The sequence below is a fragment of the Elgaria multicarinata genome, chromosome 1 (genome assembly GCF_023053635.1).
Source record: "Elgaria multicarinata webbii isolate HBS135686 ecotype San Diego chromosome 1, rElgMul1.1.pri, whole genome shotgun sequence".
NCBI classification, from domain to species: Eukaryota; Metazoa; Chordata; class Lepidosauria; order Squamata; family Anguidae; genus Elgaria; species Elgaria multicarinata.
The window spans coordinates 195,788,983-195,912,168 of record NC_086171.1 but is presented as its reverse complement, the minus strand read 5'-3'; the positions used below and the strand labels follow the sequence as shown (position 1 = coordinate 195,912,168).

General features: G+C 41.0%; 1 protein-coding gene across 2 annotated transcripts; it reads right to left on the bottom strand.

Moving 5' to 3' along the window:
• Positions 1 to 1,631: 1,631 nt before the first annotated feature.
• PTPN1 (protein tyrosine phosphatase non-receptor type 1) lies at positions 1,632 to 85,063 on the bottom strand. Of its 2 annotated transcripts, none has more exons than XM_063146270.1 (9): positions 84,844 to 85,063; positions 28,192 to 28,282; positions 23,609 to 23,709; positions 19,981 to 20,079; positions 13,394 to 13,531; positions 9,897 to 10,106; positions 8,532 to 8,693; positions 7,048 to 7,283; positions 1,632 to 4,617 (listed from the first exon to the last, which is right to left on the bottom strand). In XM_063146270.1, the coding sequence occupies exons 1-9, from the start codon at positions 85,027 to 85,029 to the stop codon at positions 4,428 to 4,430; spliced, it is 1,413 nt and encodes a 470-aa protein (XP_063002340.1). In that variant the 5' UTR covers positions 85,030 to 85,063; the 3' UTR covers positions 1,632 to 4,427. The 2 variants fall into 2 exon arrangements, with proteins under 2 accessions (XP_063002340.1, XP_063002348.1); XM_063146278.1 differs by lacking the exon at positions 84,844 to 85,063 and adding an exon at positions 46,283 to 46,358.
• Between the last annotated feature and the right edge of the window lie 38,123 nt (positions 85,064 to 123,186).

The following is a 123,186-nucleotide window of genomic DNA, read 5'->3' as shown; positions in this document are numbered from 1 at the left end:
AAGTTTTTTTCCCTATTGTGTTTGTTTCAGTTATATTTTGGAATTTTTTTTTTATGTTTATATAGTGTTGAAAATGAATAAAAAATAAAAAATAAAATAAAATAAAAAATAATTAAAAAAAAGAGTCTTATTCATGTAGCACTAAACTATAGTTCAGAATTACATCTGAACCGAGCCAAAGTTCAGCACTAGTTCTACCAGCCCAAGGAGCAAGCTACAAGTGACTTTCATCATGTAGTTCTGCCTTTGAGTACAGGGTTGTTTTTCACAAGCTGCAAGCACGGGCTCTGGATTACGACCCAGCATGGGGTGCAGGAGGGCTTTAACCTTTTGCTCCATGTTACCGTCTTGATTTGGATTGCTCCCTACCACCTTGGCATGCTGGCAATTTCTGGGAAAAACTGCAAGGGTAGAACTACATGATAAAAACCACGCATAGATTGGCCCCAAGCACAGGTTCAATGCAGAGCCTTTGCAGCTGCGTGTAAAAGAAGAAGTGGAGAAAAATCAGACATGTACTTCTTTACAAAAGAATTTTATTGTTGCAGCTAAAATGAGAACTGAAAATCTGTATGGGAAATTGAAAAACTGTACAGTTTTACTGAAACTGTGAGGTCATTGCAGCGCCTTACACAAAAGACAATATACCTGAAAACGTATTATACCAAAACATTTAGCTTGTTTTTTTTTTTATTTTTGTTTTTTTTAAAAAAAGTTTTCTATGGCAATCTGTAAAAAAGAAAGACCTGATGAGTAAATATTTGCTTAAGGCATATAGCAGAGCAGCTCACTAACTTTCTAACAAGTTTAAACATGGATATTTTTTTCTCCATTCCCCCCCACCCCAAGAATAGGTTAACCAATACATCCACTTTGAAACGCTACTGTATATACACACCCAAAACTACTACATACATATACAGGACATCAAAACAAAATGCTTACAGTTCAGCATTATAAGCCTTATACACACCTCACTGGGCTTGATTAGGGCATTCTACTGTATGTTTTCACTACAGTACAAGTCTTCCTTGAGTTCTAATGGGTAAAAGGCAAACAGTGATGCCAGCAGGCCTAAAGGGACATGGTAGCTAGAGCTGATTTCTCTCCCTTTCTCTGGATGGCAAGAAAGATCTTTAGTTCTTCCTGACTAAAGGGATGCAAGTATTATACAATCAAGTCACACTGTGGATTCTAAAGAGAAACATTCTGGATTCAACTATTTCCTCCTGTGAGGAAGAATATTACAATTCATTTATCACCCACTGTTATTTTCAAGAGCTTTGCTGTTTCTTAAAAAAAACAAAACACACCTTGTTCTCTATAAAATAAAAAGCACAGACTTTAAATCTCACTTTGGTTCTGGTGCCTTTTGTGAGAAGCTTCTCCCTTGGAATATCAGAGAAGACCGCTCAGTGTGTATTTGGACACCTTGTGTTTCAGCTATTTGCTGCAGAAAACCAGCGTATGCGCACGAGAGAGGTGTGAATATGGCTTTGTACTCACTCTGGAATGTTCGTACTATACTTACTTGGCTTAAATGAGTGGTATACAACTGGGTTACATGGCATACGTAGAAAACAGAATAGAAGGTCATGCCAAAAGTAGGCAAGACACAGGCTACCTGTTTCGTTTTTGTTTTTAAAGAGAGCACACACACACACCTACCCATCTATTGGCTGAACAAAGAAACTTCAGTGACACCCTTGGGATCCACAGCCATTTAAATGATCGGATCATGCAAGTATAATTTGGGCACATCAGAAAGCAGAAATATAAAAAAATATATTTTCACCTTTCAAGCACATGGATTTTGATCAGGACACTTTTAGGAGACTCTATACATGCATTTGAGTAAAAATGGGATACAAATGCCACTTTTGAACAATATCCCACTGAATGAGATTAATGGGGACAAAGCAATCCACATACTGTATAGTAAAATACACAGATGAGCCATTATATATTATACCATTTTCTATACTCATATCAATATTTCTCATATTTCCAATATTACTATTAAATATTGACCACTTAACAATATTCCTCCTTTCAAATTCTGATCTGAACAACAATCTCACAGGTAACGTCTTTTGTAAGATTCCAGTACTACCTGAGGATTTATTATTGTACTTAAGAAAAGCCCTTGATGCAACCTTAGCTTTTAAACTTTATTTTTTAAAATCAGACCTCTCCTTTCTTCCTTCCTTCCTCAAGACTATTAATTAACGCCTCATTGATTCAAGGGAGAAAAAAGAGCTAAAGTCTGCAAGAGTTGTGGAGAACAAAAATAAATATGGAGTGAAAAGTCTATTATGTTATAGATTTGTTTTAAAGGGGATGGAGCTTAAGTGCTATATAAGTAGAACGCAGAATTTTCAAAGCAGTAATTAGTCGCACTGTAGTTTAGCTGTCATGGTTTTACTCTGAAACAACTACAACACTAATGAATAAATTTGTCTTGTTCTCTGCACCATAGACAAAGGATTCCTCTGTGTTATTACTTCTGGTGCTCACAAAAACAGAAGTTAACAAGTCAGCTTACTAACCCAGTCAACAAAAGTAAAATACATGATTGGCCTAATTTATGCCCTTCTTTTCGCAGCTACGGCCAGTTACCAGAGCTACACTGTATCAAAAAACCCCTCCGCCCCCCATTTTCAAGTGGAACAAAAAGTCCATGGGTTGGATCCTGACCTTGTCATACTCAAGAGTAGACCCATTGAAATCAATGGGACTTAAGTTAGTCAGGAGTAAATCAAATCCCATTTATTGTGTTAGGTTCACTCTAAATCTGGATCTAACCCCATGGATTTGTTCTGAATAAGGATGATTACTTTTCTGCAGAGGCAGAAGATTCAGATGCTTACAGTGCAATCCTACATATGCTGCTTAGAATTAAGTCCTTCTGAGTTCAATCAGGCTCAATTTCAGGTAAGTGTGTATAGAACTGCAGCCTTAAGCCTGGTTACTAAACAGCATGATCTTAAACCAAATAAAAATCAATCTTGAAATGCTTTTCTTAAAAAATAAAAATAAAAGCCAACACAATGAAAGCCTACCAATACAGTGGCTTGCATCTTGCGAAATGACTAGCTGATCTGGAGAGCTAGGTCTGCTCACCTTTTCTCCAAAAGAAAGCTGCCCCCAGCATTAGCTACTCAGGAATTATTAAGAAACATTACCAACGGCTCTCTGTAATACGGAGATTTATTGTTATTATGACTTTTAAACTCTTCTTGTTCTGTTTTAAACACAAAGCACATTCTTCACATGGCAAGTCTAGAGTGAAACTGCATCTTACATTCCAAATAATAAAGCAGCTTTAAAACTGGTCCTTTCTAAAGCAAGTATCTGAAACCATTTTTTTTAATGCTGGTGCACATATCTTGGTTGCATTTTGCCTCCCCTCCTCCAAAAGATAGGTAACTGGAAAGTTTATGGTGCAATGCAATCAGCATGTGCGCACAAATAAGAGTGTAACAGAAGACTTGCAATGGGTGAGGGTGGGTAGGGATAAATGCAGTTCCTTTTTGTCTAAAAGGGAGGAACAAAATAGTAGCATTGACCTGTCAGGATGCCCTGAGCAATAGCAAGTGCCCATTATAATAAATGTGTAATGAAAGCAAAACAAAAAACAACCCTATCTAAATATGATCAAATATATCCGATCTTAACTGCACTGCCAAAAAAATCTCAAGGTACAATCCAACTTCAACGGTGGTGGTGGTGGTGGGACTAAATCATCTCTATTTATTCACCGGAGCTCCTGAGCAACAGCCAATTTAATTCATAGAGGTTATACAGAAGTGGTTCTTTAGAGATTAACCCCTCAGACTTTAAAAGGCAAGCAGTAAAGAGCTCTCCCTTCTCAAAAAAAGTTGTACATTCTTCAGGGGTGTGTATATGTGGGTGTATAGTGGTGTTTTAAGGAACCCAATCGCGTATTTGGTTACAAACACTTGGAGAATACAAGCAGTTTTCACTTGTGGCTAGCTTCTTTTTCTTTTCTTTTTTTGAAAAACAAAACAAAACAAAAAACCCCTCAACAACACCAAAAGAACAAAAACTGGCTTTAAAAGACTAAAAAAACAACAATGTGTTGTAAACTCTTATTATTCCATTTTAAAAAATAAGGAAAAATAATGAAAAACACAAGACTTATTTGGCATATTCTCTGCTTACTCCTGAATATCTTAAGGCCCTGAGATTAGAATATTATGTTCTTGGGACCGTAGGGCTAACATTAAACCCTAGTGCATCAACTTTCTCTTTAAGCCCTAACCAAAGTTCCAGCTTCTCAAACTTAAAATATACTCTTCCACTGGGACAAGGCTTGGTTGCCCCCTTCAGCTTTTTTTTTTTATAGAAACAAGTTAAACACTGGTGACGTTACTGGCGTTTCGGAACGATCGCCGGCATGTCCATCAATGAAAACACACCCTGTAACAGAGGTACGCTCCTGCAGTCAGGACAGTGAACATGCAGATGTTGACCAGAAATGGTTTCCAAGTTGACATCATGTTCTCGTCATCCTCTTCTTCTGGCTTTACCATCTCTTCACTGTGCGGTGAAGCATCAACAGTTCTCTTCCTAAGCTCAGTGTCTTGGATACCTCTGAGGAACAAGGGTAAATATATTCTGATCAGAAGGATTCCTTGTCACCTGAGGAAAGGAACTACAAAGCATACTGGCACATGCTTATTTGGTGAGGTAGATAGTAAGACATAAAAGGAGCAGGCAGCATGGCAAAAGGACAAGGAGCTATGTGTGGAGAAGGAGGACAGAGGGAAAAGAATTCATTTCACGTAAATGACAAACAGCCATTTTTCCCCGACTGCTTAACACTCACGAACATTGATGCAATCTTGCTTTTGGCAGGCTAAATTTTACTCCAGTGTTCTGACCATTATAGTGAAATGATAAAATAGTTAATCTGACTCAAATGGAACGCTACATTTCGGGGCCCATCATTTAACTGCAGAGTTACCAGAAGAGCACTGAAGGTGAAGGGAGAGGCTTGAAGGATAATGACTGAATGAGGACTGCATCTGAAATTTTATCAAAAGGTGAAAAAGTGAAAATCTATATTGGAGTCAAGGAAAGAATGGTGGGGTAAGGAAGACCAAGCCGTCAGGCTTCCTTCACTGTCCATCAGTGTGGTCCTGAGGAAATCATTTCCATATTAGATGTGATCAACATCGAGCGTGCAAGAAACTCAGCCTGTCATAAGGGAGGAGTACAGCAGAGACAGTCAGTTAGACATGTTTGCACTATATTCTTTACTTTGACTGGTTAGTATCTCTTTAACTAACTGGTTCTTGGTCTGTACTACACTGAGAGCCAGTGTGGTGTAGTGGCTAGAGTGTCGGACTGGGAGTCGGGAGATCCGGGTTCTAGCAGGGTTACTTTGGGCCAGTCACAGACTCTCAGCCTAACCCACCTCACAGGGTTGTTGTTGTGAGGATAAAGTGGAGAGGAAGATTATGTATGCCGCCTTGGGTTCCTTGCAGGAAAAAAGGCAGAATAAATAAAAAATAAAATAAAAAATAATGCAATTCCCAGGCTTGTTCCCTCGTTCTAACAGTTCTCTCTGTGACAGTTATGTTTTCTAGTAACAGCTAGTAAGAAGTCTCCAAGAAGTCTTGATACCATGAGTTTATCTCTCGTCTCCTATTCTATCTATCAATGTTTCATTTTTGTTTTAAGAATAAACAATTTTATGTTTTGTTCTTTACTACTAAAGAATTGCCTCTAGCATTGTTCTTCAGGAACAGACAAATTAAGGCTTCCGTCAACATTCCATTCATCTGAACTCCCTTTTGTGTGACAGAAAGAACTACTTTGTCTGGTTTGTGTTGCGAGATGAGAATATGGGCTCTGAAAAGCTGGGTTTTCAGCCCTGTATGTCTTGCCGTAGATAAAAATAGGTCTGCGTTGAATCCTCTGACATTCATTTAGAAATTATACTATCTCTCATGAAGCAGCAGTGACATCTAGTGCTCAGAAGTGCTCCTTGTTTCTATCTCATGCTTTTGATAAGTGTTGTGCTCCGTTTCTGGCGTTTTTAAGTTATGGCTGTTTGGACTGACAGGTAATAAGCTCTCCTCCAATGAAGAGATAAAATTGATGCTGACCTTTTGCTTCTTCTAGCGGAGTGGAAAACCTTTCATCATCTCTAAGCTCTCTTTAGAGACACAAACCACTTCTCTGATATTTTGCAACGTACTTTGAGCAATGGAGGGTGGAACTACTTTTTATAGTTAGTTCCATAATTATTTTTAGAGACTTTTTCTCCTCTAAAAAGGATCGCAGAACTACAACTGATTTATAGTTCCACCCTGACACTGTTTCAGTTCCAGTAAGAGTGTTTCAGTTCCACTGAGAAATGGAGATTGCCAAGTAAGAGACCCCTTTCAGACACATCGAGTGCAAAGCTTACATAGCTACTTTAAAAGAAATACGTTATAATTGCGAGACAAGGCGTCCACCCTTCCACATCTTCTGGGAATGGATCTAGTTTCCTAATTTTAGCATTTTCCATTTTCAGAATAATTTGAAGGCATATAAAAAACAAGCCCGACTGCTTTCAGAACTATTTTTGTCTTCTTTAAAAATTATACTTTTCTAACATGATTGAGCCATATAATGAAGGATATAGCTTTGGTTAAGATGCCCATGGATGATTTTGAAGCTTAAAAGTAACACTATTGATTTACCAATCCCAAATTATTTTATCTGCTTATTTGAAGATAGTGCTCTCCCCTCCTGGCAATTTTTTTCTGCTGGTGGAGAACAAAAAATGCACAGAAAGGGGAACTTTCCCCAAATGTTCTCATCCCTTTCTGCTCAACCTTCACATCTCTACTCTTTCTACACTGACAAATGAAACAGCAGCGCGCCTCGCATAGATTGGTAAAACCACTGGGAAAGGAACGAAAGGCATTTGATTTGGTGCAGGAACTCTATGACCTAGGACCGCTTGCTGGCTGCATGGCTGCTGAAAGTCTGCTGCAAGCGTTCCAAAATAATCCTTGTCAACATTACCTCTCCATATCTAGTTGCTCAGGGCTGCAACCCCTGCCATCAGGAACCTTCGCCTCCAGCATGCCGACTGCAGGTGTGATTTCTTCCTCGGTCACCTGATGTTTTGGAAAAGGTTCCATGAGATCGTATGCCTTTCCATTATTCAATTCTGAGGTTCGTTTGGGTGGCCTGGGTGGTGGTGGAGTATGGTCTGGGGGTGGGTCCAAGTCCTCTTTAGAGAGCTCTTTCCATTGCTCCTTCAACAGAAACAGAGACTTATTGACATCCTCCGAAATGAGAACCCAGCGATTAGGAATTTACTGGACCACTAAAACATTAACATTTTCAAGGAAAAGTTATTAGTTTGTTCTACCTATTGCAAACAAGTTTTAGGTGGCTATGGCAGGGAGTACCTGAAGCAACCACGTGCTACCCAACGAGTCTTCGTTGTGCTACAAGATAAAGGAGGAAGTGGGCAGGTGAGCAGCATCAGGGCAGGAGTTGCTTTTCCACATAACATCTTGCTGCCCCAAGTTGTAAAAGAATTGCTTCTGGATCAGGCAATTGCAACCACACATGTGGCCTCCTATAGCCAGGTTTATGCTTATGTTTCTGTTGCAGGTCAAGTTGTGGATCATAATATTTTAGTGCATCTTATCACCTCCAAATCCCTTTGAGTCCTATCAGGGCCGGCCTGACCATTAGGCAGAGTGAGGCAGTCACCTCAGGCAGCAGATGGCAGCAAGGGGTTGGAGAGAGCTGTGGGCCCCCTAAGCAAGCCTGCTGCCTTCAAGTGGGATGGAGGATGCTGTCCTATTGCCAATGTTGAAGAAAAATTCAACTGCCAACAACCAGTCAGCCTTTGTACAAGGAATGGAATATCGGCACCATCTTGTCCTTTGCCTCAGGCAGCAAAATGTCTTGGGCTGGCCCTAAGTCCTATGGTCCTGCATACTACACTGGCTGCCTGTTAGCTACTGAGCTATGTAGAAGGTCATGCTATTATCTTATAAAGCCCTAACCAATTTGGGACCAGGATACCTGGCAGACTGACTTCCCTTATATACATCCAGGCGACATTTACTATCTTCAGATGAGGCCCTGCTCATCATTCCGAGACAAAGAGAATGTCGTCATGAAGGTCCTTGACAGCAGGCCTTCTCTGTAGCAGCACCCACCCTCTGGAAAATCTTCCCTTGTGTGGTTCGGGAAGCGGAAAATGTAATATCTTTTAAACGTCTCCTAAAAACATATCTTTTTAGACAAGCTTTCCCTGGACTGTAACTTATTCTGGTTTTATGTGATTTTTAAAATTTTAATCTGGATTATTATATTATGGTTTTAGTTGTAAACTGTCCAGAGAGCCTAGGCTGTTGGGCATTATAAACAGGTATAAATATGTAAAAAATATAAATAAATATTGATCTTCCACAAAACATGGGGCAAACATTTTTAAAACTAAGGACAAACTAGAACATATTCAATACATTGCTAGTACTACCCACCTGCACAGATGAGTCTCCCATAATAAATTTTGCTCCCTCTATAACAGCCAAGTAAGAGAAACGAAGTTGGTCTGCGGTCTGTATAAGCCCCATACGGTATTTTCTCATTTCTAAAAGAACCTGCTTAATGTCGACAGAAGAAGGGTCTTTCCTTTTGTCCATCTGAACAGAGAAACGTGACACTCAGTTTATGCTCTAATTTGTTTTATTTTAAACATTGTGGGCATTATCCAAAACTACCCCTATGATAGTGAGAATGGCCACTGGTGGAATTAAAGCTAGAGCTGTAGAAGCTACAGTAGCCAGAAACAACCTCAAACGAGCATTTACAAAACAGGACAGGTCAGCTTGCAGAAAAGAGCTCCGCTGACCTGCCCCATCCCATAAATGATAGGTTTCTAGAGTTGTTCTGGGAAGCGCTAGCGTCCCAAGGTGCCAGTGGTCATTACAGCATGCATGACACATCATATAATATCTTAAGACATATATAACGCAAACTCATAAAAGCAGAAATTGCAAGAAACCAGTATTGGACAGGGGGGGAAAAACTTCTGAGAACAGCAATCATAGAGACACAGCAAGGTTTAATGAACTACAAAGAAACAATATAATTTCTCCACTGCAAAACAACTGAAAGGTGAATGCTGTCGCCTAATGGCCAACACTTCAATGATTTGATATGCAATCCAAAATTTATCACTCGTAGTTTCAATTTTGTGTGTCAGCCATCACTGAAGGCTGCAGTACTAAGCATTCTAGTAAGCTCCAGTGAACACACTGGGACTTACTGACAAATAAATGTGCACAGGATTGCGCTGTAGATCTGTAATCCTTTGCACAGCAGCGGGGTCCCATTTACAATTAAATGTGCTTAGCACTGGAATTTAAGTGGGAGGAGAACAGAATGGGATTCTCTGCCAGGGTTCTAGCTGTGGTAGCGAGAACTTTGGAGAGGGACATGAGCTCTGGATAATGGTCAAAAATTATTGCAATAAGTCTGAAAATTAAGGCGTGTTGTTCCTTTTGGTGTTTCTCCCACTCCTTTTTTTAGGGTGAAGATTCACAAGAACTGGACAGTAATTTATATGGGACTCCATGCGGACTGCCCAGACCACACATTAATTTCAGTGTCTGGTGGAGGTGAGGGTGTGTGTGCCGTGTGCTTCAATGGCACAGAGTCTGTGGCAACCCTGCATGTCTCTAAAATGGGATTATGCTAAAGAAGAATTCAGAGAGATGTCCAAAATGGTCATTATGTAAACGGCTTGCCAAAGTTTCTGAATGATATTCCGCTCTGCTCCAGCTGAGCCAGCGCTGTTATTATGCTGTACGTGCTTGCCAACACCTCCTACAAGCTGTTCTTACCAAGAGGAGACAAGTATCAACCAAACAGAAAGTTCCTGATCTTCCAATCCCCGCACTGCAATGCACAACAATGGGTCCCTGCTCAGGACTCAGCGACCCCGACTCTCTCACTTTGAACAGGAAGTTGAGGAACGAAGCTGGAGACTCGGGGACTCCAAAGTCCGGCCACGTTGTATAGTGAAAGTGCAAGATTTCTCGAGTTTCATGTGTCTGTAAATTACAAAGGAAGAAAAACGGTTCTCACTTGGGGTTTCTTGAGAATGAAAATGCATTTGCAATTATTTTTACTGTCTGCAATAACGCTTCAGTGATTAGGAAACCGACATTCAGCATATTTTTATAATCCTTGTTAAAAACTACACGCCTACACAATATTACATTGATGGATTTTCAAAGAAGTTTATGAGGCTGATTTTGAGGCTTCACACGGTCAGGCGTTTACAGCAGAAAGGGCTACAAGTTTTCTTGCACATGTTCCACAAGCAGAAGTCCCAAATGAGCATGTTAAACTCCATTGTGGCAACTTCCATTGTAATCTACAATGTTCAGAAATTCAGACCCAGATTATAAATCCTGATGGCTACAAGGCCTGACAGCGGCATGCTACCTGTAGGATCAGAGGCAGTACGTCTATGTACACCAGTTTCCGGAGAACATGGGCGGGAGGGTGCTGTGGCATTTATGTCCTACTTGTGGGTTTCCAATAGGCAGCTAGTTGATCACTACTGTGAACAGAATACTGGACTAGATGGACCCTTGGTCTGATCCAGCAAGGTTCTTCATATGTTCTTATCCAGCCCTCCTGGGGTTGTAATCTAGCCTTCCTGGGTTACCCTGGGCTGTCAGGGACAAGATAGTGATCATGGTCAGGGGAAAGGCGGTGTGAAACAAAAGTTTCCCAGATTTTGTGCAGTTTTCCCCTGAACCTAAAAGGTTGAAAACTTCCCTAAGATATAGCTACTAGTGACATAGCTATGCCCCTTTTGCATTTGCCCCCCCCCCCCCCCCGTCCAGTGCTGGAATGCAGCCCATGAGAACTTCTCCAAAATGGAATTTGACCCTTGGGCTGAAAGCAGTTTTTCTAGGGAGTACTTTACTGTGGGACACGTGCAAATGCTCTTCCCAGCATAAACCTACTTAGGAAAAATTGATAGTGGGGAAATATGGACAACCTACTGTTTTCTCCACCACTAAAATAAAGGGACATGGAAATGAAGTGACATATATTACAGGCTCTCTGTACCATTCAAAAAAGTGATCAGGAATAGGTAAGTTTTTACAATACCTATTCCCTTCCCCTGTCCCGAAGGAAAGTAGGTGGGATAAGCATCCCTGCACCTATTCATCTGAAACTTGGCAGGCTTTATCCCCTCAGAAGAGGCTACTATCCCTGCAAATTTCATCCAATTCTGCCAAGAAATAAGGAGGTTATAATATAAAAGTGTATAACACAAAAAACACTGCATCTGTTTTTTCCCCCTGACACTTGGCAGGCATGACCTCCTCCCAAGGGGATACAACACATGTAAATGCCATTCAGTTCTGACAAAGGAGAAAAAGCTATTGCCATTTTTTCATTAAGCATGAGCAAATGGGAAGCATGAAGCCTTGGTTTTCCGAATCTTGACTTGGGTTTGGTACCAATCTGAAGTGGATGGCCTCTGAATCAGTTAGAGCGGAATTGATCCACTTTCTGAATCTCAGAATCATGGGACAACTCAAGTCTTGTGGTTAGGACACACCTCTACTAAGAACCACAACCCTAAAAATGTTTACTTGGAAGAAATTTCCACTGGAAACCAGTGGTACATTCTTTCAAGTAAGTAAAATTCAAATTAAAGTGTTAGTGGAGAGATGTTACTATGAACTGACTTGGAGCTCTCTTGGAACATTGGATGAAATTCCCTAGAGCAGCTGTAAGAAACACTAATTGTACCTTAGGTGACACTGCTGTCCCATTAACTTTAAGGTTGCTCTGTCATCCTATGAACAAGGCATCTTAGCTCAGATTTAGTCCCCGTAATAAAGGTGGATTGTCATGATTAGAAGTACTGTATCTTTAAGTCTGTTTGATCTCTGTAAGGCATTTGCCTTGGGATTGCAGAGCTGAAGGGGAGCATAGCCTGCCATCAGCCAGTGGACCAAGGGAAGAGTCCACTGAAGAGTCCACTGAGAAGAGTCTCTCTTTCTCTCTCTCAGAGGAAGAACACAATGGGAAAGGGAGATCAACTGAGCCTCATCTGTCACCCAGAGAAGCAGAGTTGCAGGAGTTTCCTGCCACTTTCCTGGCAGAAAGAACACTTAATTCCAACTACCAGCCACCCTAGGAACCAAGTCTAACAGACTGTCATATCTGCAGCTACGAAGGACGTATTTAATACGTCATAATCCCAAGGTTTGCCTCCTCATGGAGTCTTATTCCTTAGCTCATTTGCTTGAGTCATCTGGCACTATCTGTTTTGTATGCCTCCAGTCTCTGCTTCTACTAAAAAGTGGTACGGATTACAAGCATTATTCTACTGTATTCTGCAAAGCTAATAGCACTTGTTAGAATACATTCACATCCTATATCTTCCCTTGAACCTTCAAAGGATCAGCACACATTTTCAGGGGCCTAACAAGTCAGTATATGCCGTTCAAAAGTGCTGGGGGTGGGTGGGGTGGCGGCTGTTGTGGTGCATTAGAATATCTTCTTGTAATGGTTGATACAATTTTTTTTTCCTTTAATAGAACCCTGGAGATATGAACTAACCAGTCAACGAAATGATGCATTCATAGAACCATTTGCAACAATCCCAGTTTTGAGGAAGGGGGAGGAAGGTTGTCATGGCAGACCTGAGGGATACTGAAATATTGGAGAGCAAAAATTTAGAGCTATGAATAGAATTTCTTTCCTTAGATGCCCATAATGCATGATTTCCCATTATGCCCATATCATGATCTCACTCCTATAAAGGTTTTTAATTTATGATAAAGCAAAATTATGGGTTGGATCCAGAGTTCTATGAGCAGAGTATAATTGGGTTTCACATCTCCCTTCCCCCTGCAGCCCACCCAATTTGCTCTGGTGAGTTGGGGAACCATCCTGAACCATATGGAAGGCTGCATACAGTTGCAAGCAGAAGGCCATCTATGGATTTAACAGCATTAACTGCATTAATATTAGATACATTATGACTAGAGAATGGTTGCATCTGTGATCCTTTAACCTATGTGACAACTGCTTAAATACTAGAATGCATTGCTCTCCAAAATCAAGGCAACATGAATTCTGTTATGTCAGCATTTGAAAACTATTGAAGCACTGATGGGAGGGTCACCAAACATGTATGGCCTTAATATAGAGCAGCCTTCCCCAACATGGTCCCATCCAGAAGTGTTGGACTACAATTCCCATAATCCCACAGCCAGAAGACAAATATAGCAAAATATAGTTTACAGAACTGCAGTGGGAGGAAAATCACACCACTTGATAGCATATGCTTTTCCATACTTACTGTGAGGTTTTCCAATTCTAACTGTCGTACTGTATAATAGGATTTTATGTCTTCTGATATCAAGGTTAATGTGAAATTTGTATCCTCAAAGAGCATTTCTTTCTCCTCCTTTTGAGGCCAGTACTGTGCACATTTTATCTAATGGTGGAGAGGAAAGCAAGCAAGATTTGTGCACAATTGTTTAACAAAGAGGAACACAGAACTTTAAAATCATACCACATCATTAGCATATATGGTATTTCACAGCAAAAAATTGACAGCCCTCTCCTCTTCTCCTAGTGGGTTAGCATAATTTATAAAACACTTAAAAGCAGACTTACAGAAATGAAAAGAAGGGTTATTGCTTCCCACGGGTTGTTGCTTCTTCTATAAGAAGAAACATGACAAACAAGGAAACAGGAGAGAGGAAGGAAATCACAATGCTGAGCACTGCACAGTCCTGAGCAAACAGACAAGAATCTAAAATGCTTCTTGAAAGTGATGGAGGGAGCATGTCAGATATCAGGGAGATAGTTCATAAAGGGCAGTGACGGTACACACTCTGGCTCTGTCCAGACAACACGCTAAACTATGCTGCTTAATCACAAAATGGTTAACGGAATGCATTAACCTTAATACATTCCATTAACCATTTTCTGGTTAAGCAGCATGGTTTAGCGTATTGTCTGAACGGGGCCACTGTGCGCGCTGTGGGGTGGAAAGTGGCTCAGTGGTAGAGTACAGATTTTGTATGGGGCCCGTTCAGAAGACACCTTAAATCATGGCTTTAACCACGGCAGTTAAGCCAGAAAGCCAGGCTGTGTTCAGAAGACACCTTAAACCATGGCTTTAACCACAGTGAATAAGGCTTTTTGCTTTATTCACCATGGTTAAAGCAGTGGTTTAAGGTGTCTTATGAACACAGCCCAGCTTTCTGGCTTAATCACTGTGGTTAAAGCCATGGTTTAAGGTGTCTTCTGAACAGGGCCAGTGAGTAGTTCTTGGAACCAATATGCAACATCTCTACTTAAAGGATCTCAGGTAGCAGGATTGGGGAGCTTCTACCAACTGCAGAAGATTGTACTTTCAATATATCACAGCTTTGTATCCATATGTGCGTGGCACTGGATGTACTTTCAATGAAATGCAGCTTTGCATACATGTGCGCATGTATGAAGGGACTGTGTCCATGCATAAGAATTGAAGATGTAATTCAATACCATGAACCGGCACTAGGTGCTGGTTGCTGGAACTATTTTGAGAGTACAGAATGCAGCAACTAAGAAAACCTCATTTAGACAAAACTGATAAAGACAAGACAACAATGACTTATGGGACACTATTTGGAGAACAGTTAGAAAGTACATGCACAAAGCTGTAAGGCTTTAATTTCGAATCATGAGGCAGAACTGCAATTGGGCTGCCCATTTCTCCTTTAAAACAATCCCACTCTTATGAGTTCATTTTGATGACATATGGGATAGCTTAAAGGTTACAATGGTTTTTTCTCATTGAAAATGAATTCTGAACATTTCAGTTACCTAAACTTGTGACTAATCATAGTAATTTATCAATAATCTTTTTCCAGGAAATCCAAGTTCAGCATCATTAGAATATTAACATACTACAAACCTGAAGGTGTCCAATGATTAGAAGTGGGAAACTTCCTAAAGAATTCCGGAGCTAATATGCATAATTATTAAATCTACAATTATATTCACCAGGAACATGTGCTTGTTAAGAACATTGTCCTGCAGAATTCAAAACAGTTGGTCTGGCTAGGGTTATATATCAGTGATTCTTGAAAGACTATCATGGATTTTTAGAGTTTCATTTTCAATATAATATCCTCCTCCTCCTTCCCCCCCCTTTTCATTTAACAAAGAAACATTTACACGCTTTAACTACCAAGTTTAAAAAAAATCATGGGACATGAGATGGTAATACTGGAGATCTTTTATTGCACAGAAATTAACAAAGAAAAGCTTCAGGCAACCCACAAAGCATTTTATGGAGAGAAAATGAAGGAATGCCTTGTAGGTTAGTCCACTGTAGGAAGTACCAATGCCTTTCTTCCTCTGACTCCTGTAGCAAGAAATTACAATCTTCTGTACATTTATTTTCAATTACAGCTTGCAAGTGAATTTGCTCCCTGCACAATTTTTGTACCCAATGGTTGGCAAATAACATTTTTGCCAAGTTTCCACTGAGTATCCCCCCACAACAGTTTGTTGAGAAGCATTAGCCGCTTGCCCCCAAGGGATCTCAATAATTCTGTTCTTTGTTCAAGCTTATCGGCAGTGGAGAAAGAGCAAGTGGGGTGGGGTGGGTGGGTGGGAGAGGGAGGATTGGTTGAGTGTGTGGTAAGACACTTTTCCCTTTTTAAGATTTATTTTACTATTCATATTACTGTAAAACTGGAAACCTGCACTCAGCAGGTTACTGCAGAAGACTTCTCCAGGTGGAGACAATTCTTCTCTACAACACAATAGTAGTACAATCCTTCACTTCAAGGGAGACCAGTCACTGAAAGGACCAGTGGCCGGGACTTAAGAACTCCAATGATGTCATTTATTGGAAGTAGTCAACTGAACGTTATTTGGAAGGAGAAACAAGGACAGGCAAACTTGGCAATACAGTTAAGAACAGTGCTTACAGTGCATCACTTAATTGTTGGGTGAGAATGAGTGACATGCATACCAATTAACAATGCAACCTTTTATGTGTTTCCTCAGACATTAAGTCACACTATGCTCAATAGAACTTACTCTCAGGTAATTGTGTATTGGTATTGCAGCTTAACTGTATGCTGGTTTCAGACATCAAACTTACACTGCCCCTCCCATTCGTCTGTCACTGTATTATTATTTTTAATGCAAAATTGCTCTTGGGATTTGATTTTGTTTTTTAATGACACTATGGTAAGTCAGCTGATCAGCTCCATGAATGCTTTCCATATAAATGTTCAGAACTGCTTTTTTTACAGCTTGACTCTGGAGAGGAATAGGTATGTTTGCAGTGAAAGCACTTCCAGATTAATTTTCATAAATTAATGGGGCCATTGTCTGTCTTTTCCCTGAAGTAACTGGGCAAGCATTTTCTAACTATTTAGGAAGTGATATAATCTGAGTTTACAAACTAGTCCCACCCTCCCCGCAACTGCTTTTGATGAGCAAAAATTCATTATGCAAATAAACACTACACAAATAAAATGTTCCTATTTTGTTGAACTATTTCATTGAAAATGTTTTTAAATGAGCAGTATGGTTTAAGGAAGAAGAATATGGGGGGAGTGATGGCCAATAGGGGAGTAAAAGGAGAGGAATACGAAAGGAAATTGTGAGAGAAAGAAATATCATAAGTTGTGCAGGGCAAAGAAACTCCAAACTTCAGAACATGTGACTTTCAAATATTCTACCTTAAGGGAGAATTTTCCACATTGGCTTATCAGCCAAAGATCGCTTGTTCGCCTGCCATAGAAACCCAGTACACTGCAGAGGATTCTGAGGCATGTTTTTGGGTGTATGCTCATATGGGTCATGCTCATGTAGCCAGACCTGTTGGGGCTCACTATTGCACTGCAAACTGAGAGCAACTGCTTATACGTTTCCAAGTAGAATTCAAGATGCTGGTTTTGACCTATAAAGCCTTACACAGCTCCGGACCACAATACCTGATGGAATTCCTCTCCCGACATAAAACGACCCATACACTATGCTCAGCATCTAAGGCCTTCCCTCAGGTGCCTCCTTCGAAGGAAGCTTGGAGGGTGACAAGAGAGACGGCCTTCTCAGTGGTGCCCCCCCCCCCCCGCCCCAGTTATGGAATGATTTCCCTGATGAGGCCCGCTTTGCGCCAACATTGTCATCTTTTTGGCAGCAAGTTAAAACTGCTCTTTTCTCTCAAGCATTTGGCAGCAGACAATGAGTTTTAAATTAGGTCTTGAATTGTCTTTGGCTGATGGTTTACCAAATTTCTTATATGATTTTATGCAAATACCTCTCTTTTTGTACTTTGTATAAAAATGGTTTTTAGTTTTTGTGACCCACCCAGAAAGCTTTGGCTATGGGGTGGTATACCAACATAATAAATGGAAAGAATGAATGAATGAACTAGAACATAGCCAATACATTGTTGTGGCTGCACAGTACAGCAAGAGACTTGAAAATGGAAGAAAAAGTTACCTTATATCATTGGCCCATCCAGCTTGGTATTGTCTACTATACTGATTGACAGCAGCTCTCTAGGATTTCAGGCAGGAGAATTTCCCAGTTCTACCTGGAGACGCCAGGGATTGAACCCAAGTCTTTTTGCATGCAAAGAAAGTGCTGCACCACTATCGCCCCTTTCCACAAAGCTTGTCCATCATTACCGATGTTCTCATAAAATGACTGCTGTAAAGCTTTTGAAGAACTCTAGGGTTCCTTGGAATTAAGTGGAACCTTTTGCATGAAGCAACCAAAGGGCTATACATTTGTTTTTCACAACCATATGTCATTTAGAACTCTCAAGTGAAGTAGAACAGATTATATGACAAATACTGGCTTCCATGCTAAAGCATAGAAAACATATAATCCTGGCTACAAGACTCCTCTTCACCTTGACTGGTGCTTCTGGGCACAACTGCTATAAACATTAAAATCCATGCTTTTCAGAAGCACCTGCAAGGGGTGAATGAAGTCAAATGTATTATCTGTAATCCCTGTAGGATTCCAGTCTTTAGTATATAGACAGTACTCACAACAAAGCATGTCATTGGTTCACTTCCAATTTGTAGCATCCTGTTTACACCACCCAATCGTAAAGGACAGGGGTGGGAAACTTGTGGACCTCTAGTGGTCCAACACATGGACAACTCCCAGCATCTCTCACTATTGCCTGTGCTGGCTTTGGCTGATGCAGTTTGTAGGCCAAAACATCTGAAGGGCCACAAATTTCCCATTTCTGCTGTAGGATCTCAAAGCAAGCGCCAATTTATTTTAAATTCTCAGAACATTTTAAATAATGACTCAATGTGAAAATAAATTGGACCAAACACCTCTTTACTGACTGAAAATAACACTCAGGTCTATTTACATAACATGGCCCGCTCGTGCTCTTCGCTCCTCTGATGCCATGTTTCTCGCCTGCCCAAGGGTCTCTACTTCCCTTGCTCGGCTTCGTCCATTTTCTTCTGCTGCCCCTTATGCCTGGAACGCTCTTCCAGAACATTTGAGAACTACAAGTTCAACCACAGCTTTTAAAGCTCAGCTAAAAACTTTTCTTTTTCCTAAAGCTTTTAAAACTTGATTTTGTTCTGACTTTATACTGTTAGTTTTACCCTACCCAGTGCCTGTTTACCCTACCCTGTGACTGTTTGCTTTCTCTTCCCCTCCTTATTGTTTTATCATGGTTTTATTAGAATGTAAGCCTATGCGGCAGGGTCTTGCTATTTACTTTTTACTCTGTACAGCACCATGTACATTGATGGTGCTATATAAATAAATAAATAAATAAATAAATAAATAATAATAATAATAATGGCACACACATATTACGAAGGCATGCAGGTAACGACACAGTTTTCTCTTCTTTTGCATATAGAGAAAGGGTTAAAAAGGCAACAGGTGAAAGTTTGGTCACTAAAGGTTTCAATTCTAGAGGTTAGGAGTTCAAACACCTATTGTTGCTGTAATGAATGTTCACGATGCTTGATTTTCAAAATGAAAGTGGCCATGTCAACAGGTTCAAACCTGTCTGTATAATCCCGTCTTCCACATTTTTCACATCTGTTTGCAATCATTGCTCTTCAATATGCTGGTGACTCTGAGGCATTCTTTTAAATACTTGAAAGGGCTTCTTTGCTGTGTGATGCGAGCTATACCATGATGCTAAGTGTTTTGAGCTAAACCATGACGGCATAGTGTGTTGTGTGAACCATTCCTAACCACGGTGGTTACATAACCAAGGTTTAAATACACTCACTAACTACTTACAGCAAAAGGGTTAGCGGCCTAACCATGGTTAATATGCTGCCAGAACAGGCCTTATTTTATCGTCACTGGCCCACATATCTAGATCTCACAGGCTACATGATGAGAGCAAACAGAGCTGCTGTATTATTTTGTGTGCTGTTGCACATAAACTGATCATTATATCTTCCGTGAATATTGGCCCAATACAAACCACCAAAACTGGTAGGTGCTTTTTAAAGAGGTGTTGAAATATTTGTGTGGGTTGTGTCCTTCATCTCTGTACTAGCTTTTCTGTCTTACACTGGCTACCTCTCCATGAACTAATGAGAAATCAGGAAGGAGTGGAATAAAATCCAAATAAATAAATATGCTCACTAGACAGCAAAGAAGCTAAGAAAATACTGTCCTTGCACTAGGTTGCAGGGTGGTCATACTGTACTTATATTGCAAACTCATATTCTGAACATGGAAGATTCTATCATATTTTCACTTTGCTCAACCAAGACCTATTTTTCTTCACTCTAGTCATTGGATAATTTTCTATAAATATTATTAATAGAAAAACATTTTTGCCAGATTTTATAAAATTGCATGCATGATACCCATGATCCCAAAACAAAGGTATTTTTTTTAAAAAATGTTTTATTTACTTACTGATCCCTTTTCCATCACTCTGTTAAGCATCACAACACCACGGCTTTTCTGTTCCCAAATCATCTCCCAAAAGTGACCACAAGTATTTGGCAGAGGACCCTGCAAAGATACAGAACTTTCAAGAGTAAGCAATATTCACGTGGTATGAGTTCAAGGTACCGTAGCCAAGCAACAGTTATCTAGCAGTTCTAATCTCACAGTGTGCAGCTTCTGTTTTCAGATATATAAAATGCATCATTATTTTAAGTGATGAAGTTGCCAAATATTAAGATTTAAACATGCAAAAGTTTTCTATGCAAATATACAAGGCAACCAATGACCCTATTCACCAGAAGTGAAATGGGAAAGAACAGTTCTAAGACAGCTTGCCCAGAAAGAAGACAAATATGCCATCTCATATGATGAATGTCTAATCAATGGAACTTATCATTCGCAGAGATGGGGGACAATAAAAGCTAACTGCTAGGAAGTTCAGCTGTCTTTGACATTTCATGGAAAGTCTTGGCATAACACTGACAAAGAAGGTCAGGAAGAGTTTACTATTCCTGCTAGATGTTTACCCTAACCACCCTTCTTTTAGGTCAAAGGTTCTTCCTTTCCCACCAGTGTCTTACAGATCAATGCATACTGTCTTAAGGTATTAAAATATAATTACAAGAGAGCTATTCAGGATTTAGGCTGCAACAAAAAAAGAACAACTAAAAGATGGGACTTGCTCCCACAAGGCTGGCAAGTCCAGTGATGTGACCCTTGAAAATGCAGGATGGCTTGTTAAGTGGCTAAACATCAGTTCCATTGGTTCACAACTGACACTCAATATCAACTAAGCATACATTATATCCTGTTTGAATTAAAGTAAATAATCCAGAATAGATATTGCTAAGATTTGGAGCCAGAGGGATTTTGGAACTGCTAGGTCTATACAAGTTCAGTAGAACAGCAAAAAAGCTTCTTAGTTCCTTAACTCCTGACTGACTGAGCATAGGCCCATGACTTTCAACCTTACAAAGCTTCTGGGGAAATGCTTAAACAGCGAAGGGTTACACCACAAGAAATTCCCAATGTTAGGACACTAGCATTGCCTGCACTTCACTTATATCCCTGACTGCTACCTTACTTACTATCTCACTCTTGATGCACTTTGTGCCTAGACTCCAACCAAAGGCTTTGAACAAATATTCTGCCTTCCAGGTTCTTTGATACAGCATTCACCCATCCTCAGACATTAACAGTGTCTGCAAACATTCATTATAACGAAAAAAACTCAAACTGAATTTTGCTTTTGATGGATAGCCACTTTGGTACAAAATCCTGAGCTGTATGGACCTCATTCACACAGCCATTTTCAACAGGGTCAAAATTCTGCCCTCAAATTTTCTTGCTGAGGAGCTGTATTGTAAAAGCATCCTATGTGGTAGGATCATTATTTTGGAGATATTCATGTGGAGGTTTTCTAAATCATCTGAAAAGGTACTCTTGATGCATAATAAAGACCCCTGAAGATCTGATAACTGTGCAGATCTCCTTTAAAGATGTAAAATTTCTGGAAATTTTGAAGCCGTGGAAAAAAATCCGTTTTTTCCCTGGTTTTTTTTGGGGGGGGGGATTGTAATTTCCAGAAAAATTGAAATAATGCAATATTAGCACTTTTTACAGATTGAAAGTCACTTTGTTACTTTACGAACATAAAATGTAATTATATCCAAGTCGGTTTGGCATAAAATTATTACATTTAGTATATTAAAAGCAGTGTATTCAAATTGAATTTACTTTTTAAAATGTTTACTGTTAGAAACACCTGAACTGTAAGGAACCTCTTTGGTTTTGCCAGTTTATGAGGAGCAGGCAAAAAACAATTAAAAAAAACAACAAGAGAAGAAACGATCAACATTAGTAACAAAGAAAATTATTTATGTCTCCGCTAGTCCTCCATAGTGTCAAGCAGACATAAAGCACCCATTCCCATAAAAAGAACTGAGAAAAAAAAGGGGGGGGGGACCAAGATTCAATGAATATGCATAAAATTCAATCAGACGCATTTTCTGAGCTATAGCTATCTCTATCAGTTTCAGGCTCTGCTTCAATGGCAGTGCCCTCTAGAGGCAGAAATGCATCTTGCTCTTACATTTGAGAATTAGAGTCTGAGTTTCCAACCTAGGACTTGCTTGTCCTTGGTGCACAGAAATAGTAATAATCTGATACTGTACATAGTTTTGGAGAAGTAAATATCTAAACACCTTGTCTTAAACATTTTATTCATTATGCTAAAATAAAACATTCCATAACCCATTTTTCTTCATTTTTTCCATTTTTTTTTTTTGGAACCCCCCCCCAAAAGGCTTCGGAAAAAAAGTGGAAAAAACGTTTCTGAACCCCCCCCCCCCGAATTTTCCTGCTTTTTTCTGGGCCTTCACATCTCTAATCCCCTTTCGGCTCAGAAAGACATCAATACAATCTATACCATGTCTGTCTGCGACCACATACTTTTCTTACTGATGATTCTAGTTTTCTAAGCTACTGCCCTTTGTTAATAAAATTTAAAGCATAAGAATGGCTCCCTCAACCTGTGCATATTGACATTAACATTTCTCAAGACTCCTCATACACAGCGGAGTAAAGCAAAAAAAAAAAAAAGATAAAAGCAATGAATGCTAGCTTAGCAGCTCAGGCCCAAACCAATCAAAGGAAAGGGGTTGGAGCAGGGCCATATGAACAGATGAGTAATTTAAAGTACCTGAGGGAAGAAGATTCTATCAAAGGAAACAGCTTCGGAAAGAGAAAATTACATGATTGATCACATCATCAACTATCAACAGGAAGGGTGGGGTGCAGAGCTTCCTGTATTGTGCTTTTGGGGAGTAGATGATTTGATCCTGTTTTAACAACAAAAAAAAGACATATGCTGGCAGGAGTCACGGAGGTGTTTATATTTCACCTGGAAATTGTTCATGCCTCCCCTAACAAGGTCAGGTTCTGAGAGCCACTGAGGAAAAGATTAAAATCCCCACTGCTTTTGACAGATGACCAATTATTTAGCTAGAAAAGGAAGGAGAAGACTTTGCACTTCTAAGCTACTTAAGACCATAGAAGCATGGAAATATGAAGAAAAAACAGGCCTCTAAGCACTAATGCTCTTGAGTGGACCTGTCTGAGCATAGAGGAAGTTGGAATGCTTAAATCATAACTATAATTTATAATTCCAGGTAGACAGATGACAAAATGAAAATCCTTTCCTGTATAAGGTTGTATATATGTTTTCAGTCTTAAACGACTTAACAAAGCCATATATTAAACTAACAGAAATAGGGTTTGTACGTACACTGTTCCGAAGGGGTTCTAAGTCTTTGGAATTCATATTTCATGTCGGAAGTTATCCAAGCGTCCAGCACCTGCAGGACCTCTTCTCTAGCTACGTCCCCCACTACTCAACTGAATTCTCCTAGTCCCTGTATCTTGTGATTTGCATCTCTACAATAGTGAAATGCGGTGTAATAGGAGAGACTAATGAATTCCACCCACATTACTATACTACACACAAGTTATGGGCTCATGAGCTTCGAAGACTGAGGAACAAGAAAAAAGACTATTAAATGTATTCTGTCTCTCTCTTGCTCATCAAAACACTTACCTGTGTGAGGATATAGCTCCTGTGTGCCTCGTCCATTGTTATCAAACTAGCATTGATATAATCATTATCATCCTGCTGCAGCTTAATTCGACTGTGGTCAACTACAAAATGAAAAGGGGGAAAAACACTGTTGTAATACCTGTGCATTATTCACTTTATGCTAAGCAGCTTATTTAAGGGCAGGGCTGAACATCTTTCATTTCTAGACAGTAAAATGCAAAACAGTCCCATTATATTGGGTTCTCAAGAATTCCTTTGAAAAAGAAATGGGCGGGTGAATAGTAGTTGATGGTTAACATGATGTTATACTAATAGAGATGTAATCATCACAATTTCAATTTCAGTCTAGATAGTAATAGGCACGTCTATACTATACTGAAGTTGCATGACAATTTTATAAGCTTTTTAAAAATCAAGTCATTGCTTATAAGAAATCAGAATCTCAATTGAAAAACTTAATCTTCTCTTCTCCTGCATTATTATATATCTTTTATTCAATTAATGTTTCTCCTAAGCCACCCAGCTATTATCAATATCCAAACCACTTTGACAGTAACTGCACTCCATTTTTAAAGATCTGAAGTCTGCTCTATTTAGCCTACACAGATATAGAAGAATCCCCACATTTTACAGGAAAACCAAACTGACTGGAAGTCATGTCATCATCTAAAACAAACAAAAATCAATGGCGGTTACCACAAAAAGAACTCCTCGAACTGATCAGTAAGCAAAATTACGTGCAACATTATAGCTTCTATTGAGTTTTCCTGGAAGACTCAACAGATTTCAGTCTATTAAGTGATTGTAGAGGTATTCTAGTACATGAACATACAATATCTTCAACTTCAATGTATATTCGTGACTGTAGTTTAAATGACAATAAAACAAACATTTTCATGAGACATAGATGGTCATTACTATGCACTTAAAAGCAAAGCAACTACAAAACTGCATCATGACTTGTTTGAGACTTGGGGCATGTCTACATGAGACTTATCTTGGGGTCATCCCTAGGTCATCCCTCTACATCCACATGACGCACAGGGGATCCCGGGAGCAGCCAGGGACAACCCCTCCCTTTTTACAGGATAACTGGTTGCACACTTATCCTGATTTTGCCCACGGTCTCGGGACCGTCCACAGCAGCTTGAATATTCACAAAGGCACTGGTGATCATGTGAACCATTCCATTGGGTACTTTATTTATCCCTCAAATATTTCATATCAAACTAGCTGATATGCCCAGCATTGCTTGGGTCCATGAATAATGTTTATTACATTTATTTGATAAATAATAAGTTTCTCTGCAACTTATTCATCTTAGGTTGGTTGTTCTTTTTTAGTTTGGTTTAGTTAGTAAATTGTTTTGTTAGAATAAATGGAAAACTGTGTTAATAAGAAGTGTATTTTAAATTAGAGCTTCATGATAAACCACATTTTTTGTTTTACCTGAAATGCCTACACCTCCCATCATGCCTTGGCTGGAGCAGCTGTCTAATCTTCAAAAATAATCAGGACACACACCCTTTCTACCAGCTAAAAAAGATGCAAACTTAAGAATATTTCAAAATACACCCACATTGCCAAGACATCTGAATAACATATAGTAGGGAAGCGGATCTCAGTGGACGCGGGGAACTGTTGTATGCATATGCTCTGAAGCTATTATTATGAAAAAAAGGAAAGCAGCCAGAACACAGAATACTTTATTGGCATAATTTACTATATTTTCAATATCTCCTGCAGAAGAAATTTTATTTATGGAACGTCCTGAAGGAATAATAGCAATTTGTACTGGTCATGACCATGAGTCATAGTTTGGTGACAAGTGAAGACTCTTGGGAGTTCCACCCAAGGCATGCTGAGAGTTGTAGGCATAAACCTCGGACTTTTATTAAATTCTTTAAAAATATTTTAAATACAAAATTTCAGGTTTTTAGATTTTTCAGGTAGATTGTATAGCTAGACCTATCAGCATGCCAAATTTCAAGTTTCTACCCGGCCCCCTAAGATATATGTCTGTGAGGTAATCATCTTAAAGTAGCAGGCGGGGGCTAGGCCTGTGAATTAACCTTTAAACAAATTAAATTCATTTCTCTCCCTCTCTTACCCTCATGACAGCCCTGCAAGGTAGGCCAGTCCTAGGCCTGTGAGGTAACTTTAAAACAAATTAAATTAGTTTCTTTTCTCTCTCCAGGCGCTCTCCCTTCAGGCCCAGGATGGCAAGCCACTTCCAGGTGATGGCTGCCAAAGCCTCATAAATCTTCCCTCCCACCCAAGACACGCTGGGAGTTGTAGGCATAAGCCTTGGTCCCTGAATAACGTGTTAATCTTTGAACACTGTCTGAGGTGTACTGAAAAAAAACTGGAGAGCAGGCCATCTTGGTTGTGGCACCCTGCTTATGGATTTCTTTTTCCCAGGCAGGCTTGTCTAGTGACTGCATTAATGGCTTTTAAGTGTCAAGTGATTTTTTTATTTTTTTTAAAAAAATTCCAAGGCCTTTTAACTTGAGATTTTTTAATGCTTTTTTCTGTTTTAACTAAAACACAACATTCCAAGACAGATGCAAGAATTACTGAATAAAGTTTATGATTTTTATGTAAAAACCTGACTTTACTATTGAAACAGAAGAGTGAATGGAGGAATGACTGATAGCTGAGGCTACAATAGAATGGTGGGCGGGGTTAGTGGCAGTTGGAGAAAGTCAGTTAGAAGGCAAACTACTACACCTCCCAGCATGCCTTTGGCGGCCCTCAGGTGTCCATGTCCTCTGAGAGGCGCTTTCCTCCTCTCATTGTCAATGCTGCTCCTTGACAGAGTGTCCAGGAGTAGCATCGCCAAGGAGGGGAAGTAAGTGGCTCTCAGTGGATGTGCCCAGCTCTGGCCAATCCTGCTGGGACTGCCTTGGCCTGCGCTTCTCACCCACCAAGTGCCTGTACTGAAGGGCCGAGGGTGGGCTGGGCACTTCTCCCCCTTTGTCAGATCTGTTTCTGGGCATGCGCAGAGTAGCTTCTCTTCCTCCTTCCCTCCCTCTTAAGTGTGAAAGCTGTGCATGTGCTTCCCTCAGTTTCTGAGAAAACAACTATATCAGGACATGTCTAGAGTTTGGCCTCTCAAAGACACACTGTTGTATCTAGTTATGATTTTAAAACCACACATGTAGTCCATTTATGTGGGTTGTTTCCTTTTATGTGGAATTGGGTTGACTGACTTTAGGAATCACAATGGCCACCAAAGGCCAGTAAGGCTGGCCTCCCACCCAAGGCATGCTGGGATTTGTAGGCCTAAACTTAGGTTTTTATTAAATTCTTTAAAGAAAAATACATAAACCCCCAAAATTCATGTTTTTAGATTTTTTCTGATCCATGTACACGAAGACTTGTCGATGAACAGCATTAAAGCAGTACCATATGTAGAAGTGGGTAAACATTTTGGGACGTACGTGACACACATATCGGGTTTATAGGAGGTGCACTTGGACAAAAAAATTAACATAGATTATTTTTTATATATATAGTTTTGCTGTTTACTAAATACAAGTGAAATAAAATGCCCAACTTGATCTCTCTCTAAAGCATAAAAAAAATTCAATGCAAACTGATTTTTTTTCATATGCAAATTTACCGTAATTTGTATAGGGAAATTTTCCTATTTAACATTTCCATAAAACCCACATCACTAGGCCTGATATTAAAAACTCATTCCAAGGCACAAAAGTCTCATCCTTTCCAGAAGCACTTGCATGAAGAGAAAGCTGAATGTTTGGAGAGACTTGAGAAAAGGAGGGGAATGAGTATACTGCAAGTTGTCCATAACTTTGAACAAATTATGGACTTATCTAACTTTGTCTGTGAACAATGCTGTTTACCCCACTTGTGAAATTCTCTGTACAATGGCAAATACTGGCTACCTTACAACCCAGTGGGGATTTTTTGATATGCTATCAAAATATACCAGAAGCACCAATTTTGGAAATGCTATTTAAAGCAGCAGCTTCTTCTTTTTTTAAAAGCTACATATACTGAAAACAACAATAATGTCTTAGCTTGAATAGCTTGCTAGAATAAGTTGAAGAGATCCAGGAAAACAGGCACAAATAAATAGTGAAAGATCGCAAATGACATTGGTCCAGGCTTGCAAACTTTTCTGCTCTGGATAAGCTTAATTCATCTACATCCGATTTTCTCTGTCCTATCCTTCACCTACCTCTAACATAGAACAAAATTATTTTCTGTGTAGTGCACATGCAGAAATGACATCAGCAATTAATGGAAATTTGAGATCAAACCCTGGTTTATACTCTGGGTTTCTAGGGCAAGCACTAACTATAGTTTGCCAGTTTGAACAGGAATAGCCACATGTGGTTTGCCTCAAACCGGGAGAGGAAGCAAGAATTGTTCCTTGTAAGGAAGGGGAGGATTTGAGGCGTTAATCAAAAGGTCCAGCCCAATTCATCCACATAATGGTTTGGTATTATATCTGAACAATCCCATTCATTTTTAAAGACGCCTTTTAGGAAAACATTAACCCTGTAAGAGTTAATCAAAGTACTTAAATGAATCAAGAGGGACACAATACTTACAGGGGCTGACATCTCTGTACCTGTTGCGATTTTTGTTTTTGGAAAGTTTGGCCACTTTGCATGGAAAGTCACTGGCTTCATGTCGTATGTCCTGGAAGGAAACAAATTAAGACATCTGTACATGCTACCAGTTTACAAGGAGGAGTCACAGTTCAGTCTATATTGGGTGTTTTGGGGTGGATTTTTTTTTTTTTTGCTGGTTCAGAAAAACGACTGAAAGGTGTTGACTTAAAGCAGTACTTGATTCTGTTTGAAGAATTTGCATGGCAAATATTTAAAGGTTTCAGATTAAAGGTGGTAAGAATGGGAGGATCCAAACTCGTATTACAGCTCATTGGGAGGATTCAAACTTAAATTACAGGCTGTCAGTATATACATAGTCACCGAAAAAGTCTTTGGACAGTTTGAATGTTAAGGTAGAGACCATGTTTCATATGATATACAGCACTAAGAACCATTTAACTGCGAACACAAAATACATGAGTGGGCCTCATTTAACTGCAAAGGACTCAGTAAAGCAAGCACAGCAGCTAACCAGGGATATCTGCAAGCACACTGTAGTCCTTTGGTATCCTATAAACCACCGTTTCATAAATATATATTAATAACTAAAGGCTGCAAATGTTTGGTTGAGATAAGAACCCAAGTTTTCTTGAGTCATCAGCAAGCTGTGGTAGAGCTGCAGATGTCAAAAGCTCCTTTTGTCCTCGTTGCGTTCTGTGCTTCAAGGCAACAACATAGTTTCAGATACATCATAGAGCCAACAAGCATCTGCAGCAGCCGCTTTTCACTTGTGCATCTCAGAAATAATTCGACACTCCCTGGAAGTAATAAAATGGAAGCTTCTTGTGCCACCTCAATATAAATCAAATCCATGAGACGTATGACAGGAGCTTCATACAGGAAGTACACAGAAAGTACAAATTAAGGGAAAAATACAGAAGACATTGTGCAGACTAAGAAACAGAAAGAGAGAGAGAGAGAAGTTGCAGGATTTTCACTTGAGGCATTAACAAAAAACAAACAGGGATCTTGTATGCACAAAATGAACAGTAAAGCTCAGCTTTAAAAGGCCATCCAAGAAAATTAAACAAAATGCTGGGCCAGACTGCATCGTTTTCACTAGGCTTGGAGTGGAGCCATTTTTGATTTATTTTGTTAAATAAATAAATGTAAGACAATGTACATGAACGCCACCCAAGTTCACTTTGTTTTCCTTTGTCTTTAGACATAATAAAGATTTAGTGCCAGATTTCATTTGTTTTCACCCCTCCAAGAACACCCATACTGTGGCAGACTATAGACAGCTCTGTCAAGTACTGAACTTACAAGTGGTCTAGCATTGGTGTGTGCAGAAGACAGACTCCCAGATGTTTCAGCCTTCACCGCCTAGGCCAAAATGGCCAATGGTCAAGAATGCTGGGAGCTGGAAGTCTAAAACATCTGGAGATCTACTTTCTGCCCACCTTTGGTCTAGCAAACCATTACAGTTGAGTATATTGGGATTGCTATATTTCTCAACAATGGTAAAATTAGTTCTCCAGTGTCAGAAATAGTACTAAAGGAAACTGTGAAACAACCAGTACTGAAAAAAACTTCCCGGAAGATGTGAACTACTATCGGACAGCGGCTAACATTTCTTTCCTAGGCAACGTGCTGAAGCGGGTGATTACTGGAAAACTCCAAGCACTCTTGAATGAGACTCATTTTCCAGATCCATTTCAGTTTCAGGCATGGTTTGGGGATGGAAACTACCTCACCGAGCTTTCATCAGCTCAGCCCCCAGACTTTGACTCACTTACCCATGACATGGACCCACTTGATTGCGGATTTTCATTTTTTCTTTTTCTTACTTTGACATTTACTATTGTAAATCTGCGCAAATCCCAGGCACAATTTGCACAAATTAAGCGTATTACATCTGTAATTTGTGCCAATTACCCAAATTAATTATGTAAATTTGTGTAAATAAGCAAATTATGGGCGATTTAAACAAGAAGAGTTTCTGGATTTCAGGAAAAGGCCCATGGCTTGGCTCGCAAATGCAAGCTGAGCTGGGGCCTCTGGGGAAATCCTCCAAGCCCAAGAAGGACCAGTTTTCCTCTTGATGGCCGTCCTCACTTGAATGTGACCTCCAGGCCCCCATCTAGCTATCCTGGGTCTAGATGATTCTAATAAGCAGATTTTTTTATATATATATACTGGATAGAGTGCAGTGATCACCTTTTATAACTCACTATTCTCTACCCTTCTCCCTAATTAGGCAGCTTCTTCAGCCATTAACATAATATTTATGACAGTCAAAGCACAGAATTATGATATTAAAAGAGATCTGATATATTCAGGACAACTGCCGTTGCATACAGATGAATTACAAGGAGTGAAAATAAGACCTAGTGCTCAATGAAGTGGTAGTTTTGTGCCTTGGAGGTACCAATTCCAAGTCTGCTGCTGCAGCTTACATTAAATGGGAGAAGTTGTGGCTTTGCAGGCAGTATTTTCTAAGTGTGATCCCTGGCATATCCAGGTGGGGCTGGAAAAATTCCTGCCTGAAACCATGGAGAGTAGCTGGCAGCCAGTGTCGACAATACTGGGCTAGATGGGCCAAGTCAGCATCTTAAGAATATAAGAAGACCTGGATCAGACGAAAGGTATATTTAGTCCAGCATTCCATACACTCTGTGGCCGACCACGGGAAATCCACAAGCAGGACATGAGTGCAACAGCACCCTTCTGCCCATGTTCCCCAGAAACTGGTGTCTCTGATATTGGAGACAGCATATAGCCATCAGGACTAGTAGTCATTGATAGCCTTCTCCTCTAAGAATTTGTTAACCCCCTTTTAAAGCCATGCAAATTGGTGGCCATCCCTACATCTATGATTGAATGTTAGTTCATACAAAATAAAACAAAATCCTCCATATAGGAAATCAGATGTTAGGGAAAGAGATTCTAGCCTAACCTAGCCTAGCTTTCCCTGTTGTGTGATTTTGTTTTGTTTTGAAGAAGCATTCAAATTGTACAAGCCCTCCGTTAGCATTCTCAAGTTGTACAGCCCAGGCATAAGTTTACCACATACCTCCATTATAAACAACCCATTACTCCAAGAAAAAGGTGCCTTTTAAAACATAATGTCAAGTAGCAAAAAACAAGAAAGAAGCAACTGAAGTTTTCCCATGTTAAAATACCCATGCAGTTTGTGTGGGACACCAATAATCTCATGTGCTTGAATCATTTAGCTATGGTAGCTTGTGAACTGGAAAGAAACTTGAGAATTGGGAGGAAGAAGCAGCTGAGAGGTGACAGATTGCTCTTCCCCACCCCTAGTATCTTTCTAGTAAATCTAAATTGAATAGCTTCTCGTTTCCTTCATGAGTAAGAAGGCTGCTTAAAGCTACAGATCAGGGATCTTTAGACTGAGAATGAAGAAAGCAGAAAGAGGTATTCAGTCACCTCTCACTTTTGGCTGAAGTTTCCAGACCCATCATAGTGGACTGCCAAGTTCTCGTGAATTGCTGGTGTAAAATATGGTATCAATTCATGTGACAGATCTAAAAAGGTCTGTCAAGTTGGGAAATTGCCCATCCTCCACATTGGTGCAATACCTTAGTGCCTTGCGGTGTTCAGTTTCATCTCCCCTATTCTTAAATATGAAGCCACTGGAACAGTTTGTGTAGAGGAGAAGAAAATTCCAACAGGATGGAAGGGTTGATGGTTTGGGTGCTCAATACTGATGATACTTCCCTGGCAGTACAGCTGGAAGTACTTTTGGATCCAGCAGTGATCCTAGAGTGTTATTTTTTTGCTCAGTGTCCAAGAGTGTATCCTATCAGGTCTATTTCATATGCGAGAAAGGAATGAATAGGTGTAGGGTAACACTGGCTCTGGGCCTGCCCATGGCTGGCATGTGTCCTTGGATGGATTCCCATGAGGGAATAGGGCCCTCAGGCTGAAAAGGGTCCCGCACCTCTGTGCTATAGTTTACTTTTTACTTGCAGGGGGAAAAAATTCCATGCTTTGTCCAATCTGAAACTTTATTTTGAAGAATCAGTATTTGCCTCTCATATTAGATAAACTGACAAATTAAGCAGACATCCCATATGCTGGCTGACTTTATATTGATTCAGTCATTTGCCCTAAAGTGGCAAAGATTTGTAAAATGAGATTACAATAATCATGAAGCACTGTAAGGAAGTCAAGTCCAGTTTATTTTATATACCCCTTTTCTGCTATTACTGCCCTTAAAGTGGATTTGCAATGGATATAGATATAAACGTAACAATTGAACTCATTACAAAAATTGATAAACCATCAAATCAATAAGTGAAAAATTTCAAGAATCAATACAATATTCAATTCAAAACAATCCGTTAACTAGAATCATAAATGCTACAATGGCAACGTTAGATAGAAAGTCTAGCAAAGACCCAGCCATAACAAAAAACAGATGAATTCAGGATACTGAATCGCAGTACTAGGAACTACATGTGTACGGGTAAAGATTCAGTCTGAAGTGGCGAAAATGCAGATGGTGGTGGTGGAAATCAAACCATGTCCTTAAAAGCTAGCAATCAGAATGAAAACATTATGTGGCATATAAGCGAAGCAGCCAATTACCACCCACCCCCTTCCACACAATACTGTTGATCAGATAAAGCCTTGTGTGAAGTTCTCAGGGCAGAGATAAACATCTTACAGAGAGGACTAGATAGCAAGAGTTTTGATTCTTGTAAATTTTAACTAGCTTGGCTGCGAAGTGTTGCTTTTTAATATGGTGGGGCAGTAAACAAGCAACTGTAATCTTACCGCTATATGACTACCCTTATAATGTGACTTTCCTAGAAAGCCCCTTGCTGATTCAGTACTACAGAAGTAATTTGACACGTTGTAGTGAAGCAACATAAACAGCAATTGGTCGACTACAGGCAATAAGCCAGGGTGCTGAAGTACACAGCCATCCGTATGCAAACTAGGTAGAACCGTTAAATCATCTCAGCACTTGGAAGAGGGCTTGTACGGAAGTTTTCCTCCCTTCTGCTCATCACACCATGTTGACACTATACAAGTGAGTGTTGTTCAGCCCAAAGTCTACCATCTGTGCCCAAGTTAGGACTGCAATGGGACACAGATGGGTTGCCAGCATCTGCCCTTCAATTCTGAAATAGCCCTTTACTGGAAACTTGCCAAAATCATCTGAGTATTGTCTGGAAGCCTTGTAAATTTTACTTCAGTTGTTTTTTTGGAGGCTGACAATAAGGCAATAGGAGGCTTGAGTCTGAATAAAATAAGGCATTATAAGCAATGTGTTTGTTTCAATATGATGTTACCAACCCTCCAGCCGATGGGATGGGGCAGGCTACAAACTAAAACGAATAGGAAAATAAGTAGATTTCAAATATTCTGAACCTAGCAAACCAACCCTTACAGATGCAAAATAATGTACACAATTAGCAAGTGCACGCTAATGAATCCTTGGAAACATCTCTGTGTGTACACACAATACAACACCCAGGTACTTTCTGCAACACTTACTACTTCTGATTCAGATCCTAACTATAAAGCATTGCCTACAGAATGCAATGCTATTTTTCTCTTTCCCACACCTAGCATGTTTTCTTCTGCTTCACTTGGTAGACGATTGCACAATACCCAGGTGGTCAACAGCCTCCCTACTGTGCAATTGTGATACCCGAAATAAAAGATAGAAACAAAAGCTGTCTGTTAAGAATACAGAAACATGATGCAACTTTCAAAGATCCTGGAGCGTGTGGTCTACTCTTGTTGTCTTGATTTTCTTTCTAGTAACTCTGCTCTGGATCCTTTTCAATCTGGTTTCCGTCCTTTGCATTCCACTGAAACAGCCCTTACTAAGATTATCAATGATCTTCTTACTGCCAAGTCTAAAGGCCATTATTCCGTTCTTATTCTCCTTGATCTAACTGCAGCCTTTGACACGGTTGATCATGATCTTCTTTTAGATTCCCTTCATGACCTTGGATTTTGCGGCTCTGTCTATAACTGGTTTGCCTCCTATCTAGCGGGTCACTCTCTCAGCGTGTTGGCTAGTGGCAGCTCATCTTCTTCTTTTCCCCTTTCAGTAGGGGTTCCCCAAGGCTCGGTGCTTGGTCCGTTGTTGTTTTCTTTATACATGTTGCCCTTGGGTAATCTTATTCAATCTCATGGCCTCCAATATCATCTGTATGCCGATGATACACAATTATATCTTTCATCTCCAGATCTTTCTCCTGATGTTCACGATCGTATCTCGGCATGTCTTTCAGATATCTCAGCTTGGTTGCTTCATCGTCGTTTGAAACTTAATATGGCAAAGACTGAATTGCTTGTTTTTCCTCCTAAACCTTCTCCTCATCTCTCATTCTCTCTTACTATCAATGATGTTACGCTTACTCCAGTCAAGGAAGCTCGTAGTCTTGGCTTTATATTTGATTCCTCGCTCTCCTTTAGTCCTCATATTGAGGCAGTAGCTAAATCCTGTCGTTTTTTCCTGTATAATATTGCCAGGATTCGATCATTTTTGTTTGTTTCTTCTGCCAAGACTCTTGTTCATACATTGGTTATTTCTCGGTTGGACTACTGCAACCTTCTTCTCACTGGCCTTCCTTCTTCTCACATCAGTCCGTTGGTTTCTGTTCACCACTCTGCTGCTAAGATCATCTTCTTGGCTCGCTGCTCTGACCATGTAACTCCACTTCTGAAATCTCTTCATTGGCTTCCAATTCACTTCAGAATCCAATATAAACTTCTCCTGTTGACCTACAAAGCTTTTCACTGTCTAGCTCCTTCCCTATCTCTCCTCTCTCCTCTCACACTATTGCCCCGCTCGTGCTCTTTGCTCCTCTGATGCCATGTTTCTCGCCTGCCCAAGGGTCTCTTGCTCGGCTTCGTCCATTTTCTTCTGCTGCCCCTTATGCCTGGAACGCTCTTCCAGAACATTTGAGAACTACAAGTTCAACTGCTGCTTTTAAAGCTCAGCTAAAAACTTTTCTTTTTCCTAAAGCTTTTAAAACTTGATTTTGTTCTGACTTTATACTGTTAGTTTTACCCTACCCAGTGCCTGTTTGCTTTCTCTTCCCCTCCTTATTGTTTTATCATGGTTTTATTAGAATGTAAGCCTATGCGGCAGGGTCTCGCTATTTACTGTTTTACTCTGTACAGCACCATGTACACTGATGGTGCTATATAAATAAATAAATAATAATAATAATAATAATAATAATAATAATAACTTACCTAACAAAAGCTATCACGATGCCTAATTTGAACGGCAAGCTGGAGAGAAGAGATCTACTCCCTTAAATCGGTACAGTATGTATTCAAAGCACATGTCCTCCAGTGAGCAGGGAGGACATGTGCTTTGAATACATAAGTCCCAGGTTATGTATTCATTATTATTATTATTATATTTATTTGTATCCCGCCTTTTGCCCAATGCTGGGCCTCAAGGCGGCCTTACAAAGTTTAAAATATACATTGGGGGGGGGGAGGGAAACAAAACCATAAACAATTAAAAAATACACAACAAAATTATAAGACATTAACATAGATGGAGGGCTGGATTATTCTCCAAAGGCCTGCTTGAACAAAAAAGTTTTAGCCTGCTTCCGAAAGCCCATCAAGGAGGGAGCCAGCCTAGCTTCCCCAGGAAGAGAGTTCCAGAGCACCGGAGCAACCATCGAGAAGGCCCTCTCCCATGTTCCCACCAAGCGTGCCTGTGAAGAAGGTGGGACTGAAAGAAGGGCCTCTCCAGAAGATCTCAAAACATGGGCAGGCTCATAAGGGAGAATACGTTCTTTCAAATAACCTGGACCCGAACCATATAGAGCTTTGTAGGTCATAACCAGCACTTAGAATTGTGCCCGGAAACAGACGGGAAGCCAGTGGAGCTGTTTTAACAGGGGAGTTGTTGTGTGCTCCCTGTAACCAGCCCCGGTCAACAATCTGGCTGCAGCTCTTTGAACCAGCTGGAGTTTCCGAACACTCTTCAAAGGCAGCCCCACTTAGAGCGCGTTACAGAAATCCAATTGGGATGTAATTAAGGCATGTGTCACCGTGGCATGTGTTCATAATCCTCCTCCTCCACTCCATTTTATCCTCACAACAACAACCCTGTGAGGTAAGTTGGGCTGAGAGTCTGTGACTAGCCCAAAGTCACCCAGTGAGCTTCCATGGCCGAGTGGGGACTAGAATCCAGATCTTCCGTCTGACACTTTAGCCACTATCCCACACTGGCTAAAAGGAAATCATGTACTTTCTAGGGCTGTGCATGCCCTCCCTGAACCGCTTCGAATCCCGATTCGGACCTTGCAGATCAGGGTCGAACTGGTTCGGGCCGATCCGGACCTCGGCCAATCTGCTCCATAACTGGATCCGGAGAGAGATCTGGAGGTCCGGATCAATATTTGGACGCCATTTTGCCCCCCCCCCCGGTCCCCATTTACTTGCCTCCGCGGCAGGCGCCGGAGGCAGATAAGTGGGGAACGGGGGACAAAATGGGGGCCAAATAAGCCCCCTTACCTGGCTTCGCCATCCGCCGCCCCAAAGGCCGCGGCGGCGGAGCCAGGAAAGCCGCCCTCCCATGGCTCAGTCGTTCACTGCGACCGACGACGGAGCCAGGTAAGCCCCCTCCCCTGTTACCTGGCTCTGCCGCCGTCACCGCACGGACTGTGGCGGCGGTGGACAGGGGAGCCAGGTAAGCTCCCCTCCCTACTTACTTGCCTGGTTCCAAAGCTTCGGACCGTTCCGAACCTCCCCCGATCCGCTCTGGAACCAGGCTTAGGAGGTCTGGATCGGCCTGCTCTGCTTCGGATCCAGGGATCCGTAACGGAGCGGAGCACACCCCTACTACTTTCTATGTTCCTAAAAGGGCTGGGCAGCCAACTTGCCAAGCCCTCCATCAATCAGTGTAGCCATGACAACATTGGGATGCATGTACTCCGCCCCCTTCATTATCTACGGGCCTCCATACCTCAGTTTCATAGAACTGCCCTCTCCCAACAGCTATGCACCTGTCTTGTGCATAAAGAACTTACAAAGGCAGATACATGCCCAATTATTCTTCACATACCACTAAGTTTTACTACTCTACTTCACTCCCAATGCTTCCAAAACTGGAGTACAGATAGCCTTTTTTTTTTTTTTTTTTGAGGTCGGGCTCGAGAATAGGGAAGTGCACAAGAAATGTAAAGTCAATGTAACTAAAATACTTGAATATCAATAACGAGACTAAAATATTTTTGCAAATCAAAACTGTGTATGTTGCTATTTGCAAGAACTCATGCCAGTAAAAGAAACCAACTCGTTATAGTATCAAGATTAAATCACTAATTCAACTATTCAGTTCGGATCCAGCTATACTAATACATTCCAGAGCCAGAGCTAAAACTGTCTATTCAAATCTATGACTTTGGTTGCAGCCCAATCCTAGTGTGTATCTGAAAACCTTGTCTATTTGGTTTCTTTAGTCTCAAGAAATACATCCTCAGGGAAGTCTGCCTAAATTCAAATAGCCTCTGGCAAGTCTGCACAAGTTTCAGATTAAGGCAGCGCAGGATGGGGGGGAGGAACAGAGCTATAGAGTTTCTTTTTTTTCCTAAGGACACATTCCAGGGAGGTAGCTGTGTTAACTGCTGCAGTAATCACAAGAAACAGTATTATAACACCTTAGAGTGCAAAGCTACGGAATTGGCGATCTATAAACAGAGGGCTCTGAGACTGCAGTCCTTGATCTATCCTAAACCATGCCTATAAGAACCAGGCAGGGCGGGGGACGGGACGATGCAAGCATTTTCGCTCCCATCCCTCCTCTAAAAATATTTTTAGCTAGACGAGCCCATTTAACTTGCTTACCTTTCTGGGGGTGGAAACAAAGAGACTTTAGGATCCTGGCCTCTCCTCCTCCCTCCCCTCCCCACTGACCAGCACATTCCCTTTCTACCCTCCTCCATCCTACTCTGAAGTCTGGAAAGGGGAGCTGCCACAGAACTTTCCATGGCAGCTGCTGGGAACGGGGCATGGAGAGAGTCACAATCGGATCTCCTCCTCTGTGTCCTCAGCTCTGTCTATGAGCGTGGAGAACTGCAGCATCCTATGGTGCCCTAGATGCTGCCTAAAGGCCATAAAACTGCTCTGCCCAAGACTTAACAAATATATTGTGACATAAATGTACGTGGGCCAGAGTCGACTTCATCAGATGCTACCACAACATGCATTCACAACAATGGTTCATATATATCAAGTAGGAGGCTGTGTTTGGACAACACGATAGTCTATGGTAGGGTAATAGTCAACTCGGCAGTTGTTTATTTAGGGGGTACTCCCCACACAACATGATAATAATCAACCGTGTTGAGTTGACTATTAGTTGGTTATCATGGTGTTTGAACCCAGACTCTGACCTTCGGGTTAGGCCACAAGACAATTTATTTTAGAAGGTAAATATTGATTTCATTCCATATCTCTTCTAGGGGATTCATCTCTCAGACTAATGCTCTTTCCTTCTTCAGCATGAAATACACATACCACTCTCACTTATTTGAAAAACTGAATCCTTACAGGGTGCTATAACACTGAAAGAAAAGATCCAAATGCTATATAATTCTGTGATGTCATAAAAGCAGAAAACAATATTATAAAATTTAGAAGGAAAACATGTTGAGCGCCCCAAAAACCAGATAGAGGCTTTGGCATTCTTGTCACATACATACAAAAATACATTTATATAAATTGAGAAGAAAAAAGCATCTACAAGGGATTCTGAATGATTAATGTATACTGAATCACGTTAGGTAAGAATTTCTAAAAGACCGGTTTAATTTTTTTAAAATAAAATTGTTGTCCATGACTTGACATGGAAGGGTAGGGGGAGTAACAAGTAACTTTATATTAAGAGTTTGATTTGTGCAGTCAGTGCCACCAAAGTATTAAAAGGTGATATGAACCTGTTGATTTGGCGGGGGTCCTTCCTCTAGACCAGCAAGTAACAAATTTCCTCCATCATGTAACAGACCTTGAAAAGCTCAACACATTACCTGTGTTTTCCACCATCAGTATTAAGATCGCAGGGAGCGGCTGTAGCTCAGCAGTACAGGACATGTATTGCATGCACCCTCCCCTTTCAGACAAATGGTGCAGGGCACTGCCCCATTAACGTAATATTTACAAAATAATAAAAAATGATAAAGAGAAACTCCACCAACAATGTTCCTCAAAGTACTGCTGTTGTGGCGGTTAAAGAACTGAGCACGCATGTGCTCAGCCCTTGAGGCATGTGCAGATCACAAAAAACTTGTGAGGCAAGGGGTCGGTGTACCAGCCCTTTGGCTAGGGCTCTGAAGGATCACCACAAGCCACCATGGTTCAGCTTGCACAGACATGAGCTTTCAAGAAGATGGGGGGAAAAGGAGGAAGGCACCAAATACAAAAGAAAGAAGGAGAAGCTTCCAAGTGCAGGCATTGGCCTCAATAAACATGTTGCTGTGTATCTGGAGGCTCTTCCCCCCACATATATGGGAACTCCCAGCAAGACCTGCAAACAAAGGCTTTAACCATGGCTTTCTTGGCACAGATGTAACAGTTAACCATAGCTAAAGTAAACGATAATTTCACACAATGGTTTGAGGCCAGTCCTTAACCATGGTTTAAGGATTCAGACATAACAGTTAGCTATAGATAAGGAAAACAAACCATGGCCAGATCTACACTAAGCAGGATGTAGCATTATGAAAGCGGTATGAAAGTAGTATATAAGAGGCAGGAGCCACACTACTGCTTTATAGCGGTATTAAAGTGTACTGACAACTGTTGGGGCCCATTGGCACATACTATACTTTCATAGTGCTATATCCTGCTTGGTGTGGCTCCTGGCTTTTATATACTACTTTCATACCGAATTCATAGTGCAATATCCTGCTTGGTGTAGATCTGGCCCATGATTGTTATGTCTGCATGAAGTATTTAAGGTACTACTGAATTTTTCAGACCATCCAGCAGGACCATGAGGTGTGAGAGATGTCAAATAGAGATTAATGTGTGTCTATAGAAGCTATGGCAGCTGAACTGCAACTGTTCATTAACAAAGGAGTCTATGAAAGTTGTGCTCCCACTGTAACTTGAGAACGGGACAATTGTCTCTTTTTCACAGGCCATATTCTTTCATCAGTCAGAATAAGCTTTTAGAACGAAGAGTATCTGTGTACAAGGAATGCTGTCTGTTTCACACCGAGAACAGCTGGCATGTTTGGAGTTAATATTGCACAGTTGAAGAAAAATAGTTACATCTAGCAGCTCCTTACCCAGCAAAACAAAAGTTAATCCTTACTGTACAGTTTCACCATTTTGTAATGTATTCCTATCAGTATGAGCAAACTACAAACAGCATTTACTCTCCCGATATATTCATAAAACAAAATCAAGATGGTATTCAGTTTAAGATTTGTGAATCACTTACTAACACTTCCTCCCTCCATTTCTGTTTCATGAAGCTCTTCAAATAGCTGTGCAGAGAAAGAGTAGCATGGACTACATTTTCTTTTCTCCTTGCAATCAGTTCTCTCTATCTCTCATTACAGTGAAGAGAATAAAAGCACAAAACTAGTGACCTGAGAAATAGTGCTTTGAGGGAGGCTAATCATCACATTTCCATGGAGGATAATTAATCCTGAATAGCAGTCTAAAAATGCATTAAATAAACAAACCCCATTAAACAGAGAGGCAGATTTCACAGAAATTTTCCAATTGCATCAAGTTTAGTGCTGCAGGGTCATCTGTACACGAGCAGTTCTCCACAGGCACTCAGTAACACCACTGCAGCAAGGCCAGTGGGTTGGTCTAGCAATATCCCAGTACAGAAGTGGGGCAGGCAGGAACCAGCAACACGTAGACGGCTGGAAACCCACCACAGGCCTCAGAGATACTCTGACTCTGAATGAGACAGAATCATCATAACAGACAGTGCTACACAAATATTCTCCCATACAACTCTCCCTTTGCTGAAGGAAATGGACAGCGGCATGGGACACACTTTCTCCTATTTTCGCACCTCTACATAAGCCTTTACCTAAATAGTCAGGCCGCTGCAGAAAACCCAAGCATGGTTCCCTTAACTGAGTAGGGAATTGGAAAAGTCAGGTGGGGAGAGGTATGCACAGGCAAAGACATATTATCAACTCTTATTCCAACCAGGTTATATATTGCTGGTGCTCCTTCCATTAAGAAAAAACAGTAGCTGGGTTCGGACAACACAATAATCAATGAAGGGTTAATAGTCAACTCCACGATTGATTATCAAGGAGGTACTCCTCAGATTACATGATTATAATCAACCGTGGAGTGGATTAACGCCAGTTTCGAGTTGGCCATTACTCAATAGTGTGCTTGATTGACACATCCCTCCTCTCCCCCCAACCCTCCCACTGGTATCCTATCAGTCATTGCGAGTTCTGCCTACTGGACTGTAGCAGCTGCCACCGCCACTTTAGTGGCTTTTGCTAGGGGATTCTGTAGTCGCCAAAAATATTCAAGTGTGTGCGATGAAATACACAATAATCAACGGTTGTTCAAATAATGAACTCTGCACAGCGTTGGTTATTTTGGCTGAATAACCACCTGTGATATTAAAAAGTTCAGACAGACTATACAATAACCAACCATTGACTATTTAACCCATCACTGACTATTTAACTCACAGTTGGTTAATGTGTCGTTGATACCCAGTCAAAGACAGGTTGACTGGGGTTCTCTCTCCTTTGTCTTAGCTTGCATGGGAAGGAAGGGAAGAAGTCATGTGAGTCCATGAACACGTGGAACGTATTTGGGTGAGAAACAAGCATCCGCTTCCATAAAACATTGGAGAGAGACGTTTCTCAGTAATTCGGGAGAACCTTCTGCTTGGACAAACTTGAAAGGGAGAATAATTTATTTATTTATTTATTTATTACATTTTTATACCGCCCAATAGCCGAAGCTCTCTGGAGAACAATGTTGTTCTGCAAGGCTTTCTGTCACATAATGGACCGATGGCTGTGGGCTCAAGTCTCCCCAAGGGTATTTGGTGAATTTTGGATATGCTCATTTGTCTCTATAGAGAGGGCTTTTTTCTGCGGCCAGCCCTGTGAGCCAGAAGTTTCTTGGTCTTTCTCTTGCAAGGGAACTGATAACCCCCTCATTATCACCAATTGAGCAGTAAGCTAATTAAGGAAGCCAAAAAAGCATGTAATGACTAAAAGCAGAACAAAGCCCTTTCCTCACAGAACTGGGGCAAAGGTTCCTTGTTGCTGCTACTCTTGCAACAAGCAGAAAGAAGTGGGAAGATCACTAACCCTAACCTTTGCCTGGTACTATAGGTGCCAACAGAGCATTCGGGAATGAGGTGGGAAGGAACCTTCACATTTCCCGATCTTTGTAAAGGAACCTGACTTACATAATACTTCCTCATATGCAAAACTACACAGAGACTACAGATAACTTGATGACTGTAGATCACTGTCAAGCCTTTTTTTTTAAGTCTTCAAAATCTTTTTAAAGGTCTTTTTTCTGTTTTGTTTTTTAAAGCAGTGACCTGGTGTACGTGACACAATAAGCCTCAGTAGATTGTCACTGTGTGTTGTTTCAGGGTAGCTTTTCATGACATCCAAACCCAGAGTGCTTTTCATGAACAAGCCCCCCCCCCCCGAGAACCCATGGCTTGTTGTTGATCTGGTTTGCACATCACACTAAGTCACAGTGGGTTGTTATTGTGGGGGGTTGCAGGGTGGTCTGAACTTGGAGCGTTTTTTCCGTTGTGCAAACAAGCCATCCTGAGAAACCAATGCTAATAGTAGTGTAATTTAGGGTGGCTTGTTCTCAGGGTGACTTGTTGTGATATCCAAACCCAGCAGGGAGATTTTATCATGGGAGCCATTCTCCCTTATCCCTTCTAAGCGTTCTCTACCTCAGGATGGATTTTTATATCTTTTCAGCATAAATTTTTTGAAGCGCACTGGAGTGTCTCAAACAAGTTCACTTAAAAAAAACAATCAGTCCTGTGCAAGTGTGCTGGAATGAATGTCCACTGCTAGGAACTTTGCGTAATTTCCCCCTCACTTTTGCTGCTCTGGCTTGAAATATGCATAATTTTCCACTCCATTTTATTGCTCTGCCGTGAAATTTGCGTATTTTTAGCGATCTGCCTCATTTCTCTGCCTGGAATTGTGTATCTTTACCCACTCAGTGCCTGTTCTGCCTTATGTATGTTTAGCAACTATGACAAGAGGGGGATATGGCTATGACGGGCTCAATACCGAACAGGCAGTCACACTTGCACAAGAATGCTAAAATCTGTGAACACATTCCCATGTTCATAGGGGCTCAGAAATGTAAATCTCTTCAGCGATCTGATGCTGGGAGGAGGGAGTTTCCCTTGTGAGCCAGGAACCCCAATGGACCAATTGTAGAAAGGATGCTGATGCAGGAAACAAGGATTTCTTCCACAAAGGCACCTGTGATACATGCCAGGAGCACACAAGAGGACTGAGGGGGAAACAAGCCACCACAAGCCACAGAGTGCCTGATCGTCTGTCAGGAGTAATAAGCAATGCTCAGGGTGGCTTAGCATGACATGTGTACTTAGGCATTTTATGAATTAGCCTTGGACATTCTTCCCATCCCTCCTGCCAAGGATGCAAGGAGAAGATTGAAAAATTTTGCCTCCATGCTTAATTTTGCAAATAAAACATTTTAATCGCATTCCTGAAGTCAAGCAAGGAGGTGGCCACCTAGCTGATCTCCCTTGGGAAGCTGTTTCATAACAGTAGTGCCATCAAAAATATTTTTATTTAAACAAGACTTACTTGAATAACCAGCCATGGTTTTATTAGCATAATTTGATTTTAAAGATTTTAGCTCTACATTGTGATTCTATTTTTCTTCCTTTATATTATTGACAGCTCAGGAAGTTTATTGGACGCAGGGCAGTAAAGATGCCCAAAAGCAGCCTTCTTCCACCTGGTGCCCTCCAAATGTGTTGGGACTACAAATCCCAGCATCCACCACCCAGTCCAATACTTCTGGAGGGCACTAGGTTGGGGAAAGCTGCTGTAATGGGGAAGGTGAGTGACGAGGAAAAAAGAGTTTCTCGTTGTATGATTTACCGTGCTTATTCTCCCATTTGTTAACCAAGTATGGACTTCTGCAAATTCATCCAAACAACATGTTCTTGGATGGAAGCCTCCTTCAGTTCACTGGCATGCTCAGAGTGGCCCTTTTCTGCTTCAGTAAGTAGAAGGAATTATTTTTTCTGTGAATTTTCACCATAAGCCTTTGCCCCCCCCCCCCAAAGACTGTGGTCTCTGTTCACATCAAATTAGTGTATTTGTTGCCAACAACTCTATTTAAAATAAATTAATAAAGTGCTATAAATTTACCAAAACCAGATCCACTAATTAAGCCACCCTATGACACATTTGTACATCTGGGTGGGCTAGAAATATTGTTATATTTATCTGCAATACTGGGACAAATAGTACATGACAATTTCATAATGATAAACTAGTTGCCTCCACTACATATGGCCTTAACCTGCCAAGATCTTGTTTGAACAATGCACTTTGGTTACTAGTTATAGGTATGCAATATGAACTGCAACCCACATATTCCCAAAACTCAGATTCCTTTCCACTGAACGATTATAAACAGGAATGGCCCGTAAGGGACTATCAAGGGATTTAACCCACACATTTAGGCACAAATGTAGTATATTTCTGTTACAGACAAGCTTCAAGCTTACAGTTACTTGAATGTAAGGCTGTGAGAGAACTCAGTTTTAGTCATGTTCATGTTACATTTGTGGCAGAAACAAATCTTTATGAAATCTAGCAAGATCCTGTTGTTTATCTGCCAAGTTCACATCTTATGTTCAAGTCCCTTATACATGTTTATCTGTGGGCATATATAACATTCACATTATATAAACACTGTCTGTAATTATTGCTATTGTTAATATTTAGCCTCTATAGTGCCTTATAGAGTATTCAAACCAGGGTGGATAAAAATTAATGATTTTTTTAAATTTAAATTAGGTTTTTTGATTTAAATTGGATTTTTTTGATTTAAATTGATTTTTTTAATAAAATGCTTTTTGAGGGAAAAACTATCTAAAGATAGTTTTCTATTTAAGATACATTATAGTCCAAAGGTTATTCATCATGAAATAAGGATTAGTTTTTAATTATGTAGCATGAGGCTGTTTAAATTTTTTGGTAAATGAATTCCATTAATCCATTCACAATGTCATGCTCTTCCAGAGGTTTCTGCAAGATTATTTTTCTCCTTCCAATAAAGTACAGCAGAAAATTTGTCCAAATATGAATGATTAACCTATTAAACTGGAGGTAGTTCACCTCACAATAATTTCATAATTATCTATCCATGATGTGTTTCTAATAGTATAACCAAATCAGTATTTTTTTATATAACTGTAAAACTAATCTGAAAAGTTGCTATTCTAAAAATGAAACCTTCATCTGGTTGTAAATATTAAGATTATACCAGCAAGAATGAGTCTTTGGTAACTCTGAGTTGTGTAAAATATAATGAGGAAGAGGGAAGTCACATAATTAAATCAAGCCTTTCTGAGTAGTGATTTAAATCATGATTTAAATCAAATCCACCCTGATTTAAGCCATTGCACATACTTCATCTTGTTAGAATCCTTTCAACAACTTTGTAAGGCAGGTCAGTATTGTTATCCCCATACTGCAGATATAAGTAGTTTGTAACTAGTGAGTTCAGTTAATGTTTTAGTGTTTCTATGTAGCTAATCCATGTTTTAACAAGGTTTGATGAGTGGAAACAAAATACGTGCTTGAGAAAATCCCCTGGCTTGAGAAAAGAATCAAAATCCACAAAATAAGTAACAACTGACATTTGTAGTTGATGTCAAACAGATCAATCAATATAATTAACATAGCAAACCACAAGTTTGTTCTTGCAAATAAACTCAGCCAAACTGGAGAACCAGAACAGACAAGACAAAAAGAAAAACAAGCTCAGACTGCAATCATATATACACTTACCTATTGAACTCAGTAGTGCTTACTTCTGAGTAAACACACATAGGACTATGGTGTCAGTATCACGACTTTCAGAGGATTCGTTGTTTTGTATGTTGTAGCAAACACAACGAACAGTTGTGTGGCACACTGAAGACTTACTGTGGCATAAACATTTGAGGACTGGGTTATCCAATATAATATATCTGAAGAAACAGACTCTACCCCAAAAAAGCTTATGCTACAGTAGGCCCATTAAGTTTTTAAGGTATCACAAGACTCTTTATTGTTAATATCATAGTATAGCCTTTCATTAACTTACCATCTTCACTTGTAGAGATGTAGCACTTGGGGTATCTTGTTTCATGAAGGTATAATTAGTATGTTCCTTATTTCCCATCATGTTCCCTACTAAATGTTCCCTATTATAGCAACAACTGGCTGTGATTGTCACCAGCTTCTGCTGGTAAAGAAATGCTCTAAAATCTGACAGCAACTCCAGCTTAGTCCTTGTCTTTAAAACTTATGAACCTATTTATCCTGCAATATTTTTAAAAAACATTTTTTTCTGGCAAGTTATAGAGCTGCATATTCAGTTTTGCAAAGTCCCTTTGAATATTTTAAAATCATGACTTTCCAAATGGTAAGAATGGTTCCATTAACCCAAGAAAGAGAAATTTCTTAGAACAAGTGAGCTATATGCCTTAGATTCTTAGATGCCTACAGGCCCAAATGGCCATGGGACAAATGTGCTCGTAGAACCAAAAAGGGTGCCTGCTCTTGTCTTAGAATAAATATGCTTGGAGGTTGGCTCACAGCAAGAAAGCAAGGCATACCAACTAAGAACATGTCTTTTGGGTCATGATGCAACTTTGTACAGCACCCAGATCAAAAGCAAGTGCAATTTCTCATCTTGAGTACTGCGTCTAGTTCTGGATACCACACTTCAAGAAGGATGCAGACAAGCTGGAGGGGGTTCAGAGTTGGGCAAGGATCAGGGGTCTGGAAACAAAGCTCTATAAGGAGAGACTGAAAGAACTGGGCATGAGAAGAGAAGCCTTGAGAAGAGTAGACTGAGGGGAGACAAGATAGCATTCTTCAAATACTTGAAAGGTTGACACACAGAGGATCTCTTCTCGATCATCCCAGAGTGCAGAACATGGAAAAATGGGTTCAAGTTACAGGAAGCCAGATTCCGGCTGGACATCAGGAAAAACTTCCTGACTGTTAGAGCAGTATGACAAAGGAACCATTTACCTAGGGAGGTTGTGGGCTCTCCCACCCTAGAGGCCTTATAGGACCCTTCCAACTCTACTATTCTATGATTCTGACAGGTACCCCACAAAGTGTGACAGGTCTCTGGGGCATGGTTTCATTTCATCTGCGAAGGGGAAACTTTCCTGGTGAAAAGCATCATGCAACCGACACACTACAATTTGGCCTGAGTACTGCCAAGGACCCTGCCTCACTGTGCATGGGGGAAGGACATGTTGAGTATGCACAATTGGGACAGGAACGGGATGCTGCCTGCAGACTGAGACTTAGCCATCCCTGTATGAACCCTATAAGCGTATTATTGTTTTACGTCAAGTTAAGCATGGTAGAATTATGGTATTAAGGTGCTCTAGTACCATGCTTTGCTGCTGTTTTGGCTTTATATGTCAAGGAGGTTTTTTAACACACCCACACCTACCCCTACATGCTGGCTGTGCACTTAAGGGGTTTTCATTTACTTTTTGCTTTTACTATACAACATAACTCAACTTGTTTAGCATCAAGAGTTTGAGACTGCAGCAGCAGATTTTGGTAACATGTTCTTTGCGTATCGTTTAAACAACAGACAGCAAGCTACCACTGGTGGACACAGTAGGCCAGTGGTCTTCAAGTGGTCCAGACCCGAGGCCCACCTGGGACTCCCAACCTGCAACATGAGACCCATCTTCTCAATTTTCGCCATGCCCAACATGGTGGCAACAGCTTCACTGCAACCCATCTGGACTGACCTTGCAACCCACTTTTGGATCATGAACCACTGGCTGAAGACCACTGCAGTAGGCTTATCCTACAATATTCTTTGGAAATTACTAATTTTCAGCTGTTTAAACTTAAGTCAGCCATTGGTAGTAATAATACAAGTTGAAATGTACGGAATTCAGACAGGGCTACCTTGCTTCAAATTCTTGAGCGTTTTTGCCATTGTATCTCAATATATTTCTTTGCAATCATGGAGAACTCACAACTCGAAGAAGAGCTTCAAAATGGGCACGAACACATTTCAGAGGTCATATCTTGTCCATCCCTACTACATGCACCATTTTTAAAGGTAGACCCTTTTACTATATATATTGCCAGAGCTATATAAATGCTCCCCTCAGCTTAAAAAATGCTAACAGCTGAAGACTCTTGTGATGAAGCCACTAGGGACTGCTGGAAGAGAGAAAGAATAAGATCATAGGCCAAGCAAGACCGCCAAGGTAATTTCACTTCCCTCATCTGATTTGGATGTGGCAGACTTGCTCTGCATATACATTTAAAAGCTTCCCAATTGAACAACAGGCGTATTCCTTCCTTCAGTTTGTAACTGGAATCACATGCCAAGTAGGGAGAGTTTCCAAGGATGAATATTTCCACCAAATGGGTTCACCAATACTTTAAGAATAATGACAATAGTAGCTTCAATGCTCTCTTAACAAGTGACAGATGAATATACAAACCCTCAAATCTCATGTAGCAAAAAGAAAGCTTTTTTTTAAAAAAAAAATGTCCTGGGGCATTAAAATCTGCGAAGTTCACAAAGCGTATTTGGTCATGAAATGTGTTCATTTTAAGCATATAACCTGAAGTTAGATAAAACAGAAGAAGGGAGTCACTGCTATTCAAGGTTCAGCAAAAAGTTGACCCTTACTGGAATACTTGCCTGGAGTTCAGAGAACAGCTAATGAAACTTGTTTGTGAGATGTGTGTCCTTTCACCTTTCTCCTAGAAAGTATGTTTGGCTTTTAATCAACAAGTAGCTAGAGCATTTTAACCATATAATAGCCAAAAATCACAGATATTTCTCTCAAATACATTTATACAAGAACTATCACAGCCTTAAACAATAAAAAAATAAAAGCAGTAACAGAACTTCACAGAAGCAAAGCAAACATAGCTAGGGTTTGAACAGCTTGCATTCAGTAATTCAGCATCTGGGGCTTTGACTTTGGACTGGCACCATATCAACGTAGTCCATTTCTAGACAAATAATTGAAGAAAACTTTATATCAGTAACAGAGCTAAATCCAATGGTATTACTCTACCAGCAATAATACCATGTATGTGATGGAGGTTGAGTTGATAGGGACAATCGAAAAGGCCATCTCAGATGTCATGCCCAAAACTATAGAATTCTTTGCCTTGTGGCACTTGGCTGGATTCCTCTCTTCATACGCTCTGGAGAATGATAGATACATTTTTATTATGGCAGGCCTTTGAGATACCAGGTAGATAATTTCTGAACCAATGTCTTTTGTTATCTGCTGAACCTGTCTCAGTTTTGTCATGTTGTTATTTTTATGGCCTATATTTTATAACCAATTTTAATTTGTTTAAGCTGCCCTGAGCAGTGGGTAAGCACTAGAAGGGTGAGCTATAAATCCTTATAAATATATAAAATATAACAATGGGAGGGTGTGTGTGGAAAAAAAGAGAGGAAAGATCAAGGAAAAGCCAATACTTATAGCAACGCTGAGAAAGACCAAAAGCTAAAACAGGCATTACTTTAAATCTATATCTAGTAGCTACGTCTCCCCCCACCCTCCTATTTTTACTCTACAATAGTTTCAGTGGGCTGTTCCAGATCAGGACGTTGTTTTGTTTTCAGCGTCTGCAGAAGACTTTTATATTTAAGTAAACCTTCCCTGATTGACGAGCCACGTTTTTATTGACATAATAGGATTTTAAGTATTTTAATTCTGTATTTTGATTTTCTTTCTTTCTTTTATTGTCCAGTGCTCTGAAATCTTGTTAGATATAGAGAGTTATATAAATACCCCCACATCTTTGACCACATTGAGTAACTTTTTTAGGGGTGCTGTTGGTGTTGAAAGTCAGAGTATAAATCAAATAAATCAATACATGTGCAGACAATCATCCTTCTTTCCAAAAGTCCTCTAAGTTTTTCTCCAAACCCCTTTTCTAGTAGGACATAAGAAAAGTGCTTCTCGTCCCCTACTTCCAAATTCTCTGCCATCACCAGGCAAATCCTCCATCCTTTGCCTCCACACAATCCCACCAACATCCCAGGCACACCTGATGGGTACACAGGAGAGGGCCTTCTTGGTGGCTGCTCCAAGGCTCTGGAACTCCCTTCCCAGGGAGGCTAGGCTGGCTCCCTCTGTGCTACACTTTTGGAGGTAGGCAAAACCTTTTTTATTTCAGCAGGCTTTTGGAGCTACTCTGGAATGGTGTTAATGTATTGGATTCCCTCCTCCTTTTTGATCTGTTACTGTTTTAAATTTTTTTAATATGTTTTTAATTTTACTGTAGGTTTAATTCTATTTTAACTTTTGTAAATTTATATTTATATGTTTTAATAGTACATATTTTAATTTTGTAAACCGCTTTGAGTCTCAGTACTGGGGAAAAGGCAGATATAAATATATATGATAATAATATACTGCGCCATAGCTCAGGCCAAGAATCTATTTTGTTTTTATTTTGTTGTTGTTGTTTTTATACTGTTTTTATGTTTTTTTAAATTTTTGTGTACTTTTAATGTTTACTATTTTTAATTGTTGTAAACCGCCCAGAGAGCTTCGGCTGGGGGGCGGTATATAAATGTAATAAAATAAATAAAAATAAATAAATTTTAATACCAGGGCTGAACCCAGCTCCACGCCCCAGAAGTCTGCTCCATGTTTCCTCCTTTCCTTCATTCCAGCCATACGCTTGTCTCCCTACCCCAACCCCCTCACAATCCCACCAAATGCATGTACTGCTTCTGTCTAGATTTCACTGTCACAAATGCATTAATATGCAAGTTATAATGAGGCTTCTGTAGTTGAGAAATCCAGTTTTACACATACAGTACAAGCCACGGTTGGAAGTCATGAGAACAAGACACAAGGTCAAAACCTGAGGAATGCAGTGAGTGGGCTAGAGCCGGTGGAAACGCATAAAGTACATAAACCATTTGTGAATGATTTCAGAACAGGGGTTTGAAAACATGAGCCAAGTGTCCTTGCAGAGGTGTGAGCAACTGCTAAAGGAAAAATGAGACTGAAAGTAGAAACACAGACACATGGGGCTCTTGGCATTACCTTGTCTGATGATTTGCCAGCCCAGAGCCTGGGAAAGAGCAAACTTTACGAACCAATTCCTGTCCCCCTTCCCATTGTGTATACTTTGAGAGAATCACTGTGGATGTTTGAAAATGTTTGTAATTAGGTGATAATTGCATGGGAGAAAGATAAAAGAGGTGGTATGGTACCAATTCTTAAAACACCAGCCCACAGAGAGACAAGGAAAAGATAGAGTCAAACAGAAAGTCATGGTTTTCCACAGCAGCAGAAAAACACACACACAAAAACTTAGAGGCCAGCTAAGGCAAAACTTCAGGACATTGACACCAGTCCAGGGGCTTTGCAGCTGAGCCAGTGAATGATGAAGAATTCTTCATAATTTTAGATTAAGGAACACATGGATGATAAATTGTGACTCTAGCAAGGCAATTCAATGGTTAAACACTGGTTGTACATGGTAAGCAGGATTAGAATCAACAGAAGAGAACCAGTGTGGTGTAATGGTTAAGAGTGTTGGACTGGGTCACGGTTGGGCCCAGACTCCCTGCAGAAACCGTAGAATCAGAGTCAGTAGATCAGATGGGCCAGTGAGCAGAGGAGGAAATTCCTCAAAGGGCTCCAGGAGACAGAGAAGAATCTTTTCAAAGGCAAGCTAATCAGTTAGAGCCAGGCACAGATACCATTTCTCCTTCTGTGCAAACTCAGCAACTTGCAGAAGAAGAGGGGGAGAGCATGGCAGATACACAGACCAGGCATTGATCTAAGTGGGTGGAACAAGTGAAGGAATTGAGGCTGTCTACCAGGTTAGTACATCACAGGAAGTCTTTCAGAGAAGATCTTCCCTGAGGGAGGGACTGAAAAACCCTTTCAAGTTGTGTGTTAAAATGTAAGGTTAGATTTGCAACCACTGACTATCCTATTGTAGTGCATCTATCAGAAAGACCTTTAAAGTAACCTAGTTAAAGTGGGGGCAGCTTAGTCATGAAACTAGATTCTGAATTGCTGAAAGACTGTTTTGCATAATAAAGCCTATTTAGAGATCAGTCTTTGTTTAATGACTTTACACCAGGAGGGCTCATGACCTGACAGAGTGGGACTTGGGAGAGACAGGTTCTTGTCCCCATTCAGCCATGAAGCTCACTGGGTGACTTTGGGCCAGTCACTGACTCTCAGAATAATCTACCTCACAGGGTTGTTGTGATGATAAAAGGGAGAGGACAACCATGTAAGCTGCTTTGGGTTCCGTGAAAGAGGATGTGATATAAATGTAATAATGTCAAAACAACAGCTAATGTGCCAGTACAGACAGACATTCTTGCAGTGTCCCCAGAAAACCTGCCACTATCTGATCACGACACGGTTCATTAACAACCTCTCCTACCCATCTGTCCCACCATTACCAGCCAGAAATGGCACCAATCAACACATTGTTACAGTGAGAATGTCACAATGAAGTTCCTTTACCCAGTACATATCTCCATCACATTTTGCACACTCCTTGGAACAGACCACAGTAGCTCTCTCATCACAGGTGTGCCATGGCACAGTGTTCAAGAAGAATTAATATAGATCCCCCAAGGGTACTCAAGAAAAGTATTTCAGTACTACTGGTAAAACAGTTTGTTTTGGGTTGTTCATCAACTTCTGAGAGCATTTTTTATTTTCAACTGCATTTCTTTTGCAAGTACAACATTACACTCTCACCAGAGGCATGGTTGAGCTGTGAGCTCAAGATTCCACTTAATTTCCCAATCCTCCTTCCTATTTCATCTAGTTTTCCTCTTGTATTGGTGATGCTCTGTCAGTACAAGTAACTGATCAGTGGTACCTACTGCCAGCATAACAGTGGAAATACAATTGATAATCTTAGTATCAAGCGAGAAGGGCCTGGTCAAAAATATAAAGGAGTCTTCCTTTTGCAGTACAGCCCAAGGAGCGGGCAGTGAGGACCAAAGATTGTTAAAATCCAATAAGAAAGTCAACACATATATTCATTTTATACAGTCTTTTTACAGTCAGTGCCTATTTTATGAAAAGTGTGGGGTCCTTGACTTTAATTTGGCCCCTTGTTTGTTGTGTTTTACAGTTTTATGGTATTTTTAATTTCCAGTTTCAAATTCCTCTTTTGGGGTTATACCAGGCTATAAATGCTATATAAACAAAAGGGACAGATTTGGCTAAACAGGAGAACGTCATAATGAAAGAAATGTACAAAATATTCACTCATTAGTATTGTGTAAGCCAGGTTTAATGCATTCTGCCTAGTCTATCAACTTGTTTATTGATACTAGTGCTTTCAGACAATGTTGACTTTTGAAGTACACTGCTTCATTCAACAAAAATGTTATTTGAAAGAGCTGCATGCTAAAACCTGTCTGTAACTGACTGAATCTAGCTGGGCCATTTTTGTTGTGCACACTTCATTGATGTTTCCTTGCCAAGAAAACATAAAAACATAAGAAGAGCCATGCTGCATCAGACCAAGGGTACATCTAGTCCAGCATTCTGTTCACACAGTGGCCAACCAGCTGTTGACAAGGAACCCACAAGCAGGACACATGAGTGCAACAGCACCCTCAACTGGTGTAGACAGCAACTGGTGTACACAGGCTTACTGCCTCCACTAATGGAGGTAGCACATAGCAATCAGGACTAGCAGTAGATGCTTTATACATCAATATATGTATTTGTGTTTAAAAACAAAGACATGTACAGGTAAAACAACATATTTTGTTCTATTATCAGGGTTTACATTACATGTGCATTACTTATCAGGAAGGCACTGTGACTTGGTAGCAAAAGTCAGAAACTTAGATTATAAGATTATGTATAGGATTGCATGGTTAAGGATTCAAGATGATTAAAACACAAATTAACATTGTGTAGCACCTGACACTTTCAATTCAAGCACCTCTCTTGCATGATTTCCCCCTCCCAATGACAGTAGAGGTCAGCAACAGGGCTATAGTTAAAATATTCCATCTTCTCACAGAAAGGGTGGAGGATGTGTGGCTGTCCAGATGTTGTTGGAATCCAACTCCCATCAGCCCTAGCCAGCATGGTCAATAGTCATGGGCACTGGGAGTTGTAGTTCAACAACATCTGGAGAGCCAGTGGTTCCCCACCCCTATCCCATGGCCCACTTCCCAATATGTTCCTAGGTACAATCTTGGGAAGGAGAACAATGGAACAGAGCCAAATTCTTAAAAAGATAGTCCAAAGGTAGGCAACCTGGTGCCCTTCAGATGTTTTGGACTACAATTCCTATAAGACATGACCAGTATGGCCAATGATCAGGGATTATGGGAGTTGAGGTCCAGGTTGCCTACCTCTGATAGTCTTATAAAGTACATACAGAAACATTACAGCTTCAAGGTTATGGGGATATGATGGGTTGTTTTAAGACCTAAAGCCAATATAAGGTGCCATCAAAGCTTTGTGCTCCACAATAGTTGGTGCCAAAGCAGAACTGAATTGCCAGAAATACAATACAGAAGGTAGTAGCTGCATGACCAGATATCATCTGCTCTAAAACCATTAAAATTTAAAGCCAGTGTAGTGTTGGTGGGGAAATTTACTGAGCTTCCAAAAAGTAGAAAATGACAGTCCTGTGATCTCCAGGGTGCTAGGTTATTATCAAACTATATCACCAGAAACATGCAATTTGTTATGCATCATTTTAGCTTTCCAACTACTGTGGAAGAATTTTTTTTTATTGGTTAATGGTCACTGTCAGACTGATTATATGCTCGTTTCCTTCCACTAAGCAGAACATTTTTTAAAAAGTTCTGTGACTCCTGAAATATCTTTTGTCTTCAAATGTCCTTTGGGAAAGAACAAACAACAAAGCTGTAGGCTTATACTTATCCCCCCCCCCCCCCGACTATTCAAGTTAAACAGGATTATTTGCCATTGTGGCTTTAATCCAGAGCAACAAATAAAAGGATGTCTGGAAATCAGGACTGGAAATAATGCATTTCCTTTTAAGTTCTCTTTTTGGCAAGAGGAGGAAACTAAAAATGATCTACCCTTCCAGTAAAGATTGATCTTAATTGACCCTATATGAGGATCTAAACATAAGGACACAGTAATCCTGTTTCTGTTATGGGGCATCAATATAACTTTGTCTGAAGACAGACAGGTATTTCAGAAGTATGTGGAAATAGTCTGAACACACATTCTTTTTTTCTCAAAACAATTGACCCAGAATTCAACAAAACACCTTTTAAACTATTTCCATCACGATTAAAAGCACAAAATTAATCCACCGCCACTTATGGTCTTTGCCTGGTTGCAACTCCAAGCTCCTCTCGCAGCAAATGGTTAGTGAGCACGTTTAAACTATGGTTATGTAGCCACGATGGTTAGGAATGGTTCACATGACTCACTAAGCCATAATGTTTAGCTCGAAATGCTTAATCACTTTGGCTTAGCATGTCGTCTGAACACAGTCATTATAAATTTCATAGCCACAAAAATAAAAACCAAGCAGCTTGATGCATCTTTTAGAGTAAAATGAAATCCCTCAAATATGACAAATAAATATGTTTCGACCAAATGGTCTAGTAAGATCACAGAAAGAAATGGAAAAATAGTACACTGTATCTCAGCCAATCTGCCAAATAAAGTGAAACAAATGGTGTCACATGTAAATTAAATGGAAATGGGCATAAATTGTTTAAATGGGCATTAATAATTAGAATTGAAAATGAAAATAAAACATTAAAATCAGAATCAAATATAAACTCACCACTTAAAAGCCACCATTATACCCATGGTGTTAGTTATATATGAAGAATTTCATGTTTTATTTAATCTAGAGATACATTAAGTTGATTGCTTTTAGTTTTTGCATCTATAAAATGTATTATATGAATTAGTAAAGTGTTTATGAAATTCATTGATTTTGATATTGCATATCCCATATCCTATGTCTGGATCTGACCAATTATGACTTTGAAAGATGTTTTGATTATATAAAAATTATCCAACCTGCTCAGGTGGATGAGTTGTGAAGTAGCATTGCCCTTTTTACATTGGCAAAGTTGTAACATTTCCAGCAAATGCTGAGTGCAGAATGGAACTGGGACGGATTCTTTCTGAGAATTTCAGATTTCCTGGATTTGGATTTGGCTATTAATGATTTAGTTGACCTTGGACAAGCCGTTAGTGACCTATTTTACATGATCTTTTGCCATGATAAGGAAGAGGAAGTGCTTTCCTGTAAACATGCTGAAGAAAATTTTGCCTAACTTTAATATGAGTAAAGCTTTTCACCAACCCAAACACATACATGGATGCAACCCATGTTGCATTTCTCTCTGCCTACTTCCAGCAAACCATGCAGAGTTCTATACAATAGTTATGCTACACTAGAGGTCACAGCAAAACTACTAAAACAGAAGAGACAGCCCCCATTTTACAAGAGAAGGAGAACTTCAAAATGTTCTGTCCTGTCCACAAGACCCTGAGCGAGTCTACTTCAGAGTTCATTTGCAATGCACACCTCATCTGTAGGCACTCTGCACCTGAGACTCCTGTGGCACTCTGGCTTAAACAATCCAATAATAAAACAGCCATACAAAAAGAAAAGGGTAGGGATTTGTTAGCACTTATATCATCAATCAGATGATGGAGGAATTATTTATTTAATACATTTATATCCCATCTTTCCAAAAACGTTCAAGAAAGTTAACAAAGGAATACAATATATATTGATAAAAATACAATAAAATTTCAATCAAGATACAGTGGCCCCGTTCATTAAGGTGTTTAAGACACCTTAAACCATGTGGTTAAAGCCATGGTTTAAGGTGACGTCTGAACACAGCCAGGCTTTCCGGTTTAACCATCGTGGTTAAAGCCATGGTTTAAGGTGTCTTCTGAACGGGGCCAATAAAACATCACTAACGAAAAGAAGAAATAGAGCAGAAAAAAACAGCAAAAAACAGCCGTAAAAACCCATCAACCAATCTTCACCGAGGCTAAAATACTATGGTTCTCACCAGGGCATCATAAGGGCCATAGGATGTTTCGGATCTCCCTCTCCAAGCGAGTATAAACAGCTCTGACCTTCGTGATGCAACTGCACAAACCTACTCCCAGCCACCAGAAACGTCCACAGCTATTGACTTGTGGAAGTCAGCTCTCCAATGTGGAAGTCAGCTTACCAAAACGATGAACCTGTTTGCACATATAACCAAGCATGGTTAGTCAAGCAAGTGTGTTGCCTCCCACTTCAGCTTGGCATCTACTTTAGCAAACAATCCTGGGTTGTTCGGCATGACATGCAAATCCAGCAGTCTGAGCTGTTGAATGAGATACAACCCAGAGTTTTAATCCCTCAACAAACCATGGCTTGAAACTGTGGGTTATTTCTCCCTCAACAAGCCAAAGTTCTGGATTCAGATAACACAGCAAATAATCCAGGAATGCTGCAAAGCAGAAGTGGCTGGTGGGAGGCTGCTTCACATAAATCCGAGGTGGCTACACTTGAAGCTTCATGCTGTTAAGAGGTACTTTCCTAAACTTCAAGATCTAGGGGTTCTCTAAACATACTGAGAGCTCAATCATCAAGATAAGAGAGATTCTGACATGAGGGCACATCCAAGCCAGCAACTCCTCTCATGTGTATTCTAGGTGGTATAATAAAGAGAACACACTCCACATTTTTTACATATTCTCAGGAACCTTTCTCCACAATTGTATTTCAATGTACAAATTCATCTTCCATTCATATTAAGTTATGTTCTACAGAAGAAATATTGAAAAATACAGGATAGGAAGTTTCAAGGTTTCAAAAAAGAAAATTGTAAATACCAAATTGGCTTTTAAAAGATATATCAACACTTGGTAGCATTTCTTTCTCCATTGCCAAAATCTCTATGCAGATTTTTAATAGGAAGCTTGAGTTATGCCCCCTTCCCTTTGGTAGCTATGTAGAACTCTTTTACACCACATTATGGTATTCTACAAGAATGGAGTAAATTGGGTGCATTTGTAGTGCAAACTGGATGTTTATTTACAGAGAATATAGTAAACGGTTTTAAGAAAAATCAATAATTTTCTTTGGACAGGAACAAAAGTTGTACTATGGAATACCAGAAATGTTTTAAATCCCTGAAACAGCGCAAAATGCTCAGGTATAAAATAACAAATAGCCCCAAGAAAAATGCATGATGCAGTTATTGAAAAATGATGACTAAATACATTTTACAGTGAGGCAGAAAAAGGACAGAGATTCTGGAAAAGATATGTGTCACTGCTAGTATCTGTGGGGAAAATATTGAATAGAGAGAATGTCAGTAAAACAGAAAAAAATGCAAAGAGGAGGGGCAGTTGCAAAACGTTACATACCAACAATTACAGAACACACGAAAAGGGGAAACAATGTACTAGTAACAGTAATTTAATAATGTACTAGCTGGCAAAAGAACTAAGGCCACTATACTTCATCATGAATTAATTCATTGCCATTAGTAACTTGCAACAGTAGTTAACCATCAAAATGTGTCCTAACTGGGAAAGCCCAAGTGGCTGCAGTGCCTAGGAGTGCGCTTACCAGTTTAAACTGGTATGCCAGCTGTGGGCCTATCTGGAGAGGACAGATTTTGGCTTGATTATCCATACAGTAGGCACGTCCATGGGGCTGTCTTTGAAGATGGCCGTGCAAGGCATTCAGATTATACAACACCTATACTGCACTGGCAACCAATGAGTTGCCAATTTAATGTAACCAAACGTGCTTCCAGTTTAATGCTTTAAAGCTTAAATGATTTGAGACTAAATGACTTGAAGGAACACCTTCACCCATATTGGCCTGATCACACTTTAAGATCAGCAACAGAGGCCTGTCTCACTTGCCAATCTTTGAGCGAACTTAGATTGGCAAGTACCTGAGAGAGTTTTTTCTGCAGTGTCCTCACATATCTGCAATGAGTTGCTACTGGGGCATTACTGATGTTTGTGAACTGCCTCAAATGTCTTTGGTGGCCAGAAATTTTAATAAAGTAGTAAAAGCAAACCCCTGATTATGTTTTATCAGACCGTTCTGGCTTGCAGCTGTAATTGTGTTGAAGGTTTATTTATTAGGCTAGTGTTTGTCATTTTTATGAATGCCTGAGTTTTTACTACAATTTTTATTATATGAATTTTATTGTTGGAAGCCCCCTTGGGAGGGCTCTTGACTGAAAGGCTGTAATCCTATACCCAATTACCTCGGAGAAAGCCCCATTGAACACAGTGAGACTTATTTCTAATGATATGTGCATAGAATTGAGCTATCAGTCTGGAAAGCAGACATCAACAATAGGAGCAATTCAGATGTGTAGCAGAATGGTGGATCAATATAATCGACTAAATGTAGGGATTATATATATATGCACATACACATGCATACTTACTTCCGAAGGCATAGAACAGGGGATGGTCAATTTGTAGGCCAAAATCTCTGGACAGCCACAGCTGCCATCAGCCCTTACGAGCATAGCTAATAGCGAGAGGTTTTGTAACCTCTGGAGGACTCTGGTAGAGTGAAAAGACTCCATCACAATTACTACAGGCTCAATCTTCAAGAATAAGGAAGACAATATTTTTAGACTTTAGAATAGCCTCTGGACTTGTCTCAATTTTAGGTTAATCTCGCTCTTGAGTCAAGTTTAGAACAAGGCAAAGTTGATAAGGTAAGTACAGCGGAAGGGTTCAGAACCACCTATGCTTACCTTGCCAAAAATTCACCTCTCAAGAGTCATACTTGCAAAATGGAAGATTTTCCAGGGACTAATTCAGACAAGGCTATCTATTGTTATTATCCTCAAACTGTCTTAATATTTTCCATTGGTTTACTGGACTGGAAACATCTTATACAGATAGTAATATTTAATATTTCCACCTGCATGATGATAATTGTTAAAACATTTAGCTGGCTTTCCTTCCCACTCGCACCACAATATAAAAAGATAACCACCAGACAACTAACCAAGAACAAGGTCAGAGCTCTTAGCAAATCTCTCACCTACCCACGCTAAACCTGCCTAGTCATATTGACTGTATCTTCAATGATACCTTCTTCAATGTATTTTACAATATGTGAGGTCATTCGCATTCATGTGTAAGCTGTGGATCCATTATTGATTTTTGTACACTGCCTCAATTGCCTCTGGTAGCCAGAGATCTTAATTAAGAAATTATATCTGCATAGAACCTCAAGTTCAGCTCCACTGAGCTGTTGCCTACCCATTTCTTCCATCATATATCTTGCCTGTTACTTAGTAAACTTCTATTCTTACAGTACGAGATCACCCTTCACCCCCCCCCCCTTTCCCTCTGCTGTCAATTTAAGGAAGGAAGTGCCCCTTCAGTGAGCTGACAAAGCAAATCATGCCTTAGTAGCCTGGGTTTGCCCTGCAATAAAGCCTGCCCTGCTGCCACTATGTTATTTACATGAAATGTATTAAAATATGCATTTACACAAATGCATTAAAAAGACACAAGACAAACTAGGCTTATTTCCCCATACCAACATAACTAAGGCTTGTGGGTAAAACAAGTTATACAGGACAGCTAGTAGGCTTATGAAAAAAGGATGTGTTTATTCTGAAAACTCCAAGCCTATTTGCAGAACCAAGGAACTAGCAAGAATTTGTATCTCTAAATAGAGAAGAACACTCTTTGGAAGATCATACAGTACCCATGTCATTCTTCTGTGCTGCTTTTGCCATCCAGATCACGCTAACACACTCTTACTACTGTACTCTGCAATAAATTTGTTTCCTCCTCACCTGCATGGACCCTTATGCAAATATAATCAATACTTTGAAATTGACTTATATGGTTAATTAATTAAAATTTCTTCAATTGGAGTTCAGCCATATCAGTTACAAAATACACTTGGACTTTTATAGGTTTTCATTTGGGACTGGGGAGATTTCCTGTCCCACCTGATTTTTATTTTATTTTTAAAGGTTTTTTTGCAATTTAAAAAAAACTAACTAACTGGGAGGCCAGCATGCAGCCCACAACCGTCCGTCAAAGTTCCAAATATGCCCACCAGCCCAGAAGGGTCAGGGACCACCGAAAAGAAAATTTGCAAGCCTGAGGACTGTTGAACTGGGGTACAACAGTTCAACTAGTGCTAGAGAGAAAAAAGCCTTTAGATAATTCCCTAATCTATCATTAGAATGTTGACTCATCATACCAATGTGCTGTCTTGTTACTTTTCACTAAGAAAAATAGGGATTAATTTGGCTTACTACTAACAGTTGCTCAGTATTTGAGTAAATGGGCAGAATACAAGAAGAGAATAAAAGGATGGCATTGCTAGAACTCTACATCTTGTCTCAATCATCAACATGCTTGAATTTAATTCCAAGAATTGAACACAAAAGGCCAGTACTGATAAATATCTACACAATATAAATCTACTCAAGAAACAATTGAAATTGTTACTGTGCTCTTAAAGTTTGGGTACAAACATGGAAAACAAGAACAGCTTCTACAATGATCTTAACTTGCACAAACAGTGCTGTGGCACAATCTAAGTTGTTCTTTCTAGAAGATTGTTCTAGTTTTCTCTTTTTACCAAAGTCCCGTTTTGGTATTTGTGGCCTTGGAAGTTGAAAACCAAGTCATCCCAATAGCACATGTGGTCTTTTAGAAATGAAGACAAATATTTCAGACTTTTTTTTGTTCCTTCGGAGCTGGTATTCCAACCCAAGCTTATATTCATCTCCCTCCCTCCAGGTCTAACATTAGTGCTTCCAAGAATGCTTTTTTATTTGCATGCCTTCTATGGTCAGTTTCTGCTCTGAACTCACTTCTCACTGAACTGCACCTGTAAGGTAGGGTTTATTATATCACTTTTCCCCCTAGTTGAATACAATGGAATAGAGGTTTTCAGCCGCAATACCAGTTCCTCTTGCCAGAAAAAAGGAAGCTAAATCTTCAAATATTCATGTTCAAAATAGATTGTTCATCTTTCACCTCCACCCACTAAAAGGTCATGCTGCACTTGATTATGTAGCTTGTGGCTGTGGAACACCTCACTTGAAATACAATTGGAGAAGGTAGATATAAAACATTTCTCTATCTGCAGATGTCTTGTCCCTGTTCTGCATTTCTGAAATAGGGAAGGAACAAGTCTCTTTCATATATTAGCTCTGAATACAAAATATTTTGATAAACCCAATGTGTCAAAAGAAAGCAGCAAACATAATTTTGAGACACCCAAAGTCTTAAAACTTGAATAAGATAAACCACTGTGAGCATCTCAGCATCAAAGTGTCTGTCTTTGTCTGGTGGCTTATAAAGCCCACACAAGACAGGACAGCTGACTCAGCTGATACAGCAACAGCAGTTGCAAGAACGGAAGCAGCACACAACACCCATGTTACAGAAGAGAGGAGATGAAACAGCTGTTGCGAGCAGCATGCTTCTTCCAGAGAAGAGATCAACAGACCTTACTTCCGAGTAATTTGCATTTTTCAAGAGTCTTCTACAAGATAAGATGGTGGCAATGAGGAAAAGGAGACAGAAGAAGAGGGCAGCAAGGACAAAAAAACAAGCAAACCTCAAAATGGTGGGTTAGAAAGGCTCAACCACATGGTGTAGCTAAGAAGGAAGCAACTGAGAAAGGCTCAGATAATGCCGGCTGGAAAATGCTGCCTGATACATAAGGGAGAATACAGCCTGCATCTATGAACAGTACTAGCATCTGGGCTTTCAATACATAAAGTCAAGTGCAAACTCACTTGCATTTTAATACATTTACATCACATGTGAGCCGAAATGAATTTCTTATTCACCCAGCTTTCTCATCAGCTATTAAAAAAAGCTGCATGGATATCAACAAAAATAATACCAACTTTTCTTCATTCAAAAACGTCAAGCACAGCCTTGCATACAGATATAATTTTTAAGACAACTTCCATCACCCCAGTCCCATATTTTTGCTCCTCCTTTTAAAAAACGGCTTTAAATATAAACATGAAGAGTTTCTGCACCAATTCCTTACATGTATTTTTTGCTTTCATGCATAATTATGGGTACAGAATACACATAGAACTGTCACATTTGTAAGTGTTCTGCAGCAATTAACAAGTATGAAATCCTAGGGTAAACCCAAAGGTATCGTTGTTTTTTAGTGCAATCCTATCAGGATGGCTGCAAACTAGGGGTGTGATCCGCTTCACTTAGAATCGGAGAAGCAACAGCGAATTGGGGTGATCCTCCTCCGCCTGAGGCGGAGGAGAAGCAAATCGGGGGGCTGGAGAAGCATGGCGAAGAGAGGCGATCATAAGCGGAGCGCTCCTCTTTTCGCGGAGTGCTCCGTCCACTGTTTTGGATTTTTTCGCCCATAGGATTGCACTGCGGAAAAGATTAGTGTATAACTTTTTTGTTTTTCAAGCTATCTATTTGAAACTTGGTGTTCTTTGAGAGTCGTGGGTTGGGGTCATTTTGAGCCTATTTTCAGCACTCTGCATGGTGCGGTTTGCTTGCTATATATTTTTTAAAAATATGGTGAAAAAAGCGGGAGAGGTACCTTTTAGAAGTGCTGAGAGGCAGATTCAACTCCCAGTTATGATCACCTGATGAAGCATCCTCCAATCCCAAAGTTGGAGGGGGGGATAGGCAAAACGGGATACTTAGTAACTTGGGATACTGGGAAACTTCTCTTTCTTAGTCTCTGAACGGACTTTTCCCAGTGTTTTTTTAAACAGTAGCCCCACCAAATGCACAAACACAACCTGAAATCATATACTAAGCAAATAAATAACAGATAGGAAACACAGCACTGCTACCCACCCTAACCTTGGTGAACAACTGAATAGATGTGGTGCAAGGGGATGAGGTCCCCTAGGGCATGTGGACGTGCCCAGTGCACACACTGGCCTGCCCTTGGAGGGTCATCAGAGCCCTCCAAAGATTAACCAGTGGAGACTGGAGTGGAGAAGCTATGCCTGTCATGAGTTGAAGTGTCAGGTACTAGCTTCTTAAACACTGTTACTTACTTAGGGCCAGTCAAATTGGTATATCCCCCTCCCCCTGGGCACGTCCACTTTCCTCTTACTGGTAAAAGACAGACATAGCCTTTTAAAAAAAATTCTTCTTGTTGTTTATTCAGCAACACTGCTGCTTTTAATTCCACCCCTCCTTTGTTTATTCATTTATTACATTTTATATTTATATACCCCATAGCCCAAGCTCTCCTGGCTTTTCCTCTTCAGTGAAGTCAGGCAGGCTTTCATTGTGGTTCAACTCCTTATTGTTGTTGTTATTATTATTGCTATTAATATTAATTAGTACTGCTATTATTAACGTTATTATTTTGTTGTTGTTTAATAATGGCTGTGATCACAATGCAGTCAATCAACTCTGAAGCAAGGATCACAAAGCTTTACTCTTATCCTCCTAGCCTCCTAGTTATGGGATGCAAAAGAAAAGGCATCTCTCTGTGCTGCTCCTGCCTCACAGGGATGGTTTGCATTACTGGCTTTGAAATAATCCTTGGCTCACTTCCTTGTGCCCCCAGAAATGTCTGCTCCATGCCTGCCTTCCCGCCTCCGCCTGGGTGCTGTTGTTTTGGGGTATCTGCTGGGACTGACTCCCCCATAGATCTATGGCATCTCTGCCTGCCTCTCTGCCTGCCTGGTGCCTGGGAGCTGTACTACATGATGGGCTTTGTGGTTCAACCCCACAAGCCTCCGGCATGCTTTCTCCCAGTGCTGCCTGTCCTCCTCCTCTGTGACCTCCTCGCAGGGATGGTTTTTGTGTGTCTTGCTTTGACTCAAGGGATAAGTCCTTCCTGCACTCACTTAGACTTTTTGAAGTTCCAAATAAATTTTTCAAGTGTGGAAGAAGATCTACTCCCCAATTCATGGCACGTTGGGATTTCCTTTGAAATGGCCATGAATAAAGCCCACTGAGCTGTCTGCTCAGTGAGCACTGAGCTGCCTGAGATACTGGGGGTGTCAGATTTTCAAAAATCCCCCCAAAATCAGGGGAGGCTTTGATTTGCTTGAGGCTTGGCATGGATGTGTATACATGCATCAGGTGTCATGGTGCCTAATTTGACGTTTCTAACATGAAAATTGACAGAGTTCTAACATGGGACTTGAATTGGGGTGAGTTAAAAGGTTAAACCCCCGCCAAAATTCAGGGGATGATGGGAATTGCTTGAAACTTGCCATGAATGTGGATCTAGATGGCATCTGTGAGGGTGCCTGCTTCAAAGTTTTTTATCTGTCAAAATGTCGGAGAAAATCCCATGTCTGAAAATGGGGTGTCCGATTTTCAAAAATTCCCCAAAAATCAGGGGAGGCTTGGATTTGCTTGGGGTTTGGCATGCATGTGTATACATGCATTAGGTGTCATGGTGCCTAATTTGACATTTCTAACGTGAAAATTGACGGAGATATCGAAAGGGGTGTGAATTGGGGTTGGGGTGATGCTTTAGAGGTTAAAGCCCCGCCAAAAATCAGGGGATGATGGGATTTGCTTGAAACTTGCCATGAATGTGGATCTAGATGGCATCTGTGAGGGTGCCTGCTTCCAAGTTTTTATCTGTCAAAATGTTGGAGTAAATCCCATGTCTGAAAATGGGGCATCAAAAATTCCCCGAAAATCAGGGGATGCTTGGATTTGCTTGAGGCTTGGCATGCATGTGTACACATGGATAAGCTATCATGGTGCCGAGTTTGAGGTTTCTAACTTTAACAGAAAAAAAGTTGTAGGATTTTTTGGATTTCAATGCAAGTCTATGGGGGGGGGGGGGGAAAGCGGAGCTCCGATCCAGATCCGGAGCTTTGCAGCGAACCGGAGCGGACTATAGGCGGATCGGAATGGACCCAATCTGGAAGTTGCGAATCTGGAAGAGAAGCGGATCGGGGGGTCCGTGCACACCCCTACTGCAAACCTCCAAACCTGAAGGCTTACGGCCATCCAATGCAGAATGGGAGGACTGGTGGACATGAACTTTGAGTCTGCATTCCTCCCACTCTGCATTTTGGCTAGACAGACTTTTTTGCCTGTCTAGTTAGGGCTCTGCAACATGGGAAGAAAGGAGGCGAGGGGGTGGGCTAACGGCAGTCCCCCTTTCTCTCTTCTCCAAGGTCGCCTTTATGGCCTTGGGAAGGCGGCTGGTATGGTTCTGTCCATGTTGGATGGGAGGGAGCGGGGAACTCAGATTTCTGGTTCTGAGCGGCGTTTCCAACCTCAGATCCAGGAATCCAAATTATACTATGTCCCTTCAGACTCTGTCTAGGGGCCACAGGGTTGCTTCTTCCAAGTACCACCAACTTGCCCAACTGAGTGATAGTTCTGCAAGGCAGAAAATTTTCCAAAACAGTAATTTTTCTATGGGAAAAAACCAACCAATTTCCTAAGTTAGAATGAATGGATGCCAAACGTAGATACAGTTATTAGGCAACCTTGGCAACCCAACAGTTTTCTGTACCTTTGCTTTTTCCCTTAAATTCAAACAATGTAAGGGAAGTACATGCTATTGCCTTTACATTTTTACAAGTATTCCAATAAAAAATTATACGTAACATTTAAATCACATTAAGTGTGTCTTACTTTTCCCATCAAATATTTCAGGTCAAATACTTGCGATGCATTGGTCAAAAAATTAACATTGGGTACTTTTTTATAGCATTGTTATTTACTAAATACAAGTAAAAAATCACTCTTAGGGCAATTTTTCAGTGCAAAATGAAAATTTTCAGACACAAAGATTTACATAAGTAAACCATTCCAGGAAATTTTATGGAAAACCCACACCACTACCCATTCAATTCTTCACCTGGCAAATAATTTGACATCTTGGCTCATCCTATATGGAACCGGCACAATATACTCCATCCCAGCTTTTCCTTAAATTGGCAACACAAAAGTATTAAAGAAAAACTAAACTAAAACTTTGCCTGGTACTTTTTGAAGAAAAAGAAATATCTTCATTCTACTAGGGGAACTTTAATATCTATATTTTGTGTTTATGTCACTACTCCCACAATACAGTATGAAAGAAATGCTATATTCTGAGAAATCTAATAAAATTAAGCAGATATATTGGCTTAGATTCAACATTGCACTAGCGGAAGCCCTGCAACCCTATGCATCTCCGTTCGGTTTCCCAGCCCTCCAGAGTAGATTTCGAGGGTGTGCTGGGGGAATGGATTGGGGGGGGGGAATACTCCTTCCAGGATTTGATGGAACAGCTTCTATCAGCAGAATTACAGCCTTGGGCTTTTAAACTGGATTAATATGGAAATAAACTGATGAATCAACGTGAAAGATTTTATTCCTAACAGCACCAACCAACTTGCTAGTCTAGCTGGTTGAAAGAAGAAAAGGCATGTCCGTGCACTTATTTATTTATTTTATTTTATTACATTTATATACTGCCCCACAGCTGAAGCTCTCTGGGCGGTTTACAACAATTAAAAATAGTAAACGTTAAAAGTATACAAAAATTTAAAAAACATAAAAACAGTATAAAAACAACAGTATGCAAACAGGAAGGCCTTGATTATGAGTTTCTTATCTGACTCTCAGTATAACCCCTATCCCAATCCCATTGTGCTCCTCTGCCTTTTCTGCCAAGTAAACCAAATCACAAGCAAAGAGCTCTAACCTTTATCATCTCCAGTGTGAAATCAACACAGAACTATGATTACTAGGCAGTTTAAAAATATAAGGAATGAAACAGAAACTCTACATCTCAGTGCAACCAGCAGCAAAGGCTCTCCTTTCAATCTCAACTGCTATTTTGCTTTTATGAGCCAAGGCACTAGCCACTGATGCCAAAGCAGAGGTCTCTACTATTCACTCTGAAGAGGAGCTGAGTTATAAAGGTCTTGGTTTATTTATTTATTTATTTATTTATTGCACTTATATACCGCTCCCATAGCCAGGGCTCTCTGGGTGGTTTACAGAAATTCTAAAATTAAGATAAAAATGAGTATACAAAATTTAAAATTCTAAAACACAGAACATACACACATAAAGCATTAAAAACCATTAAAAAAAGAGTCAGCAGTGACTCTTCAGCTTTTCCTCAATTGAAAGAATCAGTCATTAACCAAAGGCTTGATTTTTGTTTGTGACCAGTCTGTTAAACTCCATTCCTGACCCAAAATAGCTTTTGCTTCTTGTGCCGCATCGCCCCAAACTTCCACTCTGAAAGCATGGCACTCCAACTAGAGTACTCCTGTCAACTCAGTGACCCGGTATACATGAGGAAGCAACCCATGGTTTGTTAACCATGGTTTGTTTGGAAGCGAACGAGTGCACTCGCTCCTGACCGCTCACCCACTTCCAGTGCTCTAAACAACCCAGGGACACTCAGACCACAGCTAGACCTAAGGTTTATCCTGGGATCATCCAGGGTTCGCCCCTGCCTGAGCACTGGATCCCCTGTGTGTCACCTAGATGAACAAGTTTGAGCCCTGGACGTTCCAGGGATAAACCTTAGGTCTAGCTATGGCCTCAGTCTCTCGATTGTTCTGTGTGATGTTTGAACCCATGGGTGAGGTACTACTACTTGTTTATCTCAAATATTTATAAGCCATCCTTCAATTTAACACTCCGATGGTATTATATATATACCTCACAATAAAAAGGATCATACAGAGGAAGATAAAACATATCACAAAAAAGAGAGAGCCAGCAACACAATACTGGGAATTGTAGGCCTTTTTCCTGTCTAAACATGCATAGGATTGCACCCTTACTTGAATATCTTTTGAGCCTGTAAATACTACCAGCATCACTAGCTCCCGCTGTCCCTGGGATAAATGTCTTCAATTATTATGGTGCTTTGTTTCTCCTGCCAGCTATCTGTCTTGCGTGCTTATGCATAAGGAACTATAGTACTGGTTGTTCTTGAGAGTCCAAGACTGGGTTTGGATGATATGATAACCAACGGCGGGTTAAATAGTCAACAGTGGGTTAAATAGTGAAATAGTGTCATCTGTTGGGACTTTACTCCATGGTTGGTTATTTCACCGAAATAACTAACTCAAATAACCAACCCTGTGCAGAGCTGATTATTTGAACACCCATTGGTTATCGTGTCGTGTCTCGTGCACCATTGACTATTTCATCGCACATAGTTGGTTATTTTCAGTGAGTAGAGTCCCCTAGCAACAGTGATCAAAGCGGTGGCTGCCACTCTAGTCCAGCCAGCAAAACTCACAATAGTTGATGAGATACCAGTGGGAGGATTGAGGGGTGGGTGGGAGAGAAAGGGCATGTGTCAATCAAACACACCATTGACTAATAGTCAACTCTACGCTGGCCTTAATCCACACCATGGTTGATTATAATCACTTTGCCTGGGGACTACCACCTCGATAATCAACCATGGAGTTGACTATTAACCCACCATTGATTGTCTGAACACAGCCCATGTCTTATAATGAAACACAAATCTTTCTGCCTCTCAAAATACAAATCCTAGCATAACTGCATAAGAACACACACACTGTTCTAGAGAAGGGCCTAGGCTAGCATCTCACTGCTCAGAATGTCGCTTGTTCTACCCTACTTCTGGTTTACCTACAGCAATTCTCACAAGATCTAGATGATACACAGATATAGGGAAACAAGTTTCCATAAATATCCTCAAGCATAATCTACAGTTTAGCCTCAACTTTGCCCCTCATGATAATGGGGTTGCAGTCCGGACTGGGTTCTCCTGGATCTCTGGACCCCAGAAAAGTGTACCTCCTTATGCTTGGGCTCTCCCAGGAAAAACATCCTAGAAGCAAATTCCAAATATGGAGCATCATTTCTGAGAGGCCCTTCCCACTATCACCACATGCCTAATTGCAGAGGGGAAGAAGGAGGCATTCGGCCAAGCTCATGCTAACAATTTAGAATCAGATTTTCCTAAAACAAAGTAATGCTTTGTTTCCTAAAGCTTTTCAAAGCCCAGAATCACTCCTTTAAGCTTATAGTTGCAGCAGTAAAATAAAAGCCCTAACTACGCTGTCAGTACAGAACATTTAAGTATTTTTGTATAAATCATAGCAACAAGTGTGTGTGGGGAAATTAAGTGAGAATGAGTGAATAGGGTTTTTTCCCTCCCAGAATTTTTGTCAAGGCCGATTTTGACAGTTCTCCCTAGAAAGTTTTACCATACTAGCTGAGGCTCTTTACATTCATGATCTGATTTCCTTGTGAGAAAAGTCACTCTAATTTTCATTGTTAAAGATGAGAGAATGCAGCCCTGATCCACTAATTGGAACATAGGAAATTATGTTATATCAAGTCTGAAGGTTGGTCAATCTTACTCCATACTATCTACACACTGACAGGAAGTGGCTCTCCAGGTTTTCAGATGAGTGACTTTGCCATGCCTACCTGAAGAGTCCAGGGATTGAAACTGGAATCTTCTGCATACAAAGCACATGCTGTTTACACTGAACTACCCATTTAGCAGGATGAGTATAGTGTAGTGCAAAGCAGCCATTTTCACTCCCAGAATGGATTGCCCTTGCTTTATTGACTGTTACGACTTTATGTTTAAAGGCAAGCTTAGATTTATTCAGCACTGGTTTCATCTTCTAATCTTGATAAGTGATTCCTCCCCCCACTATAAATGTTTAGACTAATTACTCAGCATTTCATTCCTGAAAGTGATGGATGACATTATATTGCACTTCTCATCATTTATATGACTAGTATGTGCAAAGTATTTGAAAATAATAATTAAGTTTTCCATCAACAGTATGAAGGAAGTGCCAGGAAGTTTTTAAAGCATATATTAGCATGCCCACTTCTCAGCAACTGAAATACAGCAACTTAATATTTTAGCATAAAGTGTTTTAGCATAAACAAAACTTGATAACACATAACTTCTAGACCAAATACTTGTTTCTTTTGCTCATGAACAGCCATGAACCTGTTAGCTAATCGTGCGTAAGTTCATTTGTAAGTTTGTTCTCTCTCCCTCACCTCCATCTGTTTTTACCGACCAACCTTCCTTATTTGAGTAGTTAGCACACAATAATGATTGCAAAGCACTAGAGATATGAAAACTGGGGGGGGGGGGGGCAGAAAAAATAGTTTCCCCACAAATTTTCCAAACAGCCCTGAAGAAAAATGGGAAAACAGTTCCTCCCCTTGAATATTTCTGCCCCTCACCTTTTGTCTGTTCCCCCCACCCCAGGCCTTTTCATCTCTATATAGCGCTTTGCATCCTGTAGTAAGGATCTTTATGCTAGAAAAGTCCGCTAGTGCAACAGAATTTCTTCCCTGCAGCCCTCTGCACCATCTGAAAATCTGTCCTGGGAGGTTTCCTAGCCCTCCGGAACAGATTTTGAGGGCATGCAAAGGAAACGGGGACATCATTCCCTCCAGTTCCTCTGACAGAAGCATTTTTATCAGTAGAAAGACACCATCATATCCAACCCATTATTTGTATTAGTTTTGTGCAACAGTACTTATCAATCTAAAGCTCCAAGGCTAATCTACTCTCATTATTATCACACAAACATAATAGTACATATATTATTACCTTACCTTCATACGTGATGGGTCTTTGTTTGCTGAAAATTCTTTATAAAAACAGTTCCCAGGGTCACATGAAAAACCACACACCTTAATATGGTGTTGCCAAGAACTCTCTGTATTATTAGTGTGTAACACAATTTTTGGCTTCAGGAACATTAACCAGAAGTACTTGACTAACTGCTTATTTTCAGGTTGCTGGAAAAACGTATTACAGTACAATAGCCATGCTGAAGTAATATTTTCCAAGATATAAAGGGGGAATACATTGCCGTAATCATCAATGTATTCCCTGCAAGTCTAGAAAAATATTAGTTTAATCTCTTGCGTGGGGTGGGGGAAGTATCACTAGGTCTGTATATTATAATCCTATAAAACTAATTACTAACTATAATCCCCATTGCAGAGGTATACAAAACAGAGGATAAAGCCACTAATTTTATGAACTTCAGTAAGTCTTCCAAAACAAGCAGAAAGCCACATGAATTACTCACTGCCTAATGCCTCTAGTGTCAATTACTATTTCAAGAGTGACCTGGAACCTATGTACAGATTCCATTCAAGAGCCATATTAACAGTCATAATTTCTTTTTAAATGCCTTTAAGTTTAGCAGCACAATCCTATGCACGTCTGCTCAGAACGAAGTCCCACTCAGTTCAATGACCCTTACTCCCAGGAAAGTTTAGGATTTCAGTTCAAAATTGAGATGTGGAGCATTTCACTTAAGTCTTTGACAGTAACCTAGGAAAACATCAACACCAACAAGGGGTCATTGCTAAATTTTCTGTATGGCCTGATTCACAACTAATGCTAAATCATACTTAGTGTAATGTGTCTGAGTTTCAGGTTTGTTTGCCTCCTTCAGTGTGGCCAAAAGGAGATTGGAAGTTTTCACTTCAGTTTTCAACTAACCACAGTTACTTGTTACCTATGAACCAGGAACTGTGAATAATGTTGATTATGGTTTAGTAAAACAAGCCAGGATTAACCCTGTTTGAAACATGGCTTATTTAATTAAACTATAATTAAGATTAAGAAGTTTGTCCATGTTCAGACATATATAATCATGGTTAGTTAAAAATGAAAGTGAAATCTTTCAATCTTGTGGCTACACTGGATAAGGAGAGGAGTGTATGAGTCCAAGGCATTTAACACTAAAGTATGGTTTAACTAGTATTAAATGCAAATGCAGTCTATTATGGCATACCAAGACTTCCCACAACTGAATGACGGTATATTTCTTTGAGCACAATTTCACCATAGGGCTCTTTTGCAGAGTCAGTTTGTCTAGTGGATATGGGTCCTTAAGGCATTCTAAGGGTAAGAACCAAAATAAAACTCAAGTATTAGGAACTTTTAAACACAAGTCCAACAGAGAGAATGTTAACAGAGAGAAAAACCAAACAAGATTTGAAGTTCCTTACTTTTTTAAAAAGCAAAGCAGATCATTTGCAGCAATGCAGCTTTGTGTATCTTTAAGTGTGGGTGGGGAAAAATCTATTTTCCTTATTTTAACATATATTACAATGCACCTGTTGGATATATCCTACTGCTAAATCCCTGTGTATTTTAATTACACCCACAAATGCTGGACAACTGTTTTAAAACAGGAGGAGGATGGAGCAAAATATAGCTCAATACAACTTAAAGGCTTGACATAGCCCTGGTTCTGTATTCTGTGTGCTACAAGGAAAACAACACCAACATTCAGTGCTGGTACTCCAAATTTGTGCCTAGAGAAGGTGAAGTCCATTGACATGCACACACTTTTATCCAATCTGCATATATTTCACATGAAATTATCAGGAGGTATACCAGTATAATAACTAATACACTGGCAGGCCTATCCAGTGTAATTTTAGGATGTTTTTAAAATGATTTTAGGATGTTTTAACAATGTATATTATGTTTTAATTCAGTTTTATGTGTTTTATAATTACTGTTGTTCCCCGCCTCGATCAGAATGGAGAGGCGGGTAAGAAATAAATTTTATTATGATGATGATTTATACCCATATTATTCTCACAAGAACCCTGTGATACAGGCTAATCTGAGAGTGTGACTGACTGAAAGTTATCCAGAGAGCTCCATAGTTTGGGGAGCAAGGTGAGATTGAGACCTGATCTCCCTGTTCCAAGAACGACATTCAATTCACTATATTACATTGATTCCATATTGGTAACCATAGGGAATGGAAAGCTGCTATGCATAAAAGGAAAGCCTCACTCATTATCAACTTGACATCCTGCTCAGGGACACCCCTGTTTCTGAGATTTTATTCAAGCATTACCCACATACTTGAAGACCTATCTTTGCAGCCTAGGATCTAAAATTTGCTTTTCAAAAGGGGGGAAATGAAAAGTATGATTTTTCAGAATACTGGCTTCTGCCCCCAGCATAAGATCCTATGCATGGATGGCAAAAGGGCAGGAAAAAAATATCAGTCTGAATGTACTCACTAGAACAGGGGTGCAGCCCTAATTGGGGCCAAATCCAGCCCTCCTGGGTTCCCCCATCTGGTTCCATCCCCTTCCACATGCTCCACCCCTTTCCTAAGGACCATTGATTGTTTGCTCGTTTCCTGGCTTTTGTGAAATCCCCCCCTCATCAATTCTAAAAAGCTGAAATGCCTCTCTGAAAGGTTAGTTAATGGAAATAAGAACTTTAAGCTAAAATATGCCGGTACTTTTGCCCTTGTCCCTTTTTGCCTTTGCCCCCAACCCAGCACTGAAATGCAGACCACAATAGCTTCTTCAAAATGTAACTCAACCTTCGGACTGAAAGGGGTTCTGTGCTAGAAATACTTTTTAAAAGGTGGGCAAATAAATCAAATGGTTTCCCAACTACGACTGCCTTGGAACACACACACAAATTAGTTTCTCTCTCAAAATGTGTTTGGTCTAAGTGTCATGTCATAACAACATGATCATAAACACGTTTAGTGACAACTCTTAAAGCTCTGCACAAACCAACCAATACCAAGGAAGATGGACCCATTCAGAAGACACCTTAAACCACGGCTTTAATCACGGTGGTTAAGGCAGAAAGCCGGGCTGTGTTCAGAAGACACCTTAAACCATGGCTAACAATGGTGAATTAAAGCCATGGTTTAAGATGTCTTCTGAACATGGCCCAGCTTTCTGGCTTAACTACCGTAGTAAAAGTTTACGGTGTCTTCTGAATATGGCTGATAAGAAATTATCACCAGCAGCATTTAGCCATGTGAATGAACCAGATTCCATTTGCAATGTACAATGTCATCATGGGCAGCTATTTGTCATGGGAATGGGCAACCTTTTTACAAAGGTGGCAACAGCTGACACACTGTAGTTCAGCTTCTGGTTGAAATCTCCACCACTGGCTATATGTTAATGGCATTATTGGTAATGTATCTTTTGAAGTATTCTTAGCTACCTAGCAATTTTCTTTGCAGCTGATAGGGCACTTTCACAGCCGTTCAGGTATATTGTAGAAAGCAGAACCAGTGCAGAAAACAGAAACAGAACCTTATCATTCAACAAGGTCATGAATCATCTACAACTGTTGACAGGAGAGGGTGGCAGTCCCATGGATGGAATGAGCTCTGCAACTGAGTAGCATATTCTATTCTAAGTAAAGATTTAATGGACCATAAGAACTTCTCTCCTTCCCTTCCCTAGTCCAGGGTAAGGCCCACACTAATGCAGGAAGGCCTGTGATGCTGCTTCCTACCATATTGCACCATTTCTGATGCAAACACAAACTGAGACTCCAATGTTCATCACGCCTGCAATGAAATTAATTTGATAATAAAGAGCAACCTTCAGCTTATTCAGTGCTAATTACAGTAAGCCCTGGATAAAAATCAATACACATTAAAAATAATACTGCAAAATGAGCCCAGGCAAATAGCAAGGAATCTGCAGCTGAACATATACATACTGCAATAGTCAAGTTCACAGAGCCCATCCAATGTAACTGGTGTAGTGTCAGAAAAAGACAAGAGAGACTCAGGTTAAAATCCCAAACAAGTTACTGACTACATGCAAATTTAACCTTAAACTATATTTTAGTACTATGTGTACAAGCACAAAGGACCCTGAGTAAGATGCAAGGGTCACGAGCCCCCCTCCCATGTATCTGGGCAGAAGAGCAAACCAGGATTCAGTTTCACTTTAGAAGATCCCTGCCTTGTTACATGTGAACCAGGAATCATGGTTAAAAATAAACTTTAGTCAATTACTAAACAAGCAAACTGCAAAACCTGGATTGTTTTAGTGGCTTGTTTAACAAACTAATTTTATTTAAATGGGAATTCCCAGTTCAAAACAAGCCAGGAATCTGCTAAAGTGAAACATAATCCTGGTTTATTTCTCCTCCCGCCTACAAGTAGAGGCAATATCACTATCTCTATAGCAAACTCAAGCAGTGAGTGTCGATAGAAGCCAAAATGGAGCCACTGAGAAACAAGAAGGAGGTATCAAATGCTTAGGAGAACCCTGGGATTTTAAAAGTTATTTTTTAAAGAAAAACTACAAAGCAACCCTCGCCATGCCCCCAAACTTCCTAACATGACCCCAATATGCTGAGTAAAAGGATGGTTAGAAAAGAAAAGAAAAACATGGGGTGTAGAGGGAGAAAGCCTGCTTGGATGGAAACCTGAACACATGGCACTTCTTTTTAAGAGAGAGGACGATACACTGCAACTTTTTGCTGCAGGCCCCACTTGTACACCTCTAAATACTAGAGGCTGGGGAGAGAAAATGGGATAGTCATTGCCTTTATGCCCTCCTTGTGAGCTACCCAGAAGTATCAACAGTTGTAAACAGAACGTAGGACTAAATGGGCCTTTGGTGTGCTCTAGAAATTATATGGGGCTATCTCTATCAGCCTGAAGCTCAGTACCGTAACTGGAAGTAATAATAATGAACATGAATTCCTGTTCTTTTACTTGATTATTTGATTTAAATATAGTCTACACAGAGGAGTTAAGGTTGAGCCTTTTACAACTTTGATTAAAGAATGCAAATCTGGATTCAAATTAGGATACTTAATAGAAAACAATCCAGTCAAAATGTACCTGATGTTCTAAAGTGCCTATTCTGTTGTTACAACAATCCCAGTTGTGAACACAGTCACCATTTTTACATAGTTCAGAAAGAATTTCTGCCACCCCAAAAAAGAATTGGCCATAATACAGGGTTTATACACATCTCCACATTTTGTAATATTTAGGAACAAATTTGCATGTGGCATTTCAGTCTGGAGAGGATGAATCACCCCAGCTTTGAGCAAAAATGATGAATTCATTTTAAAAATAAGAACCCATTAAAATTAACACACTGGAAAAGTTACAGGCAGATTAAAGAGTTGCTTTCAAAATTAATAGGTCCCAAACCTCCCTTTCCTTCACTAGATTCTCACTAAGATTTTGAAATGCAGGTTTCCAAAGAACACATTCCATAAAATGCTGGGTTCCAATTGAAAAATACATCCATTCCAGTACCCAACAAGGCCAGTAAAAAATTCTGACCACGAGAAACAAAATTACAGTAGTACAATCTGTAAGTCTTTAATCTTCTGCAGAATCCAAGCCTCTTTTCAAAAAGGCCAGTTCCTAAAGATCTTTCTGTGCATATATAACTCATGCAGGAATGCCCAAAACTACATCAATAGAATAGGATACAATAACTTTTCTCATAAGTATGTTTTATCCAAATCTTTCATGAGGCTGGGAATATTTGAACACTGGCATCAAGTGGTAGTTAGAACAGAATCAGTCAGCATTTTTAAAAAACTTAATTATGCCTGGCACAATTAATGTTGGCAGACTTGTCTTTTATATCTGAGCCTACCTTAGATAATGTCTTGCAGAGTTTACTATTAGAGCTTTCAATTTAAAAAATGTTTTAGGCTTTGATTATACAGCAATATTAATAAACCAAAAATTTATCACATTTTTAAAAAAACATTTTTTTTGTTTTATTCAAAATGGCCTTTGCACCCATGAGGCTTAAGGACTTACAGACAGCAAAATGTTGCTCAGATGCTCAGGATTTTAAGAGTCCACAGACTGTAAACGAAACACCGTCCAAGTTACACAGGTTAACCATTGAGAGAGTCTATCAAAATCAGCGCTATATAAATGTTGCAAATAAATAATAAACAAGGAGGTCACAAGGTATAACATGCCTTTACACATTATATCCATATATTTCCTATTCTTAGGACAGCAGTAATAATTGCTTCTGGAAATTCTCTTCCTGTACCATCCTGCTTCCTAAGACGTCTTGGCCAACACATGTTTTCCCTAGCTGCCAGCTATTGCTCAATATCCCTCCACCTTAAGAGTTATTTCTCTTAATTCCTGATGCACCAAAGATATTTACATGCTGAATGCATCATTTGTCCACCACTGAGATGTCTATATTCTAAGAGCCATACCATTAACTTTGTTTGCAAGGACATGTCATACCAGACCACCCATTTAATCTGATACTCACTGTTACTGCTAAATCTTTTTTGATGCACGCTGCAATCCTATGTTTATACGCAAGTGCTTTTCCAAGGGGCTTAATCCCTAGAAGAGGACTCAGTTTTACAGCCTCACTGTTGTTTTTTATGGAGGCTCCCTATGAGGTGCTAGGTTTCTTCTTGAAATGAGTTTTTGAAGTGTGATTGGTTGTGTATGTATTTTAATCACATTAGCTTCTGTATTTGCATCTGTATTTTTCTCATGTTGGTTTCCTTGTTCTTTTTTTGGATCTTTTTATTGTATTACAGTTTCATCTTTAATAGCGAGACAATAGAGAACTTGTTTTATAGGCATCCTGTAAACAGAATACATAAATAAAGGCACAACCCTATGGCCACTAGACTCTGGCTAGATGGCTGTAGGATTTTTCAGTTTCTGGGAACTGAGGTCAGAGCTAGGGCTCTGACCTCAGCTCCCAGAAACCATGCTTCCCTACCCTTACATAGCTGGCATGGTTCATCCCCATCAACATGCTCAAAAACGGAGCATGGAGATTGGGAAAAGGAGGAGGTCCTGGGGAAGCTGTGTCACATAGCTTCCCTATGTGCCCCGTGGCCTCTTACCTCACCCCCACTGCTCCAAATCTCTCAGGCTAGACAGGCAAAATCTTCCATCTAGCTGAAAATGCAGGGTGCCCAGAGCACGGAGGGCTGACAACTATCTCCATAGGATTGCACCCTAAATATATTTCAACACTTGAACTCTAAAGTAAACTTGATTTCCATTCAACCAACTTATTCTATTGCATGTGTACATGAGTTCCATCATGATGAAATGCTCCTCTATACAAAAGAATCCCCAAACATAGACAGCTAGATGTCAGGGAAGATAGTTCTAGCTTCACCATTTCCCTGGCATGGTAGTTTTCTATGTAAAGCATCAACACCATCCTAAAACGAAGCAGCATTTCATGACAAAAGTCCGCATCTGCAGTCTGAAATACTATGATCAAGACACAGGTTTATTACATCATCCGCTGCTTCTGAGAACCAGACCAAGATGCTTCCAGAGCAGTGGTGAGCTCTTTTGACTATTTTCTGAGACATCGGTTCAGACTGGAAAACAGATTGGATTCTTTGCCTTTGTCCTGGGCATCCTTCCCAAACTCTTATGCCCTGAAGAATTTGTGGCAAACCATCTGGCACCCAAATGCCAAAGTACTTCCACTGAGAACTCTATGTCATATTCATTCTTGTCGCAATGTAATGCGAACACATAATTAATATTTTATTCTTTTTAGAAAAAGAGATTCTCTCCCAATCTTTTTTTAAAAAAACTGTTCCTCAAAATATTCACTGGATTACCATGTTTATCGGTCAAGCGTAGTTCACCCTGCCCAGGACAGGGAACGAATAAAACCTCAAAAATTATTACATGACTCCAAATATCACATGGTAACGACAAAAAAGAAGAGCTGAAATATATAGTAAATGAATACAATTATATGATATTGCATTTAATGTTGTGTCATCTCTCCCAGAACACACATGTCTAAGTAGGTGCCGGATGTCACATACTAATGTCTTCATGATTAGCTTGAAGTGTTCCCCTACCTTGCTCCCCATTGAGCATCAGAGGTCCTGCTCTGTATTCTTCCAATGAGAGAAGAGATGGGTGAGTACATGAGGCAGGCACTTTTCAATTATGGAACCAACATTATGGAATGACCTCCAAAAAACCCCCACCAAACCCCACCTTTAAGTTTGTTTTGTCATCAAGTTAAAATGCAACTTTGTAGGGGTGGCTTTTTGGCAGTGATGTGAGTTTCCCAAATGCGTTTGGATTTGAAAAAACTCTGAAAGGTTTCCAACACCTTAAATAGACTGGGATATTAGTATGCTTATTAGAACTATACTTAGTAAGTTAATAAAGTACATCATGTCAATTTTTCATGCAATATTTTTTTTCTCCAATAGCAAAGTAGCTGAACTGAAATGTCTGATTAGGAGAAACAATTCAATCAAGCATTTTCATTAACTCATCAAACAATCTGCCTTCACCCAATTTTCTCTGGCGTCCCACTTCCTAGTGCACCCCGCCTTTCCCAAGGGCCCCAAACATTAGCAAAGGCTTTTCAAGGGGTTCGGGGATTGGAAATTCCACTTGTGTAAGGAAGTTGCTGTGCTCATGCTACTCTGATGCAACCTTTTTAAATTGCAAAGAAAAAAAAAACCAGCTATACATTTACAAACCAAAAATAAGGAACTGGGCATGGCAGACACCTCCAGAGATTATTACAACCTGCATTTACTGCTGGCTCATAAACAGTCACTCAGCTGGTAACTTGTGGCAAATAAGAATCACCAACAGGCAGGGAAGCTTTTCTAAATTAGAAGGTAATTTGTTACTTCCTTTTTCTTTTTCTGCTCTCCCGCCGACACACACACAAATGACTAATAGTAACATAGGTAGTGGGCTAGTAAAACGTTTAGTGGGCTTGAAACATTTGTGTACTTACTTATCACAAGTGCTCAGAACTATTCTTTTATATGAAACAGTTCGTACTGTTGTAGATCTATCAAAACCTTCACCATTAGTTAATCATGGCAAAGCTCCATTAACGATAATGTGAAATGTAACAACTCCTTGACAGGCTGTGCAACAGTGACCTTGGAAACCAGCGATAATACTTTAATTGTTTGTAATGAGAGAACAAAATATAATTTAAAAAAGTAAAGTTTTACATATAATCTGGAATTCCAAGCAGTCCACATAGCTCTATGGATAGAACAGCTTTTGACATTTTAGGTATATAAAGGCAAGGGGCTGTTGAATGAGGGCATATTTAGAGTTTGAGTTTCGGTTTTATGACTTTTTTTTTTTAAAAAAAAACGCCCTTGATTTGTCTTGTTTTTTAATTTATTCTTTTAGCTTTTTTTTTAAAAAAATCTTATTCTTTTAGTTTTTTGCAATCTGCCCAGAGAACACATGCTATTGGGTGGATTAAAAATAATAAATACATATTTAATCTCTGATGACCATGATAAAAAAAAGCTGTGCCAACAACAACTCACAAAAATTATACTAGAAAATGTATTTACGCATTTAGGTAGCAGCATTATTTTGGTAGTGTGAACAGCAAGCTAGATTCTGTACAAAAAACAAACAAACAATCCCTGGCAAGAGAGTTTACTGGTTGGATAAAACAAGCATTGCTCAACCTGCAGCTACTTCCGGGGCTGGCTTTGTGCTTTATTAATAAACTAAAAATGGAGAGAAAGAGGTACCTGCTAATGATAGTACAGCAGCTGACTTCTGTCATGCCCGCTGGTTATACCCTACCACTTACACCAGCAGGGAGCACAGTCCTGTTCTATGGAAGTAGAACAAGTAAGGTAGCTCACTAAATACTCAGAAATGTCAATGTGGATGCACCCTTAAGACAGGCAGCGCAATGAGGATATGGCTTGATAAAAAATAGTGAAGGGAAGGCTACGGTAGCAAAGGATGCAGAAAAGATGAGGCTGTGGTGACTTTACAAAATATGCAGTTCTTAAGAAACCATTTAATGGAGAAGAGATCTGGCTTGATGGAAAAAGCAGTGGAGGTGGAGATCTCAAGCATAATAGCTTTGTAACTAAACATCAATATAACTGCAACCTGTCCACAGCTCAACTGAATCTAAATATTTTAGCTTGCTGTGAAGTTTGTCCAAAAACTGGATAACTCTGAGCAAGATACTGGGAAGTGTGGGGTGGGAGGAGAGAGAACAGAAATCACATTGAGAGTCAAAACAGTTTAGTTCCATGGCACATTTACCATGTACTTGACAGCTCTACAGAGCCTGGCACAGGTGAGGATTAAAGTGTTCTTCAGTGACAAGAGCACTAGAGAGATAAAATATCCAGACATATTTCTCCAAGGCCAAACGACTCCTATTGACCTGAACTGAACTCAAGTCTGCAATTGTGAAACAGAAATACACATTTTAAAAGATTAGTAAATTCTACAGTACTTTCCTAAGTAGGCCTACTGTGCTTTTAGTAGCAAAGTGCTCACAAATGCTGTAGAGCGTTAGCACATTAAGTAGTGATATTATGCAAAGCACATAGTGTAAGAATACCAAGAATGGAACAGCCACCTTGACCTAATTTCCTTACTTTCGCTGGACTAATTTACTATCCAAACTCTACAATTCAGTACAGCTATATTAAGAGGGTAAAATTAAATTAAAGCAAAAGTAACAGCTACACCAGCCTAATACATGTTGCAAAGACACTTTCTGAATACTGTGCCTGTACAATATCTAGCATTTCAAGGACAGAATAGTGATGTGGGGGCGGATTAATAAAACCTATTATTCTGACATTCAACAATGCATAATATAATGAAGAAAATGAAAGTCACATGAGATTCCCCCACCCCCCACCCTGGCCTCCCTGCAAACAAAAGACACACAAAGTCTCAAATATCTACTTGTGTAGCCTGATCACATTTGGAGCTAGGTGTATTGAAACCAGTTAAAATCAACAGGCTTAAGAGTGCCTAGCTCTGCAAAGGGCTGCAGCCATAACTTGTAATTTGATGATGTAAACATCCTTGTTTCACCACGTTTTGCAAAAGATTTTTTCTTCAACCTTTCATAACATAACTGGAGGGAAAGAAATTGATTTCGCAACTTTTTCACTCTCCAAAATCCCCATGGCAAGATTCCCCTACAGAAAGAATACTAGCAAAACCCAATCTCACATATTGATTTGGCCTGGCAGCGTATGAACTAAAACACCATCAATATCCATTAAAAAGGTTCTAAGCCAAAAAGAGATACCCATTAGAGAATTGGGAAGAATCCCACCCCCACCTCTCTATTCATCAAAAACACAGTAACAAATATTGGTACACGCCACAATACTATTAAAAGGGTATAAAATTATTTCTTATAATGCCACCTAAACTCAGTGCATCACAGAAGATACACGTGTGAAGTGGACTACTCTTGCACACTATCTGCTACCACATTTAACTTATTTGCATGTTCTAGATCACTGTTTAAGAAATTTGTTAAAAACACAAGCAAAATTGCACCCTTTCCAAACCTCAAACCAACACAATATGATTTATATCTTTGGGGAACACTTTCAAAATTACAAAGGATTGACAAAAGCTCAACCAAAAAGAAAAAAACAATTTTAAAATGATATACAAACATATCACAAAATATTTCTTCCAAACTATTAAGATAATTCAGATGCTAAGTAGGTTGCAGTTTTCAAACCCCTTCTCCGATCTCGCGTCTCCCATCCCTGATGTTTTGAACTTCAACACCTATCAGCCCCAGCCAACATGGCCAATTGACAGGAATGCTGGGAGTTGTAATCCCAAATATCTGGAAGGCACCAGTTTGGGGGAAGGCTTCCTTAGACCAATGGCACAGGAATACTTATCAAGATATGAAGATAAACCAAAATGATGTTTGTGAAATTCAACTGCTCAGAAACAACAAGCTACCACAATGCAGATTGCCTTAGTAGTTGGGGAAGGATGAGGAATCATGCACAGAAAGGGTAATTTTATCCTAAATCTGGGAGAAAAGGAGGACAAATGAAGACTTCTTGGGGCCGGAGGGTATAGGGAAAGGGGTGGGATAGAGAAAGGATTACTGTTTCCAATAGCAGAGCGAGGAGATGATTACATTGACCATTAATATATCTGCTTTAGGGCACTATACAGAAAGCTGTTAATTAGGGACACACGGAGAAAGAGCTACCCTAAACAGATTGCATGCAAGTATGTGTGCAAGAGTCAGTTGCCCCTGGGAACATTGTACGTGTGGGGGTGGGGAGCAGATTCTAGAGAAGTGGGGGAATTGCTTAGACAAAAATGAAACTGCAGAGCTTCTCTCTTGCTGCCCAAAGGGGAGGCACACAGGCTTGCTAAAAAAAACCACCCACCCTAACTAAATCTTTAATATTAATGAATTTACAGGCTTCTCCCACTCCTCCTCTCCCTAAAAACTAATAATAAGGAACCTTTTACAAATCTAAGGCCAACAAAACGCGACATCATCTATGCTAGCCAGGCAATTCTATATACATGAAAGGCGGAACCAACCTTATTTAAAGTGTGGGGGCGGGCGACTCCACACACACACAGCAAATTTGAGATTGGGGAATAAGCGGAAGCACGAGGAAGAAGAGAGCCAAGGTCAGGGCTGCCTCCCACCCCAATAAAAAACAGAAGGGGACAAAGCGCGGACAATGGGGCGACGCAGGAGAAGGAACGAAGCTCGCTCACACTCCTGGGCCCCGCGCTTGCAGGGCCCGCCGCTACGCCTTGCTTTTCCCCCCACGCCCGGCTCACCTGGTAGATGGCCGCCCAATTGTCGGCCTGGTCGAGCCGGTGGAACTCCTTCTCTATCTCCATGCTGTGGGGGGCCCTGGCCTGGAAGGTCCCTTCCTCCTCCTGCTGCTGCTCTTGCTGCTGCTGCGGCTGAAGCTGCTCCCCGGAGCGCCGCCGCTCCCGCGGCTCTTGCTGCCTGCTCTGCATGGATAGCGCCTCCCCTTCCCTTCGCTTTGCCCCTTCCTTCTCTTTCTTTCCCCAGCCCACGGGAACTACGCAAGCGGCCCGGCCTACGAGCCTTCCGGGACGGCCCTCCCCGAGCGAAGGGGGCGGCGGCGGCCGAGGGAAGCCCAGCCTCTCGAAGGGCTGAGGGCAGGGCGAAGTTTGAAGCGGCTTTCTTCACGGGAAACACCCCACCACCACCCTGTGTTGAGTGGAAATACGCCGCCGACGGGCTTGAGGGGGCGAGCAACGTAGGAATTACGGCAGCGCCTCTGAGCATGTACAAAGTGTTTCTTTTCTTCAGCTGCCCCCGGTGACAGCAACACAACATCTCAGAGGTGGGTAATTTGTAGCCTTTTTTTTTGTTTTGGCTTACAGCTCCCGTCAGCTTTAGTCATTATAGTCAATGGTGAGGCATCATGGGAGTTGTAGGCCAAGACACCTGGAGGGCCAGAAATTGCTCAACCGTGGCCTAATCCTGCGGATTAGGAGGAATGACTGACCAGATCGGACGCATAGTCAGTGGAGTTGCCCATATGCTTGATCACCATCGCTGCTGGCTTTAGAAACTAAATGCAATATAAGAAAGAGGTCAGCCCTCTTCCGGCTAAGTAAAGGCCCTTTCTTTCTGAACCCAAACATTCACATGATGAATCAGTTTCTCTCTTCATGTAGGGGTGGGCAACTTGTGGCCCTCCAGATATTTTGGCCTACAACTACCATCATCCTTTCACCATTGCCAAGCTAGCTAAGGCTGATGGGAGTGGTAGACTAAAACATCTGGAGAGCTGCAAGTTGCCCACCCCAGCATGGAACTTCTAGGGTGCAGAATATCTTTCAGGCCAAGAGCTGAAAATTCCTTTTTCTCAGAAGCTGGGGGCAGGAAAATTCCCATGGTTGGTGGGGCCAGAGACAAAAGGGGCAAGGCCAAAAACACCAGCATGTTTTAGTTTAATATTAAAGCTCTTGCTACCAGTAGCTAAGCCTTAAGAAAGGCGTTTCAGCCTTTTAGAATGGGGGGGGGGGGAACTACACAAAAGCTGGGAAACCACCAAATGATCTGTGGTTGTGGGAAAGCGTGAACCTCAGAGGGTTGGATTGGAACCCCAGCTGGGCCACCGTGAGACCCCAGGCCTGAAGTGCTGCACTCTTGTGGTAGGACATCTGTTTGCCTAGATGAGAGATCTGGCTTTATCTTACTTAATACCTTTGCTGTGAGACCGGAAAGGGACACAATCCCAGCTTATTAGGAAAGTGGGTGGGGAAACTGAGGCACAGTTTCTTTCACCTAGAAGGCTTCCTTGAGAAGGGGATGTAGGAACAGGGTCCTGTTGTGGAAGGGGAGGAAAACCGAGCAACTGAAACTCCACAAAGGCCAAAACATTACAAGTAAACAGGAACAAGACTAGGCACTTGAATGCCCAGTCCAAATGCCTCCTCCCAAGTATGTCAAATGCAACCAGAACTAGGTACACAGAAGCCCATGTGTTGCCGAGAAAGCAAATTGGTAATCATTTGTTTATGCTCTACTCTCTTTCTGTCACCTGTCCTTCACACCACAGAAATCATTCTTGCAACTAAACATTGTTACATTTTGTAGAACACAGTGCAGTGGCACATAAATAAAATCACTGTGGTGTAGTGGCTAGAGTGTTGAACTGGGAGTTCAGGTCCCCACTTGGCCATGGAAGCTCACTGGATGACTTTGGGCCAGTCACAGACTCTCAGCCCAACCTACCTCACAGGGTTGCTCTTGTGAGGATAAAATGGAGAGGAGGAGGATTATGTATGTCACCTTAGGTTCCTTGGAGGAAAAAAGGCAGGATGTAAATGTAATAAAACAATAAAATAAATAAAACTAGGCTGCAAAAAACAAATTGACAATTTGTTTAATGGCACCACAAGAATTACTTTATTATTAATATTATTATTAATTTTGATTTGCATAGTGCTGACAAGGGTTCTAAACACATCACATGCATTATCTATTTTGTAATCCTTGCAACAACCGTGTGTTAAGTAAATTAATCCCTCATATTGCAAATGAGAAGTTAAGAGAGAGAGAGAGCTTCCAAATAGACAGCTCCTAGGGCTTAATAGTCAAAAGGCATTGTTCAGCTTTTTTTCTTTCCTTCCTTAATGTGTGTGCGTGTGCACACACGCGTGTTTGTGTTTTTTGTGAGAACCTCTTTGGGAAATTTATTCCATAAGTGGGGTGCCACCACTGAGAAGGAACTCTCTCTTGTAGCTACCTGTCTATAACATATCTGGAGGGCACCAGGTCAGGGAAGGCAGATACAGAGTTTGGAGTTGATGGGAGATACAGAGTTTGGAGTTGATGGGAGGATACAACAATTGCTTCTTTATTTTGAAATCTATACTGCGTCGCTCAGCCTGCCAGGGGGTCTCCAGTGTGGCATCTGTAGTAACATAACAATAAAAAAATAAGACTTCATAATTTTTTAAAAAATCAGCAGCACATTTAAGGCATTCATTTGAACACAACAGAGGGTAGAATTTTGTTGTATTTTTGTTGTTGTGGACTGCCCAGAATTGTGGACCACCCAGAGAGCTTCAGCTGTGGGGTGATCAAGAAATGAAAATAAATAAGTAATAGTATCCAACATTAGACCTACAAAGAGTAGACCTATTGAAATGAATGGAAGTTGTTAGTTGTTACTAACTTAAGTCTCATTCATTTCAGTGGGTAGGACGAACATTGGATATGGATACTGCCCTAAGAATGGAACGATTAAACTGGTCTTCCTAAACTTTCGAAAGGCTAATGGAAAATATAGGAAATTGCCTTATACTAAGTCAGTCCTAAACCCAATATTATTGAACTGAGTAGCAGCAGATTTTCACGGTTTCAGGCAGGGATTTTTCTTGCCCTATCTGGAGATGCTGGGAATTGAATTTGGCACCTTCTGCATGCAAAGCAGGCACTCTACTACTGAGCTATGACTCCTCCCTCGAAAGATGTTTTGCCAGTTTCATAGTTCCAGTGAAATGAACTTAGTGGGGTGGGGAGAGAATTCCACAGAAAGGAGAAAGAAACAAAAGAAATGAAACCCAACCCAGTTGGGTTTCATTTGTTGAATTTAAGGTAAGGCATTGGGGTGAATATTATTATTATTTATTTATTTATTTATATAGCACCATCAATGTACATGGTGCTGTACAGAGTAAAACAGTAAATAGCAAGACCCTGCTGCATAGGCTTACATTCTAATAAAATCATAATAAAACAATAAGGAGGGGAAGAGAATGCAAACAGGCACAGGGTAGGGTAAACAGGCACTGGGTAGGGTAAAACTAACAGTATAAAGTCAGAACAAAATCAAGTTTTAAAAAGGTCTCCTGAAGCCTAGCAAATTTGGTACTTCAAGGTCTAAATAGTTTTTGTACTTCTGCAAAGCTTGAGATTCCTCCATGGGTGCTGATACCTCTCCCTTGTTTCTCAGTGGCTCTATTTTGGCTCCGTTTCTGCTGGCATTCGTTACCTGTGTTTGCTGTTAGGTGGAGTGATGATTTCAGATTCTAGATCCCCTCAAGTCTGAGCAAAGATGGGAATGGAAGGAAAGCTAAACTACCCCCTCTAAACTGATAGATAAGTTATGAAAAGGAAATCCATCACACCTTCCTATTAGATTCTACAGTGGACAGACAGAAGGAACTTAGAAACTAGCTGCATTACATGACTTTAGGGCAGGCATGATCCATTTGCAGCCTAGAAGTCCCATTAAGTCAAGTTAGAACATCCAATGGTGAGGGTTGATGGGACTTGTAAGCCCAAAGATCTGGAGAGCTGCAAGTTGCCCAGACCTAGGGAATTTACTGATACCAACAGCTCTCCATAAGAAAGTTCTTCATAACCATGCAAATCTGCAGTTATGTCATTTGGGCTGGCCTGAATAATATGTGCAAAAGACATTCTAACCAGGGAACCATCTAAATTATTTTCTCGTATCCAGGAACTTCTGTTTTTAAGAGGGTTTTATATTGCAAATGATGGCCAGTGTGGATAATGGTGCAACCTAAATTTAGGCCTTGGGAAAACTGTTGAAGGGTAGAATGTTAAAAGTTGATTAAAATGGACATCATGAAAGATATTTTCAATGGTGTTCCTAAATTGTTCAGTCTAATACTACTGAATTATGCAAACATTAGCTTGTGATGCTCTGGGTGTTTCTTAGCACTTTCCCCCAAAGTATTTAGTAGATATTTAAGATTGCACTGGGTTATTTATTTATTACATATCTGTACCACCCAATAGCCAAAGTTCTCTCAAAGGTTCAGCAATGCAGGAGGTTTAAAGTCCCATAAGAAGCTACATAAAGGAACAATTTGCAGGGAGGCAATCATGGGCATAGACTGAGGTTGTGGTCACACCCCAGTCAGGGAACAATGCTTCAAGTTTTGACTGCCAGGATCTGAGGACCTCAAGATAGTAAAGTAGTAGAGGTGGGCAACTTGTCACCGAAAACTCCCATCATCTCTAGCCATCATAACCAATGGTGAGGGCTGATATACGTTGTAGTTCAAGACATCTGGAGGGCCACAAATTGCCCACCCCTGTACTAAAGTAAACCTGCAGTGGGCAAGCTCAGAATAAGTGCTGCTGGATATGCAATCAGGTCTTGCCTAAAAAATAGAGCTGTTCCTCTGTCTGCTGTCTCCAGTGTTGCTGGCTCTATATTCCTTCTTCATTTGCTGCCTACCAAGTTGGTTCTGGTTCCAGTAACCTTTCTTCTCCCCAAAGGAATCCACACACTGAGACCAAGGCCTACAGATTATTTTCAGGTGTTGTTTCAATTGACCATCTTGCTCCAATCCATCCCTTGCTGAATCCACAGTTGCCATTAATCTGCTCCTGGCTTCCTGACAACTTCCCTTGTGGGGAACCTAGTATGACTCAACAACCCCTCCCTTCTATGTGCTTGTGTCATAATGATGGCATTGTATCAAAACCCCAGCGCCTTAAATCCATGTGCTACTTGGCTGGTAAACAGATTATAGACTCCATGTGATAAAACTCCAGAAATAGAAGGGAACCACAGGGACCAAGGTCTTCAGCATGTGCATATTTCCTCTATGAGGTCTTCAGCATGTACATATTTCCCTACAAGGTGTTATGTTTGTATCTCATCCTTCCAAGTTGCTTGGAACAGTATTTTGGCCTCATAACTCTGCAACTGAGAGATAGTAACCTGCTGCTTCTCAGTCTCCTGGTGATTGCAAATCCGCATGTTACATTGTTCAAGAAGTAGTTTTAAGTTTAACCTGAACATGTGCCAAAAATATGTTTTCAAACACATGTATTGTACATGTACATTTGTCAGGAAGTAAAACTATGGTTGGCAACCGCTTCCTGTTGAGTATAAACTTGATAGCAACCCTGGATTTGCTTTTGTGTAAATGAGCCTCAGCATTGTTCCATTATGCCATGGGTGGAGAACAGGGCCAGTACTGAGGGTAGGCATGGTTGGATACCTGCCAAGGACCCACACCCAGTAAGGACCTATTGACCAGAGTCCCCTGGAGTTCCTCCTCTTCCTCTGCACCACTGCAACCTGCTTGTTCATCTGCCACTCACTGGACTAGAAAACAGTGATAGTAAGGTGGAAGAGGAACAGTTGATCTACTGCCTACCTGCTCACTGCCTCTTTGCCAGTCAGTAGGTAGGTAGCAATGATGAGAAAGAGGATGAAGAGCAACCACAGCTGGTGACAATGGTGGTGAGAAGATAGACTCGCTGATGAAGGGGGCTCAAAAACCTGGAGGTGGCACAGGTGGACAACTTGTAGCCTACAAGTCCCATCATCCCACAGTGTTGGCTAGGATGGCTGGTGCTGATGGGAACTGTAGGCCAAAACATCTGGAGGGCCAGAGGTTGCCCACCAGGTTTGCCACTGAGTATTCATTCAGCAGGGATCCACAGCCAATCACTGTTCCCCTGATGAGTGTATCTAACTTAGCAGTACACCTAAAAACAATGTGAAGAAACAGTCCTGAGTTTCATAGGTGAATGGGGATTTGAATTAGAAATTTCTATATTTAAGCCAAGCACTCTACCCAGTGCACAAAACGACAGCATTATGTGTTTTAATTTTATCTGGAATGTTGTTACATTTTTAGGAGTACTGATTTCCTGCAAAAACAATAATATTCTAGGTTTAGAAGTAAACAACAGCAGAACAAATATCTGCAAATTGTAACAAAAGAGCCATACAAATCTATTTTTGAGATTTCGCAATCTATGTAATGAGGTTCTGCAGTGTTCTTACCAAGGGGTTCATTTTCAACTAAGCAATAGCATTTCACCTGTGCTTTGTATATTCCAGATTTGAAGATGTTAAATGTGTGATAAGCTTCACAATGTTCCTGCGCTCTGATATTGTGAATGTAACACTGTAATTACATTTGACTAACAAGCAACAGTTCCAGCAGCAGACTGGATGGTCTCCATTTACAAATGGCGAGGTTGTCATTCCCATTCAGCATGATTCTTGATATCAGATTGTACATAATTGTTCCATTATTCCACATTAACATCTCTGTTTTATTTAACGGGAAGACAGTCTTATATTAAACAAAGCTGATACTTGCTGGCAGTTCTTGGAATGTCCTTACGGTATTGAGAGCCACAAGCATGTTCCTTGTTTTCTGTCTTGCTGTTGATGGTAATTTAAGTTTTCAGAGCCAACATGATTCAGTCATTCATTCAGCAACACTAGAATTTCCAAGAAAGCTTTCATGGCCAAAGTATTACAATAAGCAAGGGCCTGCCAGGCAGAATTACTCAAACTTAAGGTACATTCTACAATTCAGCCTTCCCCAACCTCATGCCTTCCAAGTGTTTTGGAATACAAATCCCATCACTCCTTACCATTGGCCTTGCTGGCTGGGGCTAATGGGAGTTGGAGTTCAAAATATATGGAGGTCACCAGGTTGGGGAAGGATGCTTTATATGAATTAAAATTGAAAGTGTATTCCACTCACCAACACTAAAAGATTTAGGAGCTCCCCTCCCCACCATGTTTCTGCAAGTAATTGTTCTCAGTGTGTGAGAGAGCAGGTAATTTAATTCTGTGCCTGTACTAAGAGTCCTTGAACTATCCAATCACACCTGATGCAAGATGTGGCAAATTACACTCCCTGGCAAAGGCCAAGAGAGCATGGATTAATGCAGAGGTACAGCAGGCACTGTGCAGTCTGTGGTTGGCTACTTTAGACTTGCTTTGTCACTTAGTAGAATATTCCAGCCCCAGATTGGAAATTACTAGGCTGGTAATTTACTCATCGGCAAAAAGAAGACACGTGTCACCCTCAAAAGAGGACACAAATTTGGGCAACATTTATATATGCTAATTTATGCCAAGATGAACATTTCGAAATCATTACTATAATTGAAATAGAAATAAAATACATCTCACCATAGTGAGGAAAGCTGCAACCAGGTGACCTATGTGCCTGCTCAGTCAGCTGTCTAGGTGTTAACTGTGGATGGGCACCTTCTGGGCCCCCAATTTCTCTACGTGTCATTCACTATTTTTAAATCTTACTTGGATTGGACAGTCATTCAAATAGAAAACGTCGTCAAATAGGACAGCCCTTCAAACAGAGAACTGCCCTCTGTGAAGCAGGATGCCTGGCCACCCTATGGGCCAGATCATGGCTCTCCATAATTCTTCAGAACAGTGTGGGCAGGAATCAAAGGCAAAGAGTTGGCTCCATAAATTGAATTAATTCATGAAATGTAATGACCGAGGGTAATTAGCCATGCTAGCGAAATGGTACCTCCATTTCAAAGGCAGTTGTTGGGGGCAGGGGCTAACTGAGGAAGGGCTATTTCCTTCATGACCTGCTTTGGGGCTTCCTGGGTGCATCTGGGTGGCCACTGTTGGGAATAGAATGCTGGAGTAGATAGATCTTTGATCTGAACCAGCTAAGCTTCTTTTCCTATGTTCTCAATCTCAACCCTCTAGGGGGCCATCCACACAACACTGTTTTGCCTACTCATTCCCTCCAAATCCCATTGCATTGCTGCTGCAAAGCAGCATCAATAGGGTTACATGGGAGAAGGGAGCACAGGCTATCCAGGCAGGAAAAATCACACATTGAAAAAGCGCAGTTTTACAGGTGAAAGCATGATGTGGCTGTGAGTTGGCAGCTGCATCATATAAATAACAGGGAGCAATTGCGCAGCCACGACAGGGTATATCAAGCATATAGACAAGCTCCAAATCTCCATCTGAATTTGTGCTATCATGTTAATGTGATCCCATTTTAAACTCTTGGTGATCCATCATTCTCATTAATTAAATCTTTTGGGCACTCCCCAAGTTATTAAAACCAAAAAGGATATGTTGTACCAGTGAGAATGTATACCTCTGCCCTGTAGCTCTTGTTCCCTTGAGAATTAGTCACACCACATCGATTGCTTAAAATACTGAGAATTCTTTTGTAAACAAAACTTTAAATATACAAATATGACACTCTGATATACTTTAATTCAACCTCCCCCAAATGTGGTGCTCCCCGGATGTGTTGGAATACAACTCCTACCAGCCCCAACTAGTACGGTCACTGGCTGGAGGCCGTTGGAGGTTGGTGAAGGCTGCTTTAATTCATTATTTTAGAGACTCCCTCCCAAACAAATCAGTTTCAAAACTATTTATTATAAACTTTTGTAGTAGTAGTAGAACCTTATTCATCACACAAGTGCTGTAGAAAATCTGTTTTCTCTTTTGTCCAAGCTGTATGTTGCCTTTGCTCTTGATGAGAAAAAGAAAGATAAACAATCACATGCAAGGAAGAGGACTGAACTCTAAAATAAACTGTTCACACACACACACACACACACACACACACACACACACACACCCCTCTTCATACAGAAAGCAAACAATGAATCAATAAAGATCGATCAGCAAAGCTCAGAACTCGGTAAAACTGTAGGTATCCAATGTAATGAAAGAGGGATCATGTTGTTTTGCCTGATATCAACCTGTCCAGTCACTAAGGCCATCTGAGGACATGTTTCTGCTTGGTTCCACATTGTCCTGTGGTCTGACTGGAGTCCACCAGGAGAAGAGCTTTCAGTGAGGTGACCCCCTTCCTATGGAATTCCCTGCCTTTGGAGGTCAGACAGGCACCAAGGCCACAGCTAGACCTAAGGTTTATCCTGGGATCATCCAGGGTTCACCCCTGCCTGAGCACTGGATCCCCAGTGTGTCACCTAGATGAACAGGTTTGACCCCTGGATGATCCAGGGATAAACCTTAGGTCTAGATATAGCCCAAGTTGTATTGCTTTCAGCACCTTCTGAAAAAGTTTCAGAAAGTTTTTCCTGAATGACCGGCCAAAGTTTTATCTGAACTTTGTTCTTTTAAAAATATAATTTTAATGGTGCTTTTATTCTGTTTTTATTCGTTTATTCTAATTATTCAGTGTTACAAATCTTTGGATAGGGAGTGGTGTATAAATATTGTAAAATTAAATGAATAAATATCACCAAATTCTTGGAAATCAAGGCAAGGATCGCTGGCAAAATTGGTAATGGGTGGGCTTTAACAAAGCATTTCATTCAAAAGGGAGAAGGCAGCAGTTTGTCCAGTCATCACCACTTAGATCATATTAATTAAATATCTATAACTCCTAAGCTAAATTTGGCCCTAGCCAAATCATAGGAATATAGGAAGCTGCTTTTTACTAAGTCAGACCCTTGGTCCATCTAGCCCAGTATCGTCAACACTGACTGGCAGCAGCACTCCAGGGTTTCAGGCAGATTTTTTCCTGCCCTACCTGGAGATGCCAAGGATTGAACCTGGTACCTCCTGCATGCAAAACAGCTGATCTATCACTGAGCCATGTCCCCTTGCCAGGGCAATCAGAATTCCATCCTCCTCCTCATCTAAATTGTATCCCAGTCCAACACTTTAGCCAGTGTGGTGTAGTGGCTAAAGTGTTGGACTGGGAGTCAGGAGATCTGGGTTCTAGTCCCCACTCAGCCACAGAAACCCACTGGGTGACTTTGGGCCAGTCACACACTCTCAGCCCAACCCACCTCACAGGGTTGTTGTTGTGAGGATCAAATGGAGAGGAGGAGGAGGAGGATTATGTACGCCACCTTGGGTTCTTTGGAGGAAAAAAGGGGGGATATAAATGCAAAAATAAATAAATAATTGCCGCTTCCCCACAAAATGTGCCCAAACACAACAATACAAAACCAACAATGCATACCAATACATCAATTGCAATAGTATGCCATTAGAATAATAAGCCATCCAAACAATTCATCTCACTAATACCAATATTATAATATTTCAATTAATTACAAAATGGGCAGTATCACAATGATCAATGATTATTTCTCAGTGGAATGGAAGACAGAGCCAAATAAACCAAACCTTTCCAATACACTGGGGAATTAACAATAAAACCTGCAGACAGCTACCTCAAGGGTACATAGTGCAGAAAACAGCAACCAGATTTCTTACGGCCTGCAATAGCTGATCTCCCCCACGCCATGATCCCACTCTCTCATTCTGGTGCAGTTCTTAAAACTCCAACAGCGACAGAGTTAGTGGTGGTGGTGTTTAATCACTTTCCCCATAGTCTGAACGTTTCTGCTACTTCTGGAGTACCTCTGGTAGCTGCAGATATTATTAATAGTAGTAATAATTAGCTTGATTTGTGCAGACCATCGATGCACTAGTCCTTTATTGCTCAGTATCATACTGGCTTTTCCGCAGGTACCATGGAAAACCAGGCATGAGGCCAACCAGGAAGTCGTATGGAACTATTGCAGCAATTCTCTTGTAGGAAACAATGTTGTATTGTGGGTGGCCCAGTCAGGCCACCCATAGTTATGGTTGGGGAACACCGTTACATGTGTTTTTCCAAATGGGGCAAAAACACAGTTTTGGGGACATAACTAAGCTGCCCCATGTCCGACCAGCATAATGTAGATAGCTACGTAATTTGCTAGCAGATTTGTTTGGTTTGATACTTAACAAAGCTTTGTGTGGGATATTACTGGAGTGAAAGATTCACCCTGCCTCCATGTTATAAGGGTGAAAGATTCACCCCGCCTTCCTTCCTCATGGATGGAAGTTAGCATTGCCTTTTGTATAGGTCTTTGGGGAGTTATTCTACAGTGTAGGCTATTGTAGATTTTTTAAATATGAAAATTCAAGAGAAAAGAGTGAAAATGCATGATGTGCTAAATATGGATGGAAAGCCAGCAAATTTGCCAAGCTGAGACAGAACGGGCAGAAATCCAGCAAGATCACTCAAGAATTGTTTGTATTGAGGGAAGTCAGTTGGAGGCTTTGGAATATTTGCGCTGAGCTCTGGCAGCCAGAGGGAAAGGATTTTAAAAGCCCCCTGGAGCCCCACAGCATGGCAGCTTGGTCTAGGTCAATGAGTCAAGGTTTAAGGCAAGGAGAAGGAATTAATGGGGCTGTGCCCCACCCCTGCAAAAAAGTGGCTGAGTCACTTTTTTGTTTTGTTTTCCAAAGTCAAATGTGTTTTTAAACACAGAAGTGAGACTGGAGGGTCACAATGTCATCTAAAGAACTCATAAACAAGGAATGTTTACAAAACAAGGAACAGGGAATGATGAGTGGATGACAAATGCCTTGTGTAGAAAAGCCCTATGGCACAGGTGGGCAGAAGGTCTAGTGATAAATTTCTAGGTGAATTGTGGTAGATTGGGAAGCATTTTTGACTCCCAGTTATTTAACAACAGCAACAAAATGAACACACACACACACACACACACACACACACACACACACTAAATTAAGTTGTGGAAATGAAGTACGCTTGGAGTAATCAGACATGGATTTTTGTAAGGGAGGCTCTTGCAGAAAAATTGGTTACCTAGAGGTAACCAAGCAAGTTGGGTCTAGAGCTATGGTGTCCATTGATTTCTTTCATCAATAAAGGCAACCCACCACTCAAGTATTGCTCTGGAAAGACATATAAACACAATTCATGTTTATTTCATGTCACATCTCCAAGTGCATAATCCTTTTGAGATACCAATGGTATAACAGCTTATTTCTGACTTTTCTAAAATGCACATCCAATATGCAGTGAATTTTCTTGTTATATGTTTCAAGTTTTCTATTCTTGTTTATGTATGTATTTTGAAAATTAAATTAGAATATATGGGGGGGGGGGGAAAGAAACAAATTCCCTGTCTCAGAGGTCTTTAATTCTAAACATATGTCTTTTGCACCAGACTCCAGATGGTAGATCCTGGGATTCTAGTAAAAAGCAAGTAGATCTAGCAGTCCTGAAGTCGGCCCACACTTAGTCTATGACAATTTAGTTAAAAGTTCAATGTATACAAAAAACCAAAAATCAGTGCAGTGCTAAGCCTGTTTGCTAATTTTCATGTGAACGTACCAGTCCTATTATGAATGAAGGGCAAAGAAAACATAGGCATTTTTTAAAAAAACATGTTAAGGCTGCAATTTTATGCACACTTTATTCGACACAAACCATTTTGGAACTAAAATTCTGTTGCTGCTGCCACATGGTTTTAGTTTAACTGATGCGTGTGCGGTTACAGTACAGTACAGTTTGTGTCCATGGATCATTTCGGCACTTAATGAAGATCTGGGGTTTGGAAGCACGACTCCGGAATACCACAAAGTGACTCTTAATGTTTTGCCTCCAAAAAATGGATATTAAGCTTAGTAGTCTATAACTGCTTCCTGGCTCTCCCTAAATTATGGTACTATTTAACCACTTTTCAGAACCTAGCAATTTAACTTGTTTTTTTTTTAAAAAAAAAAGGGAGGGAGAAAGGATTAGTAATGAATTGATACAGTTAGACGAGGCAGGGCAGAAAAAGGCAATACTAGATTTAATCACTTGATGTCACTCTTTGAAAACTTTGACAGCACTGCAATAAACAGTTCTGGCTTTTGTTCAGGAAAAAAGTCAGTCTGTATGATACAGTTCTATTACAGGCCTCCAGTCAAATGTTTTGTCTGAAATCTATATATGAGCTGCAACCTTCCTTACCTCTGTAGCTCCTGCCAATTTGCACATCTCCTGTCTGCTGACTCTCCCCAATTTCCCTTCCCTTACATGTTTCCTATTCCTTTGGGTTATTCCTGTTTCCAACCTTGTTTCCCTCCTATCGCTTCCCTTGGCATAGCAAAGCTCTCCCCCCCCCCCGGATCTGCCCCAAACTTTGCACATAGATATCTATAATTTACTAGCGGATTCGCTAGGTTTGGTGCATAGGAAAGGAAAGGAACCTCTCGTGCAAGCACTGAGTCATTACTGACTCTTGGAGGGGTGCCAGCTTTCGTAGACATTTTCTTGGCAGGCCTTATAGCGGGGTGGTTTGCCGTTGCCTTCCCCGGTCATTATTACCTTTCCCCCAGCTAACTGGGTACTCATTTTACCGACCTCGGGAGGATGGAAGGCTAAGTCGACCCGAGCCGGCTGCCTGAAACCAGCTTCTGCTGGGATCGAACTCAGGCCGTGGGGAGAGTTTCAGCTGCAGAAACTGCTGCTTTACCTCTCTGCGTAACAAAGATGTTATAGAATATTAGAGTTGGGGGCCTATAAGGCCATCAAGTCCTACCCTTTGCTCAGTGCAGGAATCCACCTTAAAGCATACCTGACACATGGTTGTCCAGCTCCCTCTTGAATGCTTCTAGTGTGGGAGAGCCCATGACCTCCCTAGGGAATTGGTTCCATTGTCATACTGCTCTACCAGTCAGGACGTTTTTCTTGATGTCCTTACAGAATCTGGCTTCCTGTAACTTGAACCCGTTATTCCATGTCCTGCACTCTGGGATGATTGAGAAGAGATCCTGGCTCTCCTCTGTGTGACAACCTTTTAAGTATTTGAAGAGTGCTATCATGTCTCCCCTCAATCTTCTCTTCTCCAGGCTAAAGATGCCCAGTTCTTTCAGTCTCTCCTCATAGGGCTTTGTTTCCAGACCCCTGATCATCCTCATTGCCCTCCTCTGAACACTCTCCAGCTTTTCTGCATCCTTCTTGAAGCGTGGTGCCCAGAACTGGATGCAATTCTCAAGATGAGGCCTAACCAGTGCCAAATAGAGGGGAATCAGCACCTCGTGCAATTTATTCTAAATTAAATTGTAGCTGCAAAACAATAACGCACCAGCAGGTGACACTGCAGTCCACAGTACTACAGCATTCTGTATATGCTAGGAATGTACCAGCATTTCATTTCAGTTCACAAGTATCCGAATTTGCCCTACTTGCAACCCCAAATGCAAACGAGAGCACATCTTTTGGAAAAATGTCTGCACATTCCAAAACTCACAATTGCATTTTTTTTTAAAAAAAATCACACTGTAGTTAATGGGGGAGAAAATGCACACTTTTGAAAAATGTGCATAAAAATGCACACTTTCCCCATTCGACCAAATTGAGAAACATGTTGCAAACTAAAACAGGAGTGAGCTTAACCAAGCTTTGAAGTGAGGTTTGGAGAATTTTGGCGAGCTCAAACATCCCCGGTTCTTCCATCCCTGGAACACACTGAAGGCTTTTGCTCTCCTAAGTGCATTTAATTCTAACCTGAGCTATTTAGTGCTTCAAGCAGACAGTTCCTAGGAGTACCAATCAAAAGACATTGTGCAGCAATTCCCTCCTTAACAGGATTTTTGTGGGAAGTATAAAGGTAGAAAAAAAAGTGGGAAAACAAAGGAAGGGTTACAAGTGGAAGACATCCAAGTCTGAGGGCTACATAAAACTCCATTAATGAGATTTTACAATAAAAGCTTAATTTGGAAGCAAGCCATATCATATTGGAGGAGGGGGGGATACTTAACAGTGAAAAACTGGAAGAAAATTTATTCCAGGGGATGGGCAGGCCAAGCCTTTTCTCAACACCTGGTTTAATGTATTTTAATTCTATAAAAGCCTCCACAACAAACTGCTAGCTATAGCATGTGGACTTAGGGTCTCCCTATTACATAAGTGCATCAATGAACTCCTAGCCTGTTTTGGGAGTTACGAGATTTAAACCCAGTGCTTCCCCTAGCATTTCTCCTGCTCTTGGCATCTCAACTTGTGCCAAGAAGTTGGTGGCATTCCTCTAATGGTGCATGACAGCCTTCTCTGACCTGACCAGATGTTGTTGTCTACCTGTTGTCTCTTCCATTCTGTTTCTACTGGGTTGTTGTGTGGGGGGGGAAACATGGAGAGGGTGAAAAATGCGAGTAGTTTCCCTGAGGAAAAAGGGAGGATAAAAGTGTATTTTTTAAAGTATTTAATGAGTTGAGTAGATTCTTGGCACATTTGTTTTCACCCCTTTCTTATAGTTACTTGTTCATAATTACTTCTATAATTTGAGCATGGTTAGAGTTTCCCAGTGTTTTGACAGGGATCTGTTAAAATCAGTGTGTATGTACATAGCAAGATAGGCAGCCAACCACAACTCCTACTGGCATAGGAGTTTTTCCATTGTAAATATTAAGCCCTCCTCCTCCTTCTGTCTAGATATTAGGAAAGAAGTTAGTCAAGAGGGCAGGACTCCTGCAGTTTTAACTGTTGTGATGAAGAGGGAATTTAACCAGGTTCTTCATGCATACAAATGACACCTGCTAAAATTCCCTTTCCTATACAAATGTTAAGCTACAGGAGCTCTGTCCTCCTTTCCATATGGTCACCCTAGGTAAAAGTGTATGTGCAAGGTTCCTGTTCCACCTCAGATCATAAGGTTCATAAGGGCAGACTGGGCAAGAATGTGGACCCGGGGCGGGGGGGGGGAGTGTCCTACTTTACAGAAGTCAGTCCTCTATTTAAAGGTCCCTTCTTTTTGAAGGGCTGTCTAGTCCAAGTCTGGTTTAAAGATTTTAAAAAAACATAAAAAGGAGAACAGCAGGAGCCTTTATAATTGCCCATTCACAATTAGTAATAGCAACAGAATGAGCAGGCACACAGGTCAACTGGTCATAGTCTTTCCCATTATGGTGAGATGCATTTGAATTTAAATTATATTAATTTTCTAAATTCACATCGGCACAAATTTGCATCTCACCTTACTGGAGTTTGTGCAGATAATAAATGGCACCTTCATGGGAAAATATCAGCCAGGAAAGAGTGAAAATCTTCCTCCCACAATTTGAATTGTGGCCCCACATGGCTGCTGTTTTTCCAAACCAGAAAGAACCCAGTATTAAATCACACTTTCTCAAAAGTGGGCTTAACAACATACATAATTTGGCCCAGAGTAATGCTCATGAACTGAGAGCCTCTATACATGAGGCATTTATTGTACGCTCATATTCCTCACTCAAGGTAGTTTGTGGGTCCTTTACTGGACGTCAACATCCTCCAGGACCTCTCCTGTGCTTTGCAACCATTTTAGTATTTTTTCCCCTAAGGAGGAAAGTCTGGTATATCTCCGAATGCCGGCATGAAACCTAGTGTATTTGCACAATTCCACTATACCACACTGCCACCTAGTGATTGTGTAATGGCACATATAGAAAGGCACAAAAGGAACCCCCTGGAAAAAAAACATGTGTAAAGGAGCCGATCTGAATCCGACAAATAATTGGAAGCAGAAACCTTGGTAAAGGGGCAGGTTAAAAGCCTCATGTAGAAAAGCCTGAGAGAAAAGGATCGGAAGAGCAAGAATATCACAGGCCTCCTCCATTTTTCATTGCATGCCACATGCTATGACAATGTGCTACACTTAACATGTAATCACCTTTGCTGTTATGACCTTGGTTACTTCATTCAAAGGCCAGTCAAAGAAGCCAAAGTAAATTCTGCTCAGGGCATTTAAATAAATAAATAAAACCCTCAGAGGCAGAAGGGAGGAGCTGTGGGTGGGAGGAGGGGCTGCTGTCCCTGAGGGGAGGGGTATTATTTGCTAGGGGACAGAAGGAGTGTTTTGATGCTCCATGGACTTTAAAGCAGCAATAGAGGCACCAGCTGATAATTAAACTATCCAATGTGATAACATTAGAAGGGAGGGAGGGAGGATTTGTGCTCAACAGGCAAAACGCTTTCGTGATACTGAGAGATGACATCAATAGATTAATTGCAAATAAATAGTTACTTGACTTGCTCCCACACTATATACACACACACACGTATGTATCTGGCCAGGCATTATCCATCTCTCTCTCTCTCTCACTCTCACTCTCACTCTCACTCTCACTCTCACTCTCACTCTCACTCTCACTCCCTCCGGCCAGGAATCCATGTTTTTGCAACACCTCTCACCCAGTCAAGCCACAAACAAACCCCCACTGAATCAACTCAAAGTAATTTATTTATTTTATCTTCCAAGGATATCAATCTTTATCGTTGCAGGGTTTTATTATTTTAAATTGCTGTACACTATCTAGATGGCTTTTCAGCAGGTAAGGCAATATCTAAATGCTAATAATAATAATTTCATTTATTACATTTCTAGATCTCTCCCCAATAGCCAAAGCTCTCTAGATGGTTTACCAAGATTAAAAACCATACAAATACAATGTAGGGTGACCATATTTTGGAAACCAAAAAGGAGGACAACATGGTCGCCCCCAAGGGGGCATGTCCAGTACCAAGGGGGCGTGTCCACCTGAACATAGCCTTGGTCACATGTCTGATTTTACAGCACACATTTAAGACAAATCTGTTCTACATAACATCTTAATGTTAAAATCACTGAAATAAAGAACAAGTGAGAGATTCAGTGTATCTGAAATTAACTTCACTCACTCCTACTTTTGTAGGTTTTACTATACTTTGAAGCTTTTGCTATACTCTGTGTGTTACATTCTCCCCTTCCCTCAAATATCTTTTCTGACTGTATCTTCACGCATTGCAAGCTGCTGTCGTTGTTAACAGGGTTTGCTACTGGCCCCAGATCTGTTTCAAATTTGGTATGGCTAAAGCTCTACCTAAAAGCTATCATGGTGCCAACTTTCAGCACTTTATCTTTAAAAATGACAGTTTAAAAATAATAATTTTAAAACCTCATTTAAAAAAAAAATCCTAAAAAATCAATGGATGAACAGATCTGTTTCAAATTTGGTGTGGCTAAAGCTCTACCTAAATCCTATCATGGTACAAAGTTTCATCTCTTTATCTTTAAAAATGACAATTTTAAAAATAATAATTTTAAAACCTCAATTTTAAAAAAATTCCTAAAAAATCAATGGATGAACGGATCTGTTTCAAATTTGGTGTGGCTAAAACTCTACCTAAATCCTATCATGGTACAAAGTTTCATCTCTTTAACTTTAAAAATGATGATTTAAAAAATAATATTTTAAAACCACAATTTTTAAAAAATTCCTAAAAAATCAATGGATGAACGGATCTGTTTCAAATTTGGTGTGGCTAAAGCTCTACATAAATCCTTTCATGGTGCAAAGTTTCATCTCTTTATCTTTAAAAATGACAATTAAAAAATAATAATTTTAAAACCTCAATTTTTAAAAAATTCCTAAAAAAATCAATGGATGAACGGATCTATTTCAAATTTGGTATGACTAAAGCCCTTCCTAAGAGCTACCATTGTGCCAAGTTTCATGTCTTTATCTTAAAAAATGACAGAGTTATAAGTATTTTTGTTAATTCCCATTAGAGCTGCTCTTTGGAGAAAAAAAATCCGGATTTCCCCTTCCCCCTCCCGGATTTTCCATCAAAACCCCAGACAAATCCAGGCAAATCCGGTCATATGGTCACCCTAATACAATGTATACATATTATAAAAACCATTGATATACAGACATATAAACAGACAGCACACACAACCTACCTGAATGATTTTGACAATCAACAATATCCGGTCATGACCTGATCAAAAACTTCATCATATGCTGCCAAATTCCTGAGAGCAGAGGAAGGACTTAATCTGGCACTGAAAAGATAACAGTGGCCTAATCTACACCAAGCAGGATATAGCACTATGAATGCGGTATGAAAGCGGTATATGATGTGTATCAATGGGCCCCAACAGTTGTCAGTGCACTTCAATACCGGCAGAAAGCAGCAGTGTGGCAACCGGGATGATCAGGGGTCTGGAAACAAAGCCTTATGAAGAGAGACTGAAAGAACTGGGCATGTTTAGCCTGGAGAAGAGAAGACTGTGGGGAGACATGATAGCACTATTCAAATACTTGAAAGGTTGTCACATGGAGGAGGGCCAGGATCTCTTCTCGATCCTCCCGGAGTGCAGGACACGGAATAACGGGCTCAAGTTAAAGCTGCAGGAGCTATAATAGAGTGACCATTTTAAAAGACAGCAGGGCACCTGCAGCTTCAACTGTTGTGATGAAGAGGGAATTTCACCAGGTTCCCCATATATACAAATGACACCTGCTGAAATTCTCTTTTCTATGCAACTGTTAAAGATACAGGAGCACTGTCCTCCTTTTCATATGGTCACCCTAATAGAATAGCAGAGTTGGAAGGGGCCTACAAGGCCATCGAGTCCAACCCCCTGCTCAATGCAGGAATCCACCCTAAAGCATCCCTGACAGATGGTTGTCCAGCTGCCTCTTGAAGGCCTCTAGTGCGGGAGAGCCCACAACCTCCCTAGGTAACTGATTCCATTGTCGTACTGCTCTAACAGTCAGGAAGTTTTTCCTGATGTCCAGCTGGAATCTGGCTTCCTGTAACTTGAGCCCGTTATTCTGTGTCCTGCACTCTGGGAGGATCGAGAAGAGATCCTGGCCCTCCTCTGTGTGACAACCTTTTAAGTATTTGAAGAGTGCTATCATGTCTCCCCTCCATCTTCTCTTCTCCAGGCTAAACATGCCCAGTTCTTTCAGCCTCTCCTCATAGGGCTTTGTTTCCAGGCCCCTGATCATCCAGGTTGCCAAAACCGTTTGCTGTCTGAGGGGCAACAGCAAATCTCTCCCCCTGCCACCACCCCCTCAAGGTGCATAGTACTGAATACTGGCCAAGATAAATCCCACAAGCATCTCTCACTAGAAATAATAATAATAATAATAATAATAATAATAATAATAATAATAATAATAATTTAAAGGCATGTGTAGACATGAAAAAATCCTATAACTTCTGGCATTCCCCATAGCTGGCTGGGGAATGTTGGGCATTGAAGGGCTTCCTCCCACACTCCCGTCTCTAAACAAGTGTGGGATTGCACCCTAAATAACTAACAATTTGCTGATCTTTCTTCATATCCAAAATCAGTGACCCGAGGCGACTACCTCAACCTTCCCCACTATGTATCGTATTTCTATTTAAAGTATAATTATTCTTTCTAAATTTGCATCAATACATATACATCAGCATATGTCAGTCTCTGTCTTCTTTTGTCCTCTTCCTTGGCAATGTTTAAGTGAGCATTCAACACGATGATGAAACGGCGTCCCCCACTGCACCTGAGGACCACAGGCTAGCTTAGGGGGCAGAAGGCCAGTCACTTGGCAGGTACGGCTCTGTCAACTAACGCCTTGTAGCTGCTCAGTGCCCCCAGCATGCATTGACCTGGTAGAGCCACTCTGATAGAGCCAGACCTGTGAGATCTTTCCCCTAGGCAAGATGTACACCAAGCAGGATATAACACTTTGAAAACAGTTTGAAAACTGTATGTGGAGTGTGTCCTGGGCCCCAACAGTTGTCAATACCATTATAAACCATTTTAAACAAGTAGCGTAGATCCTGCCAGGAACAAAGCAGGAAGGGCCGACCCCATAAGTGCAGAAAATGGCAACTAAAGTTATCAAGGGGCTGGAGCATCTCCCCTATGAGGGAAGATTATAACCGCTGCGATTGTTTAGCTTAGAAAAAAGGAGGGTAAGAGGAGAAATGAGAGGGGTGTGCTAAATCATGCATGGTGTGGAGCATGTGGATAGGAGACATTTTTCTCCCTCTCTCATAACACTAGAACTTGGGATTATCCCATGAAGCTGATGGGTGGGAGATTCAGGACAGATAAAAGGAAGGACTTCGTCACACAGTGCATAGTTAAATTATGGAATTCACTACCACAGTTTGGATGCATGGTTTTAAAAGGGGGTTAGAAAAATTCCTGGAGGAAAAGGTAGGGTGACCATATGAAAAGGAGGACAGGGCTCCTGTATCTTTAACAGTTGCATAGAAAAGGGAATTTCAGCAGGTGTCATTTGTATATATGGAGAACCTGGTGAAATTCCCTCTTCATCACCACAGTTAAAGCTGCAGGAGCTATACTAGAGTGACCAGATTTAAAAGAGGGCAGGGCACCTGCAGCTTTAACTGTTGTGATGAAGAGGGAATTTCACCGGGTTCCCCATTTATACAAATGACACCGGCTGAAATTCCCTTTTCAATACAACTGTTAAAGATACAGGAGCCCTGTCCTCCTTTTCAGATGGTCACCCTAGGAAAAGGCTATCAATGGTGACTAGTCCTGGTGGCTCTATGGAAGCTCATGCTGCTTCCAGTAGCAGAAGCAGTATGCCTAGGTACACTAGTTGATGGGGAACATGGCTAGGAGGATTCTGTGGCATTCTTGTCCTGCTTGTGGGTGACCTGTGGGCAACTGGTAAGCCCCTGTGTGAACAGGTTTAATCCCACAGGGCTCTTCTTATATTTTCATCTCCCCTACCCCCCTAGGAAAACAGGAATGAAGCAGGGAGGGCCAGCCCAGTAAGAGCTTCCCCATAGAAAAACAAGAACAAAGTATGGGGAATTATTTATCGGGGGCAGGTGGAAGGAAATGGGGACTGGCTGTAGTACACAGGGATTATAGGAGTGCAGGTAGGGCATAATATTACAAGATAAGAAAGGCAGAAGAACCAATGTGAATATTGGAGGTCCCCAGTGGAAATAGCAACGGCTAGATAAATCAGGAGGAACTTTAGTTATACAGATCTGCTTGGATTGTTAAAAATGTTACACGTTCCAAACAAAATTCCTGACAAAGTGCCAAGAGGGTTCATTCCTATTGGAGTGAAAACTGTTGTGCAAGTCAGAATGACCTCTTAAAGAGCAGGGCTGCATGACGGTTGAAAGGAACAGGCAGTTAGCACGTGCACCTTAATATCTATATCTCTATATATCTCTATATATCTATATCTTGAGTAGCCTTTGATCACGTGAGTAAACATAATGTCAGATGGCATTAAGAATATATTTTTGGCCTCTACTGAAGGGGTGCAGAACATCTGGCTCGGGGGGCAAATCTAACCTGCCCGAAGTCCCAATCTGCCCCCCTGGGGTTTCCCAGATGGCCCCACCCCTTCTCCTGACTCCACCCCCATTCCCAAGACTACTGATCCTTCGTATTTTCCCAGCTTGTGCAGTTTTTTCCCCATTCTAAAAGGTTGGGTTACTGGCAGTAAGAGCTCTAAGCTAAAAATATTCTGGTATTTCAGCCCCTCCCCTTTTGCCCTTGGTCCCGCCCACCATTGCAATGTGGCCACTGAGAACTTCTCCAAAATGGAATTCATCCTTTGAGTTGAAAGGTTCAACATCCCTGTTGTACTGCTTTGTTTTTGAACTTGCGACTATGTTTATTGCACCCGGCCAATCTGGAAAACAACCAGTTCTGCTTCATACTTTATCCTGCATGGTCTGACTCTTGCCAGCTTCTAAATGTTTCCAATAGTGTATGAGGGTGAACATAAGAAAGGAGGACAGGACTCCTGTATCTTTAAAAGTTGCATAGAAAAAGGAATTTCAGCAGGTGTCATTTGTATGCATGCAGCACCTGGTGAAATTCCCTTTTCATTGCAACAGTTAAAGCTGCAAGAGCCCTACCTTCTTTTGTATATGATCACTCTGGGCAAGGCTCTTGCAGCTTTAACTGTTGTGATGAAGAGGGAATTTAACCAGGTGCTGCATGCATACAAATGACACCTGCTGAAATCCCCTTTTCTATGCAACTGTTAAAGATACAGGAGCCCTGTCCTCCTTTCCATGTGGTCACCCTAAGTGTATGCAACTTCTGTCACTGTGGTTTGGGCAGATCATTTGGTTACACATAGGGATGGACAAAACTGTCAGTTTTGCTTTTTTCCACATTCCAATTTTTTGCCAGCTTAAGTTCTTTCTATCCCATTTGTGAAAATTCTTTTGAAAGAAAAAGAAAAAAACCAAAACCGAAAGGAATTCTCACGCATTTGCACTGGGCAAATTCAATAGGTTATTCAATAGAATTTTGGCTAGTGAGCGGCATAGAAATGAAACAAACAAACAAACAACTCTAATTTAGCACCACAAATGTGGAAAACAACTGTCAATTTTGCTTCCTCTGACATTTGCTCCCCTGGAAATCACCTATCAATAGACTGGACAGAAGACTGAGCAGCCATCTAGTTAGTGTCTTCACCACTATGATGAGATGTATCATATTTCTATTTAAAATATACTAATTATTTCCAAATGTGCACCGTGCCATGTTGCATCCATTTTCTTTTTTGGGAGTGTGTGTGATGTATTTTTGTGTTTTGTGTGTGTGTGAATGGCCTCCCTACCTTTATCATTCAAAAATATATAAACAATTGTACAAACAATTGTACAAACATTTGCCACCCTTTGCTTCTGGGACTTGTAGCTCCTCCCTCCAGATCGGAGATGAGCTCTTTCCCCTCCCCCAGAGTTGGACCAGGAAAAAGGGCTTATCTCTTCTGAGAAGCAAATTGGAGCTATGGCCTTCCCCCGTGATCAGCATTGAGAAAGGGAACCTCTCCTAGCACTACCCAGGGAAAATGTCCCACTTAGCTGATCTGTATGGAAGAGTTTGGCAAAGGGTGTATGTGTATGTATGTGTGTGTAACTGCAGTGTGTTTCTGTGAAAATGGGGAGGGGGCTCATGTAGGGATGTCACGTGAGTCTGGTTGTGGGCTCAAGCTTCGCAGGTCTTCCGCCCCAGTTCGCGGACCTCCACACTTCCCCGCGAACCGCCATTTTGTGAAAAATTGCGGGTAAGCATTTTACGTAAATTGCCATTTTGTGCAAATGGCGGCCATAAATAGCGCCATTTATGCAAAATTACAAGCATAAATGGTCTAATTTGCAATTTACATAAAAGGTCAACGGAGTAGCGCATGGTAAACAGGGTCAGGCAGCCAGCGGTGGTCCTGTGAGGGGCGTGCAAAGTAGGCAAAAGTGAGTCTACCCATCCCTAAGCTCATGCTGGCAGAGGTTCCACCCTCATTGGGTTTGCCCCTCCCCCCCATTTGAGTTGTGGCCCTATCCACTGCTGGCATGTGGATCCCAAAGTCCTGGCCCAGGGTGAATTTGGTCTTCAGGCTGAAAATAGTTCTTCTGCCCCTGCTCTATGGCTCAATTCAGACATCTTGCCAAATCATAGTTTGTGCTAATCATTGTCAAGAACCCATACCATGGTTTGAGCTTACTGATATATAGCAATCAAATAATGGTTTAGATAGGGTGACCATATAAAAAGGAAGACAGGGCTCCTGTATCTTTAACAGTTGTATTGAAAAGGGAATTTCAGCAGGGCAGGATCTACACTACTGCTTATAATGGTTTATAATGGTTATGACAACTGTTCAGGCCCAGGACGCATTACATATACCGTTTTCATACCATTTTTAAAGTGTTATACCCTGCTTGGTGTAGATCGGCCCCAGGTGTCATTTGTATGTACGGAGAACCTGGTGAAATTCCCTCTTCATCACAACAGTTAAAGCTGCAGGAGCTATACTAGAGCAACCAGATTTAAAAGAGGGCAGGGCACCTGCAGCTTTAATTGTGATGAAGAGGAAATTTCACCAGGTTCTCCGTATATACAAATGACACCTGCTGAAATTCCCTTTTCAATACAACTGTTAAAGATACAGGAGCCATGTCCTCCTTTTCATATGGTCACCCTAGTTTAGAACTGCTTGTTTGTTTTTATTTCCCCATCTGCTCTGCACTCAGCTTCATAATAAGTTCACTACGGTCTTTGTGGTGCTTCAGCCTCTTGAGGAGCAGTGGTGCTGGTTTGGGAATTCAAACATAGAAGCAAACCATAATTACGAGAGACTGCGGTTTGCAAACCAGTTTCAAACCATGGTTTGACATCCTGAGTTGGCAGCCCTTTGCAAACCTTAGTTTGTAAACTTAGGGTGACCATATGAAAAAGAGGACAGGGCTCCTGTCTTTTTAACAGTTGTATAGAAAAGAGAATTTCAGCAGGTGTCATTTGCATGCATGCAGCAGCTGGTGAAATTCCCTCTTTGACACAAAAGTTAAAGCTGCAGGAGCCCTGCCCTCTTTTGTATCTGGTCGCCCTAGGGCAGGGCTCCTGCAGCATTAACTGTTGTGCTGAAGAGGTAATTTCACCAGGTGCTGCATGCATACAAAATGACACCTGCTGAAATTCCCTTTTCTATACAACTGTTAAAGATACAGGACTCCTGTCCTCCTTTCCATATGGTCACTCTAGTAAACTGCCATAATTCATGTGTTAGTTTTTGAGGATTGCTAACTTTTGAATAAGGGAATAAAGATGATCTGGATTTTATGGTAAAAGTCTCAGGGTTGTTTGCAACTGTATGAATGTCTGTGGTTGGTGCTGTGTTGTTTGTGTCACAATCTGTAGAGTATAATGTGACTAGCTGGATTGCTGCCAACTCAAGAAATTTAATGTCTGATAGGCTTGCCTTGAACAAGGGTGGGTTAGTGAGAAAACTGAAATGTCTCTTGTTTAAGGGTAAAGAATGCAAACCCCACCTCTGCAACAAATAATTTTTGGACTGCCTTCCAGTGCCTAATATAGAAACCTATTAATGAAAAACCAGCAAGTCTGTCATACAAAAAGAAGCTATCCGTTAATTATCTACCATTTGTGGTTGTTCGGCATGTCAGGTCCTGTTGCAGACTTTAAGTATTCTAGCTGCTACATATCATTTTCCTGCACATTGTCACTGCATCTACCCACTTCCTAAATCAGTACCAAATGAAGAGCTGGTACTTTAAAGCCCTAATGCTGCAGAGCTAGGCAACCCAGTGTCCTCCAGGTGTTTTGGACTACAGTTCCCAAAATCCTCAGACAGTGTGGCCAATATTGGGGGAGTTATGGGAGTTGCAGTCTAAAAAACAAACAAACTCTGGAAGGTATCAGGTTCCCTCATGGTTTGGACCAAAATATGCTTACTTAGGACAGGGGTGGGCAATACATGGCCTGCGGACCACATGCAGCCTGCACTGCACCCAAAATCCATGAAAAAAGATTCCCATGAAAAGAATGGAATCTATCGTGGTTACAGAGCACCAAAAGGGTGAAAATTGGATTGCAAACAAGCTAATATTGACCCTTTCCCCTTTATTCTCCGTGAACAAAGAGGAAGTATTTTGAGACAGAAGAGGGAGGGGAGAAGCAAAGGTAGGAAACCATAATCCCATCTCCAAGCAGTCTGATGATCCTCCTACCTTCAGCCTACCCCTGGTGTAAGACAAGCACTTCTTGTTGGATCCGAGAGATCTAAATGATCACTGAGAGAAACTTGTGCAATGTAACAGCATTACAGAGTCAAATCTGTTACTGTAGCTGGGAAAAACTGGCACTGTTTCATGGACCTCAAGGGATTAAACCAAATTGAATTCTGCAGAGGCTCCAGCCTGCATTACATGAAGCGCACATCTGTTTATGTTCTGTATCTTACAAATGTGTTTAAAAGTCCAATAGAAAGATGGCAAATGTAATGTCCCATTAGTTAAGCCAATTAAACCCTCTGACCCACAGGCAACAGTAGATTGGACAGGACTTCAAACAGAGAACTGTTCTCTGTGAAGTAGGACATATGGCCACCCTAGGTAACTGTTGTTGGGAAGTTTGAGGCCCCTGCTCAATCTTCTTGTGGTTCGTTATCTTTGAACCGGACTTGGACCAGACAGCTCTTCAAACAGAAGACACCTTCAAATAGAGGACTGTCTTCTGACAGCTCTTCAAGTAGAGGACTGCCCTCGGTAAAATAGGATGCCTGGCCACCCTAACTGTGTGTGTGATTTTGGGAGGTTGTGTTTTAGGGCTAGAGATAGACTGAGCAGAGAGGATCCCTTCAGAGTTTGGCTAGATGCCTGGAAGTTGAGATCAGGAGATGGAGAAGGAAAACTGGGTGCTGTTTTACTCCCTTTCCTCTGCCCAAATGCCAAAAATCCTGTGCCTGGGCCAGACCTACCATTAGACAGGGTGAGATGACAGCCTTTGGTGGCAGATGCTGGGGAGCAGTGGTGACAGCCTTCTGGCTCTTCTTTCTGAGCCCCCCCCATCTGCTCCCCTCTGTGATACATACAAAGCTGTGTATGCCAGCCTTTCCCCAAGATAGTGAGCTGTTGTGTACCCCTTTGTTAAACTGACAATATCATGGGAAGTTGTGAAGTCCTGACATTATAAAACTGGTTCAAACAGGTAAGGTTGCACACACCCAAATCTTGAAAAATGTAGTACGGAATAAAACCAGGAACCTCAGATGCAAATGAAGGCTGGCTTTGTTTTGTTTTCTCCTTTTCCTTATAACTCACCCTATAAGCATGTAATATGATCTGGGTGTGAAGGAAAATCCTTTAAACAAACCATGGGAAAACTTAAGCCAATGATTTAAAAAAGATACCACTCAACTCACTTCCAAATGTATGATTTACAAACAATTCTGGGAAATTTGGGTGAAGTCCTAACCAAAATGATAGAACTTTTCAAGGTTGGGATGCAAAAAACAAATCAAATCAAAATCTTGAACCAGAATCCCATCTTCATATTAATTAGGTACAGCCTAATTAGCCTTGGCGTATAATGGTCTGGGACCAAGTAATTTGAAGGGCTGCCTTCACCCATATTTATTTATTTATTTATTTGTAATTCTTATATAAGAATACGGTAGTGTAAGGGTATTGTCACAAATTTAGAAAGAAGTGCTATAACTTCAATATAAATATAATATAGTTCAGATCATATAGTTTCTATAAACCGCCCAGAGAGCCCTGGCTTTGGGGGCGGTATATAAGTGTAATAAATAAATAAACAAACAAATAAAGGGGAATAGCGTGACTGGGTGACCTGTGTATCTCCTCAGTCTGCTGCCCAGGTGCTAAGTGTTGACTGGCAACTTCAGGGACACTGCCTGCCTTCCCTCCTTTATGGTTTGAACCAGACTTGGATTGGACAGCCCATCAAATAGAGGACTGTCCTCTGCCAGCTCTCAGAAGCAGAGGACTGTCCTCTGTAAAGTAGGACACCTGGCCATGCTATAATTGCTTAGCACTGAAGGACAGAGCAAAGTGCAGAACTGCATGTTACAACTTCAGGCAAACATGAGTTTGCCAATTAATGGTAATATTGGAAGCAGGAATAATAATAATAATAATAATAATAATAATAATAATAATAATAATAATAATTTATTTCTTACCTGCCTCCCCACTTGGATCGCTGGAAGCATTTGCAGAAGAACTTGAGCAGGCAGGAAGATCTGCCCATTTCCCCATCCAACTTCTACCTGCAGGCCTTTTGTTCTTCCGGCCAATTTTAATTCCGGTCTTAGACCTGGGGTGAAAAGAACAGCTTGGGGAAGAAGAATTGGCAAGCAAAGAAAGGATTAAGCAGCCGTGCTCATCTGCCAATTTGTCCCTGCCAATGCCCCACCCCATGGTAGCATTACGAGGCAAACACAAGGTTGGGAACCTTGTGAGAATCCTCCCCACCCCTAAAATGTGTGCTGCAAACTTGTAAAGTAATTAAAGTGAAATAAATAGAAATCTTGTTTCAGAAAGCAGTTCTGGGGTTTATAGGCTAGGACAGGCAGGGAACAACAATAAGTATAAAATATATAAAACTGAATTAAAAACATAGTATACATTATTAAAACATCCTAAAACATCCTAAAATATCTTAAAATTCCACTGGATAGGCCTGCCAGAAGAGATCAGTCTTTATAGCTTTCTTAAATGCTAAAATGAGCCTCATGTGGCGCAGAGTGGTAAGCGGCAGTTACTGCAGCCGAAACTCTCCCCATGGCCTGAGTTCGATCCCAGCGGAAGCTGGTTCTCAGGCAGGCGGCTCAGGTCGACTCAGCCTTCCATCCTTCCGAGGTCGGTAAAATGAGTACCCAGCTAGCTGGGGGAAAGGTAACTGCGACTGGGGAAGGCAATGGCAAACCACCCCGCTACAAAGTCTGCCAAGAAAACGTCAGCGAAAGCAGGCGTCCCTCTAGGAGTCAGTAATGACTCAGTGCTTGCACGAGAGGTTCCTTTCCTTTCCTATGCACCAAACCTAGCGAATCCGCTAGTAGATTATAGATATCTATGTGCAAAGTTTGGGGCAGATCCGGGGGGGGGGGGTAGCCCTTTGTAGAGCGCATTGCAGAAGTCGAGCCTTGAAGTTACCAGCGCGTGTAATACCGTGTACAGCACCATGTACATTGATGGTGCTATATAAATAAATAAATAATAATAATAATAATAGGTCTTCCAACTCTAGGTCCCATTTTGAAGGGATGTTATATAGGCACAACTTGCAAGTGGATAAATACATGGATATTTGGTCTGCTCTCCTTGAAACCTATGCATAACCCCCCCCCCCCTTTTAAATGAATGGTATAGTTGATGGGGAAAATGATGATATTCCTTTAACGTTCTTTTCTTTTCTTTTTCACTATTTATTTTTTGTTCTGTTTTGTTAATATTCACAATAAAAAACTGAGAAAAAAAAGAAAACGTGAATGAATGAATGAATGAATGAATGAATGAATATGTATGCAGCACATTTAAAAACTTGAAGTGGAGAGGGACAGAACTGGTGGCTGGACCAAAGTTTTGAAATCAGGGGGAAGTGATGCTCTTACTCTGCAGTGCAGGGATGTGCTATTAGTTTGCTTGTTATATAATATCAGTCTTCACCCTACATCTTGAATGCAAAACCTCTTTTGGCCAAAGGGCCAAATTCCATTTCAAAGAAACTTGGGTGGGGGGAGGGCGTTCTAATGCCAAAATACCAAAATCAGCAGCATGTTTTAGCTTAAAGCTCTCACTGGCAGTAACTAAGCCTTAAGAAAGGCATTTGTGTCAGAAAGTCTGGTGTGATCTACAGCAGAGTTGCTTTAGATAGAGAAAGCATGGCAACACAGCATTTAGTATTGGAGGCAATAAATGCAGGGTAAAGCCAGTTTAAAAGACGTTCAATTGAGCTTACTTTATTAGTGCTTTTATACAGAAGGCCATCTAACACTGTTTAACTACAAGCACTCCCTAAGGCAGGGTGCATGAGTGTAAGTGAGTGAAGGCATGAGATATGGTTAGCTACTTCCTCTCACTCTCGAGAGAGCCCATGGGGCTAGTGGCAGAGGAAGAAGGAAGAGGAAGGAGCAGGAAACAGGAAGTGATCGATCTACAGGACATTCTTTATCACCCCCTAGTGTCTGGAAGCATACAGAGTTGTTCCTATTATCCAACAATTCCAACTTGTTCCAATGGGGGAAAAATTGCACAAACACTGGGAAACCACTAAATGGTAGGTGGTTGGGAAAAAAGGAGTAGTCCATAGAAAAGAGTGTGGCTTTCTGGGGAACCCTAGAAGCCCAAATTGGGACTACCAGAGAGCTGGATTTGGCTCCTGCTCCTGAGTTTCTGCACCCCTACCATAAACTAGGACTGAGTCAAGTCTTTCAGTTCTCAATGCTGTTACTAACTTGAAGTTACATACAAACAAACACACACATGGCAACTACACATGCATTAGTCATATTTGCCCTGGGCACTCTGATGTTTATGTAAATAAATGTATGAAAGTGATTAAAGTTGCACATCTGTCATGTGTTTGTTATGGGAACTACTGGTATAAATGGAGCAAATATGAATGTGGAGTGAAGCATGGAACATTTCTCTCTCTCTCTCTGTGTAACCATATACATGTGCAAACAGGACTGCTATGGTGAATGTTTCTACATTAAGATTTTGACCCTTCATTTTATTGATGCTTCCAGATTCTTTGTGAGTTTAAGATTGGGTCCTTTATACATGTTTTTATTCTGTTTCCCCACCCCGCTTTCTTTCTCTTTCTATATGTTCCATTACACAACCACTAGGTGGCCCTGTGGTATAGTGGAATTGCACAAATACACCAGGATTTCATTCCCCCATTCACAGGAATACCAGACTTTCCTCGTTAGGAACAACAACAACAACAACAACAACAACATGATTGCAAAGCATAGGAGAGGCCCTGGAGGATGCCAACTCCATGTAAAGTACCTGCAAACTGCAGTGAATGTGGAATCGTCAGCGCACAATAAATGCCTCATGTAGAAAGGCTCATAAAGTGTGTATTCACCCTGTGCATCTTAGCCATTTGTAGTGCATTAGTACAACCACTCTTGAAAGTGTGCTAATCCAACCCACAATATTCCCACAATCCACAGACCTAGGATTCCTAGGCTGCAAAGAATAGCCTGACTAAGGCCTGGATTGCTAACATTTCACTCTAAAGCCAAATTGTCAAGTTACCTTTTATAGGAACGTTTAATATTTAATATTTAACCACTGAGAAGGAGCATTTATTACACTATTCAAATACTACACTATTCAAACGAGAGCAACTGGCAAAGAACCTTCATGACATATTTGCTTTTGTGTGTATTATATTTAAAGAGGTTTCTTTATAGCTCAGTAAACATAAGTTCTGGAAAAAAGGAACTAGCAAAAGGCCTTTAAATAAGCAATGGTATTGTTGTGTTTGTTTGCTCTTGTATTAAAGTCCTAGTACTCAATCAAAAGTACAATGGCTTTTGAGCATGCATGCATTTCCTAAGTGTTCAAAGTGAAGTCCAAGCAAAATAGAAACAAGTTTTTATGGTGCACTGCAAATTCTATTCATAGCATTTTCAGTTTGCTCTGCTAGCATCCCCTTCTCTTTCTCTTCTCTGCCACCTCTCTATTAATTTCTTCGATATGTTTCAACGTGTTGCTATGCCTCCCCTTCATAGTACAAAACCTTGTTCCAGCACCAGCACATTATGTTCTTGGTTAGTGCTGTGACGTCAAATGGTATCTGGCTCCCAGCCAAGGAATGTTGCTGGGAAAGAAAGCATGAATGAATAGGATTTTCGGTTCAGATGCTAGTATACTCTTTCATGAGCCAGAGCATCTTCATCTTTTAAATATTCAGCCGATTGGGGTTGGAATTGTGTTCCATGGCGATGGCTAATCCAATAAGGAAGAGCATACAATCACGGTCACTCTCTTGAAGAGTGTGAATTAAGGCCACAGCTAGACCTAAGGTTTATCCTGGGATCATCCAGGGTTTGCCCCTGCCTGAACACTGGATCCCCTGTGTGTCACCTAGATGAACAGGTTTGACCCCTGGACGATCCAGGGATAAACCTTAGGTCTAGCTGTGGCCAAAGAGTCAAAGATCCCAATGATATAGGGTGAGATGAAAATATTTTAATAAATAAGTACAAGCAATACTCTTATATAAAAAAGCAAGGCAACTTATGGTGATGCATCTATTTGTTTTATTTATTTATTTATTTATTTAAGGATTTTTATGCCGCCATTCAGCCAAAAAAGGCTCTCACGGCGGCTTACAAAAGTATTTCTTGACAGTCCCTGCCCACAGGCTTACAATCTAAAAGACATGACACAAAAGGAAAGGGGATTGGGAGGGAGGAGGAGGAGGGGGAAAAGGAAAGCAAATTCAGGCACTATAATCTTAGTTGTAAAGTTCAGCAGTTGCAGTTGACAGCAGGAGGGAGGGGGCTCTCAGCTGGAGCTGGACCCAGGCACGGTGGAGAGGTGCCTGGCTGCTGCTTCCTCCCTCACTGGTGGCCTCTCCAGAGACAGTTGGTAGCAGGAGGGAGGGGGCTCTCAGCTGGAGCTGGACCCAGGCACGGTGGAGAGGTGCCTGGCTGCTGCTTCCTCCCTCACTGGTGGCCTCTCCAGAGACAGTTGGTAGCAGGAGGGAGGGGGCTCTCAGCTGGAGCTGGACCCAGGCACGGTGGAGAGGTGCCTGGCTGCTGCTTCCTCCCTCACTGGTGGCCTCTCCAGAGACAGTTGGTAGCAGGAGGGAGGGGGCTCTCAGCTGGAGCTGGACCTAGGCACGGTGGAGAGGTGCCTGGCTGCTGCTTCCTCCCTCACTGGTGGCCTCTGCAGAGACAGTTGGTAGCAGGAGGGAGGGGGCTCTCAGCTGGAGCTGGACCCAGGCACGGTGGAGAGGTGCCTGGCTGCTGCTTCCTCCCTCACTGGTGGCCTCTCCAGAGACAGTTGGTAGCAGGAGGGAGGGGTTTTTAGTGATCTTTAAGCTGCCCCAAGTGTACTTAAGGCTTCAGAAGTAGGGATTTATTTATTTTTAAATGGCTTTAGTGGGAAAAAAGATTGCCAGAGAAATAGAGGCTTCTAAATTATGTATAGTGTGTGTAGGACAGCCATGTGTCTTAGAACATCATCAGATGGGGTGGGTGGGGAAAATCACATTTCTTTACCATCGCTTCCCCCCCCCCCACTTCTGTCACAGAGAAGAAAGAGGAAGTAAATAATCACCACGTGGCCATTTAGCAGCATTTTTATTCTGCTGCTTTTCTTGCACACAGTGGGAAATGGCAGCATGTTTTGCTACAGCTGAACAAAGTCGGATTTTCTGCATATTTTTTTGCAACGGGAAAATGGGCAGAAGGGGGAGGAGATGCGTGGGTGTTGGACGGTGTCGTCAAAGGGACCCCCCCAAAACCATGAGTGGACAGTAACAAGCGAGCAATAAAGCACTTGTCTGATGACGCTCTTACTATCCAGAGGACAGTCCTCTGTTTGAAGGCATTGGGGCTGTTCACACAACATGCTAACCCACACACAGTGCTTGAGTGTGGGTTGTTTTTGAATTGTGGGGTAGTTTGTTGAACTGTGGGTTAAGTGTTGTCTGAAACCAGGACATTTTTTGCAGGGTAGCTTGTTAACCAAGCAGTGTGGCTTGTTAACCACCCTGAATAACCGAACAATAAACTATAGGTTCGCAAGGTGGCTTGTTCGAGAAAAATAAGCCACGCTACAAGGTTAACAGAATAAACAGAAATGACCCTTTCTTAAAAACAAACAAAAACAAATCAACAACAATAACAACAACAACAACAACATGAATCCTGCAAAAAGAAAAAGAAGGACGCCCCACATCTGTGAACGGCAATTCTCCCAGAAATCACCCCCCTCTATGGAAATTGGGATTGAAAAATCCTTCCCATTGGCACCAATGGAAGTTTAGGAGAAAGGACCAAGCAAGTTTAGGTATGACTGATTCCTAGCCTAGCACCAGGGTCTGAAGCTCAGTCTCCCATTTTACCTTATTTCACCTGCAAGGGATTAAGAAGTGGTTCAAGCCAGGTGATGAGGGGTAGGTGTGAGGCTATTCCAGGAAAAAATGGTTTTCTCAGGTACTATTCTGTACTTAATGTGATTCATATACAGGATTTGCTGTACAAGGCCTAAGATGACCTGGCACATTGGCATGCATGCAAGAAACACTAGAGTACTCCTAATATGTTTCCTTAAACTGGCTCTAGCAGAAGTTGGGAAATAAACTGCTTGAAAAATGATACTTTATCCTTTGCCTTTAAGATAAACGACTGTCTTGCTGAAAGGAGCTGAGCTTTCAGTTTTGAAAATCCACAGCTCAAGTGTAGCCTGGTTAAAATAAGCCATTTTATTCGTTTATTCTGTTTATAAAACTTGGAGATCACATTTGTATGGTAAAAGTACTCGACGCGGCATACAAAACCACCATTAAAATGACAAAACACAGACTGTACTGACACACAGAAAACAAAATTGAGAATTACAGTATTTTATTTGAAAACAAGAAGAGCCAATGATTAGCACCACACCACAAAAGCCTGGCATTTTCAGCTTGCAGCAGAAGACACACAATGTAGGAGGAACATGGGTCTCCTTTAGGCAGGGAATTCCAGAAGGTGAGTGCTACTAATGAAGAGGAACTGCTCATACTATCTTAAGCAAACTCTGTTGAAATTTATTTATTTATTTATTTATTTCATTTTTATACCACCCAATACCCGAAGCTCTCTGGGCGGTTCACAAAAATTAAAACCATAATAAAATGACCAACAGGTTAAAAACACAAATACAAAATACAGTATAAAAAGCACAACCAGGATAAAACCATGCAGCAAAATTGATATAAGGTTAAAATACAGAGTTAGAACAGTAAAATTTTAATTTAAGTTAAAATTAAGTGTTAAAATACTGAGAGAATAAAAAGGTCTTCAGCTAGTGACGAAAAGAGTACAGTGTAGGCACCAGGCGGACCTCTCTGGGGAGCTCATTCCACAACCGGGGTGCCACAGCGGAGAAAGCCCTCCTCCTAGTAGCCACCTGCCTCACTTCCTTTGGCAGGGTCTCACGGAGAAGGGCCCCTGTGGATGATCTTAAGGTCCGGGCCGGTACATATGGGAGGAGGCCTTCCTTCAAATAACCTGGCCCCAAACCGTTTAGGGCTTTGAATGTCAATACCAGCACTTTGAATCGGGCCCGGACTCGGACTGACAGCCAATGAAGCTGGAAAAGGACTGGCATAATGTGATCTTGCTGGATCTCAGTGGGAGATACTTCCTAGTTGAATAATTTAGAGGTGAAGTCAAAGAAATGTCCACATTTCAAAGCAGAATAGCTTCTTATAATATCAAACTCAGGTGATGAGTGCCAACAAGATTGGAGCCAAAATGGTGCCACTGAGAAACAAGATGGTAGTATCAACATGCCAGGAAGGATGGGAAGCATGGCTTGCATTCATACAAAAAAAAAAAAATCATATAAAAAACAAAGGTGGCAATACCACAAAACAGTCCAATGAGGATTGAGCATGCTCAGTCAGTAGCCAACAAAATGACCACCTGAACCACAGTGGTAGGAGGAAGGGAATGTCCTGATTGGAGCTAATGACTGACTGGAAATCTGAATAGGAGCACTCCTTTTAGGAGGGAGGGTAGACACCAACATTTTGTTGGAGTTCCCTTCTGCTTGTTACAGTAGCATGTTCCTCCGCTTATTTAATAGTTCTGTGTCCTATTCAGATTAGCACCAAAGGCCAAACTAGAAGTGATACTAAATGTATCACTTGCTGCCAAGTATTTTCTTAAAAAAACAATTATTAGTAGTACTTGCCCCCCCCCTTCCCCGATTTCTATCTGGGCCAGTGTATGGGGTGGGTAGGGGTTAACCCTTTCATCTCCACTATCATCCTGAAGAAAGTCCTTCCTCTAACACAGCTGCTATTAGCCCTGGGAGGGATGCTCTCATTTATGCCAATGCGAATTTCCCTCTGGGTTAATAGGACCATGTTAGGGGGGAAAGGTTTTAACTCCTTCCCTGTGTGCCAAAGTCCCAATGAAAATCACCCCCTCCATATGATGCTAACTCATTTTTAAAGATATGCAGCAACAAGTGACACAGTTAGCATCACATCTAGTTTAGCCCCAAGAAATCCAAGACAGAATGAACATTTGGGCCTGTATTTATTTAGGATTATATATATTATTTTACTGTTTTAGTTATAAACTGCCCTGAGATTTTGTGATGAGGAATGGTATGAAAGGATCTAAATAAACTACTTGACTGTCTAGGGTGACCAAATGGAAAGGAGGACAGGGCTCCTGTATCTTTAACAGTTGCACAGAAAAGGGAATTTCAGCAGGTGTCATTTGTGTATATGGAGAACCTGGTGAAATTCCTTCTTCATCACCACAGTTAAAGCTGCAGGAGCTATACTAGAGTGACCAGATTTAAAAGAGGGCAGGGCACCTGCAGCTTTAAATGTTGTGATGAAGAGGGAATTTTACCAGGTTCTTCATATATACAAATGACACCTGCTGAAATTCTCTTTTCAATACAACTGCTAAAGATACAGGAGCCCTGTCCTCCTTTTCATATGGTCACCCTACCTGTATCTTTAACATTGTATAGATAAGGGAATTTCAGCAGGTGTCATTTGTATGCATGCAGCACCTGGAAAAGTTACAGGATCCCTGTCCTGCTTTTCATATGATCACCCTATGACTACACATATACTGTTATGTACAGTGACACTTTCCAACACATGACTCCCCTACAAATCTCTCCAATACTGACTAATAAAAGAAATGTATGATGTTATTTCACTGAGTTTAGTGTTTCCCAGGTTGCCTTGGCTTAGAGGGTATACCATTTCAGGCTGGGGGTTCCGACGATGCTGTGCAATGTGGCTTCGGTTGCAGGTTTCTGCTATGGATCAGATCCAGAGCAGGTTTCTCAAGAAGCAACAAAAGGCAATCAGCACTATAGAAGGCTCTACACTAGACAAGACTGCCTCTACATTGCCCCAACAAAGTGCAGAGCATGACTGAGGTTTAAATAGAAGTGCTGCATGGGTTAGGCTGGTTGGCCCTGCCTCCATGTTGACTGTGGCTTTGTCTCTTAAAGGGATCTGGCCTGTTTTAGCAATCTTGGGCTGTGATGACATGGGAATGGCTATTCCATCCCTTAGCATTTGGCCCTGTTTAATCTTCAGCTTCCTATCCCCTGGGGGTGTCTATACAGCATATTTACCCTGTCACGGCTGTGCAGTGGCACTGCATTGTTTATATGACGCAGCCGCCAACTCGCAGCCATGTTGGGCTTTTACCCCCAAAACTGCACTTTTTCATGGTGTGGTTTTACCATGATTTTGTTGCTGTTGCTCTGAAGTCACCATGTTGTTTCTGTGTCTGACCGCGGTGGCCTCGGTTTGGGTTACGCCCAGTGAACATTGCTGGGGGCGAATCCAAGCCCAACTGTGGTTTTGCCCCCATCCAGGAATGCAGGGCGGGAGGCGGGCAGGCTTGGTGAGCCAAATGGCTGCCGGCACTGTGGTTATCTGGCTGGATAGTAGGGCAGTGCACAGGGCCCCCGAACCGCTACGGATCCCGATCCGGACCTTCCGGATTGGGCCCGAACCGGTTCGGGTCGATCCGGACCTCCCCCGATTAGTAGTAGATTAGAGCGAGATCTGGAGGTCCGGATCGATATTTGGACACCATTTTGTCCCCCTTCCCCACTTGCCTCTGCGGCAGACGGCGGAGGCAGGTAAGTGGGGAAGGGGGGACAAAATGGGGGCTGAATAAGCCCCCTCCCCCTTATCTGGCTCTACCATCCACCGCCACATGGACCGCGGCGGACGACAGAGCCAGGTTAGTTCCCCTCCTCACTTAC

What these genes read in the sequence shown, in the direction of transcription:
- PTPN1 (XM_063146270.1), bottom strand. Translation starts at nt 85,029, where the DNA reads ATGCAGAGCAGGCAGCAAGAGCCGCGGGAGCGGCGGCGCTCCGGGGAG. An exon ending in ATTGGGCGGCCATCTACCAG is followed by an intron (nt 28,283 to 84,843) that starts GTGAGCCGGGCG and finishes GTTTCCTTCCAG; the next exon opens with GACATACGACATGAAGCCAG. An exon ending in GAGTGATGGAAAAGGGATCA is followed by an intron (nt 13,532 to 19,980) that starts GTAAGTAAATAA and finishes CTCCACCATTAG; the next exon opens with ATAAAATGTGCACAGTACTG.